Below are 141,427 nucleotides of genomic sequence, written 5' to 3' on the forward strand. Positions count from 1 at the left end.
TTGCCTACAGACTGTCAATCTGAGTCCTATGCAAATGAGAGCACCATGACAGGGGTCATTAAATCTTGGTGATTATTTAGAGAGAGCTAATGCTAGCACGTAATGATCTGATAAAATGACTCTCCAGGCGTCAGTGAAGGAAGATGCATAATGGGTTGAGAGTGACAGGAGAGCAGTAGCCCAGACATACTAAAGACTCGCCAGAAAAGTTGTCTTTAATAGTTGTTTCAGCTTGTTAAAAACCTCTTTACTCCCACCTCTGGTGCTTCTGATGTGAAGCAATCCTGCTCAGTAAGCCAGCTGTTAAAGCAAGATTAATCAGACACTCCTACATTTGATTTTTTTTAAGTCTAAGCAAGTTAAAGATGAAGGAAACCGCGATCCAGTATTTATCACCAGCTCCACTGTTTAGCAGATGAGAATCATGACTCGTACATTAAACATGATAGGCCTCGGTGTTAAAATTAAAGCTCCTGTGAAGAGATTTTAGATGTTCCTGAGACACACTCAAATGAACACGTATGTCTCTTTATCACTTATAAAAGAAAGCAAGACCAACAGCAAAAAATTAATCACTTCTATTATTTTTGCATCTGAAAATGCTGTTGGGGAGGTCAGGTTAAATTGCTGCCTGCATTTCCAAGCCAGCAGAAAAGTTTGAATTCCAAAATAAAATTTTCAAGAAAGTTACAAGCATGCAGTACGAGATCAGCAAAAAATAAGGGGTACCACCTTGTCCACTGGGGGAGCCAAAAGTGTCACAAAGTGGCAAGCTTCATTGAAGTAAACCACTAAAAAAGTATTTGCAAACTGTATTTAAAGATGGTGATAAGATTTCTTCTGACCTCTTCTTCCTCTTATTTAAATGTTAAATTAAAGCTTCAGCCACTAACTGGTATTTAGTTAGCTTAGCTTAGCTTCAAAACTGGTAACAAAGGGAATTAAGCTCTGTTGAAGGATTACTGTTAACTCATTAATTAACCCAATTAAAATCTTGTATGAATCACTGTAACAAAACTAAGATTTGATGTCAAATAATCAAAGTTTTGAGAAGAGTTGTGTTGGATTGTTTCTTGTGCTGGAACAATAACTTCCTTGACTAACAGACCCTTAGCTTTGTTTTTAGCGGCACACTTACTAATACAAGTCTTCAATACAAGTTTTACTGATTAAAATTAACATTTCAGAACACAGAGGATGTGATTTTTCTTATTTTTCACAGTGACAGGTTTGCTGTTCTCTTGTTTCTAGTCTCTTATTATGCTTATTTACATACAGATGTGGCAAGGGAGTTAAACTTCTCATTTGTTGCTTCTCTGCAAAGCTGTTCCCAATATTTGAACTTTTTTTATAAGTCATAAGTTGTTGATTTAATTCAAAACATCCAACATATTTTTGTTTTTTTTCTTCTATTCCTTTTTCAAACTAAAATAAATAACAGCCGGTCGATGGTTTTCTCAAATATCAGACACAGCCGTTGTGTGCTGAAAATAGAAAAGACTCTCCCTGAGACTCGTTCCACTGGTGTTAGCCAAATGCTTCAATAGTTTGTTTTGGCAGTAATCCCTTGGTGCCACCTCAGACCTGCACCTGATTAATCCTGATCACCTGGTGAGTCCAGACACATTTGCCAGGATGCTCATCCAGGACTTCACTCTGCTCTTTTCTTCACTGTGTTTCAACCTTTTTCTGATCAGATGAATGACAAAAACTCAGCAGACAGGGTCTACGCACAGGTATTTGGATTCAGACGTGGGAAAGCAAACCTCCCGACTTTTGGACTTCCACTTGTGTTCTTCAGGGATATGTGCTTGGACCTCTGCTGTTTGGCTCTTTTATCAACAGAAGTCTTCTCGTTCATGCAACAGATATTGTGATATTCACAAGTGACACAACATGGATGCAATAACAGAGTTAAATACAAATTATAACACATCAAAATACTTATTTGTGAATTGTTTTACCATCAGTTTTGTTTTCTTGTGTTACCACCATGCACAGCAGTGTTAAAGTGTATTGACTTGCCTCATATAGCGTTGGGAAACATGACACAAACCAACAGAGGCTGAAAGGGTAAAAACACAGGGGGCTGATAAATATGGCTGATCAGGACTCTGATGTTACAAATCTTTCTTGAAAGTAAAGTGCCTCGAACTTCCTGGAGACAAACTCAGAATTTAGAAATATTTTCTTTCTTTTTATGGAGATGCATGAACAGTGCCTCAGAGCAGATTTCCTCTTAATGCCTTTTCTCAGTTTGACATCCTCGTGTGGAACAGTTTTCTCTGCTGTGTTTTACAGCCTCCCTGATGTGCCGCGACAGGCCTGTTTATCCTTCATTAATCTCTCTAGCTCTGCTTTTACCCCCCACTTACTGCTGACGCTTATCCTATTAATGTGTTGTTTTCTGGAGAAATCCCCCAATAACATAATCCAGAGTCAGGGGCACTAATGTTCTAATGTGTGCGTGTGTGGGTGTGTGTGCAGAGATGATGCTATGCTGTGTGGTTGCCATGGAGTTAGTGACTAATCTATTGTATAATAAAACCATTACAGAGATGATGACTGAATACTTCAATAAGGAGAGAAAGTGAAAGGAATTGGTGAGCATTTGACTGTGTGTGTGTGTGTGTGTGTGTGTGTGTGTGTGTGTGTGTGTGTGTGTGTGTGTGTGTGTGTGTGTGTGTGTGTGTGTGTGTGTGCGCGCGCGCGTGTGTGTGTGTGTGTGTGTGTGTGTGTGTGTGTGTGTGTGTGTGTGTAAGACATTGGTCACTATTGATCATTGGACATTAAAGATTCTGACCCAAAAATAGACTTGGGGTTAACAGTTTAACTGTTGGGTTGTAAAATGCTGCCCTCTTCTGTTGATTTGCAGAACTCCAGCATTGTTTTTATGCTCATTGCATTGCAGAAGCAACAATTTTCTTTAATTATTAGAACTTTAATCTTTTAAAGTGCAACTATATTATCAGCTGCACATCACTTACTCTAAATATTGACATTAAAATGCTGGTGTCGGTTGTCTCTTATCCTCTTATGCAGAATGATGCAATAAACTCTTAATTTGTCCTCTGAGTAACATTAGAAGTTCTTTTTTTAACCTTAAATTTTTATTTTCTGTTCTGTTTACAAAGAAGTTTTAGCATAATTTCCCTGTTAATGTTGCTTGGTCAAGACTAAAAGGTTTTAGTCGTAGTATTTCATGACACTAGTTGCTGTGAATGCAGCAATGCATTCACAGTATATGTTCTTCTGTGACAAAAAAATTTATTGCTGTGAATGCAGCAATGCATTCACAGTATATGTTCTTCTGTGACAAAAAAATTTATTCTTCTTCTTCTTCTTCTTCTTCTTCTTCATTCTTCCGCCCGCTTTTTTGGACCGCTAAAACTCAGGCAAACTTCAACCGATTTTCACCGTTCAAACTTCAAAATGTGTGTTTCAGTTGGGACAAGGGGGCTATGACTCTTCAGACACTTTTCACAAATACTTTTCGAGATATTTCAGGATTTGTGCGTTTTTTGGTCTCATAGAGATGAATGAGGAATTTTCAAAATTTTCTCCTTTCAGGACATTTTTTCAGCCTGCTTCAAACGCTCCTCATTCAGTCATACATTCAGCTACAAACTCCATTCAAACTTTAAAATATTAAGCTACCTTTTGGCTTCATTCAGTTGGTTTCAAATGTTTCCTAGCATTCATAGTTTCTTCACAATGACCCTTCAAAGGTCATGATGCATTTCAGCTCTTCGAGCCATTTTAACATTGGTGTGTATTGGACGGAATGTTTCGGCTTAGAGCAGGGAGAGGGTGAAACCAAACCTGAAAAATTTCTGGGTAAACTGCTCTTTTGGTCACAATGTTCGCTCCACATAGGCATTTTATATATCAAAATGGAGGAGGGCTTGTCCTGCTTCTGACAAAGTGGTTTTTAAAGCAAAAGGATGGAGCACTTTTTCACAAAATGGCCAACTGTCATGAGAAGTTCAAAAAAATCCCCATATACCTCCATGTTAATTCCTGAGGGGTTTTCTCAGATATCAGTAAATTTTCCCTCATCTATCTATCGCTCTCGTGGGTTCGTTTCTTGACCTTCATGCATGAAATTTAGACGGACAGCTTCCTCTGGGTCTCAGGATTCCTACGGTGTGTTCATTTTTATTCTAGCCCTCACGGTTTTGGCAAGGTGACAGGAGATTCGGACTCTTGCTTTGCCACAAAATCTTCATAAGATTACAGTAACAAGGGCAAAGTTGTGCACCTGCACCTGCTGCCCTTGACGAGCTGGTCACCGTGGAAACCTTTGATCTCATGCAGCTGTTTATAGTAACTCATCAAAACATCCAGGAACAATGACAAGCATGTGTGTGTTAATTTATCATTGATCACCAATGTAAAATCTGGCTTCAGATAAGCCTCAGCAGACAGGTTGACATGATTGAACACACACACACACACACACACACACACACACACACACACACACACACACACACAAACACACACACACACACACACACACACACACACACACACACACACACACACACACACACACACACACACACAGGGCAGAAAGTATCACACTTTAACAGCATTTGACTTCCATTTCCCTGAGTCAGCTCCTTATTTTCCCAGATTTTTTTCTTTTAATTTAAATTCCTTCCTTTAATTCCTGAATTGATTCAGCCATTCAAACTTTTAAATCCAATTTTAGATTACACTGATTCATGCTTCATGATCATTCTTTTTGTCAGAATTTCAAGCACCTTTACACCCTGATTTCAAAGGGAATGTGTTGGGAATCAACAGACTCCACCAGCTCTCTGATGGCAGTTGGTAAACAATGATCACCCTGGCAACATCTGGCTTCAGATGGGCCTGAGCCTACAGGCTTACATGGTTAAAAAACTAACACATAGGACACACAGGATTACATTTTAACAGGGTTTAAGATAGCAGACTTACATTTTCCCTCAGTCAGGTCATTATTTCTATAAATGTTCTTTAAAATTTGATACATTCCTTTAATTTTTGAATAGACGCAACCATTTCAACTTTAAATTCCTTCATCCATTCCATTTATTCGACCATTTATTTCCTTTCATCCAAGAGTTCATGGCAGGCTAATTCAGCATTCTGCATTAGCATTTCAGTGCAAGCTTTCCAGGACTTCTTAAAACAATTTTCAGACATATCCTCATTCATTCATGTTCAGCATTCTGCATTAGCAGTTGAGCGCAAGCTTTTACAGGAGTTTTTAAAACAATTTTCAGACATATCCTCAGTCATTCATGATCAGCATTCTACATCAGCAGTTGAGCACAAGCTTTTCAAGACTTCATTCAACCATTTTAAGACAAATCTTCAGTCATTCATGTTCAGCGTTCTGCATTAGCATTTCAGTGCAAGCCTTGCATGACTTCATTCAACCATTTTCAGACACATCTTCAGTCATTCATGTTCAGCTTCTGCTTTAGCATTTCAGCGCGAGTTATTTAAGACTTCATTCAGCCATTTTCAGACATATCTTCAGTCATTCATGTTCAGCATTCTGCATTAGCAGTTCAGCGCAAGCTGCTTCAGCATTCTGCATTCACAGCGCAATTTCTTCAGAAATTGCTTTTCTAGTTGCTGTGAATGCAGCAATGCATTCACAGTATATGTTCTTCTGTGACAAAAAATTTATTCTTCTTCTTCTTCTTCTTCTTCTTCTTCATTCTTCCGCCCGCTTTTTTGGACCGCTAAAACTCAGGCAAACTTCAACCGATTTTCACCGTTCAAACTTCAAAACGTGTGTTTCAGTTGGGACAAGGGGGCTATGACTCTTCAGACACTTTTCACAAATACTTTTCGAGATATTTCAGAATTTGTGCGTTTTTTGGTCTCATAGAGATGAATGAGGAATTTTCAAAATTTCCTCCTTTCAGGACATTTTTTCAGCCTGCTTCAAACGCTCCTCATTTAGTCATACATTCAGCTACAAACTCCATTCAAACTTTAAAATATTAAGCTACCTTTTGGCTTCATTCAGTTGGTTTCAAATGTTTCCTAGCATTCATAGTTTCTTCACAGTGACCCTTCAAAGGTCATGATGCATTTCAGCTCTTCGAGCCGTTTTAACATTGGTGTGTATTGGACGGAATGTTTCGGCTTAGAGCAGGGAGAGGGTGAAACCAAACCTGAAAAATTTCTGGGTAAACTGCTCTTTTGGTCACAATTTTCACTCCACATAGGCACATTATATATCAAAATGGAGAGAGGCTTGTCCTGCTTCTGACAAAGTGGTTTTTAAAGCAAAAGGATGGAGCACTTTTTCACAAAATGGCCAACTGTCATGAGAAGTTCAAAAAAATCCCCATATACCTCCATGTTAATTCCTGAGGGGTTTTCTCAGAGATCAGTAAAATTTCCCTCATCTATCTATTGCTCTCGTGGATTCGTTTCTTGACCTTCATGCATGAAATTTAGACGGACAGCTTCCTCTGGGTGTCAGGATTCCTACGGTGTGTTCATTTTTATTCTAGCCCTCACAGTTTTGGCAAGGTGACAGGAGATTCGGACTCTTGCTTTGCCACAAAATCTTCATAAGATTACAGTAACAAGGGCAAAGTTGTGCACCTGCACCTGCTGCCTTTAACGAGCTGGTCTCCGTGGAAACCTTTGATCTCATGCAGCTGTTTATAGTAACTCATCAAAACATTCAGGAACAAAGACAAGCATGTGTCTGTTAATTTATCAGTGATCACCAATGCAAAATCTGGCTTCAGATAAGCCTCAGCAGACAGGTTTACATGATTGAACACACACACACACACACACACACACACACACACACACACACACACACACACAGGGCAGAAAGTATCACACTTTAACAGCATTTGACTTCCATTTCCCTGAGTCAGCTCCTTATTTTCCTAGATTTTTTTCTTTAAATTTAAATTCCTTCCTTTAATTTCTGAATTGATTCAGCCATTCAAACTTTTAAATCCAATTTTAGATTACACTGATTCATGCTTCATGTTCATTCTTTTTGTCAGAATTGCAAGCACCTTTACACCCTGATTTCAAAGGGAATGTGTTGGGAATAAACAGACTCCACCAGCTCTCTGATGGCAGTTGGTGAACAATGATCACCATGGCAACATCTGGCTTCAGATGGGCCTCAGCCTACAGGCTTACATGGTTAAAAAACTCACACACAGGACACACAGGATTACATTTTAACAGGGTTTAAGAAAGCCGACTTACATTTACCCTCAGTCAGGTCATTATTTCCATCAATGTTCTTTAAAATTTGATTTATTCCTTTAATTTTTGAATAGACGCAACCATTTCAACTTTAAATTTCTTCATCCATTCCATTTATTCGACCATTCATTTCCTTTCATCCAAGAGTTCATGGCAGGCTAATTCAGCATTCTGCATTAGCAGTTGAGCGCAAGCTTTTACAGGACTTCTTAAAACAATTTTCAGACATATCCTCAGTCATTCATGTTCAGCATTCTACATCAGCAGTTGAGCACAAGCTTTTCAAGACTTCATTCAACCATTTTAAGACAAATCTTCAGTCATTCATGTTCAGCGTTCTGCATTAGCATTTCAGTGCAAGCCTTGCATGACTTCATTCAACCATTTTCAGACACATCTTCAGTCATTCATGTTTAGCTTCTGCTGTAGCATTTCAGCATGAGTTATTTAAGACTTCATTTAGCAATTTTCAGACATATCTTCAGTCATCCATGTTCAGCATTCTGCATTAGCAGTTCAGCGCAAGCTGCTTCAGCATTCTGCATTCACAGCGCAATTTCTTCAGAAATTGCTTTTCTAGTTATGTTGAAATGCTGACTCAGCATTTCAACATATTGTTCTCCTGTGACTTTATTCTTCTTTTTCTTCTTCTTCTTCTTCTTATTCTTCCGTACGTTTTTTGGTTCGCTAAAACTTCTTCAAATTTTGTCCGATTTTCACCATTCAAATTTTAAACTATTCAGCTTCTTCTGGAGATGTGTGCTATGACTCTTGTGGTATTTAACCCTTAAACTTTTTGAATTATTCAGCTTTTTATGAAAATTATACTCCATCTGAAATGCATTGGAAACTTCAGCTTCTCTTCAAAAATCTCCTTCAACTTTCAGAAGTTCTAGCCTCCTCATACTTCCACTTACAGACTTCATTTAAACTTTAAAATATTCAGCTATCTTTCCACTCTTCAGGTTTTTGTCTGCTCTTTAATATCTTGTCCTGTTTTTGAGATTTCACTGTTCAAGCAACATAAACTTTTCCCACTTTGCCCTAAAATCTCAGCTTCCTAGAGTGCAATCATCGTAAGCTAGAGCTCGACACACTCTTGCAGAAAGGTTGCTGCTGTCTCTGGAAGAATTGTCATAACTTCTGAAATATTCACAGTAGAAACTTAAAAAATACATCAAACGGTAGCTAATCTTGTCCTGCTTCTGACAAAGTGGTTTTTAAAGCAAAAACATCAAGCACTTTCTCACAAAATGACCAGCTGTCATGAAGTTTTTACACCCTCAAGCCATCTGCTCCAATGTTAATTCCTGAGGAGTTTTCTCAAAGATCAGTGGAATTTCCCTCATTTGCAAACTGCTCTCAATGACACAGTTCTGCATCTTCATACATGAAAGTTGCACCTTCAGCTTCCCCAGGATCTTGTGGTTCTTATGGTGTGTTTATTTTTATTCTAGCCCTCACGGTTTTGGCAAGATGACAGAAGATTCAGACTCTTGCTTCACCACAAAATGCCCAGAGTAACACATGAGCAGGGCAAAGTTCTGCAGCTGCAGCTTAATTGCATGTCTCCTTGACAACCTTTGATCTCATGCAGCTGTTTTTTACTAAGTAATCAAAACATCCAGGAACAAAGACACACATGCACTTCAGTTACTTATAATACCATACCTCCCCCTTTGAATTAATCTACATGCTCCACTATTCATACAACTTTTTCCCACACCTTATAATTCTCAAACTGCTACTTTTTCTTCTATTACTAGTGCTACATTAATCTCTGTACTGTTTTTTCCCCTATTTCTCCTACTTCTTCTCTCCATTCCACATTTTCAGCTCTGGTTCACATCTTAACCCTTTTTCTTTACATTTAAATGATTAAACTTTATTCAAAACATTTTACCATCAAAAACAGAGACTCAAATAATCTCCTGATCCACTGCAAGTCATTCAGCTTCAACTGCTTCTACCTTCTGCAGACTTTGACTTAAAGACCTCATTAACACATTAAACTGGCCCTATTACCCTTTATCCTATTCACACATTAGTCATAGATTTCTGCTTTCTTCGACATTTTTGAAGATTTCACTTTTTGATCTTTCTCTTATTTTTATTCTTTTAATTTGACTTTGTTAGGATGATTTACATTTCCACTATATCTATTAAACATTTCATCTCATGCAGCTGTTTATACCAACTCATCAAAACGTTCAGGAACAAAGACACACATGTGTGTGTGCTCTTCTGTCCCTCACACACCCAGACCTTTACATGCAGTGACATTTCCATCACTACTTCAGTTACTTAAAATACCATACCTCCCCTTTGACTTAATCCTCATGCTCCACTATTCATAAGGTTATTCCACAGCTTTTACTTGTCAAACTACTGCTTCTTCTCCTAATATTAGTGCTACATAAACCTCTGTATTTTTTCCTATTTCTGGTAATTCTTATTCTGTCCATTCCACATTTTCAGCTCTGCTTCACATCTATAGCCTTTTTTAAACTTTATTTAAACAATTTTACCAACAAAGACATACACTAAAATAATCTGCTGATCCACTGCAACTCCTTCAACTTCAACTGCTTCCACCTTCTGCAGACTTTGATTTAAGACTCTGTTCACACATTAAACTGTCCCTATTATCCTTTATGCTATTTACACATTAGTCATAGATTTCTGATTTCTTACTTCTGAATTACTACTCCTTCTTCTAATACTAGTGCTACATTAACCTCTGTACTCTTTCTGCTACTTCTTATTCTCTCAATTCCACATTTTCAGCTCTGCATCACATCTTAACGTTTTTAACCTTTAAATCATAAAACTTTATTTAAACAATTTCACCAGCAAAGACAGACACTAAAATAATCTGCTGATCCACTAAAACTCCTTCAACTTCAACTGCTTCTACCTTTTGCAGACTTTGACTTAAGACTCTGTACACACATTAAACTGGCCCTATTATCCTTTATGCTATTTACACATTAGTCATGGATTTCTGCTTTCTTCTACATTATTGGAGATTTCACTGTTTGACCATTCTTTTTTTATATTTTTATTTTTTTTTACTTTTATAGGCTCATTTATATTTTCCACTGTTTCCACTGTCTTTATCCACTTTGTCTTCAATTCATTTTCCTTACCTATTTTTTCTTCACTTTCTCTCAACTTTTCTTTTACTTTCTTTCTCACTTTTTCTCTTCTGCCTCTCTTCTTCACTTCTACATCACTTTTACCTCACCTTTTTTCTTTACTCCTTCTTTGTCTTCACAATTTGTTCCCTTTCTCTTCCCTCCTTCTACACTCCAAATTTTCAGTTCATACTTTGTTCAACTATTTAGCTGTTTTCTTTCACATTTTCAGCTTTTTCCACTAGTATTTTTATTTCTTCAGCTTCAGCATTTCAACGCATTTCCTGCAAGGAAATGCAATTTCTCTAGTTATGTTGAAATGCTGACTCAGCATTTCAACATATTGTTCTCCTGTGACTTTATTCTTCTTTTTCTTCTTCTTCTTCTTCTTATTCTTCCGTACGTTTTTTGGTTCGCTAAAACTCCTTCAAATTTTGTCCGATTTTCACCATTCAAATTTTAAACTATTCAGCTTCTTCTGGAGATGCGTGCTATGACTCTTCTCATATTTAACCCTTAAACTTTTTGAATTATTCAGCTTTTTATGAAAATTATACCCCATCTGAAATGCATTGGAAACTTCAGCTTCTCTTGAAAAATCTCCTTCAACTTTCAGAAGTTCCAGCCTCCTCATACTTCCACTTACAGACTTCATTTTAACTTTAAAATATTCAGCTATCTTTCCACTCTTCATGTTTTTGTCTGCTCTTAAATATATTTTACTGTTTTTGAGATTTCACTGTTTAAGCAACATAAACTTTTCCCACTTTGCCCTAAAATCTCAGCTTCCTAGAGTGCAATCATCGTTAGCTACAGTGTGACCGACTCCTGATGACAGGTTCCTGCTGTCTCCGGAAGAATTGTCATAACTTCTGAAATATTCACAGTAGAAACTTAAAAAATACATCACACGGTACCTTATCTTGTCCTGCTTCTGACAAAGTGGTTTTTAAAGCATAAACATCAAGCACGTTATCACAAAATGACCAGCTGTCATGAAGTTTTTACACCCTCAAGCCATCTGCTCCAATGTTAATTCCTGAGGAGTTTTCTCAAAGATCAGTGGAATTTCCCTCATTTGCAAACTGCTCTCAATGACACAGTTCTGCATCTTCATACATGAAAGTTGCACCTTCAGCTTCCCCAGGATCTTGTGGTTCTTATGGTGTGTTTATTTTTATTCTAGCCCTCACAGTTTTGACAAGATGACAGAAGATTCAGACTCTTGCTTCACCACAAAATGCCCAGAGTAACACATGAGCAGGGCAAAGTTCTGCAGCTGCAGACTAACGAGCATTTGTCTCCTTGACAGTCTTTCATCTCACACAGCTGTTTATACTAGCTCATCAAAACATCCAGGAACAAAGACACACATGTACTTCAGTTACTTATAATACCATACCTCCCCCTTTGACTTAATGTACATGCTCCACTATTCATACAACTTTTTCCCACACCTTATGATTCTCAAACTGCTATTTATTCTTCTATTACTAGTGCTAAATTAATTTCTGTACTGTTTTTTCCCCTATTTTTCCTACTTCTTCTCTCCATTCCACATTTTCAGCTCTGGTTCACACCTTAACCCCCTTTTTTAACTTTTAAATGATTAAACTTTATTTAAAACATTTTACCAACAAAAACAGAGACTCCAATAATCTCCTGATCCACTGCAACTCCTTTAACTTCAACTGCTTCTACCTTCTGCAGACTTTGACTTAAAGACCTCATTCACACATTAAACTGGCCCTATTACCCTTAATCATATTTACACATTAGTCATAGATTTCTGCTTTCTTCTACATTTTTGAAGATTTCACTGTTTGATCTTTCTCTTATTTTTATTCTTTTATTTTAACTTTGTTAGGATGATTTACATTTCCACTACTTCTATAAAACCTTTCACCTCATGCAGCTGTTTATACTAACTCATCAAAACATTCAGGAACAAAGACACACAGGTATTTGCTGTTTCTGAACCTCACACATCCCAGACCTTTACATGCAGTGATATTTCCATCACTACTTCAGTTACTTAAAATACCATACTTCCCCCTTTGACTTAATCCTCATGCTCCACTATTCACAGCTTTAACTTGTCAAACTACTGCTACTTCTCCTAATATTAGTGCTACATAAACCTCTGTATTTTTTCCTATTTCTGCTAATTGTTATTCTAACCATTCCACATGTTCAGCTCTGCTTCACATCTATAGCCTTTTTAAACTTTATTTAAACAAATTTACAAACAAAGACAGACACTAAAATAATCTTCTGATCCACTGCAACTCCTTTAACTTCAACTGTTTCTACATTCTGCAGACTTTGACTTAAGACTCTGTTTACACATTAAACTGGTCCTATTATCCTTTATGCTATTTACACATTAGTCATAGATTTCTGATTTCTCTTTTTGAATTATTACTTCCTCTTCTAATATTAGTGCTACATAAACCTCTGTACTTTTTTTCTGCTACTTCTTAGTCTCTCAATCCCACATTTTCAGCTCTGCATCACATCTATAGCCTTTTTTAGATTTTAAATCATTAAACTTTATTTAAACAATTTTACCAGCAAAGACACAAATTAAAATGATCTGCTGATCCACTAAAACTCCTTCAACTTCAACTGCTTCTACCTTTTGCAGACCTTGACTTAAGACTCTGTACACGCATTAAACTGGCCCTATTATCCTTTATGCTATTTACACATTAGTCATGGATTTCTGCTTTCTTCTACATTATTGGAGATTTCACTGTTTAATCTTTCTCTCTTTTTTTATTTTTTTATTTTTTAAAACTTTTATAGGCTTATTTATATTTTCCACTGTATCTACTGTCTTTATCCACTTTGTCTTCACTTTCATTGTCCTTACCTATTTTTTCTTCACTTTCTCTCAACTTTTCTTTTCCTTTCTTTCTCACTTTTTCGCTTCTGCCTTTCTTCTTCACTTCTACATCACTTTTACCTCAACTTTTTTCTATACTCCTTCTTTACTCTGTCTTCACTATTTGTTCCCTTCCTCTTCCCTCCTTCTACACTCCAAATTTTCAGTTCATACTTTGTTCAACTATTTAGCTGTTTTCTTTCACATTTTCAGCTATTTCCACTAGTATTTTTATTTCTTCAGCTTCAGCATTTCAACGCATTTCCTGCAAGGAAATGCAATTTCTCTAGTTCTTCTTCTTCTTCTTCTTCTTCTTCTTCATTCTTCCGCCCGCTTTTTTGGACCGCTAAAACTCAGGCAAACTTCAACCGATTTTCACCGTTCAAACTTCAAAACGTGTGTTTCAGTTGGGACAAGGGGGCTATGACTCTTCAGAAACTTTTCACAAATACTTTTCGAGATATTTCAGAATTTGTGCGTTTTTTGGTCTCATAGAGATGAATGAGGAATTTTCAAAATTTTCTCCTTTCAGGACATTTTTTCAGCCTGCTTCAAACTCTCCTCATTTAGTCATACATTCAGCTACAAACTCCATTCAAACTTTAAAATATTAAGCTACCTTTTGGCTTCATTCAGTTGGTTTCAAATGTTTCCTAGCATTCATAGTTTCTTCACAATGACCCTTCAAAGGTCATGATGCATTTCAGCTCTTTGAGCCGTTTAACATTGGTGTGTATTGGACGGAATGTTTCGGCTTAGAGCAGGGAGAGGGTGAAACCAAACCTGAAAAATTTCTGGGTAAACTGCTCTTTTGGTCACAATTTTCACTCCACATAGGCATTTTATATATCAAAATGGAGGAGGGCTTGTCCTGCTTCTGAAAAAGGGGTTTTTAAAGCAAAAGGATGGAGCACTTTTTCACAAAATGGCCAACTGTCATGAGAAGTTCAAAAAAATCCCCATATACCTCCATGTTAATTCCTGAGGGGTTTTCTCAGTGATCAGTAAATTTTCCCTCATCTATCTATCGCTCTCGTGGGTTCGTTTCTTGACCTTCATGCATGAAATTAAGATCGACAGCTTCCTCTGGGTCTCAGGATTCCTACGGTGTGTTCATTTTTATTCTAGCCCTCACGGTTTCAGCAAGGTGACAGGAGATTCGGACTCTTGCTTTGCCACAAAATCTTCATAAGATTACAGTAAGAAGGGCAAAGTTGTGCACCTGCACCCGCTGCCTTTAACGAGCTGGTCACCGTGGTAACCTTTGATCTCATGCAGCTGTTTATAGTAACTCATCAAAACATCCAGGAACAAAGACAAGCATGTGTCTGTTAATTTATCAGTGATCACCAATGCAAAATCTGGCTTCAGATAAGCCTCAGCAGACAGGTTTACATGATTGAACACACACACACACACACACACACACACACACACACACACACACACACACACACACAAACACACACACACACACACACACACACACACACACACACACACACACACACAAACACACACACACACACACACACACACACACACACACACACACACACAGGGCAAAAAGTATCACACTTTAACAGCATTTGACTTCCATTTCCCTGAGTCAGCTCCTTATTTTCCTAGATTTTTTTCTTTAAATTTAAATTCCTTCCTTTAATTCCTGTATCAATTCAGCCAGTCAAACTTTTAAATCCAATTTTAGATTACACTGATTCATGCCTCATGATCATTCTTTTTGTCAGAATTGCAAGCACCTTTACACCCTGATTTCAAAGGGAATGTGTTGGGAATCAACAGACTCCACCAGCTCTCTGATGGCAGTTGGTAAACAATGATCACCATGGCAACATCTGGCTTCAGATGGGCCTCAGCCTACAGGCTTACATGGTTGAAAAACTCACACACAGGACACACAGGATTACATTTTAACAGGGTTTAAGATAGCCGACTTACTTTTCCCCTCAGTCAGGTCATTATTTCCATCAATGTTCTTTGAAATTTGATACATTCCTTTAATTTTTGAATAGACGCAACCATTTCAACTTTAAATTCCTTCATCCATTCCATTTATTCGACCATTTATTTCCTTTCATCCAAGAGTTCATGGCAGGCTAATTCAGCATTCTGCATTAGCATTTCAGTGCAAGCTTTCCAGGAGTTCTTAAAACAATTTTCAGACATATCCTCATTCATTCATGTTCAGCATTCTGCATTAGCAGTTGAGCGCAAGCTTTTACAGGAGTTTTTAAAACAATTTTCAGACATATCCTCAGTCATTCATGTTCAGCATTCTACATCAGCAGTTGAGCACAAGCTTTTCAAGACTTCATTCAACCATTTTAAGACAAATCTTCAGTCATTCATGTTCAGCGTTCTGCATTAGCATTTCAGCGCGAGTTATCTAAGACTTCATTCAGCCATTTTCAGACATATCTTCAGTCATTCATGTTCAGCATTCTGCATTAGCAGTTCAGCGCAAGCTGCTTCAGCATTCTGCATTCACAGCGCAATTTCTTCAGAAATTGCTTTTCTAGTTCCTTTTCCAGTTCTGTCCTCTAGGTGGCGGAATTGGCCCGTCCTGCTCTGACCGGATATGACTCCCGGGGATCTCAGCTCTACATCTGCCAAACTGAGGGCGTTTTTTCCTCAATCTTGACTCCAGAGTTTTTTCCTGGGTGTTGCCTGCCTGGAACACAACTTTTGTACTTACACTGGGTGTCGCTGAGTGGGAAGAAGACACCGGGAAATTCGTCTGTAAACCACATTTTCAACTTTTTTTGTATCGCGCTCGTGCTGTCCAAAGTTAGTTGACGTTGTACTTTTGCACGCGACACAGGACTGGTTTAATTTAGCCACCGTTAGCTTGTTAGCTTAGCTAAACGAGCCGTCCAATGCAGGCCATTAAGTGTGTGGTGGTGGGGGACGGGTGAGTGAAGCCACTTCTTTATCCTAACTTTAAACTGTTTATAGTATCCATATTTGTCGTGAGTCATATTTGTCAGAGTAAAAAGCTTACATGTTTGTTTTGGTTGACCCAGTTACCAACAGTTGGCTAGCAGCTAACAAGCCTCAGATATCATGCCAAGTTGAGCGACAGCTGTTGTTGTGTCGCGCTACAGTCCAGCTAGGTCAGACAGATTTATGCTCTGGTTAGGTGGGACTGGATGGGTCACAGCATGTCATTTATGACACATGACGCAGTCTGCCATGTCGACAGAGAAACTAGCCATCAAACGGGTGTTTCTGTGAACTTATATCATGCCTGTGTACACTGTCGGTCTCCACACCGAAAGCGAAGCATCTGTAGACAGTCAAGTTTTGTTATTCTTGGGTGAAGAGTATGAGGCTATTAATGGTTAATTGATGCCCCTCTAGAATTTTCTATAACTCAAATCGATCCAGTGTATTTTCCTGAAAACTCTATTTTAGCCACCTGGTTTTTGGCTTTGATCATACTTGGTATGTTTGACAAGATTTGTTGTAAATTCTTCTTGTCAAGTGGTCATAAACAGAAAAGTATGTAGTACATATAACAGACAATCTGCACTAAGCATTTGTAGTCATGGGTGAGGTTAAACGCTGGCTTCCAGGAAATGATATAGATTTATTACATCTGCTTTGGGATATAAATGTCTTTTATTTCATCTATGGTCAAAGTCATAAATGGCATTTCAAACAGGTAGTTACACTCCTTACTTGCTGTGTCAAACCATGAAGACACACTACATTTTACGACAGCAGTGCTTCAGAACTTGTGGATCAGCCTGTCATCTGGATTTTTGTTAAAGCAAAACTTAGATCTGGAAAAATTATCTGACTGAACTCATCTGTGAGTTTGAAAAAAAAAAAAGTTAGTTACAGGTATGTAACACATTGCTTGTACAAATAATCAGAATTGACATGCTATGAAAAATGCCATTGAAAAAGCTTTAAGCTTAACTCCATTCCAGTTCGAAACAGTTCAAGTAAGGTGACCCAGGTTAAACAGGGTATACAGGACATGTTAACCTGTGAGGGGAACAGGTTCTTCAACTGTGTCAATGAGTTGTAATTAAAGCAACTTAAAAGTTTGTTTTGACTTTTTATCTTTCCTGCTTTCCTCTTCAATCCCAGGGCCGTGGGAAAAACATGCCTCCTCATCAGCTACACGACCAACGCCTTCCCTGGGGAGTACATCCCCACAGTGTAAGTACACACACACACCTCGTGAACAGCTGTGAGATGAAAATAACTGATATCTGCGGGGGAACATAACTTCAACACAGTGCTTGATCTCATCACCTTCCTCCCCACAGCTTTGACAACTACTCCGCCAATGTGATGGTTGATGGGAAACCAGTGAACCTGGGCTTGTGGGATACAGCTGGACAGGAGGACTACGACAGGCTCCGGCCTCTGTCCTACCCACAGACAGTACGTTTACATCTCTGCATTCATACAGAGTGAAGACAACTGTGCGTCTCAGACCAGTTAGAGACAGACAATGCTCGCAAGTACACTGTGTTCACTTTCCATCAGCATTGATTGAGAGTTATTCACTGGCCTGTAATGCTGAAGAGAGAGTGTCTCCCCTCAGCAGAGCAGAGCCTCGTATCCATAGTACCTATACACTGTCTGGAGGAAGTGAAAGGGGGCTTTTGTTCACACTCTTTGTCCTTGTAACAAACCGGCCTCTGTGCCAAAGACTCACAGGGAACAGAAATGGGAGTCAGCTAGTTGTATTTAACCTTCGGTTTAAGATTTTTGTTTTGTAAACTCTAATGTTTGAACATTTAGTATTTCTTGGTATTTTCCATTTTGTGCAGTTATTTAAACATTATTGTTGAATTTGTCTAAGAAGGTTATAAATAATGTGGTTCATCCTGTAAAAATTGTAACAGAGGTTTATGTTTTTCTTCTCTCCTCAGGATGTGTTCCTGATTTGCTTTTCTCTAGTCAGTCCAGCCTCCTTTGAGAACGTCCGTGCCAAGGTGAGAAAACCCAGTGTTGATTTATGGTGTGTCACTCTTCATATAGATAAGACTCTTCAGGCTCAAATAAACCAGGTCAAATGAATAATTGAGAAAGGTTTTCACACGCTTCTTTGCCATCATTTTTTTTCTAGAACCAGTTCTTTGTGTTACAACCACAAAATAACTGGCTCTCAGCCAGGAAAACAGGTTCCAGAGTGGCCCCAGCTCCATACTGAGCTACATGAAAGAACCGGTAGCATCAGGAGTGGGGTTAATGTGTCCTTAATTAAAGCAACAGTGACTTTGTTGATGCTTCAAAGGAAGTGAAGAAACAATCCTATGACTTTATGCTTGTGTGTGTCTTAATTATATTAGCATGTGTGCTCAGGGTAATTCACTAACTTCATTTCAACATCCTTACAGGGAAGACTTGGTTCTTGTCTTAACATGTTTTGACCTGTGTTTCCAGAAATGTAAGGTTATCAAGCTGTCAAAACATTTCACTCTATGTTTTATGTATTTGTTGCAGATGTTATATCAGGCAATCTTCTGTTAGTGAAGGAGAAACTACTTTTTGTTCAGTCTTGTTTATTTATTGGAGGTTACATCATGCACTTTCTGTCCCCTTCTCTCCTCCTCCAGTGGTACCCTGAGGTGAGACACCATTGCCCCAACACACCCATCATCCTGGTTGGCACCAAGCTGGACCTGAGAGACGACAAGGACACCATCGAGAAACTAAAGGAGAAGAAACTCTCCCCAATTATCTACCCCCAGGGCCTGGCCATGGCAAAGGAAATAAGTCAGTTGACACGCCACACACACGTTAATAAAAGGAAATGACATGTAATTCCTGCTGACTCTGCATTTGTTATTGTCCTGCTCTCTCTAGGTTCAGTGAAGTACCTGGAGTGCTCAGCTCTGACACAGCGTGGCCTTAAGACCGTCTTTGACGAAGCCATCAGGGCAGTCCTGTGCCCCCCTCCTGTGAAGAAGAGGAAGAGGAAGTGCACATTATTGTAAAGAGAAGCACAGGGAGTAGAAAAACACGGCTGCAGTCAGAACTCACCTCCTTAAAGGGAAGATGGCTGGGTTCCCCAAATATCTATTCACCCCCTGTGTCCTTGCTTACATAAGAAGCTCTGATAGACCAGACATCATCTGAAAGAGCCTCACAGATTTAAGCAGCTGTGACACTTCTCTGTTCGGTTGCTTACATCTGCTGAGTTCTTTCAGATTGACACAAATGAAGTGACTTTGCTAAGGCCTTGGGGAATGTGAGGGTGGGTTGGGCTTTGATTTAAGATCAGGGTTTGTACATGGAAGAAGAGGGAGGATTACAGAAACTTGTCATTGTCCTTTGACATTGTGAAGAAACACTACTTGAACATAATTTTTATGACATTAGCGTAGATTTGATCCTGTAAGAGAAGGATTCCCTGCACTACACTCTCCCCTTTACACTAAGAGATTCCTGCTGCCTTGATGAAACTTTAAGAAAATGTGTAGAAACTCTAATTTTTCCTTGGTTCACGGTCAGTCTATGGTCTTAGCTGTGGTTGACTAACCATTTTGTTTACATGTCATCCGACTTGTCTGAGGTGTTGCCAAAACTCAGTCGATGGTCATCACTTTGTAGTCACTCCATGAACACTAAAATGTTTTATCTTTTTAATTTTTTTAAATACATACATGCAAAACACCATCATTTAGACTTATTTTAGCTCTTAGGTGACTTATAATGATTGTAGCCGTAACAAGCATTTAGATATTCAGCCGGGTGTTGTCTTGTTTTTGCTCCTAAAAGCTTCAAGGGTTCATTTTTTATTGTGTTTTCAGTGGATTCAATATTTAATGAGCGGTTTTTGGACGTGAAGATCTGGTGCAGCCTGTGTAGTACTAATTCATTATCATCATCATTGATCACACTGTAAACATCACTCTGACACTGCTTCAGATATTCAGGCTTTATCTCAGTTTATGACTTTATTTTTGCCCACCTTGGTGTGCAACATTACAGCTGATTTTATGAAACCTACAGGCCAGTGTATGAGCACTCGAAGGCTGCAGCTGATTCAGTGTATGTAACTATTCAGCACATACGTGATGTTCCTTATAATGAGCAATGATCAAAGCCACAGTAATCCTGGACACATTGGTGTTTCAGTTTCAGAGTTTGATAGAAATGCTTGGTTTAATTCCTCACTAAATGTGGTTTCATTTTCATTTAGTAACATGTTGATTTTTTTAAGAAAGCAAATAAACTCATTGAAAATGCTTGTTGTATTTGAATCTTGTGTTCAAACATTGAAGTTTATAGCACAAAATATATACACACATGATTAAAATTTTGAGACTAGTTAAAAATTTGTATGAAAGACCTATCGCCAGTGTACAATGTAAAAACTTAAGTATAAAAAATGTTTTTTCATTTTTCAAATTAGCGTTATTCAAATTAGTTTGTGTTCTTCTGATCCTTGTGTACTAAAAGTCAAACTGATTGTACTCTCATTGGTTTAAGGCAGGGTTAAAAACACATGCACTTTATTGCTTTTTGGCTTGGGCGTTCCACTGATCAAACACCAGCTTAGCAGACACGGCATCTTCAACCCCCATTCCTGTTTTAGATAGGACAAAGGCAGTATTATCGCTCTGAATAGCATTTTCAAGTCAAAAAGAGTTTTATTCATGTACATATATGTTTTTTGCATCAAGTAGGTCTTACCAAGGGATTTAAACACTGTTGTCTTCTCTCTTAGAGCAGGTTTTATACCATTAATAATGTCCCCAATTTCTGCAAACACCTCAGCCTGAAAACAAGACCATCAAAACATTTTCTTTTTAACACACTCTGCAAATGGAACTGATAACACACACTTTATCAAGATGACGGACTCACCCCAGAGAGAATGACGTCACCAGATTCAGCCAGTGCTCCCTCCCTGCTGTCCACATATACCACAGCCTCCTTCATCAGCACATCGTCCAGCTCGCGCCAGTTTGGCCTGCAAGCTCCCACAGCTGCTCAGGAGAAAAACACAACAAAACACCAATGTCATCAGCAGTTAGTTAGCAAATTCTTTTTTTTTTTTTTTTTAATTTCACCTTGTTCCTCTTTATTTTTGTCAATGTATCTCACCTGCTACATGTGCTCCTGGTTTGACCCACTGACCAAACAGCAGCGGTTCTGTGCATCTTGTTACCGTCACGATTGCGTCTGCTCCCCTCACAGCCTCCTCTACAGAGACATACGACTTCACTGGACCACTGACAGATTTACAAAACCTCTCAGCCCCTTCTCGTGTGCGGCTCCACACACGCACCTTTAAAAGAAAAGAAAAGAAAAAAATTAAATGACATTTTGGGTCACAGGCATATTGTGTCTCTCACCAAGATTTAGATGAACACTGTTAGATAATACTCTTTTCACTGTAAACTCAACTTTAAGCCAAAGCAATCAGCTGATTGGCTGAGCTTGGATCTTCAAGACACAGTGAAGCAGCCAGCTTGGCTCTGTCCAAACATAACAAATCAAAGTCTACCAATGCCTCTAACCTCAGACTGGATGTCATTTAATTTTAGACCGTAGATTAGTCTTATATTTCAAACCTAGATCAACAAAATGGTCCAAAGAAAAACACAGATTTTGTGAAAGTAGCAAACTAGATTCCAACTTGAGGCTATAAAGGCACTACCTAACAGCTTCAATGACGTATATACCAGTTGATTATTACCTTTTTCAACAGGCAAAATCTGTCCAGCTGTTATTCTCATCTCTGTAACTTTTTAACTCTGGTAGTGTTTCCACAAAACCAACAGAGTTCTTAAAAACAACAGTTACTTGCAACTACAGAGAGTCTGACTTCATCCTGCTATTTTAACACTTTAATTGTACCACATTTTGATTGAATTTCAACAGTTTAACAGCTTGAAAGTTTTTATCTAGGCTAACCAACAAACCAGCTCCTTGTAGAAGCACTTACTACAAAGCCCAAGCAGGAAGTTCCCAACTGGTTATGAAACAATCTGAATTAACACTAATGTCTCAGCACGACCCACGAAAGCGAACAAAATAATCAGTGAAATGATTGATGTATCTGTAAAGTTGTTTTTGACACCTGAAACCACTGTGGGCAGGGTAGGCATCACATGATATGGTTTCATGAAAGCTGCTCATACCCATTTTTATGACAAATTTCCATGGCAAAGATGAAAAAGAGAAAAAAAAATCTGATTTCTTTAGCAAAAACAACTTTCTGGTACTCAATTTGATATACTTTGTCCACGAGAGGTGCCAACTGAAAGTTCCTTAGTGGGACTTTAAATAACACGCTATCATTTATCTGAAGCAAAAAGTGCATAGATTTTGAATTTCCCTTAAATTAGAGAAAGGCTTTTTATCTGCTTTCTTTTGAAAGAAAATTATTTTTAATACCTCTTTGAAAGTAAATATTTCTGTGAAGACATTGTAATGACTCAATGCCTGTATGCCAGTCCCCAGGATAGTCAGAACCTCAGCCTCAGGGCGCATTAGCAGCTGTGAAACAAAAAACAACGGAACAAAAAAACGAGTTACAATGTTTGACAAAAGTGTAAGACTTGAGTATGCTGGGAGAAAAAGTTTTAAAAAGATTAAGAACAAGTGTACACCTTGGCAGAGATGGCTGACGCTGCAGCTGTCCTCATGCCTGTGATGACCTCTCCATCCATGACCTGCAGGTTGGAAAAATATCTTAGGTTTGACTAGGTGAAAAATATTTTCTGCAGTAAGTGAATGTTTCAGTAACTAATATGTTTTTTTTACTCACAGCTTTTACGTTTCCGTATTCAGGGTCCAGAAGCACCACTGTGGCTTGCGTGGATGGCAAATTTGAACCATCCTCTCTCTTGTAAAAACACACAAACTTTGTGCTCAGGACTCCATCAGTCTCCATGTACGTCGGCATTAAACCCAAGAAGCTGGTGAGTGAGAGTGAATCGTGGCAGATTGTTATCTGCCAGCCACATGAAGTTACACATGCAATTACTGTCTGAACTTAGACATTCAGCCTACCCATGATGTTTCTGCAGGGGCACAGTGGTGCGCACAGGCTGGATCACCTCCGCGCTGTCCCGTCTGGAGAACTTCCCCAAAGCCTCCTCCAGACGCGGGATCAGGTCTTTGTAGTGCAGCAGCCGCGCTACTTCATGTCCCCATATGACGACAGGAGGTCCAGCCATGGCTCGTGTGATTCAAAGAAGCGATATGGTCTCCGAATCCAGGTAGGCGTTTCATACTGAGTCAAAGTTCATGAAGCAACTGTTTATTACGATGCTGCGTTCAAGAACCGCAGGGTGGCTCGGGAGAACACGTTAGGTAAAGCGCATGCTCGTGTGACAGGGCAGGCTTTGGGTTAATGAATAAACCATTTCTTGGAGAATAAGTACGTCAGTGCAGACTTTATTTAGAAAATATATTGAGGTAGCAAACTATTAAAAAAAAAAAAGTATATGTTTGGTTCCTTTTTAAGTACCCCATGGGGAGCAAAATCACGAGTATTTTATGCAAAAGTAAAGCCTTTATAAGGAGTTTTTGAGTTGCCACGACCATCGAAAGGAACTGTATTATTAATATTTTTTTGCTAAATCACAAAAATGAGGGAGTGGCAGTCACTCAACAGCACCACTGCACTTGCACTAATAGGACAGAGCTAGAAAGGATGCAAGAGGTGTAACTATGCTATAGGTGGAGTTCGGCAGGGGGCGCCAAAAGCAACACACGGAAAGTGTCTTCAACCAACAGATTACCTATAGTTGTGGGTGTATATTTCATTTACGGTTATAGCTAATGATCCCAGTGTTGAATGACAAGTTTGACTACCTTAACTTGTCTTCAGCCAATTTACAATCTTTGACATTTCATTAACCTGTGTACGTATTAATTTTTCTTTTTCTGCTAAGACCCCTTCATGAAGACAAGGGTAACGAGCTATGACATTTCAAGATAAGGCTCAGAGAAGACAAAAAGTTCATGTATTAATAAGAGGTACTGGGCTAAAATTGTATACCCTTGTACTTTGCTGGAAAAAAATAGCCAAACTATATACATATATATAAACCCACCTCAAACTGCAGGTCTGTTGAGCTCTTCATCAGTATACCAAGTTCCGATTTTTAATAGTATTGTTGTAACACAGTATAAGAGCATGTTCCTTACATACTCAAACTCCAGTATAGTTGTAACTATTGTACATTTACATTAACATTCCTGTATAAGTACTGGGTTCTTGCATTCATGCCTGATGTAGACTTTTTACTTAACACTGTTGAACCAACATAAAGAACCAGATGTCCCAGTTTAAATAAAAAATGGTTTAATTCTGAATCAGAACATGCCATTGCAAGCTGATACAACAAAATTGACTTACTGTCCTTTAATGTAAAAAAAACACAAATTTTTCTTGTCATTCATAACAGCTTTTTTTTCATCAAACCAGAGACAATAATTTCAAGCTGGAATTTCACTCCTCCATTGATCCAAGGAGTTTTTTTCACATCCGTGGAGGATTATTTACACAAGCAGTCTTTCAATGGCCATCTGAACAGATTGAATCTGCGGTTTGAGCTGAGACCCCTCCTTTATGGTGACTGAGGTAGCAATGACAGGGCGCGACACCCCACAGGCTCTGCCCAGGGCCTGCTTGGAGCGAACAAACACATATGGCACATTCTTGTCCTCGCAGAGCAGAGGCAGGTGGAGGATGATCTCCAGTGGTTCAGCATCAGCAGCCATCACAATGAACTCAGCGATACCCCTGTTCAGGGTTTTAGTGGCTGGAGGGAAATAAATGATCATAGTTAGTGCATCCATCATCAGGGCTTTTTAAAATATAAATTATTGCAGGATATTTAAAATGAAATAAAATATCAAATTCATAGTTTCATTAACACTGCCGAAACTTTGAAAAAAAAGGGTCATGTTTGTAGTCGTAGCTTGGAGGACCACGCTACATTGCTGAAGCATATCTACCGAAAGCTATGGAATGGTCACCCATTTATAATGCAGATATTCAATTTTTCTCCATCACCCCCATGTTTTCTCACCTTCATTAGCCCCCTTCCTCAGCTGTTTGTAGTTGGAGGCTTGCTGAACCAGGTCCAGGATGGTCTTGGTCAGCGTGGCGTCGGCCAGTGGGTAGGCCTTTGGGTTCACTTGTGGTTCAGTCTGTTGACGGTAAAAAATATTAACACCACGTTTACAACTAAGAAAGTCTTCAAATTCACTAACAAGACGATCCATTTAGTTGAAGACAGCACTTTTTTTTAGCACTGAACCTGCTCTCCAAAGCACCCCACGATCACTAGCGAGCTAGCTTGTTAGCATGTAAGTTCATTCGGATACAAGAACTCACCATAGTGAATGTTTTTCCTTTTTCCGGCCCTCTCGGCGAAATGCTTCACGGAGGACTAATTTGTTTCCTCGAGATCTGAAAAGGGAACAAGACTGAATATGTGTTGAAGTCTAAAATCCGTTTCTTGTTGTTCTAGGACCCTCTTAGATCTGTTGCATGTAGCCGCTCAGAACGTTTACTACACGTGTGAAGTACTGCACATGCGCACAGGGAAGTCAGCGGAAAGAGACAGGAAATGTGTTTTGTCCTTTTGTGCCCGTTGAGTGTGATTTTTTGGGGTGGATTTGATTGATAATGCTACCTATGACAGATTTATCGTACAATGTTGTACATCAGAAACACTGTTTCAACAGTTATACTACAACGAAATAAAAACAGCACAAGATTGACAATAATATTGACCCTACGTTTTTTTTTGTTTATCTTTTTGCTTCGTTTCACTTTACAACACATATCATGGCCATAGACTGTATAACTTTTTTTTATTGTGTCTGGAAAATTACGGATTCAGGATTCCCCTGTGTTTAGAAATCTTACGATATGATTTTTGGATCTTTTTGGAAATGTTCTTGTCGATAACATTTTTCAGTATTTTAACTTGGGAGATAAAATTTACCTACATTTTTTCTCCGATTTAAAACGAAGCAACAGGTGGAAATAGCCAACTCATCCATTAAACGTTATCTTCAGATGTTAAAATACAGTCAGTACAGTTGTAGTCGAGTCACACGTAAATACTTCTTAGTTTTAACCTCTTCTTTAGAGTTTATACATTTTTTTTCTGTGACATTGTAGACGTGTCTGATGGCCTCCATTGCAACAGAGGGCGCATGCTCATTCACATGATGGTACTTTGCGAACCTGGAGGATCGCGCGGTGCATTCTGGGTAGGGCACTTTCAGACCGGCCATATTGCTCCATCGTCCAGACTGAAGGAGAGAGGAGATGAAGGGGATCAGGGGAATCAGTCAGCTTTCGGTAAGGACTCTTTTAACTTAGTACACATCCGTCAGTGTCAGGAAAACCGTAGAAAACGTTTTCGGCCCGATTATTGATTTAAACATCGTACGGTGTCAGCTTTCAGGGTCGTCTCAGGACAAGGTGTGAAATAGGAAACAGTCAACTGAAGCTCGACATGACAAGCTGTTAAGTAACCATCACTTAATCAGAAAATAACCCAGTGTAGTGTGCAGAAGACATGTAAATTGTGTCATCAGGCAATATGGGGACTACAGTTGGTCTTGTGTACGGAACTATGGTTCACAACACCTTTAATTTGAGTCCTGTACATCCAAGTCAACAGGCGCATCCTCACTACGTCTGTAATGTTGACGTTAGGTAAAGGACTTGATAAAGTGCAGCTCTAATTACGGGGTTATACTATTTAAATTGAATCTTAGCTTTAAGTTGTCTTAATATAAAAGAATATACTTAATTTAAATGAATGGATACTTTTTACAAGCCTCTGATCAATTTGAATAACTTGTGTGTTTTGAAGAAGTACTTGTGGGTTCTTGTGTTCGTATCAAGTAAGTTCATTCATCCTGACATTCTACTCTCCAAGCTCCTGATTCAATTCAACAACAACAACAACAAAAAATCCCTTACCCTACACCACAAACCAAAAACACATTAGTTGTAATCTCCCGCCTTCCCATGTTCTCTGTTTTTCCAGACAAGGCTTTATGCGGCCCAGGCGGCCCGTAAGGTGGAGTTCACAGGGGCGGCCGAACCCGTTAAGTTTCAGCCGCAGGATGTGCAGGTCAGTGGTTTTTGACATGTTTTTCTTCTCCACAGAGACGGTTCTATGCGGCTACCAGTTCAGGCCAGTCTCTTGTGCGGCCCCTAGCTGGCCTCAAGCTCTCTCCTGGGGCTTCCCACTCGTTCCAGGACGTCCATGTATGTGTATGAAGAGTGATGAGGATGGCTCTGCTTTTGTGTCAGAGTGCTTCTGTTGTTATCATGTCTTTAACTGAAAGCGCAAAATCTAAAGTCATTCAAGCTGCTGTGAAATTTCTTATAAGCTAACATATTGTACCTCATCAGTTAAGACCAGGGACATATAGTGACTTTTGTGTCCCCTTTTCCAGGTGACCAGGCTGCCCAGTGGACTGGTAATCGCCTCCTTGGAGAATTATTCTCCAGCCTCCAAGATTGGAGTGTTTGTCAAGGCCGGCTGTCGGTATGAGACCTCCAACAACCAGGGTGTCGCCCACCTTCTCCGGCTGGCATCCAGTCTGGTAGGATTCTGCATCTTTGGTGTATTTTGGATTTGACCTATATTATATATTTTCCAGCAGCAATATTTGCCTTGTATTAACTTAATATCTGTTTTTCCAGACAACCAAAGGAGCTTCAGCTTTCAAGATATGCCGTGGTGTGGAGGCTGTGGGTGGCAGCCTGGGGTCAGTAACCCTACAAACCAAGCATTCAGATTTGTTTAGTGATCCTTTTTTTAATCAGAAATCTGTATGTGTGTGTTCTTCTGCAGTGTGACTTCATCCAGGGAGAACATGATCTACACCGTCGACTGCCTGAGAGATGACATGTAAGTCTTTACATAATAACATGTTAAATTAGCAGTTGTGCAGCTTTATTTTGGACTGCTGGAGTTTTAATATCACTGACACATTTCTCCTGCCCTGTCAATACTCATCTGCAGTGACACCGTGATGGAGTTTTTGATCAATGTGACCACAGCCCCAGAGTTCAGACCATGGGAGGTATCAGACCTCACACCAAGGGTGATGATGGACAAAGCTGAGGCTGCACAGAGTTCTCAAATAAGTGGGTTTTGTTTTCACTGCAGTGCACATGTAGATGATGATCCAACTCTTGACCATTGTCCTGAATATTTTAAAATATTTTCATTGGATTACATTCCATGATTGTGTCTCTTTCCGTCATCTTAGACATCATTGAAGCTCTTCATGCTGCTGCCTACAAGAACAGCCTTTGTAACTCCCTGTACTGTCCTGACTACATGGTGGGAAACATTCAGTCTGAACATGTAAGGATTTTTTCAGCTATTCCCAAAGTTTAATGTTGGTTGTCAAATTTTAAGTACTTTTATGGTTGTGAGCTACTTCACACAGCCAGAGCCGAGAGAAGTGTGCTACAAATGTTGGCATGTCACCCTGCCTGCTGTGTGTCTGCTCTCAATCTCATCCAAATCTCTCTCACAGCTCAGACACAGGCCAGAAAACTCTAGAGTTTTGAAAGCTTATGGAATCTTGCAAAGATTCATTGCTGAACTTAATGTTTTGAAGACAGACAGACAGACAGATAGACAGAGAAATCATAAGAGAGAGACAGAAATGCAACCTTGACCTGAAGCACCTGTGACTCAGTAGCTCTACAGTCACAGTTTTTGCAGTGCTCTGCATTCACACATGCCAGCATGAGATGGTGAAATCAGTGTCTGGTTGGGAAACATTTAATACATCTCAGTTTCCATGTATAATTTTGAATCCACCACTGTCTGTTTTTGCCTTTCTGTTACCCATTATGATGAATTAACAAGCAGTATAGCACTTTTAAATTAGGGGCAGTACACTGGTTCTGTCTATATAACCAGTTCTTTATCCAAGTAACAATTTCTGCCTATGATCAAAGAAACATGACTGAGTGAATTTATTGATAATGAAAATGTGTTACTTGTATCTCAAGAAACCCATGACCCTATTTATTTTTTTATTCTTGTTTTTGTTTCAGCTTCACCAGTTTGTCCAGAACAACTTCACAAGTGCAAGAATGGCTCTTGTTGGACTTGGTACCGACCAATATTACTCTTTAAAACATTCAGTCAGTTCCATTCTAACATATGATGTTTATGTGACAATATTAATCAATCACTCGGTTTTCCTTCAGGTGTTGATCACGCAGTGCTGAAGCAGGTTGGAGAGCAGTTCCTCAACATCCGCAGTGGAGCCGGCACCACAGGGGCCAAGGCTCAGTATCGTGGCGGTAAGCTGGGCCAGTCTCATTAAAGATATCCATGTTGGTCACAAGCCTCTTGAATTAACAGCTTCCAGATGATAAATGTTATTTTGCTTGCCTCCTTCATCTCGGTAGGCGAGGTTCGTTTACCTAGCACCAGCAGCATCGTCCACTCAGCCGTGGTCAGTCAGTCAGCCGCAGCAGGCAGCAACGAGGCTCTGGCTTTCAATGTGCTGCAGCATTTACTGGGAGCAGGCCCGCATGTCAAGAGAGGCTCCTGCGCCTCCAGCAAACTCATCCAGGGCGTTGCCAAGGCAACTGCTGACCCCTTTGATGTAAGAGGTCTTCACTTCATCGTTAAGACTTGTCCATAGAAATTCACATGCAGGGCTTGTGAGGGAGAACTTTTCGCATTGATCACTTCCCTTTTTTGTGCAGGTGTGTGCTTTCAACGCCAGTTACTCTGACTCTGGTCTGTTCGGGGTCTACACCATTTCCCAGGCTGCAGCTGCTGGTGATGTGAGTATCTCATGGTAAAATGTTGCGCTGATAAGGTGCAGTATTTATTTTTCATTATAAAGCAGTAATGGGTTATTTTGACATCATCGCTGTCCTTTGCTGTCTCTTCAGGTGATTAAAGCCGCTCTAGCTCAGGTAAAGGCTGTCGCTGATGGTGGAGTCACAGCTGCTGACCTCACTCGGGCCAAGTAAGACTGAGAGATTATGATGCCTTCAATTCAGAGTGATTTGAAAGTTAAACATATGAAGCAGTGCAAACAATGATCTCAAATTTTGTTTTATTTATAAAGCAGTTCTGTTGCCAATTTCTGCCTCTAGGTGTTGCCATAGTCCACAGATACATAAAAAGTGTACAAACAAAACATTAATGCACTGGTTCTGTTTGGTCTGCAGGGCTCAGCTGAAGGGCCAGTTCCTGATGTCTTTGGAGACTTCAGAGGGACTGCTGGAGAACATGGGCACTCAGGCTCTGGCTGAGGGATCGTACAGCTCCCACGAGGAAATCTCTAAAAAGATCGACAATGTTTCCTTGACTGATGTCTCTAACGTAAGGATATTGAAAGTTGTATTTACACAACACTAAATTGACTGAAGTTAATTTCTCATCAATATTTGAGCCACTTAATGGTTACATAATGACCTAACTTCTTTTTTTTCCAGGCTGCCAAGATATTTGTGTCCGGCAAGAAGACGATGGCATCCAGCGGCAACCTCGTAAACACACCCTTTGTGGATGAGATCTAAGTCTCCTTATGTCACCTCGTACTGTACCCAACTCTGACGGCAAAACAGAATTTGTTTCTTCCACCAAAAAAAAACAGACATCTTCACCACTTTCTGCAAAGCTGTGGTTCTGAGATATATAATGTCATAGCACCACTGGATATTTATAGGTGTTGTAACAGTATATTTTCAGGTTCTCCTAAATTTTTTGTGCTCCACTCATCTGTCCACATTAACTGTATAGCTGATGTAAAATAATAAATTCTATCTACCTTACGGAGTGACTTGATGTGTTGTTGTGTGTCTTGATAGGTTCAATCTGAACTGTTTTATTGCTGCTTATCAGTCTGTACTCCCAATGTTCTGCTAACTTACTTGCTTCTTCAATAGTCTGGGATAAAAAATGTATCAGGTAAATGGACCTTTTATTAATTTATAAAATTGAAGGAACTAGACCTTTGAGTATAACATTTGACTACTGCTACATGACACCTCTAAAGCCTCTCTCGGAAGACTGGGTTTGCATTTATGTTTGGTTGTGTAATTCGTTAGATTGAAGAGAAGAATATACCTATAAGCATTTCAGTTATGAATATTTATATTTATGACTGATTTATATCTGTTTAGTATCATTATGTAAAGGAAATAATTGAAAATAAATTATACTTAGTATACTTAATGCATAAAGTGTCACGAATTTAGACAACCTCTAGGATGACATTTTTTAATGCATACGTCCGTACACATAGTGGGAAAATAAAATTTTATTTTTCTACAATTAAAAATTGAATGTTTTAATTATATATGCGATGTACTTTTTTCCACTCCATTTTGGACAAAAAACTAAGTTAAACCGGTGATTAAACAGTTTTTGTTGTTGTTTAGTGTGACCATTTTTCGTTGCTTGAAAAATTGTAAAGTTTTCTCTCTTTTCCTTTCTCTTTTCTGTGGGTGGTTTCGGTTTTTTCCTTTAACTCGCACGTTCGAGGTTCAAAATAAAATGTTTCAGTCAAAATGTTCAAATCGTGGCAGCTAGTTACGCACTTTCTCGCGAGAGCGGTGCATCACAGACATGGAGACCCGAACTCGCTGAATTTGAGTTTCCGTTGCTGAGAGGAAAGCAACGCCTTGCAGAAAACACTGACAGTGCATGCGGTGGGGTCCGAGATGGGAATCAGTTTCTGTTTTTCTGCATGTATGTGGGAGTTTAAAGCGTCAAAGGGGACATCAGACAGTGTGGCGTTTTTCGTGTGTGCGCGTTAAAGGGAGAGAAACAGCTTCCATATGGGGAGACAGACAGAGCTCCGGGGCTCCATGCAGACTCAGGAAACAAGTCGGCTTTAGACTCGAATGTGTCTGCACTGCTATCAAACCTGAGGACTTGTTTCTAATTTGGATTCGCTTTTAGGAAATATGACCAGGATGTACCCGAAGCTAAGTAATCCATGAGCCCGTGCAGCGACCCTGTCCTCCGGGGTTGGAGAAGAGCCAGCAGGTCGCTCCAGCAGCTCCGGCTGTCTTTGCACTAATGAAAGGCTGTAAAGTCCAGGAACAGATTGCATATCTCACCACTGTGGAACGGACGAGATGTCCAGGGAAACTGTCGATCAAAAGGAGCCCTTCACTTTCTCATAAGGATCCCTGACGTGGGCAGGGATGGTGATAGGACCTGAGATCTGGCTGTAGGTTATTGACTGCTAAATGTCCCGCCTTCCTCCAGGTGAGACAGAGGCACACAAACACTCTGTCCTGCTCTTGTGCACACAGACATGGATAAACTCACCGTGATTTCAGGATGCCTCTTCCTCGCTGCAGACATCTTCGCCATCGCAAGCATCGCCAACCCGGACTGGATCAGCACCGGAGATTCAGCTGGTGGGTTCAGTTCATACTTGTTTATGGTTTGGAGGTCAGTTCATTTGTAATGTACTTCTGATTGAAAATGCCATATAAGACAGATTTCACAGGCTCTACAGATGGCATACATAAGAGGCTGTAAACATTACATTTTGTAAAAGTGCAACACTTTTTTTGAACATTTCAACAAACATGAGGGCTCAAGTTGTGTACAAACTGTTGCCTGTTTATTCATAGACATGCAACCAAAGACCCCAAGTTCCTCAAAATCTAAAGGTCCAAACACAATCTGGGAACTAACATTAATTTTCTTATTCAGCTACAAAACTTCAGAGAGAAATGTGATTTTTGGAGTAGTTTTAAAACGTGCAGTCATCTGCAAACATGTGACATGCAGATGTAGCACTCAGGAATTTTTGTATTGTGGGACAAAGTGACAATGATAATTTAGTTGATTCCCTGACCTACGACCATGCACCCTCTCCACCAACCAAACATTTCACTAACCAATAAAATGTTGAAAATCCCTGAGGTGGGTACAGTCCTCAGCAGAACAGATTCTCATGTTGATGCTTGTGGCAGTGGAAAACTCAATGGCTTTTTTGTTCATGTTTGGTACATTTTATCTCGCTGTTTTTCTTCTATTCTCCCAATCTGGTACAGGACACTGCAGGACACAACATTTGTCATCACAACTGTCAGTGTGTCCACTTTTAAACCAAATAAAAATGACCCAAGTAGCATCACTTGAGGCAAGTAACTTTACTATATCAGATGTTTTACAACTCAAAACAAGTTAGTGCTAATGCGTTAACTAGCTGCTTTACTGAACTGACATTTGTTTGACATAGAGGACAGGGGATTGTGTCAGAAGCAAGGGAAGACTTGGGTTTGAAACTTTAGACTTTTATTTGACGACTGAGCTTCAATATTTTGGATGCTATTTGGCCGCTAAGCTAGCCGGAACCTCCTTATTGTGACTTTTACTGATATTTATTTAACTATGGACAATTTTAAGATGTTACAGGGGGAAATTGATATTTTAAATCATGCTTTAAGTTTTTCAAAAATTAATTCATAATGCAGCACAGGTAATTATGATTACTAAAATAACGTTAACTTGTCAGACCCTGTCACCGATGTTAACAGCTTTTGTTAGTCAAATGAAATGATAAATAATAACTTATATGCTTATTTTAGAGAGTCTAGCCTTGTAGTAGCTTCAGTCTCCTACATACAGTCCTGTCTGTGTTTTCCAGAAACAAACCTCTTCAGTACACTCATCTATTCTTGCCTGTCTTTAGTGCAATGTTACTGAAGGGCTGAGATAAGCACACAGCAGGAATGCTAAGATTTAGTTACACATCATTTATTTTGTGAAAACTATTACAGCTGCAAGCTTGGTGGCCTCCTCAACCGGCAGCTTTTGTTGCATGAGTATTTTCACCCACTGCATCTGTTTTTGCCTCAGCTGTACGTGGTGTTGTGAAATTGAAGTACTTACTGTACTAAAAGCCCATTTTTCCTGTTTAATAATCCGAGCAGTAATTACCTGAAGGCAGGAAGTGTTGATGGGAATGAAGATGTGTGACTTTTAATTGGGCCTCTAGAGAGAGTAATGCTTTCCGCCCTGAGAGTTGAAGCTCCTCAGGCTCCTTCATGACGTGTTTTGTTATGACTCAGTGTATTCATATAGAAAAGCATTGTGGGGAAAACGAGTGTCTCATAATTTTTCGGTCATGCTGTGAAGTTGGTTTTGTGGCTTTATATGAACACAGAGAGAAAGAAAAACTTAGATTAACTTCTCTCTGTGGGGGAACTGCACCAGTATGGGAAAACTAAGTGTTGGCTTAGTGAAGTGTTTTTGTTGAGAGATTTGAACAGCAGGAGCATCTGAGTTTATGAGGTGTGTGGTAAGTAAAAGTTCACTTGTGAAACAAAAAACAACAAACACAGTGAGAACACTGCTAGTATGCACACTAAGGCTATGGCAAAAAATGTGACATCACATCTGGTTGGCTCACTCAGAGGTAAACAAATAAAATCATCACGATGAGGTAGTCGAGTGGGAATCCCCTCTCACCCAGCTGTATTCTTCAGATTTTTGCAAAGATCAAACTGTTTTATTAAGTAGAAACTGCTTTCCTTTCTCAGTTTGTTCGGTACAAGCTGCTCTGAGGACATCAGATTGGGGTGGATGATTGCATGCATGTGTGGCTATAGTTTAACTGAGTCTAAACTGTATTGGTCTGGGAACAGGAGCATGTATGTGCTCATCAAACTTTTTCCTTATGAATAAAGGTCAGAAAACACAAGCTAATTCAAATACAGACTGTGGACTTTGTGTAGGTTTTTTTTAAAGATTTTTTTCTGACCAAAGTTCAAAATAAAATCTCATCCTGCTCTCTTTTACCAGTCAAATGCATCACTCATTGACAATCTTTGCTTTGGAAAATGTAATAAAAGGCTGCTTTAGCTGCTGCATTCACTCACTTTGTCTGACTCCTACACAGCAGCTGAATTTTAAACAGTGAGAAAGGAATGATTTGACTTTATACTTATGGTCTCGATTGCTTTTTCAGGTCATAAGAAGGCATCCGTGTAAAGTTTTGGTTTGTTTCTCTTCAAAGGAGGAAGCAACAGCTCCCTTTTAGTATCATTATCATTGCTCTTCTTATTATGTTGAATCAAATATAATTTTCAGCCACTTTTTGTAATTGGATGAAGCACTGTGTCCAAACACACACGTCCAATATACGAAGGGGAAATGGATGCGCTGTTTACATTGTCTCCCTCCCTGTGGTCTGAGAGGAAGTGCAGAGATGGAGCAGGATGTCCGGTGTGTAGGGAGGGAGTGGGTCAGCCTGCTGGAGGATGTGGTTCAGGCCTGATGTTCCTCCCCGCATTATACTGGGATCATCGACCCAGTGCTGCACCCATGATCAGGAACTCCAGCCTTTCCAGCCCGTGATAAATATTTAAAGACCAGATTGCATAACATTATCTCAGTTTGTGTCTGTTTAGTTTCAGCTTCATTATATTCAGGTAACATATTTTATACATTATGTCGTTGAAAGATGCTAAACTGTTAAATGTGAGCTGAAGGGCTGTAATGGCTCTGAAAATTAGGTGTTTATTCAAAAGAAGTTTATGTAATTTTCCTTTAATTACAAGATTTTTCCAATGCATCCCCATGTTTTGTCTGCGCTCTTTGTGATATCGCTTTCTTGTAATTGTGTTTATCGTGACGATTATGTTAATTCTACAGTGGCTGCGTTTTAAATTGTCCTGAACAAATCCATAAAAACGTATAAAGCTGCTCTGCCTCCTGCTTGTCGGGCTCTGACTGCCTGCTAAAGATAATAAGTAAGAAAAAGGAGAGAGACTAAAGAGTAAATGAAAGTGTGGGAGGATTTAATTTGCATTTATGTGCTTTGTGCTGTCAGGAGGCTTCTGTACAGTTAGTGGATGCAGAGTTCGGCTGATGCAGACTTCTGGCGTGTGTATCTGTGTGTGTTGCATGAAAAAGCCCCCCCACAGCCACCTCAGCACCCACAAGGCTCGGTGGTGCAGGACACTGATAGATGACTCGTCCCCAGGATGTAGGGTCATTGATTTCTTCTTTTTCTGTTGATCTCACAGTTTCTTCCTCTGTGGTGGTTCAGCGGTTCATGGAGAAACCTGTTTGACGTCACACATGATTCACTCGTGGGGAGGGGGACGCTTGGGAGGTCATCATATCTCACAGTAGCCAGAGTCAACAAAAATAGTTCCTAAATGACATTAATATAGCTCTGCTTTAACATAATGTCAAATAAAAACTACCGTTCTGAATGTGCCACATCTAAATGATATACAAATGTGAACTATGGGAAAGCAGGAAGGGCACACATATCTGACAGAACAGGTGGGAAGCCTGCAGATGTGCATTTCCAATCCAACTACACATAGAAACAATGCAGCCCTGTGATTGGTCAACTGGGTAGTGGTGTATTTCCTGGCCGTAGGTCAGCTGTGCATCCAGCTCTTTAAAAGCTGATTTTAAACTTTAGGTTGTGAATGTAACATGATGGTAAAGTGCAAAAACACTTGATAGCAACCAGTAATGTGTTTCAGTTCTCTAATGTGACACGTTCTCCTGTGAGGTTTGCTAATGCGTCTCCATCTCCCTCTCTGTCTTCCCTCAGGCTCTCTGACTGTGGGTTTAGTTCAGCAATGCCAGACCATCCACGGCCGAGATCGGACCTGCATTCCCCCGCAGCTGCCCCCGGAGTGGATAACCACACTCTTCTTCATCATCCTGGGTATTATCTCCCTCACCGTCACCTGCGGTCTCCTGGTGATGTCCCGCTGGCGCCGGGAGGCCGCCCGGTATGCCAGGTGGATCGCTTTCACAGGGAGTACGTTTTCACAGATCCCCTTTTGTTCTCATTCAAGTGAAAATACTTTTACGATTGCATTTCAGTACGTGTTCTTTCCTCTTTATGAAGAAAGCTGTTACTTGAAAATCTCTTGTACAAATGGAGCTGACCCTGACTTCAAGCATTTCACTCAGGGAAAGCTTTTAGTCTGGTAGGTATAAACAACCACACAAAGGAGCTGCTTAGGAACTGTAACGTAAAGGCTTCTATTTTTACAGCAAAGTAACAGGGTTCATCTATTAGAGATGGCCATCTATTAGAGATGTCTGCTCTGTATATTTAAGAAAGAAATAAAGAAGTGGATATTTTAACCCTACAGAGCCCAGCATCAGTGCTAGTGCTAAGACTTGCATATTCATTCTTGACTGGCAGTAGACTGAAACCGCATTAGATGGATAGATCATTCTTTTTGCATCTAAAATCTGGGGAGCTACACTAACATTTAGTCATTCACCATGTCTGAAAGCAATAGTAAAAACACAATTAAGCCAACACAACATGAACTGTTATGACAAGACCACTTGATTTGCAGCACTTTCTGTTTTAACGCAAATGTCATCACCTTGCCATTTATGTTCCTCTTCTGAGGTTTGTTTTCATTTTGAATGCACTTTTCATGGATTGCTCTGGTTTTGTGCAGATTTGCACTGTTATTTATTTATTTATTTATTTTTTACAGGTTATGAAATTGACAATATCTCAAACAGCAAGTTATGCACAGACTCTAAATAAAAGCCCCGTGGTTCCAAAAGATGTTACACAACTTTTTTTACATTTACAAATTTCAAATTTGAGGAATACAGTTATGCAATTTCTGTATTTTGCGATCTATATGAAAGAAATAAAAACAATTTCACTTTTTTCTTGTAGGTTTGTTGCAAATTTAAACAAATTGTTGCAGTTACGACATAAGTCAATGTATATTGTTAAAAGTTGGGATATATATATATAAGGGTTATATAGAAGCAAAGAAAATACTCCAAAAATTTGCACTTCAGTGTCTGAAAGTGTAAGAATATGTCCTGGCAGACTCAGGTTAATGCTCTTCCCTCTGTGTTTCCTCTCTCAGTGGTCCTCTTCTGTATGGCTGCGCTGATTTTCCCAATCGGCTTCTACATCAACGAGGTTGGAGGACAGCCGTATAAACTCCCAAACAACACGGTGGTGGGCTCCTCATATGTACTCTTTGTGCTTTCCATTTTCTTCACAATAGTGGGGCTACTTTTTGCTGGGAAGGTGTGCTTACCAGGCTGACTCACCTTTCTCGTCTCCTCATTTGGAGGGGGAACTTTGCCAGCACTGACTCTTTTGTGGCAGTGAAAAAATCTTCGGAGCAAACTGAGGAGTATTATCGATGTTTCTCCTTTTGGATGGATTTTCCCCGGCGCTCACAGTTTGAGCCGAGATAATTTTTCCATTTGTGGTTGGACGTGCAGAGACTGAGCTGGCGCGAAAGAGCTGTGAAGTGGCCCTCGGCGTCATCTGTCCTGTTCGACGAGAATGAGGCGGCGGAAAGACAGCTGCATATTGAAAACCATGATAACAATGGATTAAAACACGGGGACTTTGAAGAGATTCCTGCAGTGTAATCCATCATCTCAAAATTAATGACAGATAACAGATAAGCCTGTCTTTTCTGATTCCGTTTGAGATGCTCACTGAGATAAGACTGATGTCAGGCTTCAGCCTTCTCCATGGTTCTTCCCTGACCACATCCACTCGTACAAACTGTCAAACACAGGCAGTGAAGTTCAACTCTTATGGCACATTTTATTTATTTGTTTATATGTACAGTTCTGTTTTTTGTAAAAGTATTTTTTATTAAAGGGCCTAATACAACACAGAGTTACCCTGCCATTGAAATGAGTAGTGAATTTGCCTTAAGGAGCTACGTACCTTAAATTGTTGAATGTAGATATGTTCAGTGACTCAGCCTGAAGATATTGCGATATGAATAGAAAATAGGAAATCATTATCACAGCTCTGACTCCTCTTTGCATCACTACTGGGGTGAGTGATTTAAAGTTGTATGGGTGTGCTGCAGAAAGATTGTCTGCTCCCTGATCCACAGTTTAGATCACCAGAGCAATACTGACATCACCAGGTCTGCAGTACACTAAAAAGGTAGATCATTTCATGCTGTGCCTAGAGCCCGAGGATTTTACCCTTTAATTTACCCAAAGTGGTTTTCTTAACGTGGCCAAATCACCTTTGTAGGTTGTAGAGTTAGACAGCCAAGGTCTTTAGCTTTAGTTTAGATTTAGCTTTACATCATACAATCAGTCAATTTTATTTATATGGCATCAAATATAACAAGTTATTAAAGGACCCCATACAAAAATTAAAATACATAGTTACAGAACCAGACTCTTTGGTAAACAGCCATCAGCTGCTCTCCTACCTTCTGTTTTTTTTTATTTTCTTACATATAGATTCTTGAGCCACAGTTTTTGATGTGTGTACAGGAAATAATCTTCAGTTAAAGGTCAAGAGCCCCTCGGTGTGCACTTATTACTTAAAAAATTAATGGCAATGAGAGTATATAGAAGTGATGAATTCAAATCAATTTTGAATTCACATATTTTTCTGCAGCATTTTCCCTCTTCCATGGCACTGAACAGGTCAAACGCATTTCTCCACAACATTGATTTTTATTCTAACAGCAAACTTCTTCTGAGATACTGATTTTGACACCCTCTGATTAAGCATAAGCTTTATTTGAATATTTAATACAAGAAGGAAGCCGTGATTTCTCAGCCTTGCCCTTTAGTACATCTGTCTGGTCTCTCTTTAATTTCAGCAAAGAGCGGGTGTATTATTCATCTCTTGTATCATAAAATGACTGAATCTAGGACCATTTTTTTGTATTCAGGAAGTTAAGCCAACTTTATTTCTGAAATAAGACCTTACAGCCACTCTGTATTTTGTATTCTTTATTTTTTTTCTGGAAGCACTGTGATGTTGTTGGAAAAGCATGAAGGATTGCATCTCATTAAAAATTGATGAGTTTGACAGCTAGTTGTTGTGTTGACTGGTGTTTGGATAGTCTCTAAGAGGAGAATATGATAGTTGAAGAATTAAAATCAGCAGTTAAAAATTGGAGACTATATAAATATTTTATTTTTATCTTTAGTTGAAACAATAAATAAATGTAAAGAATCATCACAGATTTTGTTTGCATTTGCTGGATAAAAACAGTTAAAAAACTCTAAACTGAAGCTTTAAGGCACTGTGAAGCGTTTTCTGCTAAAAGACTGCATTTCCCATGAGCACCAGCACACGCTCCCGCAAAAACGTTTGGAAGCAGATGAATGGAATACCGACTTTTTTGACGCCACTCTCTGTTCAAGACAACTTTTTCCAGGATACAGAGTAGCCAGGTAATGTCTTACTTTAAAACTACATAATTTTTTTACTGAAATGTAATTACAAGAAAACGTCCTAAAGTCTAAGTTGTTAGCATTAGTTACCTTACAATTTTAAGGTGACCAGGTGCAGCGAATTGACATCACCTGCCAGAAGCGGCTGCGGTCATAGCTTGTGCTTTGCTGTCCCAATAAGTGTTAGAGTTTTGAAAAAACGAACACATTTAAGCTACTTTTAGAGGAATATCTGACCTGAAGGCGATACACTTCAGCCTTTAAGAAATAAACTGGCTCTGAGAGTCTGTTTCCTCCATGTGGCTTATGAAGAAACCTCCGTTTTAGAGTGAGACTTTAAAAACCAGCGAAAAGCTCCTCACTGCCGTTGAAACTCCACATATCAAAGATACACAGAGTTCATCCTTGTGCAAAAACTGATCCTAGCGTCCTCTAACTGTTGTCCTACAGCTTTAGGTTGCAATGAAAATGTCTATGAAGAGTAGTTTGCGTTTATCATAAACCAGTTGGCTTTGGTTGATGGCTACATGAATCCAGTGGTGTGTTGAAGGTTAGCCTCCCACTCAGGAGTGATGCATTCAAGCTCGATGTGACCTTAACAACGAATGTGCCAGCGTCAGGTGCTATTTTTAGGAGAGGGAGATGTTTTTCTGTCTGAGACTTCTTCCATTTTTGGGCAAATATTGCAGTTTTATGGTCAACAAAGCAGAAAACTAAGGTGGCCATGAAGTGCAAAACAGGACATCAAAAAAAAAGGAAAAAAAAGAAAAGAAAAAGGACAAAAAATAAAAATAAAACCTTCATTGTGATGAAGAATAAAAAACAAAAGAAAGATGTTTCCTCTTTTGTGTTTGCATTACCTCTTTTGAGGTTTTTGTATTTCCTATAAATGGTTGCATTCTCTTTTTTTGTTTTAGTGCATTCTGTTTTCTTATTTTGTTTTGCCGTTTTTTTAATTTTCTCCTTTGTGTTGAATTTTTCTTTTTATGTGTTGGCATTAACTTTTTTATTTTATGTTTTGCCTTCTTTATTTTTGCCTTTTGATTCGGTGTTTTTATTTTTTCTTTCACTTTGGTTGCTGTTTTTTATGCTTCAGGGCCACCATATAAAACATCTATGGTATGAATGCCAAATATAATTGGCAGCATTTTATGATTAAAAAAAAAAAGGGTCAACTTTCCGTTTTTACTTCACTTACTTTAAAGTGCATCTTTTAAAGGTAAAAAAGAAGAATAAAAACTGTCCTAAATGTTTAATCAAGTATCGGATGATTCCACAGCGGTCAGAGAATTTAATCTGCATAAACCTGACGCACACACTAAGAGCAGGAGCAATCAAAATAAACAGCAGAATATTTTTTAAATTGTGTTATTTTTTTATTGGATACACATCATTTGAATAAGTGTTGCATTTATTACACAGTTGATGAAAACATACACAGTAGCTACTACAATGGCACAGTTAATACATGTATTACTGAAAAGTTTAGCTTGTGTTATCAAAATGTAGAAATAAATGAATCAGCTTACTTCAAATTAAAAAAGTGTTTCAGAAAAGTTTTTGTAGAGCTGTTTGAAAATTAAAAAAGGTATGTACATGTCATTAAGCATGGCTTTATTTTTACATATAAGCCTGTCTGCTTGGTTTGGCACAGATTTTATGACTACTGTATGACAATCTTTATGGTCAGATGCACCAAGTCAGAAGAAGGAGCAGCTGTTTTTAACCACAAGGGGGAGTACTTGGCTAAATTTAACTGAATTGGTGTCGCGCATTGCTTCATTTGAGAGATCTGCATTGATTCTCACACACCTTCGCATCATAAAACACTTTACATGATCTAAAAATTCATTAAATCCTTGATCTCTTATCCTCCTGTGTTTTGTTTACAATAAAGCTCAACAGACACAGTTCATCATCGCTCAGCTCCACTCCTGATTGTGTTACAGGCTTGCATCAGGCCATGGTTGGACTGCTGTGCTGCAGCCTGGCCATTCGAGCGGCTGTGAGCAGCAGAACACCAGCGAAGACCTCCAGGCTGTAGGAAATCCAGGCCAGACCCAGAGACCAGCCATAGGAGGTGTGGATGTAGGCCAAACCCTCTGGCCCCACCAGCCTCTCTGTCTCCGCAAGGGCCTGCTGTGAGTAGATGATGTAGAGACTGACTCCACACAGGGTCAGCAGACCTAGAGGGGATGGCATGCTCATGAGTGATATTTATCATTGACTACTTACAAAGGTGATCTGTGCATTCATCTCCATCTGAAAATAACAGTTTGGACATTAGTTTCATGTTGGTGATCAGCTGATAGGAGCACAATATTGACGTCTCTCTCCATCAATCAGTGCGTTTATATACATCTTAGGAAATCGTTCTATGACCTTGGTTAGCATGAGATCAGACTATTGAAATGCATTAGAAGAACTTAGTCGGACGGAGAACCATCCAAGCACGGCTTGATCGTCACACGCAGACAACGTGGTTATTATCCGATTCAAACAGATTCAGAGCAAATTTCACCCAGAAGAGAGGAAGTTTTGGACATGGCTAATAAAAGATAGCTACAGCTGCATTCATCTTAACCATAGTCATTCCTCTTCGAGTGAAACAGAAATAGTTCAATACGCACACAGCTTCGCTTATCAAAAAAAGACAGTGTCGCCTACCATGTGGTAGAAAATGTTCTCAGCCAGAAGTCAGATTCTCTTTTCTGCATATCTACGCAGACAAGACAGCTGTGACTTTAGGATCAAGCTATGATCTTAGTAGAGGTGCTTTGGCTTCACTTTTGGATATCTGCTATGTGGTCCACTCTTTCCTACAGTCAGCGTCAAGTATATTGCTGTGCATTCGTGGAAAAGATATTAATCTAACACGCTATAAGCAGGGGTGTTTTTGGGGTTGCCATGGGCCCATTGAAAATTGAGTGGCTAGGCTACCACACTCCATAAACGATGATTGACTTGAGTTCTTATTGGGTTTTCAGACGATGTAAAAACAGATGGCAAATGGCGTTTTAGGGATTTTAGTCAAGCACATTCTCTTTTGTTGCCACTTTTATTTTTAATCCTAAAGATCAAGCATGGAAGATGAATTTCTTGTCAGTTTGATTTTGTTTTGCTTTTATAGATATAAAATGAAAAATGAAACAAACAGATGCAGGGAAAACAAAACAACTTTATTTGTGTGTCATACTAATTTATAGCTCTCATTCAATGCAGAGCCTGAGTTTTGCCAGTGTGGTTAAAAAAACTCTCTCTCATGTTCCTGTTGATAAGTCATAAACATTTAAGATTAAGGAAGGAAACAGAAAACCTATTCTGAAGCAGAGATTCATTCCAGTCAGAGCTCTGAGCAGAGAGCTCATCCATTACACCCTGCACGAACATCAGGCCATTACATCCCCAAAAATCTCATATTGTGTGACACTGACGCATGTTCTATCATCAGAGACAATACAGACACACACAAACACACACACACACACACACACACGGTCCTCACAAGTTTCACACAGTGTTGCTATTGGAAACCCTTTGAATTCTGATGGCTTGCTACTGGTTTTAAGGGGATGCAAGTGGAGCGCAGAGGCAATCCAGGGCGGGACTAATAATCGCTTTATTACAATGACACCCCTAGGTGCTATGAGCTCAGAGTGGAAAGGAAGCTGTGTGTGATGCTAATGTTGTACAAAGAGGGAGAGATACACAGAGCGACAGACTGGAAACTAACTCACAAAGATAGCGCGTAGAGATTCTGCTGCTACTACTACTATTTTACTACGACAGTGAAAAACATCATTCCTCATTGACATAACTGCTTCAGTGTAAGAATTTTTAGTCATTTCTGTCCTAAATAAACTTATTATCTTTGAGTTTTCAAATGGTATCATACAGAGTCTGGATAGAAAAAGATCATTTCTTTCTGAGTTTTGTGGTCCTCAGTCATAGGATGATTTGTTAGACTTTTCTAACCTCTTAATTTGCGTCCTTTTTGAATACATTACGGTAATATCTATGGTTTTAAAAATTATGTCATTGTTCAGTCCAGCTGTCTTCCTATTGTACGAAATCTGTCCCAGAGCCTACAGGTTATTACAAGACAAATAATGTGAAAGTTCCCTAAACACAATGACAAACCAATGTTAGAGCTCCCCCTGGTGGCTGGCTACAGTATATGCCATAAAGCCTGCTTTATTCAAGCTTATTCAAGAACTTTTGCTCTAACAGAGGTCACATGTCATCACAGTTATGTTTAAGATCTTGAACTGCATATTATGTATTAATTTTAGTGCCTCCAATGGATGCAGAATCTTCTGTTAAAATAACATCGTTTTTTTCTTTCAGATGACACACTAACTAAAAAGACTCACTGATGACTCAGCTGACAGCTCATCTGTAATTTGCCCTCTGTGCTGAACAGAAAAAAAACATCCCTGAAGTACTTAACACCTACTAGCTAGGCATAAAGTGTAGCTCATCCGATGCTGACAGGTGATGGAGCACTGTTTTGGAGAGTGCTAATTAACACAGGTCTGCAGATGAAGCTTAATCATAGACAGTAACTACAGTACTTACTAAATGGGTGTCAGGAAAGACAGCATTGTTGAATATTTGAGCGATACAGATGCTTGCATTCAAATGACTCACAAAGTAAGACAGAAGCAAAAACGACTTCAGTTTGTAAGGATATGCTGAGCTAAACGACCAAGTTTAACTGGAATTGATTTTAAAAACTCACTGTTTCACTGCACATGGTCATTATTAATGGTCTAAAAAGGGGAGTCACACACACAGTTATTGTTACAGTTTTCAATCATTCTCCTGGTCAAGTTTCTTCTTGTTTAAGATTCTCTCTGTTAAAAGTAAAACTTAAAGAGAGGGTACTCTTTTTTTCACAGACTTTATACTGTCCCTCCCTTCACATGATTTAAAGCACAAAAAAATCCCTAATTTTTCCAGTGTTTTGGAAAACCATTATTTCAGCCTATGTCTGAAATTTTATTTTAGCTGCTGCCTCTTTAAGGCTGACCCCATTCACTCTCGGATTCGCAGGCCCTCTGAAGGCTTGTCGGGCCAAAGCTATGGGCAGACCTTGGTGTTTGAGGCCCCTCCAATGTGTCACAAAGCAGTTTGGAGATTATTTTGCAATAACCTCATTATTTTAGCAAGTCTTGTGATGTTCTTGTTGAGATCTTGTGCTAGTTTTTTTTAAGAACAGACTTTCGGGGGGCGTTTTACAGAGAAAATCTGGAATTTCTATGACATATGAATATGTAGCTATTGGAAACAAACACACTGAGGGCGAACATCCAGCATTGTTATCTCTCCCTCCCTTTAAGCAAAACAAACTTTGACCAAGGCTGGCCATTCCAGGTTTAGAGGCTCAATTTGTTGACTCATTAATCGAGGGGGTACAAGCAGATTCAAGGCTCACCACTGCTTATTATTGATCTGCACTGACTCTGAGGTGCAGAAATGTAAATATCAGCAGAAGTAACAGAAGCATGTGTGGGGGGAGGTACATGGTTATGTCATCACAGTTCACACTTGTGCTCTGGTTCAAAAGTTTTTAACACAATTACGCACTTCCACATTAACGAGGAAACCAAGTCATGGTGTAAATGAAGTAACAAGGAAACCAGGGAAAGGGGGAGGCGCTGCAGGGAGCTCAGAAACAGACTCATTTAGCTGTTAAATGGTTGTTGAGAGGAAGTTTTCAAATTAGAGGAACAAAGCAATTGAGAGAGATTTCTAATTATCACCCCAGATAAAAACACACTCAAACAATATACGGATGTAAATACATACCATACACACACACACACACTTTGGTCTGTAATGAGACTGTTTTGCACCCTCTCACTGCTCCCATTAACAATTTCCTCTTTGTGTTTTGGGTGTACTAATAAAATAAATGCTGACTAACACTGGGCTCAGAAGCTGCTCAGGTAGTAATTAAAAATGACTTCCCCCAGAGAAAAAATAAGATTCTTAGAGAAGTGCAGAAAGGTGATCCAGAAAATGTTGATGGGAGAAACAGACACCAGAGACCAAAGACATCAAAAGAGAAACAACTCGGCCTCTAGAGTGGGGAGGGCGAGATATTTGGAAAGCTGGACAGTCAACAAGACAAGTCTCCAGTCCAATTTAAGCCTCTATTCCACTCAACACATTTCCATGTGCTGCTTATTAAAGGGGGAGTCTATAAAAAGCTTTTGAACAAGGGTTCATCCATCACATGGTCTCCTTCATGAAGGCTAGAAACTGTTACTGTGAGAGCAGAGGGACAGCTCAGGCACACAGACAGACAACTCCAGAAACTATCATAAATATAACAACATCAACAGTTATTACAGTAAAATAAGCTAAAGTGATTTATATGATGCAGATTTAACTAACAGCATTAGCTTACAGTTTGATCTGTAGGTTTTATGACACCGAACCAAAACCCATGACTCCAAGAAAAGTGACTCTGTTGTGTGACAGACAGGTTTAATTGAATGAACTGATAACTGATTCAACTTTATTAACTTATCGGTTCTACTTTAACCTGAAAAACAGGCTAAAGTGTTGCAGAACATTAAAAGTCTTTATCTTAATGTTTGTTTAAACTGAGGTGGTCCTGAACTTTCACAGGAGCGAAAGGAAATTAGAAAAGCGTGACACAAAGCTCCAAGAGTGAAGCCAAAATGTTGAGAACTACCTCTGGCTGCTGTGTAGGTCATACAGCATGACTTTTCCATTTTAAGAGCTGCAACACAAGCCATGCCAGAAAATCAACTCAAACACCACTTAAAAAAAAAAAAAACATGCTTCATGTCAAAGCACTTCATACTCATCATGCTGATTCATTCCCAAGTGGCAACCTTTGGACATGAGGAATGAAACCACCTGTATTACACTTCTACGATGGTCACCAAATGTAGCTGTGCTGACTGTGGTACCGGGTACTCAGTCACTTCTGAAATGCATCTTCATCTTTGATGATTAAAAGTTAATCAAATCTTAGAATGTCTTTCCAAATGTGCCGAACGTATCAACAAACTAGAAAAGCACTCAGAGAGCACAGACCTCCGCCAAGCATTTTGTGATTGTCACCAACACTTTAGTCCAACTTTAATGTTATACTCCCTTTCAGCAGACTGTCTGCTACAATTTGGTGTTAGTTACAGGTTTGTAGGATAATTTGTTCCTGACAGTGTTGAAAATTATGATGACCCAGTACATATTTCATATTCCAGATCTTAGTATCCAGAATATTGCCTGGATCTGGATTGTACTTGTACATCAGTCAGAAATTATTGTGACCTTGTCTTGTATTGTTTTGCAAAGCTATCCAACCATTTATAGTGGAGTTATAAACACATATGGTGAAAAACAGCCCTATCTCACTATGATAAAGAATCCTTTAAAGAAATCCTGGATCCAGACAGTGATCCGGATCACCACCAAAATTCAATCACTTCTTCCCTATCTCATCTTGAACGTTTCCTGAAAATTTCATCAAGATCCGTTTGTAACTTTTTGAGCTAGATAGACAAATTCTCCCAAAAGCATAACCTGCTTGGCAGAGGTAACTAGGATAAACATAGATTTTGAGCTGGTTATGGCTATATAGTATAACTAACAGAGATTAAAAAATAATAATAGAGTTTAAAAAGATGTTATTATATATACTATATTTCAATTTGTCATTGTTTCGTCCTTTTTTTAGTGGATAAAACAGAACTCTTAGCATCATACTTTCAGTAAAGGAAACCAGAGTTTGGTGATTGTTGTGTCCATCCGTACGTTTACATGCAGCTGAAGAAATCAGGCTGTGGGCTCAGTCAGACCGTCTGATTCAAACATGCATACATACATGTTATTGGACTGCAGTTGGATTTGGCAGGACTTGGGGTGTAGATAACCATGATAAATAGGGACACTGTGCTCAAACAAAACAAACACCATAGCAACAGAGAGCAACAAGTCTCATTTTGGAGTGTGGAGGCTAACAAAAGGTTCAGATTTGTGATGTAATAAGCATGCATAGTATGGAAGAAAGAGCTACAGCTGCATCCTCTTTGGCCATCACTGTTTGAACGTTGCTTTTTCTTTGAGTGAACCAGAAATAGCTGCCGCCTATTGAAGGGGAGTGAGATGTTCTCAGCTAGAAGTCTGGTTCTCTTTTCTACATGTTGACTTGGACAAGACTTGTCCCCCTGCTGTGACTTCAAGATTGAGCTATGGCTTTAGTTGGCTACATGCATGTAAATGCACTGAGTTTTTGTTACGTTTTCTCTTGCTTTTCTTCTTCTACTGTTGATGTGGTTCAGATTTCTGCAAGAGCTGCATTTATCATCAGAGCCATCAATCATCACATCACATTCCCTCTGTTTAACACCATAAACTTAACTCCACCAGGAAAGTCAATCATTTCATCTATTTTCACAGAGGAGGTGGAGGTTGTGAGCTTTTTTGCAGCCAGCCACCTGGGCGAGATCTACAAATTTTGGCATCACCCATTGAGCTGTTACAGCGTCCAGTTCTACAGCCTTTAGACGTACTGTACAAAAGTTAGAGAATTTTCTACATTGCACAAACATTAATCATTTTATCGTGTAGTATTTTTTACATCTCTTATACCACACAAGCTTGATTTGTCACACAGTCATGTCACCTTTATTATTATTAATCATTATTATATTTCCCACAATGTATCATAATCTCTTTGTTCCAAGATGAAGTACATGCGCAGGTTTCAGGGGTTTTAACGAGTACCATTAACTGTCCTGAGAAAATAACGTGAAATGAAATCAGTATGAGTCAAATACGATAAGGTTACACAAAAACAAATTTGGGATTTAGTCGTTTCAAAGGCAATATAACTTTGTTCTTGTTCCTCCCCTCAGACCAATTAGAGCTCTCATAACCCATCTGACAGAGAGCAAGATGAAGCTCCTGTGATGTGACACACTCCACACACACACACGCACACACCCACACACACACACACACACACACACACACACACACACACACACACACACACACACACACACACACACACACACACACACACACACACACACAGCAGCTTGGTCATGCATACATTACCAATATGGCTCAATCTTGCAGCCAATCAGTCTTGGATGCTAATAAACGAGGGTGGCTTTGCTCTCCGGAGGTCAATAACTGGAACTGACGTCATTTTTAGCCCTGCTAGTTCAGAGCTACTACACGATCGCTCTTTGATGCCACACCCCTGCAAATACAAACTACATTTTCATGACACCTTTGTCAGCTTTTGAGTTACTACTTTGTTACTTTCACCAAATAAGTATGTCACATGAACTGAAAGTTTGAGTATATAACCAAGAAAACAGAATCTAATCCTCCTTAGTTTTAATTTTTTATCAAAACATTGAAGACAATCTCTCAAGTGCTGCTCCTCCTGTCATATGTATCCATATAACAATCCATTTTAGATTTACTTGATGTTTAACCATCGTTTTCCTGAAACACTGATAAGGGGCTTGTAGAATCCATTCCAAAATCAAAAACTAATCAGAAGTTTCAAATTTCATCCATTTTTGTAGAAGTATAAACAAAAATAGGGCTTGAATTTGATACAAAGTCATCCAGAGAGTTAATTTTTAGTCTGTTCTCCATGTTTCTTGCCATGAGGCTCCAGAGGCGACTAAGCAGGGTAACAATGTCGTCATTGGCAGCAGATCAGTGTAGGAAACACATCAGTATGTTCACATAGGTAGTCTAATTTTCACTGTCCCTCTGCAAAATTAAGTATCTATCTTTTCTAATCTGTTTTTGTTTTTTTGTTTTTTTGTTTTTTGGGGGGGGTTATGACTGAGAAATTCAGGGAAACCTGTCGAGTTACATTTGATTCTATTATAGTTGTTTCATGCTTTTAACATCTGATTGTTGAGAAACTCTTTTGTTCTTATATATTTTGTTTTGAGCCACCTCTTCCTGTGAAACTTGTTTCCTTTGTCTCAAGTTTTCCAGCCTTTGCTAAAGTTTGATTTGTGACTTTTGACCAGTTTCCAGGATTTTTTTTGTACTTTTTTCATCAAAAAAGACAATTTTTGTTGCAACATTAAGTCCTGCGATCTTTTTTTCAATCTTTTTGGAACGTTGTCATTACTCAGACTGTTAAACCAGTGACTGTTTAAGTGTATGTCCCTTTATTAGAGGTTTTTGTCAGGATCATAGACAGCACAATGTATAGGAATAGTCATGGCAATGTCACACATTGGTTTTCGGAGCAGAATTGTGAAGTCGACAGTCGCCAAATTAGAAGTAAGAATGCATGCTTATCAAATCAGCTGGCATGCCTGATCTGACTGATAAGCATATTTTTGCATAATTTACATCCTAATTATACAAAACATCTTCAAACTAAATGAGTTATTTAAAAAAAATGCTGCAGTGCAATGTGTGCAGATTAAGAAATGAGCAACTTGTTTTCCAGTCAGGTGGCGAACGTGTGTGCTGTAAAGGTGCGCTCTCTTAAATGGCTCTGTATTTGTTTTCTTCAAATGCACGCTGTGCACCCCTGGTGGTTCTCAGGAAACTATCCTAAACTCATGCAATCATAATTTTGTCCCTCTTTAAGTTATTTTCTATGTGTCATAAGATTAAATTTAGAACATGATACATCTTGTGCGGATACATTCACACTTCTGAAGATGCAGGAGTGTTTTTTCCCACATGCAGAAATGAGAAGCAAGGCATGTTGAGAAAATGTTAATGACACACGCTTCACACCCCTTTTGTAACCTGTGGTATCACAGTCAGTCAGGGAACATATTTCTACAGAGTGTGAGCATGTTCCTGTCCTGGCTTTTTTCCCCTCCATGGATGCTGGGTTCAATGATCCAGAGCCGAAGTGTTCTGAGGTGTATTTCTGTCCTGGAATCACTGTGACACATTTGGATATGATAATTAACATCAGAGCTGCAATTTACAGGCCAGCGTGTGAGTGTGTTTGAGCAACCAGGGGGATCCTTAATGGAAGTATTTTTTCAGACACCACACGGTCAATAATGAACAGATGTAAACATACTCTTCAAGCTCTTTCCCGTATCGTCTGATGTGATTGCTACACTAATCACACTAATTCATCTTGAAGAGTGAGTGCCACTGGGAACCGTGGTTTTTCCTTTCATGGATCGATCTAAGGGTCGCAAGATGCTTGATTGTCTTGGTGGGTTGCACAAAAACACCTCTAAGTGTGTTCCATTTCAGTAACAACCGAAAAGCACAACATCATCCATTAAGCTCACATTGAGGTGAAACAGCTTGAAGCTGAACTTACTGGTGATGAAGAAATAGGAGGCTGTGCCGGTGAGGAGCACAGGGCTCCGGGCCAGGGAGCTGACCAGGCCGCAGATGCCTCCAAACAGCAGCAGAACCAGACTGAGTGGGAGGACCACCACTATGGTGCTGTGCATGGCTGCTTACGTAAACACACAGAGACACAGAGACACAGGCGGGCAGGGGAGTCAGAGGGACAGGCAAGGGATCCAAGGGAGCATCTGTGGAGTCATGGCTGTCTAGACAGTAAAAATTGATAAGCAGTGTGTGTGTGTGTGTGTGTTTGTTTGTGTGTGTGTGTGTGTGTGTGTGTGTGTGTGTGTGTGTGTGTGTGTGTGTGTGTGTGTGTGTGTGTGTGTGTGTGTGTGTGTGTGTTGTGCTGAGCACTCACCCAGCATTTGCAGCTCAGTCTCAGAGTACCTAGAGTAATCAGCTGCGAAGGAGTCAATGGAGTCAGTCTGCATCTTTCCACCTGGACAGTTCAAACCAGGAGGGAGAGGCTCAGAGGTTACTTGTCTAATAAATAACAAACAAAATGTTAAAGAACCATAGGAATCAAATTTACCTTCATTGATGGTCCACAGACCTGAATGCGAGCTCATGTCCTCCAAGTCACTCGCGTTCACGGAATTCATCTCTATGATGTACCAGTACTCTGTTCCGAGGGAAGTCGCCAAAAGAGCGAAGCTGAGCAACCCGCTGACTCCTGCTGCGACCACTAGACACCCAAACGTTACCTTCATCCTGCATAGGTGAGGGATTTATCCACGCGTAACAGTGATGGAATGAGCTCGTGCGTAACGCGGATAGTGCTGGTCCAATCCTTTAAACGATTACGCGCGACATACGATGCGGGGAAAAACTCACCTCAATCCAAAATGATTCCACGATTATCTAAAATGCATGAATTAAAATCTGATGGGTGAAGCTGGTGTGAGCCTTGAGTGAATGAAGGAAAGCATGAGGCTGCGCGGGGATGGACTGAGCTGCGGCTTCTGTCTGGGAGGGACCTGGATTTATGCGGGAAGACGCACGCGTTTACGCAACACAGAAAGGGAGAGAATGTGTGACTGAGACTGAGCTTCAGGGTAGGTTCGAGGAGATAACAGAAAAGGAATGAAAGTCATAATTTAATTCATACATTTTCTAATGGGGATGGAGTTTGTTTTGGCTGATGAAAATGTGTAAGATGACTGTGCTTAAAAGCTCCTGTGAGGAGTTTTGTCTGGTTATGAAACAGACGGAAATTATAAATATTGCCTCTTGATGACCATTAAAGCAAACAAGACCACCAGTTCAATGATGACTTATTTTCGTTATTAATTCTCAGCGCCTGGAACTGCTCCTACAGGGAAGGTGTCAGATGAAGTGATGGCCTCTTCACCAAGTGAGGACGGATTTTGTTGAATTCATTCAGTGCCCTCAAAAGACCGAATCAAACCAGACAGAGATGTGTTTTTGGTGTGATTGGTTGTAAAAAGTGAAACTCAGGTGACCTTCAGCTGAATGTGTCAGTGATTTTAGCAATCACAACTCCTGTGAAGAGACAAATAACTCTCAGCGCATTAAAGTATTTCTTTTGAGACTTTGAAAATAAACACACCAGATATGTCTTTAATGAATTACTAATGGCATTTCCCAAGAGCACACTTGGCTGAAAGTTAACAGGATCACAATTGACAATGAGGTATCTTCAAAATCTGAGGCTTCAAGCCATCGATGAGTGATCTTTATCCAACCTTATTTTTCCAGGTTTGACTGTAAATAAATTATATGAACTGCAAAAGTTCTGAGCCCAGTTTCCAACTTGTGTAGTTTATGACAAGGTTGGTTCTTGGTCCTGGTTTTTACTAAATATGTAACAAATATGTAACATCAAAACTACATCCTCTCCAGATTAGGCTAGATAGCTAGCAAGCCCATAATTCAAACTCAGTGCCCCACCATGGGAGTTACAGGATTAGTTTGCTGGTTGGTTTTCTGGCTCCTTTTTTAATGATCTAGGTTTCATATCTAACAGTACATGAAATAAGCCAATATATTGATAGATGTTTTTGGTTCGAGCCATGAGCCAACTCTTCAGGTTCTGAACCACACTGACAGGTTCATGTTTCTGGGAACTGTAACCAGCACAAAGCCATGCCAGTGTGAAGCCCTCTGGTGTTTACTCATGGCATCTTCACAAAAAGTGACTGAATACCTTAAGTGACTTGTTCAGGTGAAAATTTAATTTTTAACTCTTAACATAGCATGACAAAATATGCTCAGCTGTACCTCTACCTTCAAAATAAACACTTACCTTCAGTGTTTTTGGTTCATGCATTCAGAGCATGCTGCAGGAACTATTTCAGTTTCCTTCAGCAAAAATATAAATAGGTTGGAAATGGAGCATGCCAAACCATGCTTAACCACACTGGACTGCTTGGTAGAAACGCGGCTCATTTGTTAAAAGACTTCTGGAGAAATTTATACACCACTATTGTTGGGTTTTTCTCACACTTATTTTACACATTATCAGAGAATTTTACGCAAGTAGTTTTTCCATATGAATAAGCACAATTCAAAAAGGTAACCAGATAAAAGTTTAATCAATAAAACACATCAAATAAAACAGAAGATATAAAAGATGACAGATAAACATTAATATGAGACAAATGAAAAAAAGCTTAAAATGTTCATTCACTCCTAAACAACCATCAATCACTCTTTGGAGCTTCTCCCCCCGCTCATTCATCAGCATCTATTCTCCTGTCACTCCTCGCCCATTGCCGTCTTGATGATATCCGCCTTTCTCAGTTTGGCTGCCTCCTCAAACTTGGTAATGGCCTCGTTACAGGATTTGTTCTGGGAAAGGAGGAGATGAAATCTGGATGATAAATTATGCACAGGGTTTTTTTGGTAGAACTTCTTTTTTGTGTGTGGATGGAATTAATTCACTCGTCAGATACACAGGGATGAAAAGGAATGATCAAAGAAGAGGCAGGGGAAAAATGTGTGACAAGTGGCTTAATTGTATTTCATTTTTAGAGTCAGCTGATTAAATTGTTCATCTCGCAACCCAGTAATTCATTAAATCTAATTATGAAGTCCTCTTAATGAACATACAATCATGAACTTGTGCCTCTCTTTCTGTAGTTTGAGAAATTCCTCCACAGTCAGATCCTCGACCTTCTTCTTCAGACTGATGAAGTGGCATGATGAGGAATGCGATTTGTGCTCTTTCCTGGCAACAAAACAAAAAAAAAGTGATGAATTAGGGACAAATGCAGTAATTCAAGGACTTCATCAAAGCTGAGCACAAACAAGATATCTCTGAAATGAACAGGGGACTAGTATAAATAAAACCTTGTACGCACATAAAAATGAACAAGTGCTTTTTCTTATTTTCTTTTCTTGATTTAAACACAGCCAGAAAAAGTTAGGTGGCTTATCCTGTGACAGTGTTATTTTGATTTTCTGTATTTATATTGCTACTATCTAGCTTGCTCTGACCACTTGGCTTTACCGGTTTATTTCTTGCTTAACCATCTTGTTTCTAGAGGGATGAGAAAAGTATGAATGAACTTGAACTGTATATCCAATGTTTCCATCCTCGTCCTTAAGTCTAAGTTATGTGAATATCTTACTCTGGGTCATCCTCAGGCTCCCAGCCTTCCAGTTCTTTGAGGCAGAAGAAACACATGGCAATGTCTGGGCTGTTCTCTGATGGGGTGTGAATGAAGCCGGCTTTGGCCATCTAGAAAACAGGTAAAGGGTGTTAAGTATACATATGTACATGTCTTGCACTTTTTAAAATCTGTATTCTATGCTGATCTAATAACATGGGAAATTAAGAATTTGCAGTTTGACTGCTCACAAGCAATCAAACACTAATTGATTTTACCGAAGGCTGACTTTTACATTCATACTTAAAGTGCTGTTAGAACAAAGTTTTTACATGAGAGGAACCTTTGATTTATGTAATCGCAATGCTTTAGTTTTAAAATCATAAACCTATGAACTGACAGTGTGAAAACTATAACACACTTTTCTCCAATTTTAGGATTATCATTTCATGCATTATTTTCGTTTGGGTTATTCTTGGCTCCATACCTGACACTTGAGTGTCTCAGGGTGAAATGTGGAAAATAACTCTTTGTGCTGAGGATCCTAACAGATTCTGATCCTCTGTATGCAGTTATGAGCTCTTCTATAGATTACATTACATTGTTCTTGAAAACAAGGTATTTCATTGGTTTTAACTTATTTAGGAAGCTGTTTTGCATTTATGTATCTTTTCTTAAAAAATTGAAAAATTTCTTCGATAAAGTACTGATGTATCAAACAGGAGCTTATCAATCGTACAAACAGCTTTGTTAGCAACGTTGCTATCTCACATAGCAAATAGCATTGGAACACACAATTGAAGCTCTCACGATCCAGATACTTTACATTTTTTAGTTATTTTAAGTGATTTGAGTAACGAAAAACGTAATGGTGTATTACATATTTCATCATTTTAGTATCGGCGTGTCTATAAAGATTGACTTAAAAAGTTGTATAGCAAAGCCAGCCGTTTGAAACGTTCACTCACGTTCTCCGGTGTGCATGTACAGTCCTCGTCGAAAGGCCATCCCTCGTAAGTTTTTAGTCTGTTCTCGTAGAAATACATCTTAAAATCCTCTTCATTGAACGGTTCCATTTTATTGAGTGTTTGATATCTGAAAAAAAGCTCCTACAAAGTTGAGGGGAAACAGTTGAGGTACTGTGCTGAGGGAGGATGTTTTCAAATTTTGATGAGTGTCGGCTTTGGCAGATGTGATTGGCTGTTGGAGATCACGTGTGTCTTGTAATTTCTTCTTCCTCTATTATCGAAAGTAGATGAAAACAGGACGCGCGCGCGCCATCTGGTGTTTGTAGGTATTCTGGACGAAGCGACTGCCAAAATAACGTAAAACAAACAAAAAACAACATACCTTTTATGTTCTTTTCAGGAAGTCATACATTTTGACCACTGACTTAAATCTTCATCACGAATCTCCAAAGAATTCTTTGCGTCACCCGCCGGTTTGTCAGACTTTATATGGGAAATGTAGTTCTCGACCGTCATTGGTCCAAACCACGGCGCGCGGAACACAATGAAGGCGTGACACCTTCTGTCAACAACCAGTGTGGGTAGAACTTTTCCTTTTCTACCTCAAAATTTAACTTTAACCGTACCTTACCGAAACAGTAGTGTTACCAACGTGTGTAGCGTGAAAACATCTCAGTTACCTATTCGTTCCCGGGACCATGAACGGACGGTGCACTGTTGAGAATTGGGCAGAGTTTGGCTCTTCGGGAACATCATGCTGTCAAAGGCTCCTTTTTGTTACAAGCACAGTTGTGTCTTTCGGCACTGGGAGCAATGAGGTGTATTTATTCTGCACTGAAAGGAGGAAACTCACAGTAAGTACCCTCTGCGTTCTATAGTCAAATTTAAACTCTTAAGGATTTGTTGACAATTCCTGAGTTTCTGAGCCACTGTTGTGTTTTTAGGGTGTTCTACAGTTTCCTGGTCCTGTGAGTGACTTGGTTGGAAGTCATGACAATAAGTTCCTCTTTGTAGCCTGTCAAAGTGGAGTTTATTGTGTCTGTGTGCAGTCCGTCCTGTCTAGGTATGAACTTAATTTTCCTGCTTTACTATTTGTTGTTGAATCTGTTGGTCTAAGTCTTATGAGCACCTTTTAACCTGTGGGCTCTTTTCCCCCTTCAGAGCTTCAGATGATGCCTCTTCATCTCCAGCAGAGATACAAATCTCCTCTGAGCTTCTTGTTGTCCCAGAAGAAGGAATATTATCCCTGTTCTTTGAAGGGTCCATACTTCTAACTCTTTCCCAGAGAGATGTATCTTGGGTATTGACTTTATACAGATCTTTAAAACAATCAAAACCCAGCAACTTTGAGATGCTTGGCTCCTTCAGTCTCCCAGTGATCCCTGGTGTTACACACAATGACTCTGAGAGGAAGACAGGAACGAGAAGGAGGCCAGTGCTGATGTGTGTGCGTTCTAGTGATACTACACACTTGTCTTCCTCTTCCTCAACCAACAGTGTCTCCCTTGAGCATGTCCTCTTCAAACTTTTATTCGGTATAGATGCTGCTCTTGCCAAATCCCCTGTCATCCTCTGTGGCCTACCAGACGGGCGCTTGTGTTTCCTCCCTCTATATCCCTCAGGAACAGGACTCAGAGTCCTGCACAGCCTGGAGCAGCCAGTCATATTTATGGGAGCAGCTTCTGTGGAGGAAAGAACAGGACATGCCCAGTGTTTGGTGGCAGTGGGTGAAGAAGGGCGAGTGGTGCTGATGGGAGTGAACAAAGGGGGAGCAGAAGGAGGAGGATACACAGCTGGTTTTACAGAAGGGTGTGTGCCAGGGCCCGTGGTGTGTGGCTGTGTGGAGGAAAACTGTCTTTACTACAGCACTGTGTCAGACTTGTTGGCCCTGGATCTGTCTGAGAGGTTACGTGGGATACAAAAGGAGGAGAAAGCTTCCAGTATGAAAGTCGCTGTTTTCCAAAACATCACAAGTTTGAATGTATGTAGAGTTGTCGCTTTGGCTGATCCTACAAGAAACACTGCAGGTGAGCAAACCCAGGATAAACATAGAGGCAGTACATTAAAAATTCATCACCTTTCATTTGTTTTGACATTAAGAAACAATTTGAAAGTGTTTTGTTAATAGAGTCTTTCTTCACTGTGTTTAATGTTTTTGTTTACCAGGTGAATCTCAGCTCCTGGCTTTGTCTGAGAGAGGGACGCTCCAGAGGATTATCCTCCCTGTGAGGAAGCAGGACGCAACATCGTCCAGTGAGCCCTCCACACACTCAGGCCGCAGCGTCAGGGAGCTGCTGTCTGCAATTGGAGACGTTTGTGAAAGGTATACTGGAAGATATACGTATCTCTTTCCCCCCCAAAAATAAGAAACATAGTTCAGCATTATGAAAAGAAAAAAAATCAAATGAATACTGATGTGTTTGTGCATCAGTTTCTTCTAAGTATGATCCTGCAGTTTGATGCTGTTTACTTACATTTACACAGCACTTGTATTTTGTTATGTTGTCACTCCTCATCCAAAATAGTAAAAGTGCTGCTTTTTCCCCCATTAAGATACTATCAGCTGCATTTATCTCCCATTTTTATCATTCTCCTTTTTCATCATTCTCTTTTTTTATGATGTGAGTAAAATGAGATTCAAGCCTAATACAAAGCTGACAGCTAGATGGGGCGTTGCTTTTTATTCAAATGATGTGGATGCGCTGCTTTCATGTGTTAGTCCAAATGTGCACATGCTGTGTATGAATGCATAAGATGTGTACATGGAGGTCTTTTCACTCTAGTTTCTTAGCTCAGTACTGACAATGTCAGCAACAATCAGATTATTTGAGGTGGCTCTATAGGCAAAAGCGGATGACTGCATTTTTTTTTAGCTGTACAGCATTTAATAAGACATTTTCTGTGCACAATTTATGTATTATACTCTGTGAAAGTTTTAAATTTGGAATCATAGCTGAATTCCTTAAAAGATATGATTTTTACATTTTTTCCCCCTATCAGATCGCCTTAATATGTCACAGAACACAGAAGACATGTCTCTTTTGTTTATATGTATTCATGTATGTATTTCCTTGTTTTCCCCTCAGAGCATCAGTGCTGAAATCCACCATCAAATCCAAAAACCAGATCCTGATGCACCTGAACCAGGTGCTCAACATCAGTTACCTGCTTACAGCCTGCAAAAACAATAACCAGCATCTTCCCATCCAGGAGAAACCAATCAGATGCCATGCCATGACCAGCTGGAGCAGACTGCTTCAAAAAGACTCCCTGAACCTGATATGTGTGTTGGAAAATCCAGGTCCTTATGTTTTGGAGCGCGGCTGGACTCTGAGCATCACGGTTTCTACTCTGTCTTATCCACCCAGCACAGGAGGGGGAAGATCCTCCTCAAACTTCTCATTTCCTTTCCAGGGCCTTCATCCGGGAGAGTCATTAGAAGTGTCTCTGCCTCTTTCAGCTGCAGCGGACACATCCTTCCCCATGACGGTCAGCTGCTCAATCGTCTTCTCTCTCCTGAGTCTGCTAGGAGAGGAGGCTGGGAAGCTTCCTGATCCACAGAGTAGCTGCATCAGCTTGTCCCTGAACACGCTGACAGTGGATTGGCTGCACACCCTGCAGGTGGACTGTCCCAAAGCAACCAGAGCTACAGCTCAATCTGACAGCACAGCAGGAACTATCCTGACGTTCATAAACTCACATCAGCGCAGGTTGAGAGGAAAAGGTGAGGGAGGAGAGGGTGCTCTGAAGTCAGAGTCGGAGAAGTATTCAGCAGCTGTTCGGGTGTCATCTGAGTTACTGAAGGAGACACTGGTGTCCAAAACCTCAGCTGAAGACACTCATCAAAACGTGAGCCTCTCGCTGCTTGACTGGTTGCTTTCTGAGCCTCATGGAGGAGTGAAGAGGGAGCAACATGGAGACAGAACTCCAGCCGGCAGCTCAGCGATCCACGCTCGAGGTCCTAATGGTCATTCAGTTAAACTGACTACGAAAGAGGTAAATCTGATGTTACAGCGACTGACTTCAAAATTTAGATTTTCAGTACCTTTATTGCATCTTAAATTATCTCAAAACGCACTCCCACTGTAGTTAACCACACAAGACAAACTTAGAGAGTTTTATTAAAACTCACAAAAACCATGCTCACTACTGCCTTAAAGGGGATCTATTTTGTGGAAGTATTCACAGAAGCAACACAGAAGCTAGGCCAGTAGCTGCTTTAGACGGTGTAAATTTATGTGCATAATTTGGCTTGCTTTGGTGACAGAGTTTGTATTTTAACTAATATTTATGTGATAACATAAGCGTTTGCTCTCCAGGTAAACGTGAAGGAGGACAGCATTAGGAAAGAGGATTCTCTGAATACAGTAGAAGTTCAAATTGAGAGCTCCTCTCTGGCCACAGTATGTGGACTTCACCATGCTGTGCTGTGCCGGGTACAGGTACGAACACTTCAGAGCACCCATCTATGGTTCATCTTTCGAAAAACTCCCCAAACAAAAACTACCCTCTATGAGACTTACCTGTTCTATTGTCACGCGTGTTAAGTCTGACTCTTTAGACTGTAGAAGAGAGACCACTGTTGCTACTGCTTAAGCAGCACATCTTTTAGCTATCACAAACTTGCACTCAGCAGGCTGGTTTTCTTTGTCCTTAGAGGCTCATACATGGTATTGCTTTTTATTAAGTAATCTGAGAATGATGATCTTTCTTCCAGACTCTGGTGCAGAGGGCTTCTGGTAGAGCTGTGTCCAAAAAGAGCATCGAGACTTTAGCTCTGAGAGAGACACTGCAGAGAGCTGAGGTGAAAACGTGTTTACATGTTCATACTGTGCCTATAAGAGCTGTAGATAACACTGTTTAATACCTGACCACCTGTTTTTATCTTCATTTTCACTTGGATCTTTCAGAAAGCATTTGATACAGCTTGGCAAGCAACCCTTGCCACATTTTCAAAATAAAGTTAAATGATTTTGAGTTTTGTTTTATCAGAAGGTGCTCATTGCAAAAACTTAATCTCACATTTCTCTTTACGTAATTCCTTCTTTTTCACCTCTCCCTCACATTTCAGAGCCTGTTGCAGCACATCCAGCAGAGTCGGATCTCAGAGGAGTTTAGTGCAGAAGTGTCCGGAGGGCACTCGACCCGATCTCTACTCCGCGTATACCGAGACCTTCGAGAAAATCCTCTCTTCATTATCTAAGCCTGCATTAAACCCACCTACACAGCTGCCCTGGCCCTGCTCTGGAAACAAACTGTTCATAATATGAATGACAATTATAAAAGTGCTTCACTGTTTAGATTTCATGTCCATCAGAAAGAGACTTAAGTAGTAGAGGCACTATTATCTTCAAATTGCACTCTAATTAATAAAACCTGAGGAGAGCTAATTTTTCTGAACTCATCCATTTTGTTATTGTGCTTGGTAGAAATCTCTGAAATGGAACAATCAGCGTCTTTATTCACCTTTACCTCAAGTTCATAGCACTGAGCGGGGGCCAGCTGAAGTGCTCAGGTGGAGGAAGAGTATGAGCAATTATGGTCTGAATGAAAGCGCCCTGAGGTTCAGGTGGGCAAAGGTTGTGTGGTTCATGGTCCTCCATGTGTGTCAGATTCGCACACAGACTGTACCAGATGTTCTGTACAGGAAACGTTACAAAAGACACATCATAATCTATTTATAGACATGTATGACACATAACGGAGAACCATGTTATTTAATTAGATGATGTAGGAGTTGTAACAAGTACAGACACACTGTCCCTTAAAGTCTTTGGTCTGGACTGTACAGACATGAGGGAGACCAGCAGACTTCTTGTTTGCAGTCTGAAATGGATCACTGAGCTGTAATTGAAGCGTTTTGCTCTCTCTTTCATTGAGAGGTTGTTAGCGGTATTGTAACCAGGCTAGAGATGACTGAACCTGCAAGTTAGAGCAGCTCATGGACAAAATACTCTTTAAGGGTGTGAGTGGATGTAATGGGGTGCTTATAACAGTGAAGGTGGTTTGTAAGGTATATGAAAAGTCATAGCAAATTAAATTAACTTCCTCTCACTCTGAACTGGTCTAACAGTGCAGGACTGGTCAGGAAAACTGGGACAATCGATGACCAACAGACGTCATTCACACCTTCACCACAGCAAAAGATTCTTTAGTCACGGATATGACTCTTCAAGCTGTGAGCTGTGGGACCTACTGGTGTCCTCGCACCTTAAGCGGCAACATGAGCTGACATGCAGACTCTGACATAACCGCCCTCTTTATGCGAGATTGATCCTGTTTTCTGTTGCAAAGAAAAGTTTGACAATGAGAGGAAGTCCTTAAAGAAAGATGCAACTTAACTCCTGAAACCTCTGCAGTATCTCAACAGGTGCTGACTGGAGGGCGCTTCCTGTGCTCCTGCTGTGAACATCTGCTGAGTCTCCTCATGGGAGAGGCTGAGAGGCTCCATTCATAGCGTCAACGACTTTATCGAAGGTAAGAGGCCATGAAAGGGTTGGTAGACTTTGTCACAAATCACAAGGGACACTGCGTAATATACTCTGAATATGAATACATCCTTCAGCTAATCCTCATTGAGCCTGTGCATATGGGAATGAGCACATTGCAATTATGTGATTCAGTCTGATGCACAGTATTTTTTTGGTCCTTGTCTATCGTTTTGAAAATGTCTTTATTTGTTTTAATATTGTTGTGCTCCAGCAGTATTTTATCATACTCATTTCTTCAAGTCAAAAACATTCAGTAGTGGATCCATGCTCTTTTGCCCAGAGTGGCAAACAGCATGGACAGAGCAGGGTTTTATCCACTTATCACATCGACTTAACTTCTAATACAAAAGAATTCAAACATTGTTTTATTTTTCCTTTTTTTCAACTTCATAAGGTGACTTAACAGCAGGGAATCATTTCAAACTGTCTTAAGTCACCATTTAAAACACCAACAAAAAAACAAATGCTTGATATTTAAAGGACACTAGCATTGCAGCTAACAAAAATGTAGTCTCTGTGATATCACTCGTTTCTTTCTGATCCAGTCGTCCGTTGTCTGTAGGTGCCATATTTAGAAAAACTGACTCAACCTGTCTTTGTTGGAGTCAGGATGAGATAAAGATGTGGGCTTTAGACGTCTTGGCTGACAGCTACCTGGTGCCTACCTGTCCATCAAGCCAGCCATTCTCTAATATGGGCAAAACCAAGAGGCAACATCTGGTTTAGAAAAATGAAGCCTATGCAGATGTGCTTAAAGTTGCAGTTTGTTGTTTGTCCTCTTGGGGCCAACTACAGAAAAACCACATACACACCAAACCAAAAAAACTGCCTTTTTGTATTAAATAACATATTTAAAGCCTGGTTCAAAAACAGCTCAGGCGCAGATTTGTTTCTAACTTAGTGGTTTAAAGACATCGAAACCACAACTTTGTCCAATTAGAGGCACGGGTCACATGACTGAGAAGTCTGGTATCCTATAGCTGTTTGTAATGATGCTCAAAATCTGCCTCTCAAGCCAGCATTTTCAACATGGCCCCTGCCAATGATTGGCTTCATTACTCTGTACAGGAAGAGACAGTTGACATCTGCAAACATATCTTCATATTGTACAGTCTGTGGGCAAAACTTGTAAGTTTATTAACTTTAAATATAATGAGTGGTGGAAAAGTTTGACTCTGTGATGTGTGCCAATACAGAAATGAGCAATTTCAACCCTGATTTTTGCTTTTTTTTATTTTTATGTTTGAGGTTTCGCCGTTTCTGGAGCAAGCCTCAAGAGGATGCTTGATGAACTGCAAATTTTAACACTTCGCAGGCTTCACACTTTAAAGCTGCTCTGTTTAAACACAAAACAATTAGTGGTCCTAAATGTATATACTGCCTCTGAGGAGACAACCAATCATAGCTCAGGATTTCAGGGTGGCCAATGGCTACGTCCTTGTGACATGTTCGGTTAAAGACGTGTATTTCTCCAGCATGTTGTAGCTAAACCATTTACTTTTCTTTTGTCTTTCTTGATGAACTGATCTTGAAGAGAACACAAAAAAGTTTCCAAAAGAATGCAAAAAGAAAAAAAAAATCTCTTTTGTTCAAAGTTCTTCTTCAGATGAAGTGTTTGACCAGACAATGAGGTCCAAATCTTCATCATGGGGTGCTCTTGTATCAGCTTGCTTTTTATTTTCTTTTTATGATTTGGCTTTTTACTCTGTTGCTCTTTTAATCCAGCTTGAGGACTTGCTGGCAATTTGATGTGCATTATAAACAGAGTGTAATTTTGTTTTGAACAAAGAAAACTACACTGAATCTGTACAGGTACTACTGCTTCCTTCCAGAGTCCAGAGACATGATTGTTTAGTCAATTAAACTCAAGAATAACTTTAAATTGCCTGAAAGCATCATTGAGTCAGATTGGTTGCCCTCCAGGAGCCCTGAATGGAAAAGCAAAATACGTAATGGATGTATAATTGAATTCTGAAAACATTTTAAAAATTGCCTGTCCTCTTCACTTTCAGCTTTGATTCACTCACTTTTTCCCAGGTGATCCAAAGAAGAAAGGAGGAAATGAACCTGTTAGTCTGGTATGACACACAGAATGTAAAAACTACTCTAAGAGGAGCTTTGCTTTGATTCCTTTTAATCCTGGTTGAAATGTAGCATTACTAAAACAAAATGTGTAGAAAAAATGACAGAGATTCAGATGAAAAATGTTGCAATGATCTTTTAACTTCTCCTAACATTAGTTTTAATGCAGTTTTTTTTTTACCTTTTTACAGACACCAAGTGATTCAGTCTGCTAATCACATCAACACATAACACTGCTACCAACCTGACGTCCTCCACCAGGTAACATCACTTTTAAATGTCTAAGGTGTCACCTTCATAAGCTGACCTCCTCATTTAGATGAGTGTCAAAGTAAAGACACACCTGTGGTAACACTTGTTGCCTCGTAAACAATAGCATAATACTTGAAACGCTCTAAAGTAAAAAGCAGCATAAACTTTCACGTGTCCATAAAGAAGAGGGTTCCTTCTATGTAGCTTCAAACAGATATAAAACCATGCAGCAAAGTCTCACCGAGAAAACACTGTAAGGAAAAACAAACAGACTTGGTTTCATTCACACAGGTTCATTCACAAGTTTTGTCTCGGCTGATTAAGTATCTGCTCCTCATAACACACTTTCTCTCTTTGCATGTGTCCAAGTTTTTGATGCAGCTTTTTGAGACTCTAGGGATCAAAATGTTACACCCTTTCTCTTTAAAATGTCACAGAGTCATGCTGCAGAGCAACAACACCAGCCTTTGATTGCTGATTTCAGAGGCCTCGAGTGTCTCAGGTTAGGACTCATATTGGGTCATGTTCAATATTCCCACAGAGCTGAGCTGTTCGGGCAGAGTCCGTCTCCCTTCAGCGTGCCTCCCTGATCTCCTCGCAGGTATTTTCCATTCTTGGTGCGGATGGCGAGGCGACCGTGCTCCAGCAGCTCTAAGGAGAAGTCCTCAGGAACCTCACCATCTGAACACACCAGCCCGGATGTGTTCACGTACCAGAACCGACCGTCCACACCTGTGAGATTCAAAGAGTGAGTACACAAACAAACACAGACAGTGGAGGGATCTGAATGTAAAGTTTCAGAGATCATTGAAACATTTTCTGAGAGCCAACGAAAGAAAGCTCCAGGCTTAAATCAGTCATGTGTGTGAGGAAACATGCTGACCTTTGATATGGTAGACCCCATTACTGTACTGCAGATTGAAAATGTCATAGACTGATCGGCTGGCGTCCAGCGCATTGGAGTTCTTGTGGTGGCAAATGAACCCGTTCTCTCCTCTGAGGATCAACATGGGTCTGTTGATGAGCTTCAAAGTGAGCTGTTCATCCGCTCCTGATGAGAGGTGACAGACAGAACATGAGGACGTCAGATTTGACTGAGGAGAAACATTAGTAAAGTGAGAGGAAGAAGGGCTGTTAATGTTTTTCACCTATTGAGTCACTGACGGCGAGCAGCTGGCCGTTCTTCTTGGTGCAGACGTATTTTCCATTGTTGGCTTTTATTGCCACCTTGTGGCCGAGCCACTCCACTGCAAACATGGTGTTTGCTGACCTGCAGGTGGAACAAAAGAGGCAAAATGATTCTTAATTTGGCTTTAAATGCTCTTGGAAATAGCTTTATTGATACTGAGTGGTAGTGCATAAAGATATGTCTAAGACAACCAAATCCCACAGTCAATAAATCGTTCTTTTCACTGTGTTTGTGAACCTATGCATGACAGCATCCCCCTTGCTAATTTGATTCATTTTTACTTTAGCTCAGAAATTTTTGGAGGCTCTGAAGCGACATGGGGGAAAATTTTCATGATATTTAAAATACTTTTGCGAGATCAAGCCAAAGTTTTCTTGCCAGGAGAATTTCTAATTTCGGTCACAAACACTAGGGAAATATTTACACACTCAGCTTGATTTCAACAAAGTAAGAACGGCACCATTTATGTGTTGTTTAATGACTGCATTAACTGAATGCGCACAGTAAATGTAAGTTCATTTACTCTACATGACTTATCAGAGCTTTACCCACACTTCAGAGGCCGTACTCTGGATGCCTCCATGTGCCACCAGAGCCCAGTAGTTCCCCTGGCTGGTTCTAAACGTGCACTTCCTGGTTTCTTTGTCAATCTCCATCTGAAACGTCTCCATGTCTGTCTCGTCATCCTGATTGGCTGCAAGGCTCACTCCTGAGTGGGGTAAAGGAAGCATAACCTGTCAGTGCTTGAGACTCTCAACACTCCTTAAGGTCTCTTTTTTAGTTTCTTACTTGCATTGCAGTGGGGTATAATGTGCACAGCATGATAGATTACAGCTGTACAAGTTGTAACAAGTTTGTTGAGTCAAGCAGATTTGAAAACAAATAAAGTTGACCAAAGTACTGCACATCCAAAGGGACGACAAAATGAATACAGCTTGAATAAGAGGCCATCAAATGCGAGAGGTCTTTTTTTGTCACTTTCCTCTTTGTTTCTGCTTCTTTCTCTGCCTACTCTCCTGTCCTCTCTGAATAAAGCTGGTTAGTTGACCTCAGAGATCTAATTGGAGAGGGTAATAAATGAAATCAGTCTTAAGACAGACAGGTAGTCCAGCAGGTGCAGAGAGGCTCACTGTTTTTAATCCCCTGTTGCAGATGTAGAGCAACATTTTGCACACTGTGAAGAAGCAACTGACAACATTATGGTGTTTTCTTTTATATGCAACCTGTAAAGCAGAAATAGTGCATGTTGTGATACATTCAAGTACTGTGGGAAGTTTGACTATTAGCCCAAATGGTTAACTGTGTATTTATTTCCCTAGTGTTTAATGATTAGGGTGCTCAACCCTGTTTGAAGAGGCTTGTTGAGGCCAAGTGTTGATCTTTGTTAATTTATGCCTCTATAAGTTAAGTTGGAAATGGGAAGAACTGTCAGCAATGGACGCCAGGGCTTATGCAGTTATGCGTAAATCTCACTTCCTTCATGGTTGTAATACTTTTTTGCTCTTTGTCATGTTTCCTGGTTGCACCTGTAGATAGATATGCACTGATGGGTGCTTCATTAAAGTACCTCGGTCAGTCTCATACTTGATCATAAACCCTTTGGTAGAACTGTACCACATACCCTTTGGTATTCACTCACTCTGAAAAAGGTAATTTCTATGATCCACACAATACCTGAAATAGTTTTTGGGGCAGTTTACTGCAAAACCCTTAAAACTGATCATCATACTGTACCATCATCATAAATACTGACACAAAAGAAAACGACTGTTGTCATCATCCAGAGACAGATTGCACGGAGCTTAATCCCAATTAAGAACCATCCTCGGATATCCCCGAAACATTTTCTTTATCCTCTGACAACCCAAATCTCTGCACCCCAACCCCACCTCTCTTTTTTAGTGACCCCCCCATGTCCACCTCCCCCTCCCTCAGCCCCCAGCCTCCCACCATCATTCCACCTCCGGCCCTGCCTATCTGCCCTCCTCACAGCAGGGCTCTGATATAATCAGCTTCCAAACGCTGCCCGTCCAATCCTTCAATCCCCTCAATAAAAGAATAAAGGAGGAACAGGAAGAGAGCTGTGGACTTTACGGTCCACACTTAGCAGGATGTTCGGATAATTACTCACTACATTCAACCCTCAAGCTAATGGAGCCGATAATGATCAGATGTATAGAAAACATAGGAAAAAATGAAAATGCACAAACCAGCCACCCTGTTAAAAACATTTAAAATGATCCAAAGCACATTCAAGAAAACTCTGTTTGACAACTGTGCCTTCAGGAGGCGTAATCCATGTTTGTACTATAGTACGCACTGTCATACTTAATGCCCACTAAGCTCTTTACAGTCTGGAAACTATAAAACCAAAATGCATCATCACATTAATCGTAACATTATGAAGCTCAGCTTTGCAGTTTCCATTTGCACAGCTGTGTTTCACCACTTGGACCATTCTTTCTCACCTCTGCTGAGGTAGCCTGAACCTTGTACCCCTCTGACCCTGGCTTTGTTACTAATGAGATGTTAAAAAATGCCACTCAAAACAAGGAGTCTTTTGTCAAATGACAGGCTTGAGATGTTTAAGCTCTACCTTTAAGGCTGTTTTCAGCATACAGAAGGCACAAAACAAACCCAGAAAGGTACAGTTCCATCGGTGCCATTTCATAACCATGAAAACGGAAAATAAATGAATAAATAAAAAACTCTTTATCAGTTCTGCTTTGAGGAAACCCTTTATTTCATGTTAAAACAGAAGCCATGAGTAGTGTTTGCTGACCGTGAGGCTAAAAGACTCTGAGCTAGTGATGCAACGTGCAGTTAGTGCAGTAAGGACTGGCTCTATGGGTTTGGGAATTCCAATAACTAAAACACACATTTAACTCGCTGACAACCCGGCAGTGATCCATCAAATTGACTTGAGACCCCACCATAACAGCCTCTTCACTACAAAACCCCAAATCTAAGCAAGTGTTCGTCATATTTTTAGAACAAAATGGGTTTTTAGGCTTAATATGAGCCACATTTACATCTTTGCAAGTCATTTAAAGACAAAAAGGATGTCTGAATTGCTTGAGAATAGGGAATAAATCAGCCAGTGGGATAAGAAAGAATCACTTTTTTGGTTTCTTGTATCAAGACATTTTTCCAATTTCAAGAAACTTGTCAACCACATTTTCTTTTCCCCATTGCTAGATTTTTTTTTACTTTAAGTAAGGCAGGTTCTTTGACTTGTCAGTTGAAAGTGGCTCACAAGGCATATTTCTGTGTCCGTTTGAATATGTCTGGTTTTGGCGTGGTCAAAGTTTATTGACTCTCCAACAGAGCTGTCAATAATGGCACAATACCTTTATTTAGCACTTGCATAAAATAGCCGAATCACACCAAACTTATCAGAAAAAGGAACATTTCAGCATAATTTAGTGTAAGAGCTTCCCTTTTCGGTAGCTGTTTTATTGTTCATATATTTATGCTGTCTACAACAGCTGGACTCTTGGTTTTCTTGAATTTATCCAGCAGTAATTTGTTTGCACTAATTCCACTTTCCAAAAGCCATTGTGCTGATTCAGCTTCAAGTTAAATGATATAAAGATAGTGCAGAAGTGACAGAATTTAGCTCACATACCTCACTGATTTGAGCAATTTTTGGCCTTTACCCACTTGATTTTATATACCAGTTGTTTGTCTCTGGCCCTATCTCAGAACACAGTGCGTTTTAAATTCTGTTAGCGCCTTCTGCCTTAATTTGATATCTGACTGTAGATACAGAGGAGAGGAGTAGAAAGAGGATGACACGCAACAAAGATGTCATGGTTTCTGAGCTGCCACGACACTTTAATCACATCTCATTCACACCTGATACGCTAGCGACCATGAGGTCTTACTCTTGGTTAAATTATCATTGATCCTGAGTTTATTCCAGGCATACATTTCTGCCCCTCCACTCTGCAACTACGCCTGGGGGCCCATCACTTTCATTCCCTCTCATCCCGACTCAATGTCATGCTTTGTCTACCTATTCCATGTGTCCATTTCACACTAATTCAACCCAGAAATGATCCAGCGACAGGGCTCAGCTGGGACCTCATAGCCGCTGTCTGATAGATGAGAGGAGGGAAGAGGGAAGGAAGGAAGGATGGATGGAGAGAGGAAAGGTGAGAAAAGAGAGAAGAAAAGATTAGACACGCTGAAATCCAAACCAGCAATCTGAGGATATCAACGGCTGCATTGATGACCATCTTTGACACAGCAGCTGGTGAAGCAAATAAGATGATGTCATCAGCGTAGGAAAACACAGGTAGAGTTCCCAGCGCCACAATTTGGATCAGACCCCAGATCCAGCTCCACTTTCTTTGGTGTCCTACCTGCTGCTGGCAAGTGGAGCAGACCTAACTAATCCATCAGCGATAGATGGCCCTGACATGTATTATTAATGGTAAGCTGAGTCCTGTATCCCCCTATTCCTTAGTTTCCTCTTTCTGCTGATCCTTTATCCTTCATCACTGCAATGTTTATAGTGCAATCATTTTTTATTCCTTAGTGGTATAAAAACATTGAGTGTGTCTACAGCTCCACAGAGTGAAGCCAAATTTTTAGAACTGACTGCAGCACATTCACTCAGATCATACTGGTTTGTGTGCTAATGTGTTCTTTAGCTTTTAGCTAAGCATTCATTAGATATGTGAAGTGAGAAAGAGGGTCTGTGAATGACAGCTCTGTTGACAAATGTGGACTCCCAGAGTGCTCCCTACTCAATTGGCAGAGTGGAGGAAACATGATGGTCCTAAAACACCAGTCCAATACGTTAGTGCTCATGAAAGTGGTGTTTTGGCTTCTTTGTTTTGCAATGAGAGTAATAGCCACACCCCCAGGTGCCCCAAATTGACTTAGATTCAATATTGGGCGCTTGACTCCCATTTTCTCAAATTTCGCAGCCCAGATTTACCCATTCACTTTTACAGTGCTGAGTTTCACAGTTTTTCAAAGAACTGATATTAGATTGGATGGATATATCCAACCTTGTACCCTTGGTAGTCAGCCTGGAGCTAGACCAATTAGTACACCATCTGGTGAAGTTTGGGTCATAACTCCCCCAAATCGACACAAAGAACGACAAACAGAGTGGGAGGAGTCACCCCAACTATCCGGGAGACCTTCTGGGACATTTAGAAATGAAGGCCCCCAAATTGAAGAAAAGTGCCTTATCTACCCGTCACGCTAAGATCCAGGAACAAGACAGAATGCAACATCCCAGTCCTGTCAGCTGAACCTCTGTAACACTTCTTTATACGTGTTCATGCTCAAAGTCAAAACAGTCAACCCTTTTTTTCAACCAACTCAATTAAAGGTGCAGTGTGTAGAAATGGGAAAATTATATGGCTCTAGTTGTAGTCAGAAACACCGCCTTTGATATTAATGCACATTGATGAAGCATCATTGAGCTTAGAGGGAGAGCGGCTCTGTGATGCACAAGAATGATCCTCAAGTTTTTACAACAAAAACATCACTTATTACAAATTCTTTTTGCACATCAGCAACCGCTCTTCTTTTCTGCTTCCGACCTGTACGCACACTCCTAGTACAAAAACACATTTGTTTCTATTTTGCTTGTTCTTGTGGTGCAAAGTTGGAGGCCAAATGCTAAAGTTGCTAATTACTCCACACTCAGCCTTTTAAGTGTTGGGACTTGCTTAGCAAACATGACCCCTCAGCACTAAAAAGAGCAAAGACAAAGTGCGAACTTATGAGAACAGACAGGTGACATTAGGAGGATGAAGAGCCCACCTGTTTCCTCACACAGCTATTGTCCTGAACTCCTTTGGGAGCTGTGTCCTCCCTGCTCTGCTTTCTATTTCTTCTCCTTCTTTTATCATTGTCAAACCTAGAGGCAGAAACTAGTGAAGTTCAACACCAAAGTTCTTCAGAGGTTTGAGCATGCAGGGATTTTACATTCTTTGCTTTGATCTACTTTAAGTACAAATATACAAGTCATGCTTTTGTATTGATTCTGATTGTTGTAAAGTCATCCCATCTTTTTTACATTTTTGGAGCCAAGTTGTCTCATTGTAGGCTTTGCTGTTCATTCTTTGGTGTTTGCCATATTTCTAATAAGTAATTTTGAGTCACACCAAAATTGGTTGATAGATAAAACTCATCTTGCGCTGAAATTCGACCACCCTGCATTGTCATATGTAGCTAAACACAGCAGCACCTCAGCACTGACTGATGTCTTGGGGTTAGCAGGTTAGATTAGCCAGTTAGAGCGAGACTCGAGGGGCAGAAGCCTTGGCCCCAGGTGAGATCCAGCTTGGGTTTCTGAAAGCAGACTCCCCCCTTTGCCTTCCAGGAACAGGGGCCAACTTCATCAATAATTCAAAACACCACCTCACCGCTCGCCGCGGCAGGACGGTGTGGTTTTGTGTGCAAGCAAGTGTGGCGGAGGAAGATAAAGCTTTTGTTAGTGTAGATCATGTGTGGAATAGAAAGAGAGATGAAGTCAAAAAAATGAACTGAAATAGAAAAAATTGAGGTTTTCCCACTGAAAACCAGGAACAATGAGCAACAGGGAGAGATTCAGTTTCAGTACCCAGAGCTGGAGTAACTCAACCCTGCAGACAAGAATCTGCAGCCTGCAGATGGATGTCATGGCCAAGGATGCAGACAAGCACTGATGGTGTATGCTAATCCACCCCAAATCCAGTTTCAAATCAGACCAACAAACCATCAGCAACTGAACATGTAGATCCGTCTACTTGTAGCTAACTTCTGCTTTAATGAAACATAATCTTCCTCTTGTTTATATATAAACTCATCAGATAGATGTAACTTTTTCATTCAGAAGAAAAACTTTGAATCTAGTTTGGATAAGGTGTAATATATCCACATAGTAGTCTAGTTTTAAGGCTGTATGCTGATCAAATAACGCTCTCCAGCAGCTGTGTCAAATGCATAATACAGTAACAACACATCTTCCTGCAGCATATGGCTTACAAGCAGCTGTTTCAGCAAGCAGCTTTGGGAACAAGTGTAGAGTGTTAACACCATTTCCCAGCAACCCCAGGAGGAAAGTTTGGATAAGCAGCAGACTCATGTTATAGGAAATGAAGCTAGTGTGAAAGAGTTAAAACTGCAGTTCCTCAAGTGTCCTCAACGAACTGTCTATAAAAAGCAAGGAGACCCAATTAGGTTCCATGTAAGAATTCCCATTTTGGAAAAAAACAACAACATTTTTTTGTAATGTAAGCGCCTGATTTTTGAATTCTAATGCATCATTTAACTGTTTTGTGATTTTTATTCTCTGCCACTTTTTAAAACTTCTTTCAGCTCCAATGCACTGGTTCCACTTTTGAGTGAGCACAGTTTCAAACAATTCCAACAAAAATGTTTATGGCATGGCTCAAAGACAGTTATGGATATCTACCCCGATTATTACTTTACACATAGTTTTGTGGGTTTTGATTTTTTGTTATGATGCATGTTTGGGTTTCTATGAAGGTTAAGTTTTAAAGTTATAATAGGTGTCACTGGGCACAATATAGCTGATTGTCAGGTAGCTAGAAGCATGCATCAGCTCCGCACCTTTGCCTGTCAGGATGCTGTTCAAAAGTTAGGCTGAGCTTAGATTTTCAAAATGATGACCAAATGTGTTAAGTGTGTTAAAAATGTCTCTCTTTAATTTGTTGCTTTTCCATAACATAATCATTTTTAGCTCATCATTCATGAACTCATAGCGTTTCTTTGTTCTCCTGTTTCTGTTCCCAGCATAAGTGCACAGTTAATCTGTTATTGCACCAAAGCTCTCGCTAATGTACGACTTAATACCAAGAGTGGACTGACCTAAATCAATTGCAACCCTAAAACGAATGACGTATTCGTCTCACTTCTCCCAGATGGGGCTGATAGTCTCCTATATCAGCATCGTCTATCTTGTTTTCCTGGAAAGATGCTGCAGTCCCATGTGATATTGATGCACGTTGATGAGCAGACTACATTACCCATAATTACCATTCATCTCTTATCAGTTGTCAATCACTGGAGAGTAGCCTATTACTTGAACTTTGCTTACTCAGCATATCCTGGAGTTAGAGTACTTCCTGTGGATGTCAGCTCAGTTTTCTGGGGGTGTATCAGAGAACAGTTTGCTCAGTATGAGGGCTTGTAGAAGTTACTGTAGTAGTACTGGTGTTTGTCAGCTCTCTGCTCTATTATGTATGGCTGTAGGTCAGTGTGTGTCAGTGAAAGGATCATGTGACCACTCTCAGTGGCATGGAAGGTCAGTCCTAAGGACCATCTAATCAGAAAGGATTAGAGAACCAGTGAATTTGCAAGTTGGTACTAACACGGTTTAGGGTTAATGATGATATTACCAGTTGATGACAGGTCTGTTTACCTACCTTGTCTTATGGAGACATATCGCCCATTGGTTGCCATCAGAACCACCTGTGGATGACTCTCCTCTAAGTCAAAAAGTTCATCTTTGCCCGGCTTGGAACACCGACCAGACCGTAGGGTGCCTGTAGGCCCCATGGGAGACAAATACTTCCCCTCACAGTCTTTGAAAGCAAGCTTTCCACACTTCAGCTCGAGTGTGTACGCAGTGGCCCTCCCACTCTGCATCAACAGCTTCCCATCGTTACTGAGGAAGCGGCCATCACAGGTCTTAAGGCAGTACTTCCCGTCCATGTAGACAAGAGTCAGAAGCGCCGCCACACCCCAGGGAATGTTCACATCCACTGCGATCTCCCCATCCTCTGCTGAAAGGTGGGCGTAACGTCTGCGGGCCACCGATAGCAGGTTGGCCTGCGGATGTAACGCCAGGTGCATCCCCCATAGCTCTGCATTTGTGATTACCTGAGCAAAGCAGGACAGGTAGTCCCGAGAGCCGCCAAAGAAGCGGAGATGCTGCTCAGACTGGAGGGCCCAGCGGCCGTCCGACTGAGCAATGATGAGGAAGCGACAGTCTGAGTTGTGGCCATCGGCCTCGCAGGTGACTTTGCCGTCTTTGTCAGAGGCCAGGTAGCGTCCCAGATGGCTGCGCAAGTAGACCACCTGTGTGTCCTGAGAGTCCTGTTCCAGAGTCCACATCTGCTTCTTCTTTAGGCTTGGGGCTGAAGCATTCACCTGAAAGAAAGTGGGATGTTCAAACCAAGGCCATGAAGGCTTTTCATTTTTTCGGGGGGTTTATATATAAATATATAAATATATTTGGACAGCCACTGGGCCCTCCAGTCTTTTTTTAGCTAAGCAGTTTTAAGTCTGTTCTACATCTGGTTTAAACAAAATGTAGGTTTCTTGGGGAAGTGTGGGTTTTATTTCTCATGAACAGGCAACAGTGTCAGCCAAAACTAGAAAACATTGCATATTCACCTGAACAGACTGTTTACAAAATATGAGACAGCTCAAGCACCAAACTGCTTTAGGGACTCACCAACCTGTCAGTGTAAAACACTTGAATCTGACTGGCCAATAGTGATTAGTTCTTGGCATTAAAAAGTTACACAACAGGCAACCTGGTCAGTAATGGCAAAACCATTTGTTGGCGGCTTTAGGGTTGGTGTTCAGAAGTGGTAAACATTTCTGACATTGTGCTTTGTTTCTTCTTCAGGCTGGTCTAAAGAGTCCAGAAATAATGGCAGTTGCCAAGCACTGATAAAAGAATAGCTCTGAGGAGCTTCTGGGCCCCAACCATTTCAGAGAAAGAGAGCAAATGAAGCGGGGTATCCTGTCCTGCAATCCGGGCTAGAGTAGTAAAAGTGGTAACAGATTTTAAACATCACTATCCCTGAGGAGCCACTTTGGGGCAAAATCTTTTTGGGGTTGGCGCTGTTGTTTGTGTTTGTGTGTCTCTCTTGTACTTCTGCAAGATCACAGCTTGATGTATCAGTCACACACCAAAAATACACTGCTGCATAGCACAAAACACTGAGCCTAGGAAACATGTTTTAACAGGTGTAAACATGAGCTACTACAAAGCTCCGTTCAAACTAGATGTCGTGTCTATACCTTGAAGCTGAAGTTCTCAGCAGTGAGGTAGCGTCCCTCATGGTTAATAAGACCAAACTGTAGCTTCAAGGGATGATTCCCATTGGCCGGCATCTTCACCTGTGGATTCATGGATGTGGAGTATGAGAACAGGAGTTGTATGAGTAAGGAATGTTGGGGAAAAGAGTTATGTTTTTGTACGAGGTGAGGAATAAAGGAGGATATGAAGTCATGGAGTATGATGAAATGAGAAAGTTGCACACACAGGAAATCAATTCATTAAGGTACAGCATATAAAGCACTCTCCAAACCACAAACTCCATCTCCCGCCCATGGCTTCATTTCACGTTTTTCCAGCTACAGGCTCCTAATTTACTTACTGTGGTTTTGTGGCTTCCCCTCTGCAGTTTCTGCGGCTCTAATTCCAGCTCCCAGATTTAAGAGGCTTCTTTCACCAAGCGTCCTCTTGTAATTCTGTCTGTCTACCCTTCTTCTTCTCTTGCTGTTGATCGGGGTCTCCCTGACTCCCCTCCACCTCCTCTCAACCTAATCAGGTTAGAAGCAGCAAAGACTTGAGTCAGCCTTGATCTCTCTTTAGTCTGCGTCCCCCTCTCTTTCTCTGCAGACTAATTTTCCTCTCTCTCCCTGCTTTTCCGCTCCCTGTTGCTCCCTCTTCCAGGCTCCCTCCTGGTTTTGCTTGACTTTTTATTCACCCTGAAGGCTCAATCACCTGGTTCCCCCTGACTAAACCTCCCCTGGGGTTTTATTTTGTGGCCCCTCCTTTGGATCACATCCAGTTCCCTGACCTCTCTTCTTTACCTTCCTTGAAGTCCGGGGCTCCTCGTTTGTCAGACAAAAGTTTGATCAGTGGAGAAGAACATCCTCAGCAGTCCTGCAAATTTTATGGTGGCGCACTGACGGACTCCTTCACTCTTTCCCCAAACATAAGCCGTCCGTCAAAACCGAACACGGTAACAAAGAGTGCAGCTCGCCTCTGTAATCTTAAGCCTCTCCCTGTCGCTTTTGCCTCCCATCCTCTCCTTCTCTCTCTCTGCCTTTCTCTAACCTGCCATGAGTATAATCCTGCCTTTCTCTGCCTCTGCGCTTTATTCTGAGCCCTGCACTTCTGTGACACATAAAGACAGGTAAGTAGAAACAATGTGCGCACACACACAGCACCGGGTAACCAGAGCACCCCCCATGCCTTTGGGGTAGTTGCCTGAGTGCAGCTCCACTTACTTGCCTTTGCTGGGGCTATAGTTACACACCTTCTCTGATTGCAAGCTCTCTGGGTCAGTCCTAATGGGAAACGTGTCCGAGAGGCCGAAGGAGATGCACTTCACATCTGAATTTAAGGGACAATGAAGGGGAACAAGATGACGGGTGATGTAAAGGCAATAATGACAAGCTTATCAACATATGGTGTTTATGAATGGATGTGTGTGTGCAGCAAGTCAGCCTGCATGTGTGTGTGTTTCTGTGTGTGTGAGTAATCATCATGCCAATCAGCCTATTATAAGTCGTCTTTGCAGAGTAAACAGACGTGTCTCCTCCTGAATCCATCTAATCCTCAACCCAATCATCCCAACCTGGCTAATCTATCAGCTCTCCCCCTCCCCAATCCTCCAACACACACACAAAAACACAAGTGCACAACCACACACACACACACAAGCTCCCCCTTCTCTTTGTCAATGACTATAAACATACACATACACTCACCAACCCACAGCAATGTGCATATCATCACTGCACACACACACACACACACACACACACACACACACACACACACACACACACAGAGGTCACAGGAGGGTCCCAGGGTTCATCGTTAAACACACCCACCCAAAGATTTACTCCCCCTGACCCAGACTTGAACTGCAGCACTTTTACGCAAACGGGATAAACAATGCATGTCTTGCACACACACACACACACACACACACACACACACACACACACACACACACACACACACACACACACACACACACACACACACGCACACACACACAGAGTTACTGAAGCACATGAAGGCTGCAGTGTATTGAGTGTGTGAACAGTAAACAGACTGACATCCCCCCCTTTCGTGAGATGCTGATTGGAGATCAGCTTCTCTGTTTGAAGTCTGAAAGTCTGATGCATTAAAGCTAGATTAGAGGATGAACAAACAGCAGTGATTTTGGTCGTTTTATCCCTCAAGTGTGTAACTTTAATAACAAAAACAAAAGGATGAAGTAAACCAAAAGTTTTCTTCTCAAAATGATTTCTTTCATCCCCACAATATTTAAAGAAGAACACTATATGTGCTTTAGAAGCTGCCAGGACTTAGACTGGGATCAGATGTAATTCGTATGTGTGGATGTAATCATTGCTGTCTGTTGCTTTTTAGTGATGTAAACAAAGGTTCTAATTCTTACAGCAGCTGCATTGTTTTAGAAAAGTGATCATTTGGTTTGCATTTTACATGTATTATTCACTCCAACTTTAGTCTGATTGGGCAAAACAGTTATTTTTTTTATTTAGCCTGTAGTGTCAAAGATTTGCAACCTGTGGAAAGCGGATGTAGTTTTGAAGAGAGCAGCCTGGGTGAAGATTCTTGCTACGTGATGTATTTAACCATCAAAAGAAATTAAAGTTTGTTGTCATAACTCAGTCCATCCATCGTCTTTGACTGTTAATCCTTGTTTGGGGTTGTGGGGGGCTGAAGCTTGGAGGTGGGTATCAATAACCTGTTCCTGTGAAGAATAGATAAGAAATGGTTCAAGCCATCAACATCATTGGCCTTTTTCCTTAATTATTCCCTTGTTGATTCTTTACATTACCCCAGAGCGTCCGGACCTTACATCAATGTCATGTGACCTGTCATACGTCAATCAGTCTTGTCAGTCAGCAGCAAAATTTCCAAGACAATGGTGGAAAGATCGAAGCGATCATGAGCTCGGCTTCACTTCACCAAAGAGGGCGCTAACAGCTCAAAGTGCAATTTGTGCAATTTGTGCAATGCTGCAATATTGAGAAAGTGTGGCAACACAACCAACATGTTAAAACATTTGTCAGCACGCAGCACTAGATACCAAGAGTGTCATGTCAAATTTATTTACTCAAAACTCAATCAAATGTTGATTGAATGTTGGTTGAAAAGGGAATTGACAAAGAATCAAGTTTATAAGCAGAACCGATGATGGCATTGGTATGAATAGAAACTTATCACTACCCATTCCTATTGAAGCCTGGCTGTTATTGGCCCTGAGCAGGTCACCTGTCTATTAACACAGGTACAGTACATCAAAACTGAGAGTTTCCCAAAGAAGATTGAAATGAAAATCCTCCTTCACAGAAGCTGGACATCAAGATACTAATTCACATCCATTCCTGTGGTTTCATTTTACAGATTCTGCCCCATTTCCCAAAAAAAGGGACTTATTGGTCCAGTTTATCTAGGACTGGCCCCAGACCATGCCAAGAAATATGAATATGAGCTGGCTGATGCGTCTGGTAGTGGTTGAACTCTAGGAGCAGATTATGTATGAGTTTGTTATCATGGTGTGTGATGGTATTTAAAGGTTGTATGGGGTATTTGGCATTGAATCTTACATATGAAGGGAACTTTCTTTGTGTTTTTAGGTGATGTATGTTTTTCAGGTTTTTAATTACTGGTGTTGCTGGAGTTATGTATTTGTCTTTATTTTGAAAATGTGATGATCGACTCCTTTGGATCTTTTCTGTGGAAAGTAAATGGACTGAGTGTTCAACAAGTAGGACTCAGAATTACATTCCAAATAGCAGTTTTGCAAAGCATCAGTTAGATAATCCAGGTACATTGCCTCCCATATTGTAGACAACATTGGTCTTGTGGAGGGTTTCGTTTCTTTTTCCGGGTCATGAGGGCCTCAGCGTTATGCCAGTTTGTTTCACAACCAGCCAACAGGACAAAAATACTAAAAGATACTTTTGTCAGGGTGCTCATGAACAGACTGGATGATGTGTCACTTAAATTTAAACACTCTTATAACCTGATGGGAAGAGGACGTATTTTAAGGTGATTGAGTCTCAAACTTAACATCCATTCTCAGTAAAATAACAAATTACAAAATAAATCAGATCATCATTTGCATTTTAGAAACACTTCTATCTTTCCTGTATTTATAACACACACACACACACACACACACACACTGCATTGAGAGGGAGAATTGAGAGGCTATATCAGGGAGAGGCAGACAGCTCTTTAAAAATAAAATAAAGTCAAATTCAGTTATAGTTATCAACTCTATTATTTTCATTACTATCACTATTATCACTATTACTGTACTTCCTCCTCATATGTATCCTATCCCACGCATCATTAGCTCGCTCTTCGTGGCCCCCGAGGGCTTCGTCATCGTCTGCTGATGTGCCGCCGTCGGCACGTTGACGCCTGTCGATAGCCAACCAGATGTTTTCTTTTTTTTTCTCTCTCTTTCTTTTTTCACCTCTTATTCTGGGACGGAGGCTGTGCCAGGTTCACCGTGGCAACCGTGGGATGGTGCTTTAGAAGCCATTACAGCGTTCCTCTGATGACACTCAAATAGCTATCATTACACCTCCTCCAAGGAGACACAGAGGAAGGAGGAGGGAGGGAGGGAGGTGAGATGAGGCAGGGTGGAAGGAGAGGGAGAGAGGAAGGAGAGGAGGAGCAAAAAGAGAGGCAAAGAAGCAGAGAGAGGTTAAGGATGCAAGAAAAGGGAAGGAGAAAGGGGAAATTACACAGGCAGAAGAGGATGGGAAGCAAGTTACAGAAATAGGAGGAGTATGAAGGAGGGATGGGAGTGACAGAGGGAGAGAATGGGGAATTTAAAATGACCGTTTCTGAGTTAACCGCCTCCAGCCTTTTTCTACCCTATTAAGTTCTATTCTGCCATTACTTGGGACTGCAGGGTGCTGCCTCGTACCCCACAGTGTCCCCCCACACTTACAGACACCCCCTCCTTCACACACATACGCACACATCCCTTTTCCTCGTTCCCTCGTTTCGTCCTCCAGTCATCCCCATATTTTCCCTTTTACTCTCCTCTTCCTCATCCTCCTTTCTCATCTTCATGTATGTTGTGAACTGAATGAAATTGAGATCAGATGGATCAATCTTTTCTTCTTCTTCTTGTTGTCATTGCCAAAACATGATGTAAAGGCTTTGTTGCTGTCTTGACTTTTGCACACTTCTCTACTTGTTGTCTTCTTCTTGTTGTCTACCAACTGTAAGCTAAAAATGCGAACTAAGGGCCAATTGATGAGCTTCAGGATATATGGATTCGACAGGAGAAGGGAAATCCTACATCTTTTAGAAGTGATTTGACATATTGAAGAGGAAAAGCCAAGCTTTGATGGGTAAAACTGTTTTCACAGCTCTATTTTTTATGTAAACTCACTGTGCATCACTTTGGCATGCAAATTTATTACGACCGCTGATAATTTCTAGCTTTAAAATGTACTTTTATTAGTTAATGGGGGAATTTTCCAATTTTGCTTCACTGATTTCTGTTTTTTTATTTTGCTTTTTGCACCAGTACTGCTTTTTCTTGTCCATTTCTCTCTTTTCTGCAGCTTACACTTATTCCTGTAGGCCAAAATGTACTCATATGTTACATACATATAAATCCCCACAGTTGCACTTCACTGCATTGGGCTGGTTCACTGAAGCCCTGGAAACTTGTCTTTAGATTGCCTAACAGGAGGCCTGCTGTTTCTGCTGCCACAATCCATTCAGAAGGAAGAAATTAAACGTCATTTCACATACCAAAAACAACAACAACAGCAACACCTAACAAATTGATAATAATATTCACCAAAAGTGACATTATAACTTGTAATCTACTAAAGGGTAACAGTAAACCTCTGGGAATTAGTTTCCATGATTTTTTAAATGTCTAGATCCACCTTTTCTAAATTTTAAAGACGCTCAGTGACTTCCTCGCGCTGACCTGCTGTAATTCCACAACCCTCCACTAAGGGGCGGTGTCAGCCTTCCTCTCTGCCTCCCTCATAAGAGCTCGCCTATATATTTTTTGGAGGTTCAAAAAAAGCGAAAGAAGATTGATGCTTGGTTTGTCAGTGTTGGTGCCTGTGTGACTGCATAGCGTGGGAGGGAAGGACTTTAGTGCTATTTAAAATGGCTGCTTTTAATGTCTCCCTTCTTTTGGGCTACTTCGCAGAAACTCAAAGGCGTCAACAACACGTGTAGCGTTATCGACTGTAAAACATCAGTGCAATTAAAACGAGAGGGCTGGGAGGGGTGTGTGTTTCCCCCTCGTTTCAATCATTTCCAGTCTCTTTACCTGGGTCTGTTTCTCCTCCGCGGAAAGCAGCCTGAACATGGCACAACAGGAGCAGCTTTGACCCACAATTTTAGAGCCTAAATGTGTGAATGTGGGTTATACCTCACTGCTAAGCATGCATTTCTCATGTGCTTTTAATCTCATTGGTTTTCTCGCATGCTGATTTGATTACGATCAGGGCAACACACTCGCTTAAAAGGCTGCAGCGCTGCTCCATTCGCCCCATGTGTTTCCCTATAGTACAGTATATTACACTCGCTTTTCTTTAAATGTGTCTGAAACGGGGCTTTGAAACAGTCGGGATTAACTGATGTATCGCGTTTCTAAAAACAAACCGCCTCTGAATCATTCATTAATTCACATTTGGCTATTACAGTGCGGGATTGTGTTTTATGGGCATTGCTGCTCCTTCCTGTGTGGTAGGAAAGAGTTAATACCAACGGGCTGAACGTGATGAGTGAGGGGACTCTGTGAAAAACAGCGAACCAATCGGCGTCAAGATTAACACCTTACTTTGCCGTGATTGGCCCAGGTCCCGACCGTTGTTGTTTGGAAGTTAGACCCCACGTGGGGGCGAGACCCTCACAGGAGTTCTCATTGGTTAAACGAACGCACTGAAGACCCGCCCATGTACTGTACAGAAATTTATTGGTTTGGCTACTGCAACAAACCCCACCCCTTCTTTTCCCAGCCTTGTTTTTCCGTACGAGGGGAAAGGAGATATCCCCCTCGCGTCGCGAGCTCCACGGGCTCGCGCGGGCAGCCACTGGCGTTTGCTCCACATCCATCGGCAGGCTCGCAAACTTAGATCTGACATTTCTTAACGATCTTTTGAAACGGCTCAAAAATATTAAAAAAGAAACACGAACACGAGGTATGATTTACTAGTCAGCGGCGACGTCTGTATGCAAGAAGCTTCACGTTGTTTCGAGTTTCCCCGAGACGTTTGCTGTTTCACTCTCTTCTCCTTCATTTTCTCTTCATAGAGCAGCAAGCAGCAACGCTTTCCTGATTTACTGGAGACACACTCACACGTACACACTGTTGTTCATGTTCATAAGTGTAGTTTTGCAATGACAGGATCATTAACCTTTAATGAATTAATTATATTGCCAAAGATTAACAGGCACGAGTTTAATCAAATTTGGTGGTTGAAAGTGTAGCCTCTGGCCTCTGTCTGTCTATCTGTGCTGTGTTTCAGGCATTTACTTACTTTCTTACCTGCTTATCTGTTAGTTTTGTGAAAAAGCGTTACCTGTTACTGATCAGTCCTGGTGTCTAACCAGTCTATGGTTTACAAATTTCTACTGTTCTGTTTCTACTTTGCTACATAGTGTGTTGACTGCCTGTTCCCCTCACCTGTAAGTCACTCCAATTGTGTGTCCAGTCCAGTTCATAGCAGGACCGCCAGACAGCTGTGGACGCAACTTAAGAGTTTCACTGCTTCAGACACCAATGATGGGCTTCTTCTCATTCATGATGGGCAGTAAAACCTCAAATCTGTTGACCCCTGGCCTGAGTTTACTCATTTAGCCAGTGTTTTTATAGTCAAGCAAAATTCCATCTGGTTTTGACAGCTTGTTTTATTTTGAAGTCAATGGATGTTTTTATGCGGTTTCCGTCCACAACTTCTTGTCCGGCTTGTTTTTTTTCTTGTGTGTGTGAGAGCTGGCGCGTCACTGCCCTTGCATCAGGCAAATTTGAGGTCTGTGTATTCGATCTGGCTCCCACCTGCCAGAGCTGCGAGTTGTCATATTAACTTCAACAGAAACTTATCAGATCCAGTGCCCTGATGGCGTTGAGTTGGACCAGGTCGCATCCCGGTGTATTTTGGCTGTTAGGGCAAGTTGGTTAATATTTGCCAACAAAGGTCTTAATTGGAATTGGCTGGAATGGCTCCCATCAGCCATTTCGATTCAGTTGCAATGCTTCATAGCCAAGACTAATTTTGTTAATCACAATTATACCCATTGGCACAATTTGATAGATGAAGTTGAACAAAATTCTTGCTTTTTGGTGCATTTATTTATTTATTTATTCATTCTCTCTAACAGGCCTAAAATGAATGTTTGTCTAAATGTTGAATATGTTCAATAAGGTGCATTCAGGGCTCATATCTATTAAGAAATCCAAACAGGATATGTGTATGAAAAGTGGGACACCCCAGCCACAGAAAAAGTTAAAAATCATTGAAATACAAAATAGTGGTTATCAGTGCCAAAAACATGCTGTTTGTTCGCTCCCAACAGTTTAAAAGCTTCGACATTGGCAAGTTATCAAAACCCTAATGGAGCTGTGTTTGGAGTTGTGGTGTGCTTTAGTTAAGTTCCTGTAACGGTTCAAATGATGAGGTGTTTTGATTTTATCAGGAAGTAGGGGTAGCTTTGAAAAATTAAAGAATGCTTTCCAATAGTTCGAAAAAGAAACCCTCAGACCTCAGTCGTATGCCCTCTCTGTGGGAATGGAGACTGCCAGCAGCTGGGCAGTCTGTTTAAGTCTCCTCCATCTTCAAACCAGGTGCAATATTAGCCCTCTAACAACATTTGGTTCCATTTCTTTCCTGTTTGCTGCACAACACCTTACAGCATGGACTCAGCAACCAGTTATGCGCTGTAAATTGTGCTTTCACTAAGCACGTAGCATATTACACCAAGATTGTCAGTGAATGTCAGTCCGCCATTTATACAGTTATGATTTCTGTTACTAAAACAGCTTTCTCACTCAGCGTAATCCAAAAAGAGATGAATTCATTGTCCAAAATTTAGGGACTTATAAGACTTACTTAGATCATATGGAACTTTCTGCTCCCTGAACCTTACTTATTTTGATAAAAATGCAAAGTCACTTTACTTTTTGCCACTTGAAGGCAGTTTTTCCTTGAATTTTCCATGCAAACACACTTTCTTAACCTCACAGTCCAGCTGAGGTGACTTTTTTGGGGATATCTTCCTCCAGAGCATCCCTCGTCCTTCCTCCTCCTCTTGAATTGTTGAATAATGCTGCTAAACTCAGCTCAGATTCAATCTCCTGTCCATTCAGTTCACCTCAGAATCGAGATCAGTCAGCTTTTTTCCTGCCTCATCCTCTGCCGGAGCCGTGCTGTGGATTTAGCTCGCTTCTGATCCAGCAGCAGCGGGCACAGCGGCCCTCGCTGTGCGGCGGCTGCAGGAGGGGAGTCGGGCCAGCGGGGAAGGGGGATACCCCCTGTGTGCGCTGGGCAATTGTTGTCGTGGCAATGGTGGCCGTAGTGGTTGGTTGCCAGGGAGATGGCGGTTGCTTGTCTGACCCGTCCCCCTCGTGCTGTCAGTGGCATTATTGATGCACACCGCTGCTCGGCATTGTGGGAGTGCGGGAGGGAGGACAGAGAGGACAACGGTTAATGAGTTCAGGAGGAACAGGGACTCTCCTTTCCTCGCTGGCTCAATCTCTCTCTCTCTCCCTCTCCTTTATCCCTGTCCTTACTCTCTCTCCCTCCTCTCCCTCATCACCTCTTCCTCCCTCCCCCTTTTCTGCTCTCAGCCTCCCTCTCAGTCTCCCCTTCATTTCTCATGGGTGTCTGTCTTGTGCGAGTGTGCATTAAGAATGTGGGTCTCTCATGATCCATCATGGCAAAATGCACTTTCCCTCCTTTACACACACTCATGCACACTTAGAAACACACACACACACACGCACACCCCTAAACAGCACACAGCCATGCACTCACAAAAACATGTTCTCCCACACCTTTACTCCAATAACGCAACTGACTCATTCGCAACCACTCCTCTCCCTTTCACTTACACAGACCCACACACACACACACACACACACACACACACACACACACACACACACACACACACACACACACACACACACACACACACACACACAGATGCTGCCCTGCTGTTACGCCTGAAGCTAGGAGAGCTAGCAAGATTAATAATGACCCCTGACTCCCCATAGACAGACCCAAATATACACAGTTTGGAGAGAAAGAGTGAAAGAGCGAAAGGTAAAGAGACTGAAGGGGAGAAAAAGGTGACTAAAAATACACAGTTTAGAGACAAAGACAGAGAAAATGTATACAGTTTAGAAAGTGATAGAAATGGAAAAGGAGGAAAGGAAGAAGAGGGAGGCCAAGCGTGCATAATGAAGTGAGAGATTTAGTGTGAGGGGACGAAAGAGATTATGTCAACACCATTGACTGTAAAGATGGACGACACTTCTTCATCTTCTTTGTGTTACAAAACTGAAGCAAAAATCTCCTCTGTGATGGGCGCTGGTGAAGCTTGAGTGATAATGTTCCCGTCCTACCACTAACCAAAACACACGTAAACATACATAAACAAAACACATAAGCACCCTCTTGTAAATGGACGCAGAAAAACTCACAACACCAGCAGTGATATGCAGACAAAATGAGAAAACAGGGCTTTTTACACACACCACTGTGTTACATATAATCTCTCTCTCTCACACACACACACACAGAAGCAGCAGCATGGATTAATGTGTTTGGTTCAACTATTTCATTTATTACTGTCGGAGGCCTTTTGTGATGAGGGCATTTTTCAGGTTGCTAACCATTACTCCCTCTGGGCCCCAGGCTCATCAAAGGACTGCATGTGTGAGTGTGTATTCATGTGTGTGTGTGAGTGAGAGATTTACACAGCATTATGGTTATGGTTATGGTCTAACCAAGCAGTCAGACTTTTTCTTTCAATTCTTCAGGGGATTCACGTCGCCATTTCTGACTGTACTTAATGCTCCCTCCCCATTTGTCAACACCAGCCTAAGCAGCTCCAAGCATGTTTGTTTTGCCATGAGAGTTTTTTTTTTCTTCTTTTTTTTGCACCTCCGTCATAACTTGAAATATTGCTGAATGTGCTATATCCATCAACACCGAAAGTATCAGAGAGAGAGGGGAAGGACGCAGGGAGAAAGTGAGTGAGCTGGGCAAAAAGAAACAAGTGTACGCTGCCACGTCACTCATCTCTGCCCTGATGTTCTTTCCTCTCTTCCCCCCCCTGTGTATTAAAATGTGTTTACACAGTCTTTGGATCAACTATAACACAAATTACATGCTCGTACAGATATAAACTCAAACCAGATGGCATTGCTTCTGCTCTGAATAATGGTTGCTGTTTGGATCCATTTTCATGGGCTCGACTCTGCCGTTGCCTCAAGAATAAATTAATTCATTGGTTTATTCTCGGTTTCGATTGTTAGCAGAGGAACATTTGTTTTCTGGCCAGTGGCTAATGTGTGACTGTAACACAATAACTTATTGAAATCTGACCAGAGATAGACAAAGAGAGAGGCAGGAAGCCATCACCATTAGAAACTCAAACCCTTTACATCATCCTGCTAAAAATGGTCTGAATCAAAATAGGTGATTCGCTCACAGGTGCAAGAGCAATGCACGCATGTATAAACTCCAAATTTATAGCATTTTAGCCTTTCTTAAAAACTTGTGCAAGAAAGAATGATAATAATTTTTCACACATAGTTGACTTGACCCTTCTGCTTTCCCTTAAAATCTTTTGAGATTCATTTGTATTTAAACCCCTTGATGTGAACAAGGCATCAAATGTATCTTATCTTAACACCTTCTTTGGTCCAAATGAGCTGAAAGGTTACAAAATGCTTCCACGACTGTCCTTGAGCAATGTTGTCTTTCTGTGTTCCCTTAATTAAATTATTCTTTTGTTTTATTAAAATGCTTATTTGATTTCTTTGGGTTGAGAAAATGATGCTTTCAAGGCATTGGATAGTTCTGAAAATAACATTTTCTACATTAAAAAAAGAAAATATTTCAAAAGAAGTTGTTTTTTTTATATGATAAAAGAGTCTTTATCAAATGTGAATGATTTTTTTGAAGCACATGCTCCCAAACTGTAGCACAGCTTTCAAAAAAAGCTACCAGATTCTTTCAGGTGTTAATTTAATGGATGAAAAGGCCAAAGTTAAAGTGGTTTTAAGTCAGAGCTCATCCACACAGATAGACAAACATTTACTGTAAGAGGAAAACTTTTCAAAAAAACTGCTGATATATGGTGTCAAAATGGACCGAGGGTTTTAATCAACCTCTAAACCTCTCTGGGTCACGGTGTCGGCCAACACTGCAGAGTGGGTGCATCAAAAAGCAGGTTTTAAAGGCCATCTTTCATTACTTCCTGTTTCCAAGGCCAACACACAAAGATGCATTTAGTGCACAGACCACAAAAAACCCTGAAGAGGATGATCTAATGAGCCGTCTTTATGCTTCTCCTATACGAGTCATGAGAGTTTATTTGGACTCACATTGCTTTTTGTATGACCTCATAACAGCCGAGGAATATGAGGCTGTTTAAGTGCATCATTTCCCCGTACTTCAACCAAATGATGTCTGCATGCATGCTGTTGGAGAAACCAAAGAAAGGATTTCAAGAGCTGCAGATTGAAATCAAAGACCTTTAATCTGGTCAAAAATTTGGTCCCAAAAACTCCAAAATCAAAGCAAACACAAAGTCAAAACATACAACACAAATTAAATATCTTTCAAAGCATGTAAGGGATAGAGTTACTAAGTTTCTGGCTGCTGTTGCACAAATCTTAGCGTCCACTAAGTTGTATTAAATCTAAAACTATATAATATAATTAAAGCTAAGATTCCTTGTTCTTGATTACGTCTCACAATCAAAGTATTTCATGTGCCTGTGCTGCTTAAATGTAATTAATTTCTCAGTTTATCTCATTATCTATCTAAATTGAGTTTCGTCTCCCTTAATTATTACACATTCTATATTACAATAAATTAAATCAAAATACATTCAGGTAATTTCAATGAAGCTAATCTGATGTACAGTATGTCCTGATGATAAAAACACCTACATCTGCTCAGAATTGAAAGTGTATCCTGTGTTAGAGAGTGCACAGGATTTCACTCACAGGATGAGGTGATGTTTTTTTTTCTTCTCAGAGAAATTAATTTGAATCTTCTCAGGGGTTATTTAACCAAAACATGCCACATTGGCCTCTGATATCTTTAATGTAAATTCCATCATTAACATTGCGGCTCACTGAGAACTCCAGATTTCTTTGCTGGATTGTTCATGTCACCCTGCAATACTCCTCCTTAACGCTAGTTGGGAAGCCTGCTGTGCACAGGATGCTGGTTCGAGCTATACGGTTGTACCATAAATAAAGATAACATTGGTTAAAGTCGGATTGGGATTTTTTTCTTTTTAGCTGCACATTTCTTGCGAATGCTCATCTGAGTTCTCGATGATCTGATGAGTAAAGCTCACAGAGGAACTGAGGAAGGGGGTGGGGAGAGTGAAAAGGGATCTTCCGCATCAGCATCATCTTTCAGTCTTGCAGGAGGACTGACTGAGCTGTAAGTGTTTTAATCTATTATATTTGAAATAAATCTGTAGGTTTGTGACGTTGTTTTGCTGATGTAAGACAAGTTTAGTCCGAGTGTGAGTCTTGCATTTTAATTGAAGCTTGACTTTATCTTCTTGCTTTTTAAATCTTAAACTGATAATCAGAATTGATATTTGTCATCGAGCAGTGTTAGTTTATTTTTTGTGTCTGTCACTGGAGTGTAAGTCTCCACTCTAGTTTCTGGATAGCTGATTTATTGTTTCTCATTGTGATTAACTCTGATGCTGAAAAATTTGCAACTTATTTTAAAGAAACTTTAAGTCAAAGAAAGTTTCTTTACTCATGCATTCTTTTGTTTTTTCTTCATTTTGTTGCAGCACATTCAAAACAATGCATGTGAAGGCAGCAGGAAGTGTATTTTTGGCCCTTCTGGTGCTGTTTCCTGTGGCAGGTACCTCTCCCCTCTCACTGTTATTGTCAGAAAACTTTGGCCAGTCACCTCATGACTGCAGGAGTTTTAGTCAAACACAGTAACAAGTAATCAACGTTCACTTTGTGTTTTGTTTCAGTTCATGGACCCTCACACAGGTGTGCGACCTACAAACGCAATCGTACTTGTGGCCTAAAGGGCCGGTCTGTGGACTTGCCCTGCAGGTATCCCAAAGATGTTCAAGGCAACCAAACGATGGAGTGGTCCACAAAAATTGGCAAAAACAAGAAACCAAAACTCTTAAAGCAGATTTCTGCCTATTCTTCACGATTTCAGTATCCTAAACGTGGAAACGGTGATTGCACACTGAAACTTACAGACCTTAAACCAAGTGATACGTCGACTTACTATTTTATCTACGATATGAAGAATGAAACAGGACATGGCTCCACTTGTGGAAGTGACTCTGGAGTGAATCTTGCTGTTTTTGACTTTGCTGTTAAAATAGAGACGCACCCTAAGGGACAGAACCTTTCTGCAGTGACTGTGGGTCAGAGGATCACTCTGACCTGTGTCCCCACCTGTCCCTCCAGTCTGAACTCCCCTCTGGGCTACATCTGGTACAAAAACCAACAGCATTCAACTGAGCTGAAAGCAGACTCTCAAGTCTTGTCTTTGGACCCAGTCAGTTACGATGATACAGGTAGTTACGTCTGCGCCTTTATGGGCCTTGAAGACCTCCGCTCATCTCCCACTGAGATCAGAGTACAGAGGAAACACAGAGACACAGCGCCTGTGTCATCTGCAACCCCAGCAAAGGACGGTGTACCAAGTCTCAGCTATGACAGTCAGAACTCCACAGATCAAAGATTCAACAACTACCAGACTCCGGCAAACAAAGACCTGCTTAAAGTCTCTGTTACTCTGGTGACCAGTGTTAGCGTTGGATTTGCAATCGGAATGTCACTGACTGTACTCATATTCAAACTTAAGTGTAGAGATAAGAAGAAGAGAAAGGAATATGTGAGCTCCGTCGGCAAGTGTCCCAACCCAAACACTGACTCCTACGACACTCTGGGTGTCCGGTGCATGTCCAGTGAGTATGAGATGCTGAATGCTGTGAAAGGCTGCTCAGCTGAAGCAGATTACGAAAACTTACAACTTAGAAACTTCATGGAATGAAGGGGACTTTTATTTCATCTACAAATCAGAGACTGTGTACAAAGCATGAATTATAGCCGATTTCACCTTGAAACATTTACCGCATTTTTAATCAGACAAGTTTTACAAATACAGAAACATCATCAACATGATAAATGGTTTCCTTAAAAACCTGTTGAAAAATGTAAAACTGTATTCTACCCTCTTAAGGATTATCATACCATTTCAGGCAGCTGAAGTTGTATTTTGGCCCTTTTTTAAAGTGGCTGCTCTTATGAATTTTCAAGAAGTTGTGGTAAGAATAGCATCTTAGCCTTTACTCATTTTTTAAAAAAGTATTTTCTGCATTGGAGTATGCATATTTACTAAAAAAAATTACAAAAATGCTACCTAATCAGCCCAGTGTGTAAAAATATGATGCAGAAATTTTTTCAAACTGAATAATAATATCTTTGTAGATTTTTGGTTTAAGGGGTTAAAAAAATTCTCTGTCCCCCAAAAAATGGACTTTTACATCTTTTTTGGGGGTCCCAGCTTTATAGGGTTAAATCATTACAAAAAAATCTGCAAAAAAACATAACAGTTCTCATTGAGGCTTAAAAAAGACATGCTCCTAGTCACCCAAATGCCCCCTACAGGTTCCTGCAGGGAGTACTTCCACATAAATATTCCACGATTGTGGGTTCAGTCTGTCTAGCTGTAAAACTGATAAACAGCTGGAGCCATGAGCTCTCACTTCATTGATGAGCCTCTTTTCATTCATGTTGGTCTGTATAACCTCAAACCTGTCTCACTATGTCGGTTTGTTGTTGTAGTCAAGCTAAATATATGACCTGGTTTTGGCACGGTTTGTTTTATTTTGAAAGTCACTGGGTGTTTTTAGGTAGTTTCCATGCACAACTTCCTGTCCCGCTTAATCTTCCCTTCTGTGATTTGACACATCGCAACCGCGGCATCTGTCAATAAAAAGAGGGTTGTGTTTTTGCTGCGACCTGCTGGACCAACCACACAGCCAGACCATAATGGAGCAGATCCAGTGTAATTTGACAAATTGACTTAAATGGAAATCTATCTGATCCAGTGCCCTGATGGAGCGAAGACAGACTAGAGACACGTCTTTCAGCTGTTAGATCAACTCACCGGACTGTGTTGTCACTGCACTCTTTGTAACATACTTTTTATTGGTTGTTTGTACTATGAGTTTTTAATGTATGGGTCTTTATTTCAATTTAAGAAATTAAACAGAAAGCGACATGCTGCCTCTCTGTTCTGTTTTTTTTATTGAGTGAAAGAAATTCCATACACATGAATAAAGCAATAGACCTTAAGAGTTTGTAAAAAAGTTTGTATCGAAAACAAAAGTATTACCCACAGGGAATCCTGGTTAGCTCGGTTCCTTTGTTGAGAATCTGTCTGTAGAGCCAGAATAGAAGTGAGGCTATCAACAGGATCAACTGTACTTCGTAATTTAGCCAACTTTAAGAAACTCCAACACTAATACAGCTGTAAGTGTTACTCTGTGTCTAGAAATTGTTCAGTGCTTTACCGTGCTGCCAGAAAGCCCATTTGTTTTGGCACTTACTGCAAACACGACACCTTCATGTTCCTCCACCTGCAGTGCACTGATTTCCCTTAACATGTCATCACCCCCTCTCCTTCTCTGTCTCCTTCTTTCCCTTTCTCCTTTTCTCTCTCTTTCTCTCTCTTCCTGTGTGTGTGTGCTCACTACCTGTGTCTACCATCATCTGCTGTGTGAGCGTGCTCAGTAGCAGCAGCTAATGACATAAGTAAGCACACATGTTCAACAACGTATTGGTGCATGTAAACATTGTACGCTGCAGCAGCCTCCCTCCTCCTCTCCTCCTCCCCTCTCCTTCCCTCCTTCTGTTCCTACATGTTTTTATCTCTCCTCTTATCTCCTGCCCTCCAAATCCGCTCATCCATCGCTCTCCATCTCTTCTGTCTCTCGCTGCCTCCGTCGTTTTTATCTGTCCCTCTTCTCCTGGCGTTCAAAACCAGCCCTGCTGTGCCTCTCTCCTTCTCCTTCTTCTCCTTCTCTCTTTATTAAAATTTCCCCTTTTTTCTTGCTTCTCCTCCCTCCGAACACCTCCACCAGCTTCATTTGTATCTCTCTGCTACTCCATCTGTCTGACAGTCTGCCTGCCTCTTCAGCCGCTCATCCAGCATCACTCTGCTGCTGATGTGGTGTGATGGAGGAAGTAAATAAACAGAGCTGAAGCCAGGAATCCTAAAAGATTTTGTCTTTGCATGAACGACACTTATTTATCACTACCTTGTTTTTCCTTCCCTGCTACTGCTTATTGGGGGAGATTTATCTTCAATTGTAACAGTGAGTCAGGTGATTGGGGAGGGAAAGGCTAAAGGAAGAGGGAGAGGGGCTCATTAAATGCCACTGGTAGTTCGAAGCCTCCAGGGCCAAGATGCCATCTTGGTGTTGAACTTAACTATTTCCTGCTGGTCTAAAAGATAATTTTAATTCATGGGCAAGTATTTGTAGTTTTGCCTTTACATCTGGCAACACCGTTTTGCCAAAGGATACAGCTGTGTTTTGCTCTTGCCTGTGTCCTTTTGGGTTAAATGTGAAGAGGATGGAAACAAAAAATGAAACCCTGAAAAGTATTTCCATGAAAAGATATGAGTTTCAAGTTTGCAAACTACAGTTCAAGACAACTGAAACATGCTCCCAGGTGCTGCTAATCAGGTGCCTGATTAGCGACTGATTGGCAGCACCTGGGAGCACCAGAAGATCAAAACAAGGGTCAACAGCAGAATTAACTGTTTGGCATCGACAGAGAAGATTTGGCAAATTTCATGGGCATAGTCAATGTACTTAGCTCTGCTGCTCATCCCAGACATTTTCCAGTTGGCTATTGATGATTTTTTGAGCCAGAATGATCACATATCATCTAGAAGTCACCAAAAGGCTCTAAACTACACATTAGAGGGATTAGTTTATCATTTTACAGTTGAGAAGGTTGATAAAAAGCTTAAGTTACAAGATTAAGTTTACAGGTCCCTGTTCAAACGTGACAGATTGCATCGTGTTGCCATCATTTTCACCACTAAAGTTGAGGTTTATGGCTCAGACTATCTCTGTATTTCTGTTAGTTTGGTGATACAGTATTTACATTGAACATTTAGCATAACACTTGCCAACCATTGTTATCTCACCAATTACAGAAAAGATGATGAAGCTAATGTTAGTTAAACTAAAGCCCTTTGGACAATAGCTAAAAATGCTGTATGATGAACAAAAACCAGAACAAAATGAACCCTCAACAAACAAAAAAAGGACATGGTGGACAACATAGCCCGGAGCCAATGTTAGGCTGATGTTAGCAATGTGAAAGATAACGTTATATTTATTTTTCGTGAAGTGACAATATTTTTCAAGCAATGTAGACATCCTTGTTGATTTTAACTTAGTGGTTTACTGTACAACTTTATCCAGAGAGGACACTTTTCTGGGATGAGATGTGGCTTGAAAGAAGATAAAACATAAACCCTGTCACACAGCCTTTCAGGAGACTTTTTGTCATACACCATGAATACAGTTTGACATTTCTAAAGTAAGAATCTTAGAAAAACCTCATAAAACCAAACAAAAACATATTTTCTGCAATGCTTTCCAATGGACTGTACGGAAACAGCTATACCCACTGTGATTGGCTTGTTGTGTTTGAGGGTGGGACCTAGCCAAAGGTCATTTAGCATTGTTCAAACAAAAAATGATCAACCAAATCAGAATTGCCTTACTTCATGGACCAAGCGTGTCTTATTGTTGGAGATTGTAATGAGTCAGCCTTTACTCAGTTGGAGAAATGGAAGAGTCCTAAAGCTGTGTTAAAAATTATACGCTGAGGGTTGGATGATTTTAGTGCGACTGTGAATTCTGAGTTCACTCTGTGACAGTGCTGGTGTGAGTGGGGCTTGAGAAAGGCTGTGGAGTTTGGATCGATACCTCACGCAGGGGCTCGTGGTCTCAGACTATTTGCTTGTAAAATGAAAATTCAGATGAGATGAACAATTGCAAACACAGGATGCAAAACAAAGAGGAAATGTTAGAAAAGATGCACCTCATTGTAGAAATCCACTACCAAACCCATGCTTCCTCCCACCCCCTCTACCCACTCCACCACCTCCACCTCCGTCTGCCCCCCCTCCCCATTACCAATTAGCTCTGAGGCCATAATGGATGTTGTTTGCCGTGTTTCCCTGTCAGCGGATTGAATTAGCGCCTCTGTGTGTGCACATGTGTATGTGTGCGTGAGTGATCATCTTATCGGCTCTTAGTACAGTAATGAAACACAGTTATAAATGGCTGCAATCCTGTTAACAAAACAGCACCTGAGTGTAGCCTGCCTGATAAATCAGGCCTGGGCCGCCGCCACACCGACCCCGGCGGCTGTTGCTAAGGCGCGGAATCACCGCGAGACAATTGAATCATTTGCTCGGTGTCTGATAAAGCATCTGTCTTTAACAACCGGATCACGGCTATAAAAAATAACACTGTTTGTCATCAGGGTGTTTTTCTGCTCACAGGGTTCAGGAGGAGTCTGCTTGGTTTTGTAATCAAGTTGATTTTACGCTAAAACAGCGGCAGATTTCTTTGTTTTGCAACATTTTGAACCCAGCCAGTGCTCTGCTTCTGGTCTTTCTTCATCACGCCATGGTGATATGGGTTGTCATGCATGCACTCCTCTATCGCTCTCTCTTACACACACACTCACATTCCTCTGTCTTTGTGCTGGGGGACTATTAAGACAGTGTCTAATGCAGCGACATACTCCAGCGCTCACACACTTAATTGTGTTAATGTTTGAGTTCACATAATCTTTCAGGGCTGTCATTCTCTCAGATTATTCAGCCCTGTTTTCAATTACTGAACGCCTTGGCACTGTAGGCCCAGAATGCATGATATACCTGCCCCTGTGTGTGTGTGTGCGTGCGTTTGTGTGTTTTCATGCATTGATTGCTAGTGTGAACCAAACCAGGAAAACAAAGATTGAGGATGAGGTCCTGTGAATTATTTTTTCATGCTGCCTCTTTATCAGTTCCTTATTTTGCTATGAGGCTGTATCTGTGTGTATGTTGTGTACTTAAGTCTGCAAATTCACTCACCCGTGTGTGTGTGTGTACGTTTATGTGTGTGTACATTCGTGCGTTTAGACAAGCAGCTCAGGCTTTCAACGGGCAGTCGGTTGAAAAATTGAGCAGCTCCTCCTCCAGCTCGTTTTGAAAGCTGTCAGCAATAGTTTTGGCTACAGTCACCGATCGCACCACATCATCAGTTATTGTGAATATGAGCAGAGTGAACTCTGTTAGTATTTCAACACACACAAACACACACACACACACACACACTCTGGGCAGCGAGGCGTGAGTCAACTGTACAGGAGCTAGAAAAATAAAAAGCACATAGCAGTGTCACTACGTGCTGAACGGAGCCCACTGAAGCAGATCAGAGGTGTGTGTGTGTGTGTGTGTGTGTGTGTGTGTGTGTGGAAGACAGGATACGTGCTGGATGTGCTTGTGTGTGCGTGTGTTTGTGCGTACTCATGTCAATCACCCATCCATCTTGTTCCTGCCAGGTCCACTGCAGGAATGTCCTCATCACGGTTTACTTACTGTCACACAGTCAGGTGTGTGTATGTACAGTGAAGATTAAAGATGATATCCAGAGGTAATTCCTGTGTGTTTATAGACTTCTATAACACGAGATGTATATGATGAGAGTCTTCAAAAACAGCATTTTCTTCAATGTTATGTTTGATGAATCCTTAATGGAGAATTGAAAGGGTTTGATTAACAAAACACAGCTGTGATAAAACACACTACATGAGCAGTGATCAGGGTTTGTGATGAGCAGCATGTTTGGGCAGGTGGTAGGAGGAAGCTTTTTCACACCAGTCTGTCTTTTATTTCTAATTCCAAACTAAAACTATCATTACACTTGTTATACCCTTATCTTTATTTTTTTTTACCAAAAGTGGCTCTTTTGCACTAACTTATTTTTTGAGCCCTGGAGGTTTCAGCTTTTCCTGTTTGCCTGTTTTAAGAAATCCAATAATACTTTGCTCCATTTAGAGGCACAATACACCAATTTACTGTTTGTAAACAGTTAAGGCTGCGGAGTACTATGGTTTGTCAAGCAACATGAGGATGTTAACCACCCAAAAATGCATTTTTTAAAACCATAATAACACCAATTTGATGGAAAGAAATCAGTGAGTGAATGGGACATCAACAAGTAGAGAGACGTTTTTGGTAAAGAAATGCAGGGTGTACCCAGAGAAGAGTTTAAAAACACAAGTGAATTATAAAGATACAAACTTGTGTCAATAAACCAGAAACCTTCCTCAGTGAACAGGAGCACACAGATACCCGAGTCTGAGACCTGGGTTTTAATAACTTATAATAACTATAGAAAACTGCACCCGAAAAAAAATATCAGAATTGTTATGTTTTTATTAAGCACACAAAGTAAATTCTGGATTTAGAATATCTGCGGTTAAAATGATTTATTTTTAGTCAAACCTTGTTAATTGAGTTAACCTTGCTACTGGTGTTTCAGTGATAAGTGTGACCCTGTTAACTGGTGACTTAACAGCTGACAATCACTGATATGTTCAGTTAAGAGTCAAACCATAAGCACAGCCACTGTTTTCTCCATAACACCAGTAGCTCTCTAACGGTCAGAACAGGATAAAAGTTGACGCCATGGTATAGCATCATCTGACAACTGACTGCAGAACAACCAAACATTATTATGCTGCTAACTGCTCTAATTTAGTGTTTACAGGACACTAAATGCTGCCTCTGTTGCCAAAATGCGTGTGCATATATATATATATATATTTATTACATGTATTCTTTTATTTGGTCATAAAAATGCTTACTCGGTTAAACTCTGACCACACTAAGTAAAGTTACCCCAAATAATGACATTTTATATTCAAGTGACCTTGAATTATTATTCTGCAAAATTTCTGAGATGTTCTTGTAAACAGTCTGAAGAAGACTCTCATTAGGAGACAGTCAAGTCTTATTGTTTCACACTACGACAGGGCTGTGCTTCAGACTGGATGATGTGGACTAATCCTGTAGATGACCTGCAGCAAAAGACGACAACAGAGGCAGCCGACGTCTCTATTTACCGAGGATTTTCTTCACAAGTGTGAGTGGAGTTGACAAACCTTTAATCTAGCAACGCCGTCTCCCTTCACAAACACCGCGGTTATCTCTTTCACAAATGTCAGGTGTCCAATGAACCTGTTGCTGTCTGTTTTTGCATGTGTGTTTATGTGTGTGTGTGTGTGTGTGTGTGTGTGTAAATGAGCTGATTTATGACTCATTTTATTATCTGAACTGACGAAGAACTCCTCTCTTCATGAGTGTTTATCTAACCAGGTTCATCATGTGCTCTGGGCTTTAATGTGAGCGTCGACATTGTCTTGTTGTCTCTGATAAGTATGCAGGTAAAGAAAATAAAGGCCCAGTTGTGGTGAGAGAAGGGAGGTGAACACACTGCTCTGGCAGTTTTATTATGATATGTCTTTATATTTCGAGGACACCTGTTCTGAAAGCACCTGCAGTTATTTGTGAGCACACCTGTTATTTTATCACAGTTTATATTAAGGCAATTCATTAATATCCTTAAAGAAACATTTAATGTATGGAGAATCCTACTCCTGGTTAACCAAATACATTATCACTCCTGTTGTGACAGCTTGTTAATTTAGAGGACAACATTATGCACACCCTAACTTGGTGCTTCAGCTCTTTAAGAAGTGTTTATGAGATGAGTTTTATTTAACAACCAATGAAACTGTTTGAATTTAACTCCTGACAAAAAAAGCCAGACTATCAATATTATTATTGACTGAAACATTCTAATTATTCTTAATCCTGTTACTTTTGAGCTTCACCTTGCTTTGAAGAGCTGATTTTAGTCTTTTATGATCACCCCGCTAGCAAGTTTTGCCTCACATGTGGGTCATTGTCATAAAGTCATAATATAAACAAAACTACAATTAAAGTTCAGCGTCACCTGTGTGCTAAATGGTGTGTACAGATGGTGCACACACATATTCTGAAAAGTTGCGCCATTGTCATCACTGCCTTGCACAATAAAAAGAGGCACTCTCGAGGCCTAAGATGATGGTCAACATATTGGTGGTGCTGACAAACTTTTGTCAGAAGCTTCCTGGCTTTTAGCAAGCTGTTGGATTCCCAGGACTGTTGCCTCAAAGCAAGGCAACTGTTCTCCTCATGCAGTGCTCGTAAGGTCGACTGGTCACTCTATGGGCACAGTCACACTGGCCATCCATACCGTACCACACTCAAACACAAATGGCCCCCCGCAACACCATTCCCCTACTGGCCAATGCAGCCTGTGATTACACTATTCGCATATGAAACAGACTTAATAGAATAAAATAGAATAGAATATACTTTATTTATCCCCGAGGGGAAATTCAGGATGAGTCACAGCAGCAATCAAGAAAAAAAGTAAGAAAGTGTATAGAAAGTGCAAAAAGGTCCATAAGAAAATAGATGATGACAGCTTGTCCATCATTCTCCAGTTCAGCCAGCCTCCACCTCCACAGGGTCCAGGACTGAGCTTCTTCAGCAGTCTGTTCAGTCTCTGTCTCCTGGATCCTGTCTGCTCACAGCAGGTGAAGTTCTTCCAATGTGGCGTTGGTGTCTGATGTTAGCTCCGTTAGCCATGTCTGTGAATAGCATGATGCTACTCTGCCTTCTGGTATTCCCTCTGTTGCTGGGTTAGCACGGCTAGCTCGTCCATCTTATTGGAGATAGATCTTACGTTCCCAATAACGATGGATGGGAGGACAGGTCGTCACTTTTTAGCTCACACCTGAGAACCAGCACGCTGTCCTCACCTTGCGGGAAATCATCAGGCCTTGCACCAATTATCAGACACAACTGTCCAGGCTCCAGCCTCCCAAGACCTTGGAGGTGAAAAGTGGTATAAGATAATGGATGGATGGATAGGCTTTTGGAGCAAGTCTCAAGTGGACACTTGAGGTCCTGCAACTTTTTTTTTTTTTTTTTTTTTTCCACATTTATACTTACTTCAGCTTGTTGTTGTTGTTGTTTTTCTGAATCGTCTTGTTATAATTTTTTATGGGCCAGCGTCACTTCACCAATAGGATGGGGGACTAAGAGATCATTTCAATCCAAAAACAGGAAGAGGCAAAATGTGCCAGACAAATATACACAACTCTCACAAAAAAGTTCCTTATAGCTGTTCCGAGCGTGACTTAAATTATGTGTTATGTTGAATGTCAGCAGCTCAGAGGTATTCATCTTATCTTAATATTCTGCAGTTACATTGAAATTAAAAAGAAATCATTTAACAGTTCAGATAAGATTAAATTCAAACCATATTTTTTGAAAAAATAATGCTAAGCTAGTTCAAGCCTTTATTATCCCAGAAAAAAATTAAAAACAATCAAGTGTAAGGTAGGAGATAAACAAAATGGAAGAAAAACAAGGAAATTCATTAGTAAATGGAGTATAAAATTTGATAAACGTAATGTAACTGTTTAAGCGTAACACAGAATGCAAATGAAGTGCCTCAGTAGGTCAGAAATCCAATTTTCCACAGAGGGATTTGGGAAATAAAAAGCTCCCAGCCTTTTTACCTTTCCCTGTTTCTACCTTTGGACAAACAGTGGTAAATAGCATGTTGGGTCTGACCCTTTGTAAACAGGCCGTGTGTCCGGTCAGGGCTGCGGGAGTCTGTCAGAAGAAGGACGGGCTGTGGAGACGACTGAGGCTGTTTGCCATCAGGTGTGTGTGAAGATATCTCCAAACATTTGGACCCCCGAGATAACAACATGCCAGAGAGGGGAGGCAGAGAGACAGACAGGGATGAGTGTATTTCCCCGGGACCACCTAAGCCGCTTAATCAAGATGTGACTCTGCTGTGTGTGTGTGTGTGTGTGTGTGTGTGTGTGTGTGTGTGTGTGTGTGTGTGTGTGAGAGAGAGAGAGAGAGAGACGGAGAAGGAGGGGGGGGCTGAGATAAAAGCCAGTGAATCAGAGGTTTCCCTCATCCTGATCCCCCATAGCAGGTGAAGCTGTGTGTGTGTGTGTGTGTGTGTGTGTGTGTGTGTGTGTGTGTGTGTGTGTATGTGTGTGTGTGTGTGTGTAGGTGCTCCCACAGCCCCCATCACATCACCTCAACCATAGAGACCAGACCTGCACAGGAGTAATGAGCAGCGCTGTTGTGTCTATGTCACTCACTGGATCTGTGTGTGTGTGTGTGTGTGTGTGTGTGTGTGTGTGTGTGTGTGTGTGTGTGTGTGTGTTTATATGTGTGCGATTGTGTCTATGGGGGCAAGTGACAAACGTTGGCGCTGTGATGTTGCATTAATTGCGTGCAGAGTCTTTGGTTCCCTCTCACACGGTTAATGAAGACGCGACACGGCGCTCAGCCTTCTCTGACGCACCGCTCCAAGTGCCGCTGTGGCCCCGGCTGCATTGAAGCGCCGTGATTTGGCTTTTAAATGAAATAAACGAGTTATCAGGGAGATCCTAAGGATTGCGATTATCATTATTTTTCCCCTCGGTGACAAATGCCACACTGTGATTGGTTAATGACTTTCTCTTGAGTGGCAGCCGTCCTATGGGGTCGTCCGGAGCGAGGAAAATGGAGAGGGTGTGAAAGGTCCCAATCTGTACGACTAATGAGGTGCAATTATATCAGCGACTGACTGTTGACGTGACCCTGCAAAAACCCCATACACACACACACAGACATGTGAGCACACACACGTTTAATGGTGAGCCTCTCAGAGACACACTTTAAGGTGGTTAAGTAGACAAACTAACTGGACCAGCTCATCGAAATGCTCGCAGTTATTTGTGTTTTATGCACATTTCTTTCAGGAGTACAGTTTTTGGTATTTTTCATAACGAAGTGGGGGTTTAATTTGACATTTTAAAATGTATTTTGAAGCCTTTGCACTATGTTTGGATTGAGACTCTGTCCATCATGAGCCCGGTGTCCAGAGCCTTCTGAAAAGTTCTGCAAGTTTATGAGTTCCTTGAAGGTTGCAGTGCCTGTAGACCGACCGTGTAAGCTAATAATGTTGGGTGTGTTGAGTTTCATGCTCATTGGCTCCTCTTAAAACGTCTTCAATCAGGGCCAGCTTAATGCATGGACCATATAAGCTGCCGCCTGGTTGGCGCTAACTTAAGCCCCAAATTATACGAGTGCAGTTTCAATATTATGTTAAATATAAGCTGTGGGCCAGGCTGTAAACTTCACAGCTAACTCCGCTCTACACTTAGGCTGTACATTGCACTATTATTAAGAGGGTGATATGGTTCCCTGTAGAAGAGGATGGATGACACAGCCACTCCCCAGTGCTGAAGCCAAAACACACCTTGGGAGAAGTCATCCATAGAGCATCCAATTATTGATTAAAAAAAAATCAGCCCATCCCTAAAAAAGGAACCAAAGACCAGGTCATAAGAAGAGGATGTGCACATGTATCAAAAATCTGTTCCCTTTTATTTATCAGAATCATAAATCTCTTTGTTGTGCAAGGATTGTTGCACTACAGGGGGGGGTAGAAAGCCAGGAAGTGTTGAGCAATGGACTAACACAAAGCGTATTTTCCAGTAAGCAGAAAAATATGATTATTGTTCCTGTTCAAGCTTTGTTTTTGACCTTGTGGTTCTTTCTTTAACTTAATCCCAACAAAAGGCTCAGGCTGTCATCACTTCATGTACATGCAGCAGGCATTTATTAATATATTTGTTATTGTGTGTTCATACATTAATAAGAACGAGGAACCTTTATGTCCGCGTTGAAAGAAAAGCTTGGGATCTATTTGGGCAGAATTCACCATATTGACAAGGTTTGTGGAAAGCCTTGCACTCCCCTTTGTCCGTTTCCTTGAATGCGTCTCTCATTGTCTTCGACTTCTTTCAGATAATCTCATTTAGACTTCCCCTCTCCATTCTCAAGCCTCCTTCTCTCACTCTCAGCGGAGCTCCCTGCCTCTCTCCCATGGCTCTGTCTTTCTCCCTCTCTTCTCTCACTTCCTCTAAATGCCTACAGTATTGATGTTTTTCTCTCCATCACGGCCCCTGTGATGCCTTTCCTCCTTTTAGCTCTCCCCTTTGTCTCCCACCTTTTATTTGTCAAAGGTTCTCTGCAGTGTTTTCTCCCCAGGTATACGCTCTCAGATGCATGCGGATGTATAGATATACCTGGGGTTTCGCTGAGTTTTGAAAGGCTAAGGCCGGTGCTGAGATTTGTTCTGAAACTGCTGATGGAAAACACACTCTCTATGTCTGCATTAGAAGGTCTATACATTTTTACTGCCAAACAAATCCACTGACAAAGAAACATGAAAACCAGCATTTTCTATTACAGACAGACTGGATACACTCTTTGCTATAACTGATGGAAAGATTAAAAATGGTAAAAACTGCTAGTTCTGGCCATAAAGCTATTAAAACCATTCAAACCAAAACCATTTGAGCAACGTGTGATTTATGAGAAAGAATCAGAAATGTGTTACCATGAATTATAGGAACTTTTCAATTTCAATTTAATTTTTGTCCACAGAAATCAACAGAAAAATGCTGCACAGGTTTGTTTAGGCTTCACATCTACAATAGATTTGAGACAGTTAAAGTGAATTACAACTTATTATTTGTAGTTACCTACTTTTGTGTTCTTGCTTTTTCTATTTTTCAACACATATAAGCAATGGATCTTTCTATATTAAGACCATCACAGCATCAGGAAAATAAAGGCAAACTGTTTTTTCTCCCCCTAGACCAGGCCTTAAATACTGGGATAATGCATCAATGATGTGAGTTACATATTTTAAATTAAATCTTTTGAACTCTTTCAGTAAGCCTCAGAACGATAATCTGCTCAAGTTATTTTCTTGAATGTGTTTTAAAGTAAGGTTGCTGAATGAAGTCCAGATCTCTTTTTGTTTTCAATAAAAAAGTACTTTTCCACTGCAGGAACTTTCTTCAGGACATAGGAACCTTTTGAGGATCTCTGTATGTTTCTACAACAGGAATGAGGAGCTAAATTTAGTTCTGGGGTAGCTGTTCCTCCTTATTGGAGTGTTACTCTCCAAATGGTCCAAGAACTTTTATGGTTAGTACCTGCACTTTTAGTTCACCCAGCATCTACAATAACATTACACACAACTGTGATTAATCTAATTCATTTACATTTATTTTCTTTGAGTCGGGTCTTGTGAATGTATCTCTGTCAGTGTTACAGGTTAAAGAGTGACCATATAAACACAAAGCATAAAAGAGCTAAAAGAAGTCCCAAAGAATTGACCTAGTTTGGGCTAGACTTCATTAAACTGTCAAGAAAAGAAACTGTAAAGGTAATGATAGCTAAAGCCATTTGTTAGGGATGCATCCAGCCGAAAGTCACCAGTTAACAGGGTCGCTCTATAAACCAATACACCGGTCAATCTCTGGCATGGCTTTAAATTTCATCCCCATGCATTCAACATGTTTTTGATCTGGTCTTTTGACCAGCACAGGTTGTATCTACTTGGTGCTAACAGGCCAACTGTGATGTTACACGTTGCTGTTTTGCTAGTTGTCTTATGTGGCGTTTTCTTAGTGGTATGGCCTCTGTTATTTTTCTTACCCTATTCTCTTGGCCTAATGGTGTGGTACAATCACGCCTCAATATATGTCTAGCCTGATCTGCGAGTGTGCAACAATGGTCCACAGGAACCATTTAAAGAAAAGTTCCTGGACCGGTGTGTAACCTGTTGTATACTTCTCATATGAAGCAACAACAAAAAACTCCATTGTGATTTTAAACTAGACACAATGATCAGAAGAGAATTATCTTCTTTGCACGTTTATTTTTTTATTTATTTATTTTTCTGGATACTATTTGAACCAGTTTTTGCTGTAGTTTATCATCGGACAAATGCACCCAACCACTGCAGTGATGAATCTCCTTTGCAACAACATGACCAAAATAGCGTTGTAGCAGTTAATCTTGGATGCAACACTCCCCTCACATGAGGTTTAATTTACAGCCACGCTGTTATTTTGTGGTGATGATTCAGGTGTAACCTTCATACTTCCTGTGATATTCAATATTTAATAAAGATAATTTCAGCATGATTTATGGCTTTACCTGTAATAAAACACGCATACGCTCACTAAAATGCACACACAACCTTTGCACCCTCTCTTTTGACCATAAAAAGCAGCAGTAATGGAGAGCCTCACACCGTGTCAAGCTGTATTTTACATTTACAAGCGTATCTCCCAACAAGCCAATCTGAGGTGGGGAGGCCAGATGAGGCCTGCAGTATCACAGGCCATATACTCAGCAGTGTGTGGATGTATAAAGCGGCCTGTAGCTAAGCAGAAAGGATATTTAGGGAGAGAGATGAATGATGGGAAGAGAGGAGGACAGGAAGTTAGGGAGAGATGTAAAGAGAGAGGGCCTTAAAAAGCAGAGAGGTTGGTTTCAGCGTGTTTAAGAGCTTGGCAAAGAAGTGACTACTGCTACTGTGACTGTGGTTTCCACGGGGAATTGGTGTATGTGTGCGTGTGTGTGTAAATGTGTGTGTGTGTGATAGGGGGAAAATGGATCCTGGGTATTTTCCTGGCATTTGATGGACAGCTTAACACCCGGCTTGTAAAAACAGCAGAGCAAAATGTTTCACGTGCTAAAGGACGGGGGGAGGTCACAGACACACGCACTGATGCGTACACACAGATACACACTCTGACGCATAATAAAAGTGAAGTGCAGAGTTGTAGTCTTATTTATTAGGCATCCTGTGGCGTGGGTGAACAGTCATTCAGTGGTGGAGCAGCACAGGCAAGAACCAGATGATGTTTTCTTAACATTTCCCCCGGTTACATCCAACATCTCCCATCTGTAATCACATTTTCAACATCTCCCTGTAGTCTGTTAAAACCCTCACTCCAGTTACCACATCGCCTCAAATGGCTCTTACCGAAATTCTGTGTGCAACTAATAAGGTTGACAGCGAGGGTTCAGGCTGTGTTACGATTTTTCCACAATTAATGGCAGACAGCACATGACGAAATTCCCAGATGAGGTAGTTTTATGCACTCTCTTCTCAAGTTCACACATGGAGAAGGAAGACGTGTCCGACTATCAAACCTTCAGTATCTGTTTCGCTATCTAACCCTCCGCTCCTCTCCTGTCACCCCCCATCAGTCCAAGCAAGCAGGTTGGAGATGACATCACTCTGCTGGGTTAGACCTCACAGGCTCTACATTTCAATGCACTCTTGCGCTGACCTCTTTCTCTTTGAAACCTCAGTGACAGTCTTCAACAAGTGTTGCAACATTTTTATTTTGGAGCAATCCAGCTCAAAGGCATATCGGTCAGTTTGGTCCTTGTTAAAGACTTTAATGGCCAAAGTTTAGATTAGAGCTGAAACAATTCCTCGAATAATTCGATGTACTCAAGTACAAAAAATGCTTGAGGGATTTTCTCCGCCTCGTGGAATTGTTAAATTTTAAAAAAGATCAAGGAGTGGTATTTCAAATAGAGCTGACGCTATATTTAGAGATCTTTTACGCCCCTCAAGTTACCTCTTTTTCAAAATAGCGACTGACAACAAATCTAGCTTCTTTTCTGGAGTTTGGAGACTGATATGAAAGCATATATTGATCTGCATCAGCTGCTTGTCAATGAGCCGCACGTGCTGAGCCCCTCCATGAAACGTTGTCGAAAAAACGGGGGCCTGAGGTCAAATTATACTGTTGACTTGGGTAAGTTAGCAGAGCTAGCACCCTTAGCCTGTGGTTCTCCTTATAGGTTAACATCCACCAGCCTGAGTTTTGAAATATTACTCCAATCTGTGTTTGTTTACATTTAGGGAGGAGCACATTATAGCCTAGAAAAGGGTGGCTTATATGGCTTACACAGTTATCAACAGGATTTTGGGTAAAATACATCAACATGTTTATGGTATGTGGCTGAAACGAGCTCTGTATGGATGTCAAACATGTTGAGATGTTTACGTCTTTCTGCTAGTTTCTGCAGCAGCTTCAGTACCGAGTTGTTGTGCCACTTGCCACCTGCTATGATGCATTGCTTTTGGGCAAGGGCTCAATATGTGCTCCAAGTCCCCCACTGGTGAGCACAGTGGGTAACTTGGAGACTCGGCTCTGCCCTCAGAAAAAGAGATTTTCCAGGCTACAGGTGAATCTTTACTGTGTTGCACTTCTGCTTCAATTCTGAGGCTTACTTTGTCAGTTTTTATGGGATGTTGAGGGCTGTGTGATCTGGATACTGTTTCTCACATGAAGGCACAGAATCAAAAACCACATTGTACTTTTGAAAACAGCTGTAGGATGAACTCTAACTGACCTTCAATAAACTGGATCCAGGCTCAGACATAATTAAGATACAGAAAGCAGAACAAGCAGAGCTTTTATGGGACAGGACACCATGTGATGCAGGCCATATGATTTGGAGCAGGAAAGATTTGGAGAAGAGGTTATTAGAATTGAAAGCAACAATGCAATTCTGTCTCTTGCTCCACCAATGGGGCGTAAACATTCATGTTCTCCACTGAATGAATCGCTCTGGGGGATACTTTGGTTATACTCGGCTGTTTGCTTTGCTGAAATTCACATAGTTCAGTTTTAAACTATTGAAAGTACTCAGACGATGATGACTTTTAACATCCTTTCAACTTAAATCAACAGGAATCTAAGTGTCCTGAATAAGTCATGTGCTCCCTCTGATGAAGAATGAGATAAATAATGAAATCTATGATTTCATCTATGAGTTGAATTTCTTTTCACTTTGTCTTCAAAGTTGTACATGCAGTCGTTTCCTTGATTGTCAAACATGTTACAAAGTAGTGGTGCATGGTGTAAAGATCTAAGGTGCTTGCATTGATTTCTTAGACTGATGAATTATTGATTGAATGAATGAGTGATGAAATAAACATGAGTCACAGATGGCTTTATGCTTCTCTGGTGTTTATATTGTGGAAATAATGAAAAGATAAAACGGCTTGTTTCATTGTGATCAGTTTGTCGTGATTAACGAGTGAGGGGGAAAAACACTCACCACACGTTCGTTAACACAATACACAACAATGCTGTGTCTTTCAACCCACTGAGGTGCAAAAGACAAAAAAAATAAAGAAATACATGTGAGATCTCACCTGGTTATAAAACATCCTGTTAGTTGAGTTGTGATCAAGGGGAAACATCCGGTTTAGAAAAGTGAAGAGTGTGCAGAAGTGCTAAAAGTTGCTGTTCATCAAGAATCTGCTTGAGGCTGGCTGCAGAAAGGCCAGAATTCACGTACACATCCAGCCAAAAGAAATGACTTTTATGGCATTAAAAAGCATATTTACAGCCTGGTTAAAAAAATGCTAGTTTAGCTATCTCCACACACTGTACAGTGAGTGATTTTTTTTCTAACTCAGGGGTTAAGAAGATATTAGCATTGTTTGATTGTCCAATCAGGATTACAGCTCAGCTCACGTGACTGACAGGTGCCCTGTAGCTGTCCGACAGCAAGCTCAAAGCTGGCGTCATAACCAATATGGCTGCGTCCTTGGATTGGCTTCACTTCATTGTAGCAAGAACAGACGGGTGCTGTCGCTGAGACTGTAGTAAAAACGTGGTACATAGAATGTAGGGGTAACAGACATTTTAACAGGGGTCGTCAAGAATTTGATCAATTACAAGGAGTTTTGCTGATCTAGTGTCTTACTCTGCACATATATCACTACGGGGAAAAGGCTTTTGTGATGTAATGAATTTGCTTGAACCACCATGATGCACCATTGTCGGGCGTAAAGAAAGTTGTCACAACAAAGCAAAGACGGTGACACTAAAGAGACTAGCCACAGTTAACAAAGTTGCTTTAATCACAATGATTTATATACATATATACATATATACACATTGAATATGATCTGGCAGTTTTCTTCCAAATGCCTATCCCTATTTTTAACATTGGCTCAAACAGTGCCTTCAGATTTTTGCAGCCAGCCTCAAGTGGGCATTCGAGGTACTGCAGTTCCGTGCACTCCTTCACTGGTTTCATGTGAAACATTCTCCTTGCCTGTCCCCTGGACCGCTTCCATGATATCTACCGATCCCTCCCTAAAGGCAAAACTAAGTAATTCACTTGTTGTTGAGGTTGGTGTTACCGCGGACACCTCTTCTATCCAGCAAAGCCCCAACATGCCGGCTGCTGGTGACTCACGGGAAATGAGGGGAGGAGGGACGAAGGGATCGTCTCCAGCAATAATCACAACCTGAGAGTGACGAGGCCTCTTTTCACAACCTCTGGCAGAACAAACCCATCTGCTGGCTACCTCCCTCCTTCCATCCATACCACTCTGACTCTGTCATAATGAGGAGCTGCCACTCAAACCGCACGCAGCGGTGCTTATTGCAACACCGGCGAGGTTACAGGACGAGCCAGCTCAACTGGGATTAAAGTCTCAGTTGTGTTTGTTGAAACAGAGTTTAGAGCGATACAGCGGGCAAATCTGGAGGAAAGAGCTGTGGAACAAAGGCTGCTTGTGCTGCAACACTATGGACGAGGCGGATAAAATTTAGCTTATGAATTGAAACACATGCATTCTGGGTAATGAGAGGAGGCCGAGGGGAAGGAGAGACAGAGAGGAGACGTCTTGTCATCACTAAAGGAGAGCGATGGAGAGATGGACAAAGGAGATGTCCCAAGGGACTGTGCACTCATTCTGCATGGCTGCCTATCCGTCACCATGGAAACTGTGTGTATGTGTGTGTATGTGCAGGCTACCAATGGTGAGCTGGAAGGTGTGTGTGTGTGTGTGTGTGCACGTGTGTACATGTGTGTGTTATGAGGAGGGGGAATAATGTGTAGGTGCTGCACAGGAGGCCTCCCACTATGTTAGCAAGAATATTTTAAAACTCTCTATGATCACATTCCACGTCATTTGTGTGCACTCTTGTGTGTGTGTGTGTGTGTGTGTGTGTGTGTGTGTGTGTGTGTGTGTGTGTGTGTGTGTGTGTGTGTGTGTGTGTACGCAGAGATCTTATCATTTAAAAGCAGGACCCTCAGTTGATGAGTGATCTGCTGGATGGTGTGATTGATGAAGGACAGAGTGATGAACGCTTGATGAGATGAAAGAGTGGAGAGCCATCAGCACACAAAGACACACACACTTACACACACATAAACACACACACCCTGAGAGACAAATCACATGACTAGGGCCTCTGATGTGTGTGTAAAAGACACAGACATGCATACTTACTTTAACAGATAGGCATGCAAACACACACTGAACACAACGTTCAGAGGAAGATGAAACGTCGATTAGAGATAAAAAGTTTCTCTGAGCCTGAAAATTTGACATGAATCGAACAAGAGAGTCTGTACCACAGCTATATATAACACATGCTAACACACAAACACTTACACAGTTACACTCAAAATTATTCAACCCCCACTGCAAAATACATTCATTAGCAAAATTTACAAACTTTTGGCCGTTCACAACTAATATCTGCCAGTTTACTTTGTGAATTTTGACTAAAAATGCCACTTTTAATAGCACACCTTTGCAAATCAGGTGTTGTCTCAGGCTCTCCTGATGCGAATAATCAAATGTGTCCTCAGTTACATTAGATGTGTTTGACATGCAACAAATCAAAAAGGGTTTGTTCATGGTCAGGTTTGGATAAATGTTTGAAACATGAGTTGTTAGACTTTCCAAAAAAAGAGTTAAGAGAAGAGATCCTGGTCTTGTTCAAACAAGAAAATGGAAACACAATGATATCAAAAGTAAATTTCAAGCTGAAAGAATAGTGGCCACATTACCAGGAAGAGGTGTCAGGAGCTATCAAACAGCTTTCAACACACACCATTACTGACCCTAAAGCACAAAAAAAGTTGGCGCCTGTATGCTCAAAAGCATAAAGCATGGCAGTGCCGTAGTGATGCTCTGGGTCTGCTTTGGATTCAAGCCTGGATGTTGCTGGACTTTCAAACAGGACACATTTCCAAGTCCAAACTTCACCTCAGAGTGCACTGAGACTTAGAGCTAATCCCAATTGTAACTCTTGCCTCTTCCTTTTCATCTTAACCCTTCATCTCCCCCTTTCCCTTGGCCCTCTGTTTTAAGCATAAACTGTATATAGAGTGGACAGCGTGGCTCCGCCATTTACCATTGTACGGTTTTGAAGCCAAAATGTTCCCGTCACAGGCGCAGCCATTGTAGCAGTTGTGCAGCTAGAGTCTGCGCAGTAGAGACTGTGAGGGAGTGGAGCCAGGTGACAAAAATAATATAAATTTTCGTCTTTTAAGAGTCTAATCACTTCCTGACTCTACCTCCCAGCATATTTTACAATCCCCAGCTGTCAATAATCGTTAAAAAACCTTGTTTTTAACCTCATATAACGAATGAAAACGAAACTTTTCAGAAAAAAAGAGGACTTAAAAACAAGGCAGCCAATTGATATCTTCAAATCACCACAACAGTCGGATGTGAGAAACATTTCTATGAGGTGCACTCATTTTTTAAAATTTTACCACAGCCCATCTGAAATGACTGGAGAGCTGGATTTTTTTGACTTATACTGCAGCCAGCCACCAGGGGGAGCAGTTTTCCTAGCGACCTCACTTCAAGCTTTGCAAGACGACGTCCTTTTTTTTTTTTTTACAGTCTATGGTTCTAAGGGCTGAAGGGAAAGGGTGAAAACTCTTCTCTTGAAAGTTAGACACCACTTAATTCCTGCTGTGCCATTGCTCATAGTCACTGGTTGTGTCGTAAGCAGAGTGACTGTTGAGTCACTTCCAAACTAAACACATTTTTGTTGATTTCACTACAATGTACTGCATTACATGAGTGATAAGACAGCTAACTAAGCTCAATGTTAGAGTAGATAGAAGCTGTATTGTGTAGCTTCTGAGTACTGTAACATTTGCTTTTTATAGCTTATGTAGCTAATGCAGCTCCTGAATGCAGCTTAACCGTCTAATCATTCATGAAATGTAGTTCATTATTTTTATGTCTATTTGCTGCTCTGACATCGGTGTAGCTATTATAAGCTGTAGCTGTAGCAGTCGCTATGTCAGTGTTAGGTAGATTGTTAAAATGAGCAATTTCGAAATACTACCAACATTTCAAAACATGGCTAATATTTACGCAGAGTGGAACAGGATTGGAAATCTATTTTTTCTTTTCCACTTAATAATACCCCTTGGTTTCAAGTGAGGCTCTGGTTTGTCTTTTCAAGGGCTGTGTAACTCTCTCCCTTCACCTTATGGAGAAGTGGAACACCTCTGGACGTGCACGTGCAAAACCAAGGGCTAAGGAGTAGAACAACGGCTAAGGGGTAGAATTGGGATTGTCCCTTAATCTCAGAAGAAGTCCAATATTTCAGAGCGACCATCACAGGCGCCCGACATGAACCGCACAGAAACTCTGTGGTGGGATTTCAAATCCCAACACAGATTCAAGTTGAAGCGGAGAGCCAAGATATTAGTGAACTGGAGTCTATCGTCATGAGGAATCACCATCATGAAGGGGTTGAATAATTTGGATGCTGCAATATTCATCAAAAGTTGCATTTTTAAATGAAATTAGAGAAAATACTTGTAAATATTATCAGTATCAAACAAATCTCATTTGATTCATTCATTGCAAACAGCTAAGAGGTTTTTGTTTTTAATTTTGTTTGAAAAATTGCAATGGGGGCTGAATAATTTGAGCAGAACTGTAGGTACGCAAAATTACACTTACACACACACACACACACACACACACACACACACACACACACACACACACAAACACACACAAACACACACACACACACACACATGCGCTGGTTAACATGGTGATAAAGTCAGCTCTAACTTATTTCTATCTTTGGTTTTTGCTTGTAATTATTTTTTCTTCAGCTCCCTCCAGAGAGAAGAGTAATTTGTTTGTGGTCAGAGTCACTTATTAACTCTCTCCCTCCCTCTTTCTCGATCACACACACACATAGGCCGAACATGCACACACACACACACACACACAGAAAAACCCCCTGGCACCTGAAGAGAGTGCCCTCGCTGTGACAGGCTGTACCAACATGTGGGTGCAGTTACAGTAGAGAAACACTGCCAAGACCACTCTGGGCAGGGCAAACAGCTGCCAGGGGTATGCTCAAACACACACGCTCTCTCAAACATACACACACACACAAACACACACACACACACACACACACACACACACACACACACACACACACACACACACACACACACACACACACACACACACACACACACACACACACAAACACACTCAGATAGTAAACTTGCAGCTTCTCTTACACACCTCTTCTGCGCTTTCACTACCATAAAAACATACCCTTAAATTCTCTGCACAGCTTCTTCTCACACTCGCACATTTCACCTAATCTGCACACAAACCTCCACCTCTGCTTTTGCTTTTTTCTCATGCAAACACTTTTTTTGGCACAAACACACACACTTATGCATGCACACTCTGCTGAGTCAATGCTGATAACAAAAGGGATAAATAAAATATAAGCAGGATTTCCCTGCCTGTCTTGATTTGTGCTGTGTGATGTATATGCAGCTTAACTGTTCCATTGATTGTGAACTGTACGTTTCTGTGTGTGTGTGTTTTGTGTGTTTGAGTGCGCGCTGCGCTCCGCTCCGCTCGCTCAGCATGGCGTCCTAATCTCTCTGGATTCCTGTCAGTTGATGAATCGTCACCCGTACAGACTGAACAGAGCAGCATTAGGGACTGTATAGGCAGAGACGTGAGAGCTGTCACACACACACACACACACACACACACACACACACACACACACACACACACACACACACACACACACACATCTTTGTCGTAAAAATCAGTCCTTTATAATCAATCTCTGCTTTCAAGATGAGAAATTTGTATTGGGGATACGTTTGGCGCAGAGATTGCTATGGTAACCAATTATTTCTAAAATTGTTTGTTATATTCTGCCATTTATTTCCATGGTAACGTTGTCCGGCTCAAATGAGACTTGTATCATCGAGGCTCCTCTTGTGATTTGTGATAATTGCAGAGGTTATCTGTTTTTAGATCTGCAGTGCATGTTTGTTGTCAGTGGAGTGAAAAAAGTCTAATTTAACATAGTATTTCAACATCTCACTTATTTGTTTATTTTTCATTCCTATAACAAGATTTTCAGCAAACCTTTATGAATATAATATCATGTTGGAACATGGTAAAGACATAAAAATACACACTTCTGAGCTGCTTATGCTCATCTACTGTACATGGAAGTACCAACGATAATGGGCAGCATTTCAACACTGAACAGATAGAAGTGTTAATTTTAAATGTGGATGAGCATCTTCAACATTGCTCCTCCTCTTTGATACAGTGACAGCTTTGACCGCGGCAGGATCTATATTTATATATCTATGGCGCTGTAGGCTACTTGGCTTGCTAGCCAGTATACTAAATACTTTGTAACTGAACCTCATGAGTTCAAAGAAAGGCTAATTTCTGAACCATCTACTACCTACAACGTGTGGTGTGTAGTGTGTAGCAGGCACTGCATACTGCCTACTGCTTTTGAATGTTGTTGCAGTAGTAGTATACTACTTTCATTTTTAGTTTTTAAAAGCAGACTTACAACTGATGGATTTATTTTGTTTAATTTATTTATTTATTTAGCCTTTATTTTAAATGTAAAAAAAGCATGGGTACACCTTGACATGTTAGTTATTAAAATGCAACAAGAGGGACAGATAAAGGTATTTATTATAAACCAGTGTTGAGAACAGGGACAATAAATAAATAAATAAAAGGTCAATAAAATTTTAATAAAATTTAGCAAGGGAAGGACAAGGACAATAGACTTCAGAGAGAAGTTCTGTTAAGTAATTGTATAGTTTTTTTGTTTGTTTTTGGTCCTTTCATTTTTTAAAAATTAATTTAATTTAAAAACCCAGGGAGAGATTTTAGGATCCTGTAAATATGAACCAAAATGTTCAAGGGTATTAACATCATATTCCAGCAGGATCATCATAACTGAATTTTAATCTTACACCAAAAGTTATATTGTTCATGAGAAATTAATCAGAATGGGATTTTTTTTTTTTTTTTTTTTTTTTTTACTTTTACAGCTCCACTTATATATAAAAAAAAAAAAATTGATTGCAGGTTTACATGAGCTGATGAATTTGTAGAAGTAAACACCTCCTTTATGTCTAGAAGTCACATGGTTTAACGGTGTATCCGACACATCTCCTAACTTCTGTCTCACAGAGTATCTGATGTTAGTGTTGTTGTATTGTAGCTTTAATGCCAACTCACTCCAATAGATGGCAATTCACCTAAACCTGAGTGCCACCTGTTTACACAGACAGCGTTATCGCCGTGCATTGTGGGAAACAGTATGCCAGGTAGACTAGTCTGTGGGAAATCCAGGAATTTTTGCCATTCTGCAAATTTTGCAAGTTTTCACATACTGACTACTACATACTGGATTTCGGGGCAAATCAGAAGGCTCTGCTAGTGGAGTAGGCGGTTTGGAAAACATCTATTATCTTCTTCTTTCTGGTCTTTCACATTTTTTTTAAACATTCTCTGGCTTTGGAGCAAATACTAACATTAAGAGGAGTTTCTTGGTCTTGAACTGGTGCACAGTGGACGTTGGCATGGGTTGGGTTTGGGGGCCCCTTTTGATACATCCTTCTGGGAGTCTGTCTCCTGAAATGTGCCCTTTGAAGGATGTAGCCTAAGGGTCAAGAAAGAGATATCATCACTTAACAGACTTAATGGTCTGGTTTTCCTTCGGTCGCACAAAGACAACAGTGTTGGTTTAAATCTGTTTTATAACCAGTGAAAAACTCCTGACAGTCTGACAGTGAGATACAAGGGCGCTTCAATCCTTTGGGCAGACTTACGTTTTAAAACCCTGACGTCCATTTTTTAATAAAATGTTCGTTTACAACAATGTTCAGCAAACTCAGAGCTCCACTTCCTGTCAGCGTAAAAACTTTCTGTGAGGTTTTAGTGGAGCATTCATTTAATCTGTTACATGTTTGAGAAAAACTGATGAAATGCAAGGAAATACAACCTGACTGTCTGAACGTTGCATCAATTCACATTCAAAGCAGTGAAATAACCATGAAGGAGATAAATCCTCAAACATGGTCCCTCTGTTCAGGTTTCACATTCATTTATATTACACATTACGAGCAGTCAAGTGTACAATTACAGGTATTTTGATGACCCATGGTGCAGCTGACAACACATTAAGACGGAAAGAACATACAGGGCTGTTGACGCATGTGTGTGTGTGTGAGAAGGTGTGTGTGTCAGTGTGGTTGCACCGGTTGTTTTATATAAATAAACTGTACATATCTGTTCCCTGCTGTCTGTCTCTGGGGTAGAGTGGAACGACTTGGCGGTCACTCATACACACACACACACACACACACACACACACACACACACACACACACACACACACACACACACACACACACACACACACATATAAATTCCAGGCACCATCTCGGTCATAAATATCACACACACAGATTCCCACACTGCAGCGATGAGGGGACAGTGTCTCCGGTTGCCGTGTCCACTAAGACTTTACAGGATGTTTGACCTCCTCTGACCGACTGAAAAGTCCTCCTCCAGCCAAATGACACTCCTTCACTATTCCAAAAATCAAATATCAGTATCAGTGATAACCACAGAACTGCCCTGAGTGATGTCTCAGTGTGTGTATGTGTGTGTGAGTGTGAGAGAGAGAGAGAAGACATACTGCAGACAGTCAAAACCCTCATGTCAGGTTTTTCCGGTACGTTTGTGTAAAAAATCTTCAGGATTAAGAAGTTATGGCATGAGTTTGACCCCAGATGACCCCCTGTGAACCTGCATGCCATAAAACACTCTCCTCCCTTGCTCTTCCTTTACTCTCCTCCTCTTCATCACTCATCTTGACCACATTCTTTTCTCTGCTTTGTTGCCTCGTGCTCCCTCATCACAGCTCTTGGTGTTACATGTACAAGACTTTAAAACTAAACTGACGTCAGTGTAGATTTTCATGAAGATGGTTGTCTAATACAGTTTGAATATGTTGGTTAAGTTTATTCATTTGTTTCATTATTCAAATTAACTGGAGGCTCCTGTGAAGAGCTTATTGTTTGAGATTGATTTTGGCGCCCCCTGTTGACAACACAAAACATTACATCTCTTTTTAAAGCTTTCCTGGACATAAGTAAATTTTATGTTCTCACAAAAAAAAAAAAAAAAAAGTTGCTGCTTTCTTTTACTTTCTCATAACATTACAACTTTATTTCTGAAACATTACATCTTTAATCTGGTCGCATTACAACTTTATATTGGTAGCTTTAAGACTTCATTTTTTGTAACAAATTTAATTTCATAGCATTACATTTTTCATCTTTAAACATCAAAACTTTAATATCCTATCACTACAACTTTTCTCTTGTACCATTACAACTTATATGTCATAACAAAAAGACTTCATTTTTAACCATTACCACTTTAATCTTATAGTAATACAAAATTTATCTCAAATATTGTCTTTGATCTTGTACTCTTACTCTTGCAACTCTGTCATCTTTAATCCTGTAGCACTGCAACTTTTACATTGTAACATTACAACTTTTTTCGTAATCCCATGAGCTTGTTACAATACAACTTTTATGTCCCAACATTAACACTTTTTCATACACCTCAGTGTGACTTCATGCCAAGGTTATAATAGTCAACTAGAACAAAACTTAAAACGAAAACTAGAATTTTAAATACATTGCAGTTAACTCAAACTAATAAAAACTAGAAAAGAAAACAGAAAAGGATACGTAAAAAACTAAAACTGCATCTTGTTTCACAAAACTAACTGAAACTAACCAAAATTATAGACAAAATGACCTTTGTTATCGTTTCTGAGCAATGAATCAGAGCATCTGTAATAGTTTAATTGCATGTGAGTCTGACTTTAATTGTATTTGAGTCTGCCTGTCTTGTTACAGAGTCCAAGTTTCTAGTTATTACAGCTCATATTATATTTTTTTATATAATTTATGTTCATATCATTTTTATGTAACTTATATTAACATTATTTTTTTATAATTTATGTTTATATTTTTCATTTAATTTGACATTTTCTTGTGTTTAAGGCAGCAGCCAACATTTCAGTATCAGCATTAGCAAACCCTAACACAAGAGTCCCTGAACTTGCTTCAGACAAAGATTTGTTCTGTTGTGGACTGTTTTATCAGCAAGTCGATCCCTTATCAGCAAGTAATAAAAGGTGACTGTGAATGGTTTAACTAGAATCCTTCATAATGGAGTAACTTCTCCATCTCTCTATGGACAGCGGTTATTGATAACACCTAACAGAAGAGCTGTTCTGCTTCATGACTTGACTGAAACCTCCCCTTCACATCTGTGAAATACTGCTGACTGCATCACCAGTTTTTTCAGCCTAATGTGCCAGAAAAGGAAGCAAGTCATAAAATGAGGACACGGAGAACAGTGGAGGTTTGTTGGTGTTGTAATGTTGGAGAACATGAAGATGATTTCCACACGGCTGCTGAGAAACCATGATTTATGAAAACCCACCATCTGCTACCAAAAATACATTGCACAACTACCACTGAGTCTGAATGGCTGTGTGGACATCTACAATTTTACATGCATACTGTAACCACACACACACACACACACACACACACACACACACACACACACACACACACACACACACACACACACATACACACACACACACAAATATATATAGCTAGATGGATTCGGGCGGCAAGCTCAGAGAGGCTCATATGAACGATGGATGAGGTGAAAGTGAAGAGCGCTGATCTCCCGACTTCCACTTTGAGCAACCTGAATACATACTAAGATGCACACACAAGAGTGCACATTCACACACACACACACACACACACACACTCAGAACCCACAAACTATCTGCATATACACACATCCCGCTGCAGCTGACAGCCATTCATTCAGTTCAGTGACAGGCTCCAGCTATATCTAAATGGAGGGCTTTCTCTGGATTGAATCCCCCTGAACACACACACATACACACACACACACACACACATATACACATACACACACAGGTTTACCAAGCAATTTTTACAGCAACAGTTTTCAGTTTGAATCATACTTTTTATACAAACACACAACCAAACCAGATAAAGAGCATGTTAACACACACACACACACTCACTCATGCAGATACACACACACTGACTGACTCATTCTTATTGCACAGTCTCCACACACTTACAGAGTAGTGAGTCACTTCAGTAGTGGTATCTTTGCCCCATCGACCCCCCACCCAGAACTTAAAAAAACACAATAAAAACCACCACACCTTCCTGACACCTTGACCTCTTCACACACAAACTCTCACACACACACACACACACTGGACACACACACTCGCTAATCAGCTTGCGGCATGTTTGCTCTTATGCGATGTGAAAGCCGTCTCTCATTAACCCAGAGGGCACCCCCAGCCTCCCATTGTGCCCCTATCTCCTGCAGCATTCTGGGTAAAGTAGTTTAACAATGTCAGCCTGATAAGCCCAATGCAAACGTGCTGATAAGCTGTCAAAGAGTGCACTTAATGTGTGTGTGTTTTCAAGGCGGTGGTTGATGGAGGAGCCAATGAGGAGGATGTAAAAGACCAACAGTGAGCAGAATGGTGTGTGTGTGTGTGTGTGTGTGTGTGTGTGTGTGTGTGTGTGTGTGTGTGTGTGTGTGTGTGTGTGTGTGTGTGTGTGTGTGTGTGAGATGCATGCTGTTCCATATCTTTGTAATAACATGATAAACGGCCGAAACAGCTAAATGCACGGTACAAAGGAGAGCAAACATATACACACACACACACATACACACACACGCACACACTCACTCATACCTCCAGACAATAGGCCTTAATGTGAGCATGTTCATGTTTGTGCGTGATTTCGCGCTATGTGCACGGACCATTAACAAAGTTATTCATGAAAGGAGTGAGTCAACTTTTCCTGTATTGGCAGGTTTAGCAGGGAGAGATATGGAGGCCAGTTTCAGCCAGTAAAATAAACAAACAAAAAAAACTTGATGAGAGAAAAACAAGTCATGTCAGAGGTGATGAAAAATTATCATTATAAGGAAAAGTAATTAAAAAAAAAATACAGGAAAACTATAATAAAGAGGACAAAAGACATAATTAACATGAAAATGATAAAGTTAATGAGACAAAATGATACTACTATGAGAAAAAAAGATATATGAGATAAAAAGTCATTAATATTAAATAAAGCTGAAAAAAATCTGAATTAGCCAGTGACAATACTTTTAAATGCTAAGGTCAAAGTTATAAAATAAGACTTGAAACTGAATCAAACAGACTTAATGAAAACGTAAAATATCACAAGTGTTGGTTACAAGTTTTAAAATCTGAGTTACGTCATTTTTATTCGATGACCTTTCTAAATTCTGATGTATGAAGTCATAAATTCTTTAATAAAACATCAAAACTTTGAGGTAACAAGTGATGTTTGATAAAAGTCAAGTCTGAGATCAAAAAGTCATTCATTTAAAAAACAAAAAAACAAGAGCACAAAAAAGCACAATTATGAGGTAAAATGCAAAGTTTAGAGGAAAAAGTCATTTTATAAAAACTGAATGAAAAAATCTGAAATGATGCCAAAAAAATGTATCAGATGGAATTCAAAAGTAAATCATGAGACAAAGACTTTGAGACAAAATGTGGAGGTAAGAGGCGTAATTGTGAAGAAAAATGTGCAAATGAATAATTTAAAATTCATGGAATAACTTTTTTTCTCATGTGTTCAATTACACACTTGTCGGTTTTCTTTCTTGTTGGTCTGAGGTGTCAACATTTATAACCCAAATCAGAGTTGATCAAAGTTTATGACCGACAAAGCAACACCTCGCTCAAGCTGCCAGCCGACAACTGTGCTGTAATCTGAGGTCAGTGGTAAATCTTCTATCCAGACTTCAAAGCTGATCTGAGCCACGTCACACAGGCTCCGGTTGCAGCGCGATAAAAAAGGTGTGAATATTTTACAACGGTCTCAAATAAAAAGTTGTAAAATTGCGCACTTTGTTCCAGGGAGTCAGCACCCTGCTCTGGTTGGCATTACGCTCGCATTACGCACAAACAAAAACATACATGCACATCAACACACACGGGGGCAAGTTGTAAACCTTTGGTAAAGCAGGTTAGCATACAGAATGTTCGTGTAGATGTTCTATGGTGGAGAAAACAGGTGTAGTATGTAGAGGAGAAATGAAGTAGGTCTACAAATGTGCAAAGAAAAATGACTTGCAGTGATCTATTGTCATGTTTCTTCACAAAGAAAGTGCAGTATCCAAGTGTAGCTTTACTTTCAGGACCCAGCCTCAGATTAGAGTACTCGTGTCTCAAGCAAGGTTCATGTGAAGTAACAGTCTGGGGGAGATGTTAACACAACCGTACTCAAACAAGGAAGCAGGTGGCTGTTGACCTTTCATGTGACTGCACAATGTCAGTGTGTCCTGGCCTGGATGGAAAAAGGAACATGACACCTGCTGGATACTAGTGCTGCCCGTAAAATCTGCATCCAACTGTAGCTGAGTTTCTCCTGGAACTAGGTACAATTTGACCATCAGATGTTCAGGGACTTTGTATGCAAGGGCTGCAAACTGAACATTTCTGATTGGTGGAAGTTGTGCAGGGCTTTTAAATCAGCAGTCAGGGTAAGGAAGTGTACCATACTGAGGCACAGTACACTCCCTTGGCTTTTGCACACTTCAGAGACGCGTGCTTTGGTACGGTACACTACACACATGAGCACAAGCCACATTCTCTGTGTTTTATCATTGCACTGACCCTCATTACACTACACTTCTTGTAAACAGTAGTGTGACTGGGGCCTGTGCTGGCCTGTTGGGGAATGGTGCTTCAGGAGGGGCAATTTTGCTTGTGTACCGTGACCACGCCTTGTTCGTAATGTTTCTCTGTCAGCTTCTGATGTTACAGTTTTAGAAGTGACCTTGTAAACTGGAGACCTTCAGCTGTTGAAACACAGAAGAAGTCCTAGTTTACAGATAAATATGCTTCTATATATGTCAAAACATCCTCATCATTGAAGTCTTAAAGGTCCCAAATTATGGTCCCTTTCTACAGTTTAATATGGATCATTGATGTCTTCATGAAATGGTAGTAACATGTTTTGGCCCAAAAAGCCAATAAATCAAGCACAGCAGCATTGTTTCCAGGTTCTCATAGCCCCTCTGTTCAGAACGCTCTGATTTCGTGGGCGTGACCTTCATATGTAAATGAGTCACCGCTGATACCGCCCCGCTCTTCAGCGTCACTGAGAGCGGTGCCATGAGCTCCGAGTGCACAATGTTTAGAAAACAGCAAAGCTCATTTACTGTAACATTACAGGCTAAAACAACAGGCTAATTGAGCTAAAGTTAGCATCCTGAAGCTAACAGAGACAGAGGGGACTCTGAGGAAAAGCTCTTACATCTGCTCCACAGCACACAGCATTTAAAATACTCACATTTCCAGGGTCTGAGGTTTGTTGGTGGATGGTTGGTAATGTGCCTGGATTCAGGACCAGTCTATTCACTAACCCTCTGTTGTCCTGTCCAAAGTTGGAAAAGCAGTCGGCCGTAAAGTGACTAGCACACACATGCACAGTTTTACTGAGTGTAGCTGGAACATTTCCTGATAAATGAACTCTAGCAACTTAGTCTTGTCTTCTCCCGAGATGGGAAGCTTGTGCATGGAACTATGTGGCTGTTTACAGCCAAAAACAAAGCAGTGATGGCTTTTCAACTGTGGCATTCCCCTCCCTGCTGCTGGAGAGATTTCTCTCCAGCAGCGGGGAGGGGGTTCAAGGGTATCTGCTCCGATGGACCAATCAGGTCAGACTTCCTCCCGATTGGTCAAAAAAGGGAATCGCTGACATCAGCAAATCCCCATAATACAGTGATTTTTGCATAATATGGGACCTTTAAATGATTACCTATAGCTGTTTGAGATCAATGGGTTGCAAAAACACAGGTCCACCTCGGCAGTCTACATGCTTTCAATCAGCGACAGCTTTGTCACTCGCATTTAGCTCCTCTCATGAGTCAATAAAAAGTTTTATAATGCACAATTGAAGTCAGCACAGGCTGTGTATCCTTAATGTTAACATGCTAACTGCAGAGCAACACAATAAGATCACAGCCTGTCTTCTCCTTCTATGGTGTTTTTTATGGATGGCCTTCATTGTTGTCTTACTGCCCTCTACAGGTTTGGGGTGTTCTGCAATTACTTGATTTAATCTCCAGATGTCATCGTCCTGTTTTGCATGACCAATCTGAGTCTTTGTCAAAACAATGAGCCACAGGAATATTTTGGTTCTGAGAAATGCATACTGCTATCTAGAAGTGGATTGTGGTCATTCAACAGCAGAATTAGCAGCTATAGCCCTGCTAGTTCTTTGGCTAGCTGGTTATGTACAGTTGTGAATGTGTGTAATGGGACACCTCTTAGAAACTTTAACAAAAACATGCCCCATGAAAAGTAACAGGAGTCCTGTGTTTGTCATAGTTCAGGTTTTTGGTGCAGCAACCTGGGACGGCCGATCGTGTCCATCCACCCCTCTAGATTCTTGCTCTTTTTGTCACACACAAACTGTATTAGAAATCTCTGAAGGCTGAAATCCAACACCCTCTCTTTGTCCTCTCAATGGTCCAGATCCGTTTTTATTACTCTGAACACCTGACCCACCTGTGCAGGCAGTCGAGACTCTGTCCTGCCTGTCGTCGTCTTCTGAGAAACATCTCCGGGTTCGGTTTCCTTTTCTTCCCCCATTCTTCTATCCTCTATCTGCTTCAGCTACAGTTTCAAATCGCTTCCTCTTCTCCTGTGTTTCTTTTCTTCCACGCTTTCTTCTCTGGTCCATTTTTCCTGCTGCAGACAAACGATCGGCATTGATAAACACAAGGCCATATTCAGAGACCTCACACCCAGGCAGGAAAAAAAACACAAGGATGAGGTTTTTTTTGTAAGAATCTTTTTTAATGAAACACAAAAAGGCAATAAAGTTAAGATAAATAATTTTTTCCTTTTGTACATGTGGAAATACTCGAGTCATATTTCCAAAGAATGACTGAAATTACATAATATATTTTAGTAGGCTATCTCGACCGTACAAAGCAGGTTCCAGTGGGTCTAAAAAAAACATCATGATGTTGCTTCTTTTCAAATGGGATGGCAAGAACTGAATCCAGTGTTTCTTAAAGAAAATACAGCTTTTAAAATAAAGAATGAATTAAAGACCCATTAAAGTGATATTTAAATGTTCACATTAGATTCCTTTTAAAGCTTTTTGCTTTGCAGTGTAACAGCAACATGGTTGTTAAAAGTCAGTCAATGTCTTAAAAAAGAAAAAGGCATTTATGTTCTTCCCCCTGTACATCCTATACACTGACAACTAACAGCCAATCACAGGCTTGCATAAACAGTAAGACAATGGTAAACAAAAACAAACACACACTGACAGTTTTTGGCAAAGCAGGAATAAAAGTGACAAGAAGCATGATTTGTGATTTGATCCGTATTTTGTTTTATTTATTTTTTGTCCCGTTGATCGGCTCTGATTGTCCTTCACAGTCACATGATGCCATTCGGGTTGCCATAGAGACCTCAAGTGCATCAGCTGGGCGGTGTGCAGACAATGTTGCTGCAGTGTGTCTCAGAGGCTGTCATAGCAACGCTGGGTGAGCAGACGGCGCGAGGGACTCGACTCAAAACACCTCGGTGATTGCAGGGGTCCCGGATTCAGATTTGATTAAATGTTTTTTTAAGTCTTTCTAATAAATTGTTTCCTCTAATGTGATGAAGCGTAAACTCACAGGTGCTTTGGTATTTTTGAAGCCAGATAAATATCTACATCTCATATAGGAATACAGGATAAAGTAGATAAAGATTCTTTTTCGGACAGCAGAAACTCAGTTTCTTTCCAGTATTTTGTCTAAAAAAAATGCTCCCAACAGGAAACGCACATTCCAAACCTGACAGAGTCAAACCAAAAAGAAAGGAAAAAAAAAAAATTTTGGACACATTTAAAAAGAGCTTTTTCTGATTTTCTTATAAAAAAACATCTCTACATATCTACCCTTGGCCTTAGCAGGGCTTATCACCTCAAAGTCTTCACATCAGTTTGACCCTAAATCCAGACCTCTGACCCTCCTCAGTGCAGTAAGGGAGAAAAAAAACATCCCCTTCCTCCCTCTGTCAGACCCTCCCAAACCCGCCCACACCCACGCTAAAAAAATCTAAATAAAATAATCTTCTCTGCAAAAGAAATCAACCAAAAACAAATATATATGTATATATTTACAACATGGTATATTACATGTAATGCTGTACACACACACATACGTCACATTCTCATTCAAACCAACACACACACACTACGCTCAGACTGACAAACCAACTTCCTGTACATGTCTGGTCGCACCTCGATAAGAAGATACGAGATTGAGAGCGATAGAGAGAGAGGTATTGATGTGTATGGCTTGACAGGAGACGTTTTGTGTGTCTGCGCTGGACAGATTAATACTCCGAGAGACAGACTGTTGGTGCGTCATGACGTCGTCAATGCTTCATGAGCACGCTAAAGCACTGTTTACTTAAATGCTGAAAGGGGTCGGTGCAGTCGCTCTGCAAACACACACTCACACACTCACGCACACACATACACAAAGTTTGAACTACAGTGTTTTTTGGTCCTGTTAGGGTTCTCCCAATGTCGTCGTCCAGATACGAGACCGTCCAAACCATCCAAACCAGTGTGGTTCACATCAAGTCTCTCCTCGTCACGCAGTCCGTTCAACTCTCGGTGCGAGTCGTTGTTTCAGGAAGTCCACCTCCTCTGCCAATCCAAGCCACTGTGCTCCAAAGTGCTCACGTCCTTGGTTCCTGTTCTTTTGTCGAAATACTGTGTTGTTTCAACCAGACTCTACAAGCCTCAGTCCACATCTGATAAAGAGTCTAAATCTGACATGGATCAGATTTTCCCCCTCTAAGTGCCAGAACTGTCCGACTTTATCCAGGGGGCTAGCTCCTTCTCTTTCAGGGGTCGGATCAACACGCTGAGTTAAAAACTCTTTGTCTTGCTTTCCTCTTGTCCCCTGCTCTGTCTTGACCATTTTGGAAGCCTTAGACTTCAGGTTAATATTTGGATTTCTCTCTCAAGCCGCCAACGCTACGACACGATGGCCATGCCGTCTGCGCTGATCAGCTGGCCTGTTGTTGGTTCGTAGGTTCCAGCCAGGTAAAAGAGGTCGTTTGTCGTGTTGCTGGGTTTACGTTCGCGCATCAGGTGATCGTACTCAGTCCTGCTGACCACCTGGCAGCGATGGGAGATGGTCTGTACGTCGTTCTCATCCTCATGGCTCGACTGATACAAGGCATTCTGAAAGAGAAGGAATAATTAGCATGGGAAAAGTGGTGAGCAGTAGAATTGTGTTTTGTTCTGACTCTGCACTCCCACACACCCCTCCTTCATCATGCTTTCACTGTTTTTTATCATAACAAGGTTTTGAGTCTCTGCTTGGGGTGATCTTTGAGAGGGTTGCTGCTCTTTTTGTGTTTATGCCAAACAAACAAATTTGCAAATTCATAACTTCCCATGAAGCAGAAATTGATCCAAGGAGAGACTTGAGAGACATTTAACCAAAAGTAGGTGTAACCACTCACACGAGACAGATCAAGAAATAAAAGGAATCTGAGTGGTGATAAATTTATATGAAAATGTCACAGACTGTTACTTCACTCAGTGCTGTTTCAGTGAATCCCTTCTGCGCTCCCTGGTCCTTACCTTGCCATCGCGGTGTCGCTTCCCGAGGCGAGTCTCCTCTGGGTGGTAGAACCACTTGACCCTGACCACCATGCTGGAGCTCCACGACTCCCAGAGGCTCTCCACTCTGCCCACGTAGGGCAGCTGAGGCCGGCCGGGTGACAGGAACACAGCGCAGTCCCCGACACGCACCGTCTCCTTGCCCCGCACGATGGCCTTGTAGAAAAGCTTGCGGGCTTTACCCTTCAGACCTCTCCGCTGTTGGGGACAGAGAGTAAAAAAACACTCCGAGTCAGTTTATTCAAACTTACAACCTTCTGCGCTTGGGAACTGATAGCATGAAGATCTTTGCTTTAACCCTGTCCGAGGGAAAAATGTCAAAGTCAAAAATGACCTCCTGAAACAAAAAACTGCTTCTTGATCCTTTTTTATCACACTAGTTCATCACTTATAATCTAAAGTATTTATTTCCTTCTTTAAAGGAACAATGCAAATATTTAAGCATCGAGGAAATCAGCATGTAAAGATGACAGTTTTCCATAAGGTTAACTGTCGTCTGAGCAGAGTTCATAAAAACAGATCAAGATAAATCAAAACTGATGGAAATGTTACCTCATGATATCATAACAACCCAACAATGCACCACAATAGCATCATATACACAAAATAGTGCAAACTAGCATGTTGAAGTGCCATTCAGGGCAATAAAGTGCTATATCTCGCTTCAACTGTCTGATCCCAAATGATGAAAGCAACTATTATAAAACAGTAACCATCAGTTTGGTAACACATCATATGTTTTCCTCTCTGTCAGTGAATAATAACGCCAGGTGAACATTGAGCCTGGATTGTGATGCAAATGTCTGCAAATAATATATTATATAACTGAAATGTGACACAAAACAACCATAACTATACAACTATAGCAACAAACTGTTGTTGGAATAAGCTCATTCAGTAGCACTGATGCCAGAACTAAATCTTTATAACCCAGATAATCTTTGTAGGATTACCAAAAATGTCTCTGTCATATAGAGTTAGGGTTTGGTCGTGACTGATCACAGCTTCTGTTTTCAGTGGTTAATGTCCAAGATCCACTGTGATGGATGATACTAAATCCACTGTACTTTGAACACAATATTTCACTTTAAAAATGCTTTCACGACAGTTGATAAGTCAAAAGTGAAATGAACTTTGCGACAGATTTTTTAGAAGAGAATTGGATTGAACAAAATCACAAATATCCTGCAGGATACGACTTCAGGTCTGTTCTGTTTGTATCTTCTGTCCAGGTGTGGGATTCCTGACTGCACAACTGACCTCACATTCAACATAACTCAGAGTTAATGAAGCAGTGGCGTATCTTTGTTTGATTGCACTTTATCAAAACCTGCAGCACATTTTGTTTGAGCACACTTGCTTATTTCTCAATGTTTAGCTGTGTTATCTCAGAATAAACTGACAAAGTACAGGACCAGGGTTTTCTACCTGTGTGGGGTTGCCAGACCATCTCCAGAGCTGCCGTCCTGGCAGATGTGGCGTAATATGGGGCAGAGGCTCAGGTGACGACATCCTCTGCCTCTTAGCCGGTGCTGGGTCCTTGGAGGCGGGTTTTGGATGCTGGCTCACAGGACTGCTTTGTCTTTGATGGTGGCTGTTAGGAATCCCGTCTTTCCTCTTCAGCTGGCTTTTAGCCGTGCTGCTGTTAGCCACCATACTTCCTTTGGATGCAAACTCTTTCCTGTCCTCTGATCTGTCAGGTCTCGCCTTAGTGCCAGAGGCCGCCACGCTGGATTTGGCCACGAAGCCATGAGCCGGTGGGATGGCAGAGGGAGGGGTGTTGGAGGCTGTGAGATCAGGGCTCAGGAGGTCAGAGGTCACGTTCTGCCTGTGCTTCTGTTTGTCCTGCTGGAGGAGGGCACGTCTCAGCAGCACAGAGGAGGACTCTTCATCAGAGGAGTAGGACGAGTCGTTGTCCGATGAGCAAAGGGATGAAGAAGAGATGGAACCGGAGGAGGAAGAGGAGGAGGAGGATGAGGAGAAGCAGGCAGAGAGACGAGAGAGAAAGCGGCCACCGCGGTGGGAGGGTGCTGCCGCGCTTTGTCTGCGCTCTTCAGCATCTCGGCCATCATCCTCATCATCCTCATCAAGCTCAGAGTAAGAGCTGGGGCAGTCACTTGGGTAATCTAGACTGAAATCCCCCCCTTGGACACCAACACCTCCTGACAGGACATCCTTCCTCAGAGGGGCCTCAGAGCGGGCCCCTGTGGTTTCTCTGTCCCCTCCACCCTTCTTCCCATCCTTCACCAGCAGGCCAGGTTGAATGTATCGTAACGGTGCACCTCCAGAGTTGAGATACTTGCTTCCTCTAACTCCGCTCCCACCGAGTCGGAGCAGGGCCTTGCCGTTTTTCGTTTTAGGAGACGTCACACCTTCGTGGTCGAGCTTAACCAGGAACTGTTTCCTGTCACGCTCACTCCCCGGCTTCCTGCTGCCAGCTGCCATCGAGGCAGCCGAGGGGCAGGCAGAGGACAGGGAGTCCCGTAGGCCCACAGAGGCGGCTGTTATGACCGGCCTCCCTGCTCCAGAGCCTCCAAATGTAGAGAAGCCGTTGGCGATGCTGCTGAAAGAGTCACCTTCAAAAGGAGAGCCGAAGATGCCTTTGATGGGCATTGGAGGTGCGATGTGATGGGAGGCAGGACGATGAAAGAATCCTAAATCCCGCTCCCGTATCCTCCTCTGGGTTTTTCTTGACGTCCCATTGAAGAGGAAAAAGTCAACCGGCGGCCTCTTCCTCGGTGCTGACCAGCTCAACAGGGAAGTGTTACCTTTGGTTGCTGTGTCTGTTACCGATGTCGGTGTGCTGACGGTCTTAGGCACTGAGTGGATCTTCTTTGGTCTGCCGACTGAAAAAGAAACCAGCGACAGAGAAGAGTTAGAAATGAGATTAATGATGAAACCAAGAGCTTTGAGGAAACACAACACCTTTATCTCTGTGATCACCACCTAGCCAGGTAAGTTTCGACATATTCATTACTCAAACTAAAGCAAACCTGGGAAACCTGTCTCTGCCTCCAGCTTTATTGTTTAACTGAGTTTGCGTTGAGTTACATGTATGTTGCTGAACGACAACGATGACAAGACATAAAGGCATGATTAATGCGGTCACACGGCGGGTAAATGAAAGGCAGCGAACAGGTAATTCTAATTTATGAGCCTGCTGGTTTGTATACATTTACTCAGCGCTCTCCTCTGACTCGGAGGCATCTGATTATTGGTTGACAGTTGAAATGTAAATGAGGTTTTGTTTGGGAGGTTTAAGTATGGCCTGGAGGTCTGCGTGTGAGTCGTGTTACCAGTGAGACGAGAACTTCTCAGGCAGCGTATATTAACACTCCTGAAGCCTCTGAGGAAGCTTTGGTAGATTTCTCAGGCTGATCTCTCTAAACGGTCTTTCATTCTCCAGAAACTCCAGAGCTAAAATAGGCTTTGGCAAATCTTAAAAGAGTGATTTGTGTTTGTTGGAGGATGATAAAAGCCAAACTGCAAGTGTTTGTTGTGGAAGCAGCAACCTCTGGGGGCGAAAAGTGACGTTAATGCGGATATGCAAAAAACTGCAGTTCCTCCAGTGTCCTCTAGGGGCTGGCTGTAACAGCCAAGGACTCCCCATTGGGTTCCATGTGATGATGACTATCGTCACACTAGAATCATACATAACTACACCTGGGTGTCTTTCTCACCTGGTCTTTTCTCATGGGACCTTCCAGCTGCATCCCCATTGGCCGGTTTCTCTGCTGGCGTATCTTTCTTCTCTTGGGTGGAGCTCCGACGACCGCGGCGACCAGGCGAGATCAAAAGTGCTGGAGAGGGTTCAGCACCTGGAAGAGAGGAAATAATAAATATCTAAGACTTCATTCTTTCTACTCATCTATTACTGCTCCAGCTTTGTATTTTGAGCGACACTCACAGTGAATCTGATATCCAGGGGGCAGGAGTCTGATGTTAGCCAAAGAAATCCTGCCCCTGTCTCCATCATCAAACTCCACCATCACACTGCCCTCCTTCTCCTCCTCACCTGGACCTGCTGAACCACAAAACACATAATGGATGACATCAGATCTTCTAAATATAAATAAACCAGATAATCTATAAAAAGTGAGTTTTCTCTGTGCGTCAAGCTCACCTCGATGGACATATCCGGGGTATAAACACCGGGAGCGCTCGCTCCAGTAGGCACACACTCGAGTCCCTTCAGACAGGATTGCTTCAGTCTGAGGCCGCACATCCAACACCTGAAAGAGTCATAAGTCTGTGTAAGACCTATGTGGGGTTTCAGTCGGCATGCACAGTCTTTTTAAAGGGCAGGGGCTAGAAGATTAAAAAGCACACAGCACATTCTCGCCACTTGAGGAGTACACTGAGTTCTGCATGTTTTCGAAGGCACTTTAGCGCTCGTTTCTGCTCCTCAAGAAGACAGATGTATTTCTATTCCATAGTGCTTGTTTTCCAATAATTGGGCCACACCACTGGTTTAAGTAAAGCAGCTGTGCAGAATTCTGCAGGATTTGAAAGACGTCATGGAGCCTGAGAACTGAAACTCACCGCCTCCTGTAGGAGTTGTTCCAAAGAGTAGATTCGTGGGCGATTCCCACGCTCCCCTTCGATGACGACACTGAATCTGAAAATAAAAGGTGAAGGAAAATGAATGAATAAGGAGGCCTCAGAGACTGTTAAGAGGACATTGAGTTTGTTGTTTATGTTCACTGGCGTGTGATGGTTTCCTCTGCTGTCATTGGCTTTGTAGTCGTCTAGACCTCATGTTTGTTTTAATTCTTGCTGCAGCCAGATGTTTAGCTAGTGCTAAGCTAGGTTTCCAACCCTTTAGAAAGCCTGAAAGCTCTTTTTTGATGCATAACTCCAGGTTTGATGAGGAAAAACTGGATATCTAAGTGGATTATCAATTTGAATATGAAGTCTTTGGTCTATGAACTAATAGATAACGGCCTGAAGAACAGTCCTCAATGGAAGTTTTATTTAAGTTATTGCTTTGCTCCTCACAGTGTGACTGTTTTGTTGTAAAAGAAGTTTTCTGTCCTTAAACAAAAGTGGTTCTTGTTTTTTTCTGCCATGAAACATTAAAAGAAAAGTATTCAAGCTCTTCGGTGGGTTTGTATTTGTGGTGCAGAGCCTTACATGTCTGGCAGATCCAGAGTCTGCACACAGGCAGCGTACAGCAGCTCGTCCTCCTTGGAGATCAGGATCTTCAGCCCATCCACTAACATCTCTTTACTCAGCACACAGTTTGGCAGCGCTGCAGAGGGGAGGGCGTGGTGGAAAGATGGATGGATGGAGACCATAAAGGAGGAGATATACATAATTCGTGAGCGTGTTGAATAATTGCTTTGTGAAGTGAAAAGGAGGAACAAAAAAAAATGAGAAAAAGGTGTGTACACGTGTGTGAGATGGATCCAACATGCTTTCAAAACCTGTGTGAGTAATTATAAATGACGTGTCAGTGTTCATGCCCACCGGGTATTCTGCAAGGCATGTTGGGAGGGAGGTGCATCAACATCTTCTCCTTCGCCTCCTCCTCTTCCTCTTCCTCCTCCTCCTCATCGCCTTCCGAGAAACTGCTCTCCTCATCCAAGCGAAAGCCGTCATCTGCTGCGAAACTCTGGAGGAGTCGGCTCACGGCGTGGCCTTTGGCCTGAACAGGGAAACAGGAAGTGACATCAGTGGGTGCACAGCAGGACGTAAAATAAGATTAAGATTATTCAACAGGATCTGCAGGTGGCTGGATCGAGCGTGGCTCTGTGAGAGAGAAACAGGCACGGGCAGCTCTTGTAATGTGATACTTCACTGAAGCCTGAAGCCTTGTTTCTTTCTGCCACCTTTCAGTCAGAGCTCAAAGGTCACAGTCTGTAATAACTGACGCTTAAATGGTGAAAGTTTGGTGTGGACGTCCGTACCCTTACATTACGGCTTGAACCCCAATTGACATTCCCTCCTTGCTCTCTCTTTCCCTCTCACTTACACACACACACACACACATACGCACACACACACACGTCAGAAAATCTTCATCCCCAGACCGGTTTAGGCTAGTCTAGCCGAAGATGACTGATGATGGAAAGTCAGCTTGCCTAACAGGTTTCTGCTTGTATTCCAAAGAAAAGACCATAATATTGAGCACATAAGAGATTTTGTGTGTGTGTGTGTGTGTGTGTGTGTGTGTGTGTGTGTGTGTGTGTGTGTGTGTGTGTGTGTGTGTGTGTGTGTGTGTGTGTGTGCGCGTGCGCGTGCATGCATGTTTTTTTATGTGTTTGCATGTGTGTGTTGTCTCTTGAAGTTTTCCACATCAGGAGACCATATATTTTAGTGACAGAAGTTTCGTCACCAGAGGGCATAGGTGATTATTTCACTTGAGTTCTTGTGGTGTGTGTGTGTGTGTGTGTGTGTGTGTGTACAGGCATGTATGGGTGTGTGTAGTGTTATGGCCAATGATTATCTTTATATGACTCTGGTTGGAGACTTGAAGTTGAGTGTTTTTGGACATTCCCGAACAATGACTCAAAGACTTACACAACCTTAGGGGCACTTCTCTTTAAGTGCGTGCTTGTGTCTTAGTCCGTGTGTGTGTTGTGTCTGTTAGCAAGCACACATTTCTAAGAAGCACAAAAGGTATTTTGGACAGTGAGTGATTTACAGCTGATGCTGAGTATCATCGTCTTATTACTGCTGTCAGCTTTAATCTGCTGGATCTTCAAACCTAGCTCCGGGTGTGTCTTCCTCTTTCAAAGAAGGAGTTAACTTGAGGTGAGGGCTTCTCCAAAATCCCTCCTCCCTTCATTTTTTCTCAGCATTTATTTGCATACAGCAGAAGGCCAAAGGGAGTGACCTTCTCTGAGTCACCTGTCCTGTTTTGCTCAGCTCTCCTTCAGCTCTGTTAACCCCCGTCCCCTTGATCACTGTTTGTTTTTTCACATCACAGAGCAGCGCATCCTTTTTTAGTCATTAGCTCAGTTCAAGAGTCATGTAATTACATTCCTTTTCAATTTTGACAGCAGTAATTTATTGTCAGGCTTATTACACAATGTCTCTTCCCCGCCCCTAAAATTGAAAAGCCTCTCACCTTTCCCTTCATGATTCTCTTTCCCATGCTCTTTTGGAGTGATTGATAAGGGGGGACAAGGCAGCAGGAGAACACATAAATCTGTTCTTCTTTTACAGATACTGTTCTTTTGAGAGTGCATTGGGTTAAAGATCTCCCTGTTAATGATCAGCTGCAGCTATAGTCTGTTTTTAAAGGGGTTCAGCATGTTTGGAGCATGTCTGTTCTGCAGTATCGTCACAATGTTTGAAAAGCTGAGGAAGATGTCAAGTTGTCGGACACACTGTATTTCAGTGCTGTCCACTTTCCCTGATCACTTACACTGAAGTGACCAGAGAGGGAAACACAATCCACAAATGCCACTTTTGAGAGTGTAACATAACGGTGCTGGTGCAGAACCGTAACTCACCCCTGCCAGAGGAGGGGGTGATTTACGTCGCTGAAAAGTTGTCAGTTGCATAAGTCAAATGCTGCTGTGTCACTGTAAGGTCACACGATCGCACCACAACCTCCTGAAATGTCTCACCTTTCCCAGAATGCCCTGTCCCGCTGAGCTCTTCCTCACGGCCGCCTTGCCAGCTCTGTTTGCATCCGCCGAGGCCCTGTGGTTTCCTCGGCCGTCCACGAAGCTACAGCCTGCTGACGGGGCGCCCCAGCTGGAGAGAAACGCTTTTTTATTCCCCTGGTGGTCTGGACAGCCCCTTTCAGTTCCGGGGAGGCTGGGTCTTCTGTGCACTTTCTTCTGATCTGTGCTGAGCTTACTCGCTGTGCCTGAAGGAGGAGGGGAGAGGTGAGATATCATCTACCTGTCTGTGTTAAAAACATGACTCTTATTTGAAATTCCACAGACACAGCAATCACTTCTTCAACTCATATATTTCAGCTCTGCCTGTTGACACAGTGGCAATAAAGACAGTTTCTGTCAGATTCTGAGGCTGCCAAGATCTTGTCCTGCAATCCGGGCAACAACAGCAGAGATAGCTGATACATCTCTGAGTGTTAGAGGGACTACTTTTTTGTTGCATTAAATAAATAATTTCTTGATTTGACTAGACATCTTTACATCAAAAGACTGATGATGATGTAGAGTGAACGGGTGAAAATGCAAACTTAAATGTCTACAGGCTGAAGAAAGACCCCTCTACATCCAGCTCACCCTGAATCTAGTTTCACAACCACCTGTTTACCATACATCACCCTTCATTTATTGGATTATATCAAGATGCTGTGTATCTTGAGATAAGATTTTTGTCTTTATCTGGTCCCATGGCAAGATATAAGAGACATTTTATAGACTTTTCAAAAATAAACTACAAAAAGTGCAAGATATGTGAAGTGAGAAAGACCACCTCTGTTTTTTTATTTTTTACATTGCCATAGTAGCTAACGATGCACATACTGGGTTTTTTCCATGCAGCTGCTGGGTGCACTGATAAAAATATGAAAAGAGCTCTCACCAGGAGGCCCTGGTTTCTTACTCCTGGATTTCTGGTTTGCTTGAATCTTAGAAGTCCGAGATGAGAACGGAGCGACCCCAGCAGGATTTGCAGAGCTTGAGCTAATTTGGACGTCTCCTGCTCCATCTTCGCTGTCATAGCTGCCATCCTCCTCTTCCTCTTCCTCTGTGGAACCACGACATCGATACGATCAGTCAAAGAGATTCAGGTGAGCTTAATGTAAACACTGTTCAGGCTAAAGACAGAGACTCCCTGGATGAGATATATTGACAGCCGGCTTTCAATATCCTTCGAACAGTCACTTCTCAGGCATGCCGCTGCGGTTTCATCATCAGAAATGGAAAAGTGGAATGCTGTTGATTAACTGGTGCAGGTTTGATCCTGCCTTTGTGGCTACAAAGAATGTTCTGATTGTTCTTAAAATGCAACTACAGGATGCAGACATGCAAACACACACACACACACACACACACACACACACACACACACACACACACACACACACACACTCTCAGGGGTTGTCGTTGGCAGCTGTGTGTCACTGACTGAGGGGGTCGTGTCGGGTGTCGACACATCGCTGACACACTTGTCACTTACACAGCGCTCTAGTCAACACTTTGCCGCAGTCAAACACACACATACACACACACACACACACACACACACACACACACACACACACACACACATTTAACCACGACCCTTACAGCAGTCAAGTCCAGCGTCTCGGGTAGATTTGAGCATTTTCTTGCATGTTCCAAACTTTGAAATGAGACCGAAATCAGAGGAAGTTATCCCCAGAGTTGATGGGAAGCAGAAGAGTTTAGAGGACCAGGGTGTGACATTCTGGAGGGGACCAGAGTCAGATCACGTTACAGTGTGGCACAGAGAGCCAGGGTGGCTGTGTTGCATGCCTGTGGCAAGTCGTTAACGATTTTAACAGTTTGATAAACGAGCTGGGAACTGAGAGGAGGCCCCCCTGATGACGGCAGACATCTCACTTTAGGGGGCTTGACATGCACACACGCAAACACACACATACAGAGTCTTGCACCAGACATAAAATCTCACAATGTCCGATGATGTTCTTTGATCTGTTGGCCAAGTCATTGGTTAGATTATCTTTAGGTTCTTCGTTCGACAGAGGCTTCTCTTTCACCAGGGCAAATATTTAGATCCAGTCTGTGTCACTCACCGTGCTCCGAGCTCACGCTGTCACTCCTCTCTTCCCTCACTTCCTGTTTGTCCGAGGTAAAGCTGTCCTTGTGTTGAGCTCTGTTTGTGTTGACGCCCATCGGCACTTTGGGCTTTCGACCCCTCTTCCTCTTTACAGTCGGACTAGTTTCCCAACTGTGCTGCAGATCTGATGGAAAAGCATACAGGGAGAGGTCAGTTTAGGGTTCGGCTTTGAGGACAAATAGTGTTCGTAGCCGGTGTCATTGGTGGTGAAACGCTCAGGGTGGAAGCTAAAACGCTGTTAAAGTGTCATTCTGCTTGGTTCCAACTTGAATTGACCAAAATGTCTTAATTGTACCACCTCAGATTGTGATGCTGAAAAATGGAGATCGACAAGGCCTTATGACATCACTAACTGGTTTAAAATGAAGTGAAATGAAGGCTAACAAAAGCAGATTAGTTTAAATTTTCTTAATCAACCTAGCTTGCAGCTAATCTGAAGCTATGCTAACCCTCAGCCATGATACATTCAAAACAAACGAGTTATAGAAGTTGACAGTTTAATACTGGTATTAATGGGGACTCCTTGGCTTTTGTAGACAGCCTCAAGGGGACACTTGAAAAACTACAAGTTATTACAATTTGTAAGCCTCTTTAAAGCTCCAATGAGGGGCTTTCATTTGAATCCAGTGCTTAAAAAATTACGTCGTCCACTACATCGATGGGATTTTTTTCCACACCAATAATTTTCTTTTATTTCCAAATGGTCAAAAAAGTCACAAAGTTTGAATCTTTCCAGGGGAAAGCATAAACAAAAGTTGTTGCTCCGTGGGAGTTGTGATTAGCTTAATTAGTCTTTACTTTTTTTAGGTCATATCAAGGCTTTTGTACAACTATCTGAAAGTTCTTTATAGGAGCTTTAAATTTAAAAGGTTTAAAGTCTTGATCCTGCTGAATGGAACAGTCATTTTTGGAACTGTATTTGAGCTTCCCTCTCTACTCATGGCGCCTGAAAACTGGCCACATTCCAATATGCGGTTTATAATCCTCTCTTGGTTCCCACCTTTTCCTCCTGGTCTGCTGTAACTCTTGGATCCATCCTCCTCACCAGGGGTCCCTCCGCAGTGCAGCACTCCTGCTGACGGAGCACCACGCTGGGCCGCTGCTTTCTGCTTCAGCTGGGTCACCCGCCTGGCCAGCCTGGAGCTTAGGGCACTGGGACGACCTCTGTGCTTACAGCGAGCTTTCATCTGCCGACGAGGAGCGGAACAGCTAATTATTGACTAATTTCTTCCTGCTAATTGAAATATCCTGGACGGAGGAGAAAACATTAGCAGCAGGAAATGGTTGTCAGTGCAGGGGAGACCAACCTGTGCAGAGCTGAGGCTGCTGAAGCCATGATTGGATATTTTCTTCCTGGCTTTTTCTTCCAGTAAATTCAGTCCGGTCCTGAAGGAGATAAAAACAGCAGAGCCACACTAACATGAGAATCTGTTATACAATCAGTCCCATCACACATTTCCCCCTATCCAATGATTTTCTCCATAAAGCTCCCCTCTCTTCCTTCCTCTTACACCCCTCTCTCTTGTTGGTTCTTGCATTGTCCCCTCCTCCTTTCCCATTCTTCTTTCCCTCTCTCTCTGTCTCATAACTTTGATGACAGGCCCAGCTGCCAGTCTGCGCAGTTTGACGGCAAACACAGAAATATTAAGCGACCGTGCGAATATGAAACTCATCACGTGAAAGGATGAGAATTATCTGGTGTGAACGAGAAAGGAGGAGAGATGGAGAGGGAGACAGGGGAGGGGGAGGAGGAGAAGAGAGGAGGGGGGAAGGGAGAGAGACAGAGGGAGAGATGAAGCAGTCTCGGGGGAGTCTGTCCGTTGACCGGAGCTTCGGGGCTCGATCGATAAACACTAACCTCTATTGAACACTACTCCTCCCTCCCTCTCTCTCTCTCTCTCTCTCGTCATTCCTTAGTTGTTTGTGAGCTCTCCCATACCACAGGCAGCCTTCACACACACACACACACACACACACACACACACACACACACACACACACACACACACACACACACACACACACACACTCACTCACTCACACTCACACACACACTGTTAGCAGCTGGTGTCTGAAGCAGGTGAATCCTATATTCCCACAGAGGGAAGCTTTGGCCCTCAGCATCTCAGACCCCGAGAGATAGAGGAGGAGAAGAGAAGAGAAGAGAAGAGAAGAGAAGAGAAGAGAAGAGAAGAGAAGAGAAGAGAAGAGAAGAGAAGAGAAGAGAAGAGAAGAGAAGAGAAGAGAAGAGAAGAGAAGAGAAGAGAAGAGAAGAGAAGAGAAGAGAAGAGAAGAGAAGAGGAAAATGAAAGAGATCAGTGTTTTTGGTTGAGAATTCACCTCGTTTGGAGCAGTTGTGAGCAGTAATCTACTTGCAGAGTTGAGGTCTAGTTGACCTCATCCTTTTACTACTCGAGCAAAGAATTCATTTTCCAAATTTGGTTGTCTTTACTTGCTTCCCATATCTCTCAACTGATATAATTCTAAGATAGCATTACCCTTTTTCTGAGACTTTCTGCAATCTATAATCAGAAAATCACATGTGCAGTGTAACAACAAAAAAAGTCTTTGAGCAGAGTGTGTGTGGAAGTGTAACATTTTAGCCTTATTTGAATCATCTTTGATTAATCTATGGCCTTTTTTAAGCAGGGGCAAATCCAGAGATTTTAAGGGAGATGGCAAATTTCAACATAGTCATTATGTTCCTGCTAACTTAATATTTAGTAAGTTCAACAACAAAGCTGTGATATGTAAATCTCCTTTATGAACGAAAAATGAAAGTTTTAAGTAAAAAGGAAATTTGCTACATTTTTGTTACATTTTTACAACTTTGCTGAGGAAAAAATTAAGATGTTTTCATGTTACCAATTAATTCGATATTTAATTGATACAAGTCCCATCCTTGATGATATAAGTAGCCAGTCATAGTTAATTAGGCGATTTGGGGTGGCCAATCTAATTTTAAGGGGAGCCTGTGCCAGCCTTTCCATTTGGAAACACCCCTGCTTTTAAACAAACCAGGTTTCCATAAAAAAAAAAAAAAAAAGAATTCGTGGCACTTGAATTTGCAGTGTGACGACCTAAGGCGAAGCCTTTTTTTGTCCATGTGTTGTCCTTGTTTATAGCCTGATTAGTGATTTACAGAGTGAGAATGGAGGTGGGACTTTAAGGTGGTGTTTAAGAGTTGATTATTAGCTCTACTCGCATGGTGATGTCTGTTTATAGATTTGAATAAAGACTAAATCATGCTTCAGGTGACTGCTGAAGGGTTTAAGGGTTGCATTACTCTGTATCCTCCAAAGCTCTTTGATACACTGGTAGACAATTAGCTTTTGTTTTATGGACAAATCTCACATCCAAAGTTGTCCCACTTAAAATAAGATTCTTTATCTATATGCTGAATATAAAACAAGATTACCAACATGGAAGGAAACTGTGAAAACCAAAGTTTCTAAGCATCTGGACAAAAAGAACACAAACCTCTCTGAAACGTGTTTACAGCTAGTTCCAGGCTTATTTGTTTATTTTACGGCTCATGGTTTAAAATTGTTGGGCTTACTAATGAGTGCAATAAGAGGCATGACACTTTTGCTTTCCGTCCCACTGGAAATGGTTTCCTGCACCTGGTGTTTTTAAGAAGCAGATCCAAAGGGCTGTTTGATGTCCAAACGGTGCAAAAATGCATGTTTTATCACATATGTTAACATACTTTTGGCAGTTAACTCCTAAATGTATGGATAAATCAGGAATCTTCTGCTCGGTTTGGAATTGTTCCTCATGCTCTGATTCATCTCAGCCAACAGCTCTCACGAGGAGATGAAAGCATAAACAAATCATACATCGGCTGTTAATAACAACAGAAATGCTGTTCTGGCACATGGCGCTGAGCACTACTAATTAGACAAGTTTTTTTGGTGTGTGTGTTGTGTGTGTGCGTCTGTGTTTTAGGTGCACAGGCATGTATGACTAGAGTCTTTCGTTGTCATTTTCATTAGCGCTTTCTAATCACGGTAGCCGTGACAAACCTTGAGTTTCT

At 41.0% G+C, this 141,427-nt stretch overlaps 11 protein-coding genes across 16 annotated transcripts in view; 5 read left to right on the forward strand and 6 right to left on the reverse strand.

Moving 5' to 3' along the window:
- The first annotated feature begins 15,883 nt into the window (after positions 1-15,883).
- On the forward strand, positions 15,884-19,911 carry LOC141784824 (ras-related C3 botulinum toxin substrate 1). The gene is made up of 6 exons (XM_074662723.1): positions 15,884-16,210; positions 17,398-17,469; positions 17,580-17,697; positions 18,192-18,254; positions 18,879-19,038; positions 19,129-19,911. The coding sequence occupies exons 1-6, from the start codon at positions 16,176-16,178 to the stop codon at positions 19,257-19,259; spliced, it is 579 nt and encodes a 192-aa protein (XP_074518824.1). The 5' UTR covers positions 15,884-16,175; the 3' UTR covers positions 19,260-19,911.
- A 155-nt stretch (positions 19,912-20,066) lies between these two features.
- Positions 20,067-23,540, reverse strand: crym (crystallin, mu). Its single transcript, XM_074662722.1, has 8 exons — positions 23,290-23,540; positions 23,045-23,195; positions 22,887-22,949; positions 22,672-22,773; positions 21,376-21,559; positions 21,136-21,257; positions 20,962-21,046; positions 20,067-20,854 (listed from the first exon to the last, which is right to left on the reverse strand). The coding sequence occupies exons 1-8, from the start codon at positions 23,454-23,456 to the stop codon at positions 20,781-20,783; spliced, it is 948 nt and encodes a 315-aa protein (XP_074518823.1). The 5' UTR covers positions 23,457-23,540; the 3' UTR covers positions 20,067-20,780.
- A 1,032-nt stretch (positions 23,541-24,572) lies between these two features.
- On the reverse strand, positions 24,573-25,849 carry snu13b (SNU13 homolog, small nuclear ribonucleoprotein b (U4/U6.U5)). Its single transcript, XM_074663399.1, has 3 exons — positions 25,628-25,849; positions 25,320-25,440; positions 24,573-25,049 (listed from the first exon to the last, which is right to left on the reverse strand). Exons 1-3 carry the CDS (start codon positions 25,628-25,630, stop codon positions 24,787-24,789), a joined length of 387 nt encoding a protein of 128 aa, XP_074519500.1. The 5' UTR covers positions 25,631-25,849; the 3' UTR covers positions 24,573-24,786.
- A 605-nt stretch (positions 25,850-26,454) lies between these two features.
- uqcrc2b (ubiquinol-cytochrome c reductase core protein 2b) lies at positions 26,455-31,487 on the forward strand. 2 transcript variants are annotated; one of them, XM_074664094.1, is made up of 14 exons: positions 26,455-26,605; positions 27,303-27,389; positions 27,718-27,867; positions 27,968-28,032; positions 28,119-28,175; positions 28,290-28,414; positions 28,540-28,637; positions 29,342-29,399; positions 29,498-29,593; positions 29,702-29,901; positions 30,005-30,085; positions 30,197-30,273; positions 30,479-30,632; positions 30,746-31,487. In XM_074664094.1, the coding sequence occupies exons 1-14, from the start codon at positions 26,573-26,575 to the stop codon at positions 30,827-30,829; spliced, it is 1,365 nt and encodes a 454-aa protein (XP_074520195.1). In that variant the 5' UTR covers positions 26,455-26,572; the 3' UTR covers positions 30,830-31,487. The 2 variants fall into 2 exon arrangements, with proteins under 2 accessions (XP_074520195.1, XP_074520193.1); XM_074664092.1 differs by lacking the exon at positions 27,303-27,389 and adding an exon at positions 27,425-27,526 and having other exon boundaries at positions 26,457-26,605.
- A 376-nt stretch (positions 31,488-31,863) lies between these two features.
- LOC141785655 (uncharacterized protein C16orf52 homolog B-like) lies at positions 31,864-38,925 on the forward strand. Its single transcript, XM_074664104.1, has 3 exons — positions 31,864-32,683; positions 36,853-37,065; positions 38,156-38,925. Exons 1-3 carry the CDS (start codon positions 32,578-32,580, stop codon positions 38,338-38,340), a joined length of 504 nt encoding a protein of 167 aa, XP_074520205.1. The 5' UTR covers positions 31,864-32,577; the 3' UTR covers positions 38,341-38,925.
- A 3,001-nt stretch (positions 38,926-41,926) lies between these two features.
- Positions 41,927-52,788, reverse strand: tmem235b (transmembrane protein 235b). Its single transcript, XM_074663705.1, has 4 exons — positions 52,354-52,788; positions 52,180-52,260; positions 51,790-51,927; positions 41,927-42,652 (listed from the first exon to the last, which is right to left on the reverse strand). The coding sequence occupies exons 1-4, from the start codon at positions 52,529-52,531 to the stop codon at positions 42,423-42,425; spliced, it is 627 nt and encodes a 208-aa protein (XP_074519806.1). The 5' UTR covers positions 52,532-52,788; the 3' UTR covers positions 41,927-42,422.
- Positions 52,789-54,477: 1,689 nt separating this feature from the next.
- birc5a (baculoviral IAP repeat containing 5a) lies at positions 54,478-56,568 on the reverse strand. The gene is made up of 4 exons (XM_074662527.1): positions 56,362-56,568; positions 55,415-55,524; positions 54,894-55,011; positions 54,478-54,632 (listed from the first exon to the last, which is right to left on the reverse strand). Exons 1-4 carry the CDS (start codon positions 56,467-56,469, stop codon positions 54,540-54,542), a joined length of 429 nt encoding a protein of 142 aa, XP_074518628.1. The 5' UTR covers positions 56,470-56,568; the 3' UTR covers positions 54,478-54,539.
- An 87-nt stretch (positions 56,569-56,655) lies between these two features.
- faap100 (FA core complex associated protein 100) lies at positions 56,656-61,943 on the forward strand. Its single transcript, XM_074662526.1, has 8 exons — positions 56,656-57,215; positions 57,306-57,424; positions 57,523-58,388; positions 58,528-58,684; positions 59,448-60,357; positions 60,681-60,803; positions 61,079-61,165; positions 61,433-61,943. Exons 1-8 carry the CDS (start codon positions 57,060-57,062, stop codon positions 61,562-61,564), a joined length of 2,550 nt encoding a protein of 849 aa, XP_074518627.1. The 5' UTR covers positions 56,656-57,059; the 3' UTR covers positions 61,565-61,943.
- A 3,232-nt stretch (positions 61,944-65,175) lies between these two features.
- On the reverse strand, positions 65,176-76,527 carry fscn2b (fascin actin-bundling protein 2b, retinal). The gene is made up of 6 exons (XM_074663605.1): positions 76,381-76,527; positions 74,772-75,498; positions 66,928-67,084; positions 66,335-66,456; positions 66,070-66,237; positions 65,176-65,918 (listed from the first exon to the last, which is right to left on the reverse strand). The coding sequence occupies exons 1-6, from the start codon at positions 76,489-76,491 to the stop codon at positions 65,713-65,715; spliced, it is 1,491 nt and encodes a 496-aa protein (XP_074519706.1). The 5' UTR covers positions 76,492-76,527; the 3' UTR covers positions 65,176-65,712.
- Positions 76,528-90,882: 14,355 nt separating this feature from the next.
- LOC141785459 (uncharacterized) lies at positions 90,883-91,820 on the forward strand. The gene has a single exon (XM_074663786.1). The coding sequence runs from the start codon at positions 90,883-90,885 to the stop codon at positions 91,639-91,641; it is 759 nt and encodes a 252-aa protein (XP_074519887.1). The 3' UTR covers positions 91,642-91,820.
- Positions 91,821-124,823: 33,003 nt separating this feature from the next.
- Positions 124,824-141,427, reverse strand: part of bahcc1b (BAH domain and coiled-coil containing 1b) — a 73,211-nt gene continuing 56,607 nt past the window's right edge. For 3 of the 5 annotated variants that reach the window (XM_074663226.1, XM_074663230.1, XM_074663225.1), the window contains 14 exons: positions 138,699-138,777; positions 138,392-138,578; positions 137,348-137,515; positions 136,153-136,317; positions 135,222-135,466; positions 133,114-133,291; positions 132,778-132,895; positions 132,187-132,262; positions 131,768-131,876; positions 131,552-131,668; positions 131,325-131,462; positions 129,073-130,490; positions 127,606-127,842; positions 124,824-127,200 (listed from right to left, as the gene is read on the reverse strand). In XM_074663226.1, coding sequence (XP_074519327.1) covers positions 126,991-127,200; positions 127,606-127,842; positions 129,073-130,490; positions 131,325-131,462; positions 131,552-131,668; positions 131,768-131,876; positions 132,187-132,262; positions 132,778-132,895; positions 133,114-133,291; positions 135,222-135,466; positions 136,153-136,317; positions 137,348-137,515; positions 138,392-138,578; positions 138,699-138,777 — 3,445 coding nt within the window. In that variant the 3' untranslated portion in view covers positions 124,824-126,990. The remainder of the gene's footprint in view (positions 127,201-127,605; positions 127,843-129,072; positions 130,491-131,324; positions 131,463-131,551; positions 131,669-131,767; positions 131,877-132,186; positions 132,263-132,777; positions 132,896-133,113; positions 133,292-135,221; positions 135,467-136,152; positions 136,318-137,347; positions 137,516-138,391; positions 138,579-138,698; positions 138,778-141,427) is intronic. The other 2 variants (XM_074663229.1, XM_074663227.1) reach the window with 2 other exon arrangements.

The sequence above is a fragment of the Halichoeres trimaculatus genome, unplaced genomic scaffold (genome assembly GCF_033239565.1).
Source record: "Halichoeres trimaculatus isolate MK-OKI-2021-1 unplaced genomic scaffold, fHalTri1.1 fHalTri1_scaffold_23, whole genome shotgun sequence".
NCBI classification, from domain to species: domain Eukaryota; kingdom Metazoa; phylum Chordata; class Actinopteri; order Labriformes; family Labridae; genus Halichoeres; species Halichoeres trimaculatus.

Bases quoted from the DNA above. Each gene is read 5' to 3' on its own strand.
- LOC141784824 (XM_074662723.1), top strand. From the start codon at position 16,176: ATGCAGGCCATTAAGTGTGTGGTGGTGGGGGACGG. The intron at 17,698-18,191 runs GTACGTTTACAT...TTCTCTCCTCAG, and splicing joins CTCTGTCCTACCCACAGACA to GATGTGTTCCTGATTTGCTT. The intron at 18,255-18,878 runs GTGAGAAAACCC...CTCCTCCTCCAG, and splicing joins TTGAGAACGTCCGTGCCAAG to TGGTACCCTGAGGTGAGACA.
- crym (XM_074662722.1), bottom strand. From the start codon at position 23,456: ATGGCTGGACCTCCTGTCGTCATATGGGGACATGAAGTAGCGCGGCTG. The intron at 22,774-22,886 runs GTGTACACTTGT...TTTGTTTCACAG, and splicing joins CGTCAGCCATCTCTGCCAAG to CTGCTAATGCGCCCTGAGGC. The intron at 20,855-20,961 runs GTAAGACCTACT...TATCTAAAACAG, and splicing joins AACAGTGTTTAAATCCCTTG to GAATGGGGGTTGAAGATGCC.
- snu13b (XM_074663399.1), bottom strand. The intron at 25,050-25,319 runs GTGAGAAAACAT...ATTTCCCTCCAG, and splicing joins GAGGAAGGGGGCTAATGAAG to CCACTAAAACCCTGAACAGG.
- uqcrc2b (XM_074664092.1), top strand. From the start codon at position 26,573: ATGAAGGGGATCAGGGGAATCAGTCAGCTTTCG. The intron at 26,606-27,424 runs GTAAGGACTCTT...TCTTCTCCACAG, and splicing joins GGGGAATCAGTCAGCTTTCG to AGACGGTTCTATGCGGCTAC. The intron at 28,176-28,289 runs GTAAGTCTTTAC...ACTCATCTGCAG, and splicing joins GACTGCCTGAGAGATGACAT to TGACACCGTGATGGAGTTTT.
- LOC141785655 (XM_074664104.1), top strand. From the start codon at position 32,578: ATGGATAAACTCACCGTGATTTCAGGATGCCTCTTCCTCGCTGCAGAC. The intron at 32,684-36,852 runs GTGGGTTCAGTT...GTCTTCCCTCAG, and splicing joins CAGCACCGGAGATTCAGCTG to GCTCTCTGACTGTGGGTTTA. The intron at 37,066-38,155 runs GTACGTTTTCAC...TTCCTCTCTCAG, and splicing joins GTGGATCGCTTTCACAGGGA to TGGTCCTCTTCTGTATGGCT.
- tmem235b (XM_074663705.1), bottom strand. From the start codon at position 52,531: ATGAAGGTAACGTTTGGGTGTCTAGTGGTCGCAGCAGGAGTCAGCGGG. The intron at 51,928-52,179 runs GTGAGTGCTCAG...TTACGTAAGCAG, and splicing joins GACTGAGCTGCAAATGCTGG to CCATGCACAGCACCATAGTG. The intron at 42,653-51,789 runs GTAAGTTCAGCT...CATCCCCTCTAG, and splicing joins CTCCTATTTCTTCATCACCA to GTCTGCTGACCCTGTGTGGA.
- birc5a (XM_074662527.1), bottom strand. From the start codon at position 56,469: ATGGAACCGTTCAATGAAGAGGATTTTAAGATGTATTTCTACGAGAAC. The intron at 55,525-56,361 runs GTGAGTGAACGT...CCTGTTTTCTAG, and splicing joins GTACATGCACACCGGAGAAC to ATGGCCAAAGCCGGCTTCAT. The intron at 55,012-55,414 runs GTAAGATATTCA...TTTTGTTGCCAG, and splicing joins GAGCCTGAGGATGACCCAGA to GAAAGAGCACAAATCGCATT.
- faap100 (XM_074662526.1), top strand. From the start codon at position 57,060: ATGAACGGACGGTGCACTGTTGAGAATTGGGCAGAGTTTGGCTCTTCG. The intron at 57,216-57,305 runs GTAAGTACCCTC...TTGTGTTTTTAG, and splicing joins CTGAAAGGAGGAAACTCACA to GGTGTTCTACAGTTTCCTGG. The intron at 58,685-59,447 runs GTATACTGGAAG...TTTTCCCCTCAG, and splicing joins ATTGGAGACGTTTGTGAAAG to AGCATCAGTGCTGAAATCCA.
- fscn2b (XM_074663605.1), bottom strand. From the start codon at position 76,491: ATGAATCCACAGGTGAAGATGCCGGCCAATGGGAATCATCCCTTGAAG. The intron at 75,499-76,380 runs GTATAGACACGA...ACTTTCTTTCAG, and splicing joins CTGAGAACTTCAGCTTCAAG to GTGAATGCTTCAGCCCCAAG. The intron at 67,085-74,771 runs GTAGGTAAACAG...TACCCCACTCAG, and splicing joins ATATGTCTCCATAAGACAAG to GAGTGAGCCTTGCAGCCAAT.
- LOC141785459 (XM_074663786.1), top strand. From the start codon at position 90,883: ATGAAGAATGAAACAGGACATGGCTCCACTTGTGGAAGTGACTCTGGA.